The following is a 144179-nucleotide window of genomic DNA, read 5'->3' as shown; positions in this document are numbered from 1 at the left end:
AATTCTCATTGGTTGCTTCTAAAGCCTCTCGCTTGTTTTACAAAGCCCGTTCCTTAGCAAAATTAGGACTGAGACCGTCCTATGCAAAGGATATGAAAATACTCATTATGTTCTTACATAGAATCCGTGGGGATTCTGTGGACTAGTTCAACCAACTTGCAGACGCTTAAATATTTCATGATGTTGGTTGACACGCAAACACGCTGGTCACGTGTTTTGCCATTGTCCACCTATAAATGTTGCTTATGCTCCACTCCTAGCACATATCATATCACAACGGGCTCACTCCCCAGATCAACATATTCAGTCAATTGGATTTGACTATGCTAGAGAATTTACATTGAAAGACTTTCAATGGATATTGCAATGGGACTGATGTTGGACATCATATTCTCATGTATACACCCAAATGGTCTTGCGGAAAAGACTACGATGGTAGTCCGGACATTGGTAATGCGCACCAATCTCCTTATATCCGCTTGGGATGATGTAATATCACATGCAACTATGCTAATTCGTCTATGACCCACCGCCACTCAATGTACCTCTGTGTTACAGCTAGTGACTGGGTACAAGTATAGTACTTACGCATATTTGAGTGAGCCATTTATGTGCCAATTGTGCCACCACAGCGCTCTATGATAGGTCCTTACAAACGAATGGGCAACTACGTTCGATTTGAGACTCCAACAATCGTCCGCCACTTATTGCCCTTGAAAGGTAATCTCATTACCGCTAGATTTGCGGGTTGTCACTTTGATGAGACAGTCTTCCAGTCGTTAGGGGGAGATAAGAACACGGATGTTCAGCAGGAATGACAGGAATTGTCGTGACTTGTCCCCACTATGTCTAATCTCAATCCCTGTGACGAGATCACTCAAATATGCTGCAAACATGCCTGCAAGGAAGTACGTCCCTACGAGAGGACATAGCGCCACCCTACACGGAGGTAGGCATGACGCCAACGCCAAAGATAGTAGCACTCTGGCATTATAGGCCATGGCCCCAGCTATGATGTGTGGGAGGCCCATGGGTTCGAAGAACACTTTGGCACATCCTAATCTTTTGATCATTAAGACTCAAAATCCATCTCATGAGAATTTTCCGGGTTAGGGTTATCATTGGGGGACGCCTCAACGTTAGAACCTATTCCTGAGAATATAGAGCTCTATGAAAATTACACTAGTGTACATGAGACATGGGATAGAAACTCCATCATAATTGATGATGTAGTCACGCACTTCGTTGCACATGAGTTTGTTGAGTCAGATGATATCGAACCACACTCTGTTAATGAATGAATGCCAACGTAGAGAGATTTGGCCTAAATGGAAAGATGTGATCCAGGTTAAGTTGGATTCTCTAACGAAGAGGAAGGTTTTCTAGTCAGTGATACCAACACCTCCTAACATAAAACCTATTGACTAATGGGTCTTCGTTAGAAAGCGTGATGAGAAAAAGAGATGGCAATCTCGCCTTATGGGGCAAGGCTTCTCACAAAACGCCCTGGAATCAACTACGATGAGACATATTCTCTAGTAATGGATGTCATTGCACTCCACTACTCCACTACCTTGTCAGTTTGGTAGTTTCCGAATAACTGAACTTGCAGCTTACAAATGTGGTCACTACGTATCTATATGGGGATCTAGATACGGAATATACATGAAGGTTCATGGTGAACTTCATTTACCCAAGTCAAGTGGCTCTAGACCACGGAGCGCTTTTACAATAAGGTTGGAATGCTCACTAAAGTGACTACTTGATTGGGAAGGGATATGCCCACGCATTTCCATAACAAGTTTCGGATTCTATCGCGGTTCATGTTGGACATGATCTTCATTAGAAGCCCTTAAAGAGTTAAGGGAAACCGTTGAACACTTGAAATCCTATTTTGAGATGAAGGATTATGGGAGAACACGATTATGTCTCGGTTTGGAACTTGACCATCGTGTCGATAGATGCTTAGGCATTTTGACAAGGTCAAGCCTTCAAGCACCCCCATGATCGTCCGTAGTCTTGATCCTGAAAATGATCCTCTTCGTTGAAAGGATGATAATAAAGATGTGCTAGAGGCAGGAGTGCCTTACTTGAGTACAATAGGCGCATTATTGTACTTAGCTCAATGCACAAGATTGGACATCTTATTTGCCATGAACTTGTTAGTTAGATATAGCTTTGCACCAACGTGACGCCATTGGATTGGTGTAAAAGATATCTTTCAATACTTGAGATGTATGATTGATATGGGCTTGTTCTATCCCTACAAAGAGATGATGGATTCGGACCCATAACACACCAGGACCGCCGCCAACATTGGCCTGTGTCCATTCTTCCCATCCCAAAACAACATGTGTTTTGGAAAGTTTTACTGATGTTGGGTATCTCTCTGACTCATACAAAGGTCATTCCCAAAATGGTTAAGTGTTCACCGTGGGTAAAGACTGTGATATCTTGGAGGTCTATAGAAATAGATCCTAGTCGCTATATCTTCGAACAATGCAGAGATTATTGTTCTTCATAAAGTGGTTCATGAATGTATATGGATTGGATCCATAATTACGCATGTTTGAACAATTGTGGTTTGAAGCCTACCATAGATAAGCCTACGAGCATTTAAGATAATGCTACTTGTTTTGAATGAAGAAGCAAATGCTACATCAAAAGCGACAACACGAAGCATAATCAACAACAACAAACTCTTCTCAAGATCAAAGTGAACTAGGTTCGATCTGAGGACAGTGTGGCAGCCTTGCTCACTAAGTCATTGCCTAAATTCCACTTTCGAGAAACATGTTGGTAGCATTTTTTGCGGAAGTTATCCGAACTCCCATGACTGTTGTCATCAGGGGGAGATGCAGACATCAAGGGGAGATGTCTACATGTGTGGTCTCGAAATGTGAATGGTGTGTTGTGCTCTTTTCCCCCTTCGACCGAGGTTATTTTTGTCCCACAGAGTTTTTGTTACTCGGCAAGGTGTTTAATGAGGCAACGAGAGGAGCACTACATTTAGGAGACACAAGGGGGAGTGTTCAAGTAAATCCAGAATGTGTCTGGCCCAAACTCGAGGTTACTTGCTCTAGTTGAAATAGGGTTTATATTAGAGATATTCTCGGAGAATCTTAGGAGATATCCAATCAATGTACGATTATGTTTCCATGTACAACTCTATCTCTATGCTTGTAATCCTGTATATAAAGAGGCCCCTATTATCAATGAAAGTAGGACTCAATTGTCTCCCAATTCAGTTTTCCTTAAACATAATACAATTTTTAGATTTTAGATTTCCAGCAATTTTTAGATATGGTTTGTATACCAAATTGGGCTGGAAATCTTGAATACAATACTAACTTATTTTATGTATACTTGAACATTGAATCACTTCTAGGTTGGTTTTTTAAGAGTTAATTACTGGTTACTCCCTATAGTTATAGGGTTTCATCGTTTCAGTCCCTGACCTTCGAATTTCACCTAAAAAATCCCTGAACTCTCAATTTCCTCCCATTTTGTCCCTGCTGTCAAGCTCTGTCTAAATTATCGGTTAAATTGCTGACGTGGCATTCCTCACGCGCTGAAATGTCTAATTTACCCTCACTTACTTTTTTTTAAATTTATTTATTTTCTTCTCTCTCTCTCTCTTCTGGTTTTCTTTTTTTCTTTTTACCTCTCTTCTTCCTCCTCTGTTTAGATCTGTCTTCTTCTTCCAAAAATAAACCCAACTCTCTCCATCTTCACTTCCTGCTCCCTCAACCTCCTCCACTTCTCTTCCTCCATCCACCATGAAGAAATAGTCCTAAGCCGCACACTTGGACTCCAGCATCGACGGCTATGAGGACCATGTCACCGCTGCCGCCGCCGCACCCATTTCCTTTCTCGATCTCCGGCGAAACCCTTTTTCTTCCTCATGATCCTCTTCTTTCTCATCCTCATCCTCGTCAATCACCAAAACCCCCAAAGATTTCGACTTTCCACAACCATGGCTTCCTCTACCACAGACGACCTCAAGAAAACCCTCGGCGACCTCAACAAGGACTCCTCCATATCCCTCCTCTCCAAGCTCATCGGCGCGGCCAAGTTCATCCATAACAACCCCCCTGACCTCATTCCTCAGGAGGACCGAGTCGTCAAGCACGTGCTCGCCTCTCTTGCCCCTTAGCACCACCACCGACGGCGGACCTTTCCTCATCAATCACGTGACTTACCACCCCGGCAGCGGCAACGTGATTGTGGAGTACCCAGGGACTGTGCCGGGGAAAGTGCTGTCCTTTGTGGGGTGCCACATGGACGCCGTCACTGCCAATCCTAATGATTGGGTTTGTTCCTCTGGTTCCATTGTTTCTAGTCTGAAAGTTTGTTTCTTTAATTGAATTTTCGGTTGTTCGGGTTTTGCTCTGTTACTGTTGTCTATGGTTGGTTTGTTAATAGTCTGTTTATCTCAATTTGTAATTGTGTTGATGATTTAGCTACGCTGATTCGGAGACCGATTGAGTGTTGTGCAAACGAAGCTTGCTGTGTTTTTAGATTAATTCGAACAGAGGAGGAAAGAGATGGAAGGAGAAGAGGTAAAAAGAAAAAAAAGAAAAACAGAAGAGAGAGAGAAGAAAATAAATAAATTTAAAAAAAAAGTGAGGGTGAATTAGACATTTCAGCGCGGGAGCGTGAGGAATGCCACGTCAGTAATTTAACGGATAATTTGGATGGAGCTTGACGGCAGGGACGAAATGGGAGGAAATTGAGAGTTCATGGACTTTTTAGGTGAAATTCAAAGGTCAGGGACTGAAACGACGAAACCTTATAAGTAATTAACTCTTTTTATAATGTTACTATCCGACAAGCCAAAAAGATTTAAGACTTCGCATTCTTTTTTTTCTTTTTTTTTTGAAAAAAAAATGTAGTCCGATTGCATCTTAACTTGATATATTTTGTATATTTAACTTTATCATTTTTTATATGTAGTAATGAAATCTACTTGTTCCAATAAGTTGATTTTAGATTTTAGATTGTACAAAATTTAATTTATTTATATTTCATATATTTTGAAATTTTTAACAAATTAGTGTTTTGTCCAATCTAATTCGAAATTCTGGCTCCATCCCATAAGATACAATTGATTAGTTGGACATAAAAATAAATCTAATACAGGCTAAGAATAGTTTTTTGAGCAAAAATAACCTCCATTGATACTAAAACTCCAATGGACACATGAGTGTTAACTGTGTTAAAACAACAAAAATAATCAGCAATGCATAAAGGCCAAACTTACTTTGATAGTTCCCCAAAGGCAAATAGAAATAAAAAAAGTACGAAATATTAATCAGACGAAAAAACGAAAAATACAGTTATCCCAAAAATAAAATTTTTCCAGAGAGAATAATTTTATAGCTGAATTCTTTAATTTATTGATACATAAGTGAATACATACACATACAACCCCACCTCATGTCTGCAATACACAGATTTGTTGCAGATGCGTACCCAAAAGAACAAAATCAACTCTGCCGCGAGGTCGATCACACAAACATTAAAAATAATAATGATAATTATATTGGAAAAGATAAAAATGAAGTAATGCAAACGCATACGTACGTCTACAGATAGCAACGTGTGTAGATCAGGCTTCGAAGAAAACAGACAACATGATTCACTCAGCTGACTTAAACCGGTAGTTGGCATAGGAAATAGTATGCCGGCTAAAGCTATGATGAATGAGCTCCGCCTTGGCTTTTTCCCCTCCGGCGGCCCCGATGGCCGCCAGTAGGGGATAGAAATGCACTGGTCCATCCGGGTGAGCCATCTTGGCGTGCGGATGTTTCTCCAAAGCCTGGTTCACCTCATCGTACCTTCCGTTGAGCAGCGCGTCCTTGACATAGTCGTCGAACTCGAGAGCCCAGTCGGCCACTGTGCCGCCGACGTTGTTGATGATGAGGGACTCCATGTTGTGGGTGACGCTTCCGGTGCCGATGATGAGAACTCCTTGCTCCCTGAGAGGAGCCAGGGCCTTGCCCAAGTTGAAGTGATAGACTGATAGGTTCCGTTCTCGTGGGACTGGATGGAGAGCTGGCACACCGGCACGTCGGCTTCGGGGTACATTTGCATGAGTGGGACCCAGGCTCCGTGGTCGAGGCCTCGCTTTGTGTCCACGTGGAGAGGCTTGTACCCGGCGGCCACTAGGACGTCGTTCACCTTGGTGGCCAGTTCTTGAGATCCCGGAGCTGGGTACTGGAGCTGCAGGTGAAAACAGAAAATATATTATTAGCCTTATTTTCTTGAAACTCATTCCAATCAAAGCATAAGAAGCTTCAACACTAGGGTACGTCAACGCAAAGCCTTGACCTATATGACTTGGATTCGTTCAAATCAATACTAACTCTATGTAACGTGATCCATTATATATGAATTATGGAGATCAAAGTTGATCTATGTACGTACCTCGTACATCTCGGGCGGGAAGTCTTCGAAATCGTGGATTGTTTCATGGCGGTCGACGACATTGATGGAGGGTTCGTTGGTCTCCCAGTGACCCGAAATCACGAGGACATATTTGGGCTTCTCCGGCAAGATCTTCTCCCTCCACGACTTCAAGAAAGTTCTGGCGGGTAATGTGTCGTCGATCAGCACCAGCGGTGCTCCGTGAATCAAAAAGAATGTATCAAACACTTCCTTACCCATCTTCTTGGAATTAAATAGAGTTATAATAAACTAATAAAGCTCGATCGGGTTGGAGAGTGAATGAGCTTTAAGCCTCTATATATACACACAGCACTGAGATCATCCTCAACTTCAATTATTTGTTCATGCTACTATATATTTTTATTTTTGATCAAATGAGGAATTCAAGATATTATTTTACCTGTTATTGTGACCCACATGGACTGACTAGCTTAGTGAGTTGTAACCAAAACTTTTTTTTAATAATTTTTTGCGTGGTTTTAGTTGGATCTCTAAATTTGATATTTGGACCTCCAATTTTTTTCAGTTATTAATTGACTTTGTCAACTTATATGAAAAGACAAATAAGGATAAAGAGAGAAAAATGAATTAAATAAATAAGTAAATACTCTTCTTACCTCCTCCAACCAAATATAACATTCAATTAAGTTTTTTCCCCCGATATTTCCTTATATTGCCTATATAATTTTATAATTTACTTAAAACAATTAAGTAAAAATAATAATTTCTATACATGTTCTATCGTTTATTACAAATTTAAATTCAAAACAATCTGATTTGGAATTTTCTTAAACTAAATTAATTGAATATTATGATATAGTTATTACTTGATATCTTCTAACCCAATACCGTTGAAATCATCTTTTATCAAATTCAAAGGGGTTCTAATAACATATCAAGATCGAAAACCAATCATCTGATTAATTTTAGTGGAGGAGAGACCTACTCATAAGAAAGCAATGTCATGTGATTTTGATTCATTTTTCTTCTCGTAGTTGAAGATAGAGATAAAAAGTAGAATAATAGATTGTTGAATCTCACGTTCAAGGGCATTTTGGTAAAAATAAAGAGGTCTACTTAGTTTTTCAAGTATTATAAAAAGTAAATTAGAGGTGTATTAAGTATGAGAGGTCCAAATAACAAATTTGGAGGTCCAACTAAACCACCCAAATTTTTTATAATACCATCACATGTGCGAAGTTACCGCTCGCTGCTTTTAAAGTTCATTTAAAAAAAATAATTATAAGAGAAAAAAACTATTCATAAACCTTTTTCGATACAATAGAAACAAAAAATAATCATGAATAACCATGTGTGCCACGCATCCCTTAATGCGGCCGTTTGGTAACTATTAGTATTGCATCAGGAACTACGTACCTTCAATTGGCCCATCCCTGAGTATAACCATGGTGTTTGGTAACTATTAGTATTGCATCTGGAACTAATTTGTTGTGTACCTTCAATAATTAGCCCATCCCTTTATAAGCTTGCCCAAGTATAACTATGGTTTTTTTTTTCTTTTTTTAAAAAGGAACAAATATTACGACTTAAAACCTCTCAAACAACCAACATTTAAGAAAGGGAAAACATCACCAATGGTCACTGAGTTATGACTTATTCGACACTTAACTCACTGTATTTTCAACAATATTACTTAACTCACTCAGTTTTACATACTTCTTTCACTTAATTCACTATCGTTAATTATACCGTTAAAAACTATTAAAATTGAGGGTATATTTGTCTAAACACTAAAAAAATTCATTTCTAACTTCTTCTTTTTTTAAGAAAAAAAAGACAATTTTTTTTCAAATTATATTGAAGTTAAAAAAATCATTTTTTATTAGAAATCTCCGAAATTTAAAAAATTGAAAAAAGTCTAATATATGTAAATTGAGGGTATATTTGTCTAAACACTAAAAAAATGCATTTCTAACTTAAAAATTAAAAAAAATGACAATTTTTTTTCAAATTATATTTAAGTTAAAAAAAATCATTTTTTATTAGAAAATTCGGAAATTTAAAAAAATTGAGAAAAAGTCTAATAAATGTAGTTTTTTAAAGTTAAAAATGATTTTAAATGTTTTGACAAATATACCCTCAATTTTAACGGCTTCTAACGGTAAAATTAACGGCAGTGAGTTAAATGAAAGACGTATGTAAAACTGAGTGAGTTAAGTGATATTGTTGAAAATACAGTGAGTTAAGGTCGAATAAGTCATAACTCAGTGACCATTGGTGATATTTTCCTTTTAAGAAATTAGAAAGGAAAGCCTGAGAAGTAGTAAAGGAGAAAGATGGGTTCCAAACTCGCGCAGGGTATTGATGGTCTGTTAGTGTGTGTTTCCGTTAAGGACTTTAGACTAATGGATACTCCAAGAATCCCCTTTGCTAAGTAATGTTTTTGCCGAGGTTTGCAGTCATAAAGAGAATCATTAAGAGGAAGTCCAGAGCTATCAGGACTTCACTTCTTTGACGCTTAAGTTAGAAGATAGTAGAGTCGGCCCTGAGGGCTGCCACCTGAGGCAGCCGTCTCAGGCCACCGGCTGCCTGGGGCCTCGGAGGATTTAATTCTGCATATATGTAATATAGTATATATATTTTTTTTTTCCTTCCCTTGACATAAAATGATTTGTTGCTTCAACAGAAGTGATGTTATTTTGCGTCCTCACCACCAAGGTTCGAACTCTAAGTCTGTTCACTTCTTTTTGTTTGTTTCTTTCAATTATTAAAGTCAATTCCTTGAGCCCAGTTCGGACCTTGCATACCCTTTTTTTTTTCTTTTTTTTTTTTGGTATTTCAGAAATTTCACTTATTTTTGTTTATTTTCAATTAATTAAGTCTGTTCAGTTCGAACCTTGCTTCCCCATTTCAGGCTTTTTTTTTTTTTACATTTACTTTTATTCTCTCTGACTTTTTGAAAGATATATTTACGTTTATTCAAAACACATGATTTTGTACTGTTATGGGGCGCAAAATATGCATTTATGTATGTATGTATGTATGTATATATATGTAGGAGGCCACATTTTAATTATTTGCCTCAAGCCGTTGGAATCTCAAGACCAGCCCTGAGTTGAGCGGAAGCCATATATGAGATTGAGAAGAGTGATGAGTGATCAATACCTCGAGCATAGAGGCGAGGCCCTCCTTATATAGCGTTGGAGGTTGTTGAGGTCCATACCAGTTGTCTGGCCGGCTCGGCCTGGAGGATCGCACCAGTCTACGTTTGTGGATGCTCTCGCTCTTCTTGCGTGGTCGCCACTCTTGTCATGTGGGACAGTCTTTTATAACCGCATGGGCATGCCCTTGTAGGCTCAGCAAGTGGGCCCGCCTACAATAGGGTCGCCGCCAAGAAGTTTGGCTCTCTCTTAACATGTTTGATAACTATGATATGTAGCTTCTTGGTTAACCGCTTGATATCATAAATAATGGATCTCAAGAACTTATATAGTACCAGAAATAACATCGATTAAAAGTTTGGAGTCACCCCCAATCTCTTAATGCGTAAAACTCTGGATCGGAGCTGCCTGAAGTCTAGCTCTTAAGGATAGACCTTCTACTAGTAGAACATCGGCATAGTTTAATCATTTGCAAGATGCTGAAAAAGGAAGCCCTTCTACATTCCTAGATAGTAAATACAAAACCTCCAGCCGCTTTTGAAGATGATAGCACAGAGCCATCAAAGTTAAGTTTGATATAACCTTCCTTCGGCCGGCACCACTTAATTATTCTGGATATAAAGGACTTTTGGGTAAAAGTAGGATTAGATTGGATATAGCTTTTATAAAAAGAAGCTGTAGCATAAAAAATGCGAGTTGGAATAAATGGCTTATGCCTAAAAATAAGGGAAATTTTTGCTAACAATACACCAACTAAAAGCCACTAATAATTTCTATACATAAAGTTCCAAATCTTAAACTTTAGTACACCAATCCCGACCAACTATTTGTACATGTCGTGACTAACGCCATTAGTAAAGGTGTCACCTGTCATAATTTAAGGGGTACTTTAGTCTCTTTGGACTTTTACTCTCTCTCTCTCTCTCTCTCTCTCTCTCTCTCTCTCTCTCTCTCTCTCTCTCTCTCTCTCTCTCTCTCTCTCTCTCTCTCTCTCTCTCTCTCTCTCTCTCTCTCTCTCAATAGAGCGTATAGCTAGATGGCTTGTAGCTTGCACCCACCTTCTTCAGACCCAATTTCTCGCCCACAACACCACCTCAAACTAACCCACCTCCATCGCCCAAAATCCCATCTTTCACAATAGTTTCTTAATCTAGAACTTGCCCACCACCGCCCACATCGAAATTTCCATGAACTTGCCCACCATCATCACCCAAAATCCCATTTATATTAATAATGGCATACTTGTCTTCCAATATTTACTGGAGATTCTCCAAATGATGTTGTAATCTTGTTCTCCAATACCAAAGCCCTCTCACTTCCTCTTTGAGCTCAACCAAATAGTTAGAATCATACACACCCACTAGATCAGGAAGAGAGAAAAAGACGAACACAATCAAATCAAAAGCAACCCATCTGAGTAAGAAAAAAGAAGAGGGCACAGGTTCAATCCATCTCAGCCACCAACTGTTCCAGATCATGCAAACGAGAACCAAAGGAGGAGGAGGAGGAAATGGAGGCTGAGCAACGACCGGGAGATTTCAGCGACGGGAATTATGGGAGTTCTTCGATTTGGGGTTAGGGTTCTTCATTTGGGACTTTTCCGTTCTGGAAATTTCAGGGTTTGAGAGAGAGTGAGAGTCATGGGCCTTTTGAAGGTGGCGGAGAGGTATGGCGGCGGCCTTCTGCAGGTGGCCTATCTCCGGCTTAGTAAGCTTCAGGTCGCGTCCATGGATGAAGAGAGAGAGAGTCCAGAGAGAATTGGAGAGAAATGGCTAAAAAAAAAAATTGGAGACTGGAAACTTGTGAAATTACTAAATTACCCTCTGACAAATGAGTAATGACATAAGAGTAAACGATGTTAATGATGTCGTGTCATATAGTGGGCCGGGCTTTACATTTGGTGTACCAAAGTTCATAATTTGTAACTTCGTGTACACAAATGAATAGTGGGTCTAGTATTGTTCCTAAAATTTTCCCTAAAAATATTATCATTTCTAGCCTTCCATATAAATTAAGCGGTATTCAGGGCTATGCTAAAAGGATTAATTTCTTGAGAGTGAATACAAAAGAAAGTCAATCGAATCAATAAACGAACCCTGCAAAGCGCCAAAGCCTGAGGATGGAGACGAAAGAAAAGAGAACACCAAATCTGGTTAGCTTGAGAACATTTGAAAAATGAATGATCAAGATACTCCATAGTAGAGTTACATAAAGGACAATTCTTGAGAGTTACGTACAACTAGGGCTGTCAATTCTGACACGACCCAATAACTCGATTCGAAACCCGCAGGAAATAAAGTGGGTTGAACCTGCACGATTAAAAAGTGGGTCGGCCGTGGGTCAACCCGCCAACACGAAATGAACCCGTATATTCCGATTATGCTATACTTCTTCTTGTAATTTTGGACGTTTAGAGTATTTAATCCTAAGATTGGACAATTTGAAATATTTTGCTTCATCATTATTAGATTTAATTATTTATGAATTATATATTATTATTTATATTTTTCGTCTTATGGAGTTTTTAGTGAATTTAATCAATTTATGCATTTTTTTAGTTAAATAGGTTACAGTGTTAACCCTTAAATGAGTTTTTGTCCAACACGACACAACCTATTTATTAAATGAGTTCAGCGGGTTGGAAACAGGCAACCCGTTTAATAAATAGGTTGAGTTTGAGTTTAAATTTTCGACAGGATTAATAAATGAGTTGGGTTTGGGTTTGTCTCTTGTGACACGACATATATCTTGACCCGATACGACCCATTGATAGCCCTATGTACAACCATAGTTAGACGCTAATAAAATAAGTAAATATGAAATCAATGTCATAAATAACTCATAATTAAGGGCTAGTTTAGGATTGCTATATATGACTTTTAAAAAAAAATGTTGCTGATGTGTTGTGAGAACAATCAACTGTGAATTAAAACAGTTTTGTGTTTTGTAAATAATATTTTTAAAAGGCTAAATACTGACTACTACCCTGTAGTTTGGGTCTAAAATCAATTCAGTCCCTAAACTTCTAATTTCATCAAGAACACCTGTGCACTTTCAATTTTGATCTAATAGGTCCAATTTGTTTGTCTTCCGACAATTGAGTCATTTAACTTGTTGACGTGACTCATATATGACCTATATTTTATGATGTGGTGTTAAGGTGAACTGCATAGTCAATTTTGGAGTGAGTCCCACTATTAGAAATCTATCAAATAAATAGTTTTTCAACAAATAATCCAACTATAACTTGAACTCATAATAGAATATTAATGAATTGGACCTATTAGATCAAAATTGAAAGTACATGGGTGTTTTTAATGAAATTAGAAGTCCAAGAACTGAATTGATTTTGGACCTAAACCACAGGGTAATAATCAGTATTTAGCCCATTTTTAAAAGTGCTGTCATTACATAAAACAACTGCAGAGCGTGTTTTGATCCACATCAGCTTCTAAAAGCAACCTCTGGGCTGCTTCTAAAATCTGCTGTCAGTGACCTATAACTTTCAATTAAAGCTGCTTTTTATTTATTTACCATACACAATAAAATCTAAAATTTTGAACAAAAGCTGCTTTTTTTAAAAGCGAAGCAATCCCAAACGAGGCCTAAGAAAGACCTGATAATAATTTTTTTTTTTTAAAAGAGAACATTCTCTCTCTCTTCCATAACCGAAACCAGTCTTCATCTTCAAGGTTTGTTTCTTTTTCATCTTCAGAACCCAAATCCAATTGGCCCAACAAACCTCAAAATCCAGAATTAAAAAAAAAAAAAACTAAACAAGGATAAGATCAATGAGTTGAGAAGAATACCCAATCTAACAATCATGAATTCTTCCCTGTACAATTTTGACAAAAGAAATAAAAATCTGGGTTTCAAACTGGAATCTGGGGTATTGGTTTTTGAGTTTTTCTTTCTTTTGCCAATTTTCACTTTTTAGTTTTCTTTGCTGGGTTTCAAGGATTGAGGGATACAAAAAAAAAAAAAAAAGTTCGAGGGATGAAAAAAATGGGTTATTTTTGCTGGTATTTAGCTTGAGCTTTTGCTGGTATTGCATTTTGGAGTATACAACTATAAGGCTGCTGGGTTGTTTCGGTCATAAAGGAAGAAAGGCAAGGAGTGTTGAGAACATATATATCCCATATGGAAAAAAAGAGACCTTATGGAAAAATTTTAAGAACAGTACATGAAATCTTAGCCATTTCGAAGTTCGGTACATCAGGTTTCAAAGAATTAAGATTGGTACATGAAATTACAATTTCGACCCAAAATCGGTGTATGCCGTTACTATTTCTGTTATTTAGGGTGCTTTCCGTCAAAGTTTGAGGGGAAAATCCGTCTCTTCAAGCCTTATTGATGAAACATATATATATATATATATATATATATATATATATATCTCAAACACACATAAAACCAAAAGCCCATTACCCAGTTCAAAGTACTAAATCGATAGACACCAGAAAAAAAAATTATTACTCCAAATTGACATAAAGTCCTGCAGTTGAGGCTTCGATTATTGATTATGTATGCCTTGGTATGTGAAATCCATTCTGTGAGGACAGACCAAAGCAATATGCCCTGCCTCATTGCAAAAACACAATCCCAGAAGCACCAAAAGCTTCAATCTTTCACTTTTAGCAACAAAATCAGAACAAACCAAACAAAACCCATCATCCAAATTAGTGTAAACTAGTCTCAAATAGCTATATGAGCGAAAAAAACACATAGAAATCTCCACACACAAAAATAAGGGAAAAAGATGAAGAAACTATACCGGTCATAGCGAACAGCGAAATTGAGAAGAGCTAGAAGAGAAACTGCTTGGTGAGCATCTGGGTTAGGAGACACCAGCATAGTCATCAAAGATGGAATCACACCTGAAGCTCCCAAGTTTAATCAAGTCTTGGCCGCAGAAGAAGAGGAGGAGGAAGAAGACGACTTTCTGACCAAGTTTTTGACGTCTCAGGCGGCTTAAATTTGGCCTCGTGGCCATCCAAGTCTCGTAGCTCGGGATGATCGGGGTCGTCGGTTCTCCGACGTCTTTCGGGAGGAACTTCTCCTGTGGCGTGATGGAGCAATCGACGTAGATGAGGAGATTGTGAGCTATGGGCATCAGACAGGAGATGGAGGAGTAGAGATCGTATGTCATCTTAGGATAGCTGGAGGTCGGTGATGGAGCTGCTGCCATTGCAGAAGCGGTGGAGGTTCTCTCTAGCTTTCTGATTTCTTCAATCTGTTAAAAACCCAGAGAGAGAGAGAGAGAGAGATATATATATATATATATATATATATGAAAACCCAAAATTACCCTTCAAAAATTGTATAATTGCATAGGCTTAACGGTGTTATTGACGTCATGTACTAAAAATGTGTCGAAATTGCAAATTCTTGTACTGATCTTAATTCTTTGAAACCTGATATACCGAACTTCGGAATGGCCAATATTTCATGTACTGTTCTTAAAATTTTCCCCCTTATTTATAAGTTTATAAGGGTTTGGGCCACTCCATCCATTGCCAATTGGTTTTGGATATGAACCTCAGATTACTTTATCATGGTATCAGAGCGGGTTATCACACGTGTGCATGCCTCACGCCCACACGGACTCCACGTCACCTAAAGTTATCCATGTGTGATGACATGTATGGCTAAAGTTGTCCATGTGTGATGACATTATGGCTTGAAAATTCATTATACGTGCTGAGGCATATTGAGAATTTTACCCTTTGTCCATTTACCCCATTTCTAGGAATTTTATTCCCACTTACCCCATTAAGTTTTTTTAATTCCCTCTTACTCAAAACACTCTAAGGGAGTTTTCCCTAATACCCCATTAATGTTTTTTTAATTTTTTTAATTTTTTTAATACCATTTTATCCTCGCCCCTTTGTTACTTAGAAGAGAGAGAGAGAAACCATAGGAGATTTCGCCAGAGCCCGTTATCAACCGCTGGATTCCAGTCACCGGCCGCCTGATTCCGGCTAACTTTCACAGGATTCCGGTCACCGATCGCGGGATTCAGACCAACTTTCATAGAATTCCTGTCACTGGCCGCCGCCCACCAGAGTTTTTTGAAAACCTCTATTACCCCTAAGAAACGTTTATTGCCCTCCAATAGAGAGGCAATAGACATCTATTGCCCCCCAATAGACATCTATTGCCCCCCAATAGACGTCTATTCCCCCAATAGTCTATTGCTCTCCAATAGAGGGTAATAGACCTCTATTGCCCCCTAATAGAACTTTCGATTAAAAGAATGTGAACTAATCTTCTTAAAATTAGACAAATAAAACTTTGATTAAAGAAAAAAAATCAAGAGATTATGTCTATTCAAAACGTCTATTGCTCTCCAATAGACACCTGCAATAGACATTCAAAATTTTTTTTTCTTTCCTTCTGTCCCATTACTTAAATTTTTTTTTATAAAAAAATCCTGATTTGGGCACCCAGAAAAACGATCTTGGCACCCACCTCCCCTTCTCATTCTGGTTGCAGACCCGGGATCAGAGTTGTCTTGAAGCTGTCTTACAGGAGCTGCAAGACTCCGAGCTGTACAAAGTCTCCGCCAGTGGCACGATCCATGGCGCCGCCTCACGACGATCGTCAGCATTTGGGCTGCACCTCTGCCAGATCGGATTCTCACCAGATCGGTTCTGCAAAACGATGGCAACTGGGTGATTCTGCGTCATCCACAAGGTCGATCGGAGCAGTAACGATGAGTTGTTGTTATGCAAAATGATCGGAGCGGCGGATGGTTCCGTAAAATGATCGGAGTAGAGCCGAGAGCGTCGTCGAGAATCGCGTCCAGGTTATCCAGTCGTTTTCTGGCCATTCTGGTACCCTTCGAGCATCGACGATAGTGCGGAGAAGAGAGAGACATATGCTCGGAGGAGAGAGAGAGAGAGAGAGAGAGAGAGAGAGATGGCCAGATGAGAGAAACATCGGGATAAGAGAGAGAGATGAGTGGGTGGCAGTGGTTGTAGTTTCTTAATTAAGCTGAGGGCATATTTGTCATTTTTGTTTGATTTGGGTTAGTGGGAATAAAAATCTGTTGCTGGAGTTAAGTGAGATAAAGTCAATGACCCATATATATATATATATATATATATATATATATATATATCCCACATGAGAAAAATGAAACATTGCCTATGAATTTATGTTTTTGAGATTTTTCCAAGTGTAAGGCTTGAAAATTCATCACATGTGCGGGGGCGTATTGGTGGACAGCAAATTTATTCCCTATTGCCCTTTGCCAATCATAATCCTTCAGACCAGAAAAAATATAATTACAAAAAATAAATTGTTTTTTTTTGGTGAATAGCAAGCTAAAAGAGAGTAAACTGGAAAACTCATCCCTCCAACCTACTTCGACAAAAACAGTACAAGAAAAGTGACCATCAAAACAACTAAATACTGAAAGCCAACCCATTTCGACATGAATAATACAAGAAAAGCGACCATCAATCTCGACAAGAACAGTACACGAAAAGTGACCTCAAAACAACTGAATACTGAAAGCAAAACAAAGAGAATCTCACGCGGATTGCAGGCAGGCCCGGCCCTGGCCCAGGGCAGGCAGGGCGATAGCCCAGGGCCCAAATTTTGTGGCAGTAGACAGGGGGCCTAAATTTGATGGCAGTAGACCAGAAAAAAAAAAAAGTAGTCTTTCTGCATGTGAAAAGGAAAAGCAAGCGTGGAAAGAAGTTTGGGCAGTTGTTTAATCTAAGGCTCTAAGCACTAAGCAGCAAAAGGGAAGCTTGGGCAGTTCACTTGTGGCAGCATATAGAGGCTGCTGCAAGCGTGCAATTAAACAAAACAAAAGGAAGACAAGTTGCAAAAAAGAAGGAAGACAAGTTGCAAGTCTTCGGCAGATAAGCAGATTCCTTATTTATTTCCTTTCTTCATCTTCAAATTCCTTTCTTCTTCCTTGCTGCAAGTCTGCAACTTGATGCATAAAAACGGTTTCTATTGATCCAGTAATGGTTTTCTATTTTGATGTCTAATTATCTAACTCTGATGAATGTTTTGGCTTCTCTATTAGAATTTCCAACTGCAATTTGTGAGAGCAGTAAAGACAAGTTGCCAGGAGTCCTACAAATCACTCAAGGAGGGAGGTTTGCGTTGACAGCAAATTAGATTTATCATATCCAGGTTCTATACTTCTATTGTTCGATTGATATTTTTCCTTTTGTTTTTTTATAAATGTTTCCTAAGAAATATGTTTCTGGTAGTGAAAAAAGAAAAAGAAAAAAACAGCAAGAAGATTTTATAAGCTCCCAAAGAGGTTCTTTAGATAATTTTTTTAACAAAAGATGTGTTTCTTCGGAAAATCAAGGTGAAAATGAGGTAACCCAAGGAGTTCAACATATAGATGAGAACGAAAATGAGGTAACTGATATAGGTGAACATGAGAAGAGTAACTGATGAGGTAACTGATATAACTTTGAACGAAAATGAGGTAACTGATATAACTGATTACTTTATTGTCTTAGTTGATATGGCTCTTTCTCAATTGAAGAGTAGATTTGAACAAATGGAAAGTTTTGAATCTGTATTTGGCTTCTTATTTGATGCATCACGGTTGGTTTCATTGGATGATGAAGAAATGAAAAATTGTTGTTTGAAACTTGAAGTTGCTTTGAAACATGGTGAGGTGTCTGATATTGATGCAAAATATTTGCTTTCTGAGTTACAAATATTGCAGGAAATGCTATCAAATGAAGCATATGAAACAGGAAACCCATGGAATTCCATTAAAATTATGGAGTTTGCAAAAAAAATGGATATGTTTCCAAATATTTTAGTTGCTTATAGGATTTTATTGACTATACCTGTTACAGTGGCATCTGCAGAAAGAAGTTTTTCAAAATTAAAGTTATTAAAATCTTATTTGCGGACAACAATGACTCAAGATAGGTTGAATGGTTTAGCAATCTTGAGTATTGAAAAGAATATGTTGAAAAATATTGAGCTTCAGCACATAATTGATGATTTTGCTTCTAAAAGTGTAAGAAGAAATCATTTTAGATGAGATTTGATTGATATAAAGTGATGTAATGTTTATTTTTCGGGGTATTGGTTTTATGTCCCCCCCCCCGCTGTATCATATTTTTTTTATCAATATAAAATATTTTTAATTATTTTTTTATATAAAGGGCCCAATTTTATTTTTCGCCCTAGGCCTTGAATTTCTCAGGGCCGGGCCTGATTGCAGGTCCTATCACTTCTCAGAGCTTGAAAAGTGAAGGTGGTGATATTACAAAAAATAACCATGTGCCTATTGCCAAAAAGAAAAGTACACTGTAAAGTTCTTAAAGCTACCCGATTGGTAAAGTCTCCATCACGGTTAATACCAAATGAAAAAAAGTCATGCATGGTGCAAAGATCGATTGGGTACCCAATATTTCACGGACTCACACATCATGAGTGGTGTGTCAAACCACTGAAAGGTTGTGTGTGCTTTAATTTGATATCTGACACCAACCGTACGGTACTATATTGCGTCTCCTTTATCTATATATGGACAATAGGCAAGGCACGAAATCTGATTCCTGATCCACAAGGTTTTTGGCTTCTTATTGAGATATTGGCCTTGTAGGCTTCAAATGGTGACGCCCATGAGCGCGCAAGTGAGTGGATACATATTACAGGTATCAATCCCCTCACCCCAGATGTGAGTTAACAGGTCATTGGTTAACCAATGACAATGACAGACATGATAGCGTATACACGTCACTGATATTAGTCCCTTTACCCCATTTTGATTTACAGCTGTATTCAATTGGTACGCGAACGATCAGCCCTGAGTTACTTAGTAATAATTTCACAAGGTACCCATTATGTTAAATGTGAGAAGGTGCAAATAATTAAAACTGTAAAAAGCTCATTACCAAAGATGAAATTACCACTTTAAGAGTAACTCAAGCAGAATTGTTTAAAATTTCCTATTTGTTCCAATATACGAAAAAAATATTTAAAAAATTTACAAATCACTTTTAAAGGCTCACTCCAATAATATTACCTAAAAGTTAGATAATTTTTAAATATTTCTTTCGACTAGGGGAGGGGACAGCAAAATCTGTTGGATTTGATTTTATGTTGGAGATGTTCTAAAAAACTGTAGCTATATAAAGTTTTTTTTTTTTTTGGTCAAATATATAAAGTTCATTTAACAAAGTGTCTAATGTCTTAGAAAGTTAATTTTTCTATAGATTTTGACCCAAATCAAAATTTCCAGCCATTGATTACAAAACATTAAGCATTCATTAGTAATATTGTGTTTGTTGGTTTGTTTATCTTTTTATTTTTATTTTTTAAGTTGAGCTGTTGAAGTGCTTTCTTTTTTCTTAAACATGAACTATTTTTTGAGATCTCAGCCCTAAACGCTAAACCCTATGTGACATTACCACGTCATTTAATAAAATATTCTGATTAGTTGAACTTTTGTGCTATATCAGTTGTCACATAAGGTGGGATCCAAGTAGTACATAAAAATATAGTCTACCTAGCGTTTTTCAAACATATTTGGATCTTAACTATTTGAATTTTTGTAATTTAAGGGTCACAAGGATCACAATGGCCTTAAACATGCATATATACACCAGCTATTACGAAATCATGCTAACCAAACCTCAATTATTTGTTAATCATACTATTATTTAATAATCGTAACATTTCAGTGGTGATGAATATTCACAAATTAAAAACATAAAGATAGCACACCTCCTACGGTCCTACCTTGCTGTCCATATATAACGATGATCTGTCTAACAAAAAGAATGGAAGGATATACGACGCGTGGATTCCAGATTTCAAGGCATATATTTTATTTATTTTTATTATTAGATCTGTATTTGGTAACAAATTATTTAAATAACCAAAGTTTCTTTTTTATGATATTAGTTTATTATTATAAGTGGTTGCCGCCCGTTATATAAGCCACACTACGTTTCTCTTATCCTTGGGATCGGAGATATTGAAGAAGATTCGGAGACCTGAGGCCCGACAAAATCATCTTCTCTGCCCTCCCATTTGAAACTTTGATATGCTTCAATTCGCTGTTCACATGGAACCAGGTATAATTTATAATTGTTTTAGACCTTAAGAATTTTGTAATAAGCTTGTTGATTCCGATTGTTGCAGATTAAAATCACGTGCTTAAATTTATGAACATTATTGCTACTTTGAACAAATAGCTATTTGAAACAATTTGCAATTTGATTTGTGCCTCGTGGAGACATTGCTCAGTTATTGACTTTAACCGTATTAATTATTGCCTGTCCTCAACTTCTTGGAATTCTTGGGCTAGCGAGCAGGAGGTAGATGATGGTTGTAGACACTGGCCGACCCAGAAGTAAACTTATGTGGGGGCGAACTTAGAAAGACTATGTAAAGGAACCAGAATGCTTACTAATGGTTTCTATCTGTGGGGGCGTAACCTTCATCATTCCTATAATTGCAGTAAGCAAACAACGGCTACCATACATGAAAGAACCTATAAATATTATTTTAGTGGTTGTAGATAGTGCGTCTTTAGTTTTTGTTTCTATTAGTTTTTAGAACATTGGTTGAGGGGTAAAATCGTGAACTAATTTATATGAAAGTAAGGAGAGGTCCAAAAGAAAATTGTGCAGTAAAATAATGCTCCTATTCGTTTACTAGGAAGTGGCTCTTTGTTGGTACAGCAATTATGCGCCTGGTTAATGGGGATGCTAGTCAATGATTTTGCCCTACAAGACACGGAGTTGTTCTTTGTGTTTGCGCCCAAAAATATTTTTGGCAAGATCCCTTTAGGGGATTTAGGGTAGTGGGCCGATACCTGCGGCCCAAAGTTAAGTCTGCTTGGGTTTAGGTTATAGCTTCACCCATTCCGAGATCCATAAGGAAAACGAGTCCTTATTGGAATCAAGTAGCGGAGATTGAATAGAAAAACTTCAATCAATAATCCTTCTATGTCAAGGAACAGTCGAAACCCTAAGGTATAAATTTCAGGTTATAAGGACTAAAAAAAAAAAACAACTCGCAATCAACTAATCTCTCTGATTATCAAAGTCTCTCAGGAGCAAACCTACTTTCAACTTAGTTGAAAACTAGCGAAGGAAGGATAACGCCCTCGCAACCCAGCGAAGCTAAGGTCACGCTTTAGCAAAACTCGTTCTTTCTCCTACTTCCCGGTGATTGCTCTGCTTAGTCTACAACACTAAGTATCGACTCGGTGACGCAAGAGATCACACCACAAGCCCTTATCCGTAAGGCAAGAAGTCATTTTCCGGAATCCATAGAAAAGAACCTTGTGACGGGGTTGGTGCTCTCCTCGTTCACATAGTTTGATCAAGAAGTCAGGTCAAGGGACTCCTCGACTACTGCATCCCACGGTGCTGGCACACCTGCGTACTTAAATGAGACTGTTTGCAACCACACTGGTTTTGGAGCCAAACATTTTGGCAAGCCCAGTGGGACATGCATAGCGTTTCTTCGCGATCGCCACCATTGGGAAGTCAAACAAAAACCCTTACCAAAAGGTTTACGTTAACTGCCCGAAACACAAGGCCTCCAGTTACAGGACGCACTCGCGTGCAGACTGTCGTGGTCTTTCAGACGAATAGGTAATTAGAAGATTTTCTCTCAACCCACCGTCATTTGACATGTAAACTAAACAGGAAGGAAGTCACCAGCACACCATTAAGGGTGAGAACGTTACTACCATCCAGGCAAACGAGGTTGTCAATACTTATGTTGCCGCTAATATTGTTGGGGGCGCAACAAGAGACGCCTTAGTTCCTATGCCTATCCTAGAAGGGGCGAATGTCGAGGAACAACTCGCGATCATCATGGCTAACAAAGACAGAGATCGAGAAAAGATAGCCACTGATATGGCCAGGGACATTGCGAAGACAGAGCAACGCCTACGCGAGTTGGACCAGGGCATTGTCCAACATGCTCGGGAGACTAGGAAGCAGGTTGAACAATCAGGAACAAAGTAAGGAAACAGGCTAGTGATATCGCTGATAGGCACAGTCTGCAACAGAAGCAAATCATGGAAGCCATCGCGAACCAAAACAAGCACACTGCATCTGAATTTGCAGCTCTTCGCAACGATGGATCTAACCTCGAGACCTAAGTTGCCATGCAGAAAGCTGAACTAGACCAGGCTAAAGAGGTTTTGAATAATGCATTGGGAGACCCCAACGCTATCCTAGGATCTCTGGGTCAGTCCTCCGGATTTGACAAGTATGTACCACTGAATGATCGGGAAAAGGCCAGCAGCAACACCGCTACACCCTCTGCAGCCGCTACTGCCACGTCAACTAAAAGTAAGGAAAAAGCCCTTGTAATTAGCGGCAGTGACAAGGCCACACCACCGGTCACACAGAAGAGCAAAACTTTGAAAATTGGTGAAGGTACTCTTGCTGATCCTGTCGTGTTTACTCAATACGACAGTGATGGAGCAGAGAATGTGTACCAGGAGCTCCTAGGGAACTACTATAGGATTGATCAGGTGGGCAATACGATCAAGATAGCAGCTGTGACAAAAGATGTGCCCGCACCAACGCTTACTCTTCAACAATCCACTATTCCCCTGACCATTCGCCTTGGTGATATGAGCATTTTAATGCGACGTTTTAACTGCCATTTCCCTACATTTCTTGCGTTATTTCCTTGAAAAATCCCTGTTTGGGAAAGTTTCCATTCTTTGATTGGGAAAGTTCCTTATTGTAGAAAGTTTCCATTTTTGTAGTTTCCATTTCTCAGTTTTGGCAAGTTTCCATTTTTAGTTTAGGAAAGTTTCTATTTTTCACTTTTAGTAAGTTTCTATTTTTCATTTTTAGAAAGTTTCTATTTTTCATTTCAGGAAAGTTTCTATTTTTAGTGATAGTTTCTATTTTCAGGAGCTAAAAATGGAAATGAACTCATGAATGGAAAGAGGAGCTTGAGAACATTAAGGGGAACAAAGATGAGACAAAAAGGGCCACACAATTGAGCATAAATGAAGAAATAAGCTTTCCTGTTCCAACCAGGAAACCCTGCGAAAAGGAGGAAGGCTTACCAAGTAAGTTTCCAACGCAACCATGAAAAAGAAATGGAAAAATGAAGTGTCATGATGTTGGAGGATGAAAAGGCTTGTAGTTGACGCAACAAGGCCCAAGAACTCTATGGATTGACTTGGATTTTCGGCAAAGTGGATCATGGCCCATAAAAGCCCATGGAATTAGGGTTTGTGACGCAAAGATGTAAACCCTAGGGATGTTTGCCGTGACATACCAAGGGGAAGAGAGAAGTTGGCGTGAAAATCAAGAAGAAAATAAAAGATTACGTCAAGAGATTTTCTAGGGTGAAGTTTATGGAAAGAAAAAGTGTGGACATCAAGAAACAGACCAAAAGGCATCTAGGTTCATTCCTATATTCCCTAAAGGTATTTTGGCCGAAATAAGAGAAGAAAATCAGAATATATGCATGCAATTTCGGCAAGAATATATTAGGGAATCATCTTGGAATTTTGTGATTGGTTGGATGACACACTAGGGCTTACTTGGCAATTTTTCATTGGTGGAAGCTATGTGGAATTATTAATTTAATTCATTGGAAAATTAACAGAAAAATCACGGCTTGGAGACCAAGTATTGCCGTTCCCTATATACCCAAGACGTCAAGACACATCCCATAATTCAGAAATCACTTCATACGCGAAAGCTCTCTCCATTCTCTAGTTCATATTCTGCGTTTTCAAGAAAGGGAGGAAGAAGCAAGAAGAACGTGAGCACCTCTCCCATTCCACCTTGAAGCCGCGAAGTTTGAAGCTTGCTTTCGAGTTTCATTAGTTCATCATTCGAGTTCTTCATCACCATCTCCATTCACGGTGTAATTCAATCTTCTTTCTTGTAATCACTTTTTATTTCCCTTGTTTGATTTCGTTAGAAATTGTTCTAGTTAATATTGATGTTTGAACAAGGTTAAATCTGAAATTTTATGATTGAATGAAGATTTAGATTCTTATGTTGTGATTCCAACTTCGCTTTTGTGTGATTGTTCGATTGAATTTGCTTAATTGATATCTCTTGTATGTTGATTCTAATTGTTTCGAAACTTTTAGGGCTTATGTATGAGTGGTGCTAGATTTAAGAACATAATTCAACTTATTGTTTTGTGAACTTGAATCAAAAGTAGTAAAGGTTTTAGACAAAAATTGAATTCAATTGAAAAGGATTGCAATTAGGCGGACTTCTTCATACTAAGTTGCACACTTGAGTTGATAGCCTTTCTATGTGTTTCATGCGTTAAACATGTTATGATTGTCTAGCTTTCTAGAGCTTGAATGCATGTTTGATAGGATTAGTCTTTGTGCTTTCACTTAGATTAATTAGCATTGAAAGTAAAAAATGGGAAATCGTTTGCTTTCTAACGTTTCACATGATCAACTCCTTTCGCATGACTTGGAAGAACAATTGTAAAGTTAATTCGAATTCAATTATAAACTCGGGTTTGAACTTTATTTCTTACATTTCATTCTTGTAATTGTGTTTTTGTTTATACTTAGTTTTTATTCTTTCTTTTAATTTTCGAAAACTAAAACCTAAAACCCCCTTAATTTCGTAAATAATGTTTATATGTGTAAATGTTATACTTTGTTTTTATTTTAATTTTTTAAATTGTCTTACATTGACAAGTGTACCCTCAATCCCTGGAATAGAACGATCCCTACTTGCTTATACTACTAATGATATTTATAGGGTTAAATTATATGCTTGCTTTGAGCATATCAATTTTTGGCGCCGTTGCCGGGGATTGAAAAATCACTTGTTGAAGTGTGAATAATTGTTGGATATATTGTTGTTTTCGTAAATATCATATACTTGTTAATATTGTGTTCGAAATTTAGTTAAATACTTAGGTTGTTATTTATATTATTGAATACGAGTTTTATTGTGAGTTGTAAATTAAAGAGGAATAGGTGAAGTCATGTTTATTAATATTGACCTAAACCCCTTATTGGTACCTAGTTCAGGTCCCTTAAGGTTGAGGGCGGTCTTTATTAACATTCATTGAACTGTTTTCACACCTAGGACCTTTTTCATTTAATTAAGTATAGCCTATGTGGGATGGTGTCTAGGAAGGGGACAACGTTCATGATGGGTTTTGGATCCAGAAGTGCTTACAAATGGGCCTAAACCACATTGTGGGAGTAGCTCATGTCAAAATGGATTCTGCCTCTTGTGTTCGCCCTCCCCTACCTGGCCATTTCAGTAAGGTTGCCCAAAGGATGTAGGAGGGACTTTGTGTCTAGACAACTATACTTGGGCCGCACGTCCACTTGATTTACTACTTGGAATTTAATTTGATATCAATGATATTTATAACAAAAGAAAATGTTGTGACACACTAAGGTATATTGGATTCAACATAGTCTTGAAAATGGTAGTTGTTTCAGTCCCATTGCACATCGAGACTCCCTGTTCCCGTACCTAAGTGTTGAAATAATTGTAAATAAAAGAAAAGAAAAGAAAAGAAAGAATTATACATGATTTTTGTAAATAATGCATAATGGTTTATGAGAATATGAAGTTTATTATAAGTTTTTGACCATGATGGAATAGGTGAAGGACTTTGTCTTTAACATTAGTCTTGCACCCTTCTTTAACATTAGTCTTGCACCCTTCTCTCTCATGTGGCGCACCATAGTAGCATAGGGTGTCTAGGTTGATTGGATACGAGAAGTGCTAGCAAAGGGTCTCGTCCCCTGCTAAACAAGTGAGCTGAGCTCCGCCAAAATCGTTCCTTTGCTACCTAGCTCTGTGTGAAAAGAGTTACCAAAAGATTGAGGAGGGCGACTAGTATTAAGGATCGAGCCCTTGGGCCGCACGTCTAAACTTTGGTTAAGGGCTTATAATGGGATTCAAGCTTTTATTAACTATGTCATACCCTAACTACAATTTGATTACATATGTGACGTTTTATTTTGTGGAAATTTTGTATATCTTATTTCTCTTTATACTTGTAAAAATTCATGAATAGTGAATCGTGAATAGTGACATTTTTGTATAAATCGTTAACTTGTATTTACTTTACTATACAATTTACTAACTTCTTAAATTTTTAATGATATTCAGGATTCCATGAATGACCGAGCCTTCTAAACTACCTACAGTTAAAGAAATCGAAGAAAGGCTTGCTTGTTTGAAGAATCCTCCACAACTTGAGTATAGAAGACCCTCTCCTTTGACATTTAAGGAATACATATTTAACGAGCAAGGGAAGAGGTTGTTTCCTTCTGACAAGTCTGCATCACCTATGCCAACTCCATCTCCTATTGTTTCGTCCAACTCACCTTCACCTCAAACTACACCACCTTGTTCACCACCCCCTGAAAAAGAGAAGAACGAAAAGATGGAATCCATTAGAGAACTCTCTTCATCTGTGGTTCAAGGAGGAATCCCCAACAAGTATTGTGTACCCTGCCCCTGCTGCAGGAAAGACTGCAGACTTTGAGCTGAAGAGTGGATTACTTCATAGGCTCCCTATGTTCCATGGTCTTAATATGGAAGACGCTAACAAGCATCTCCGAGAGTTCCAGTCTGTGTGTATCAACATGCTACCACAAGGAGCAGATGAGAATATCCTTAAGATGAAGGCATTCCCCTTCTCCCTAGCTGACCATGCCAAAGATTGGCTATATGAGATTCCTGCTGGGCGCATCACTTCTTGAGACACTATGATGAAGGAATTCTTAGAGAAATACTTCCCAGCTTCCAAGATCATTACACTTAGGAAGAAGATAAGTGGAATAAAACAAGCTCAAGATGAATCTTATTCCGCTTATTATGAGAGGTTTCAATCCTTGATTGCCCAATGTCCTCAGCATCAAATGAAGGAAGAAACCTTGCTCACTTGCTTCTATGAAGGTCTCCTACCTCTGGAACGTGACATGTTAGATGCTGCAGCTGGAGGAGCCTTTGTGGATAAGTCACCTGCTGAAGGGCGAGCCATGATTGAAAATAGAGCCAAGAATGCCCAACAGTATGAAGGTGTAGGTCTCACAAGTCGAAGGGTGAATGATTACCACTTCAGTCATTCAGGAAAGATTGAACAAACTCACCCTTCTCATGGACCAAGTCGTGAACACCAAGGGACTTCTGCAAGCTTGTGGGGTATGTTCTATGCAAGGGCATGTAACTGATCAATGCCCACAACTGACAGAGAGTGGAGGATGGGAATCCCTAAACACCATAGGAGGATACCAAGGGAACCATGGGGGTCCCCCACGTCCAAGATATGATCCTTATTCGAATACCTATAATCCTGGATGGAGGGACCACCCCAACTTCAAATGGACGAACAATGAGAACACTCAGAATCCCCTTGGAGGTAATTTTCAACGTCCTCAAGGACCACCATCTCAAGGGCCACCCTTTCAAGAACCACACTTTCAAAGGCCTTATATGCAGAACCAACATGCCTCAGGGAGTTCAAATCCGAACCTTAATTATGACAAGATGTTTGAAGCTCTCACCAATTCTACTCAGGCCTTGGTTCAAGGAGAACAAGCCCACACCAATGATATTGCAGACCTTAAGATGCAAATGGGCCAAGTTGTGGACTTCATGAGCAAGATTCATGAGACTGGAAAGCTCCCTAGTAACACCATACGAAATCCAAAGGGTAATGTGGAGAATGCCTCTGTGGTGACTACTCGGAGTGGAAAAGTGTTAGTGGATCACCCTAAGAAATCCAAGGAAGCTCAAGTGGTAATTGAAGTTGAGGAAGAACAAGAAGCTACCAAGTTGAGCCTTGAGAAGGACCCTGCAACGTCCAAAGAAGAAACTGGGATGTCCTCACCTTCAAAAGAAAATCCGAAACCTAAAGGTAACAATTCTAACTTGTCAAATTCGGTTATTGCTAACCTTACTTCTTCTTGTATGCCCTTCCCACTCAGATTTGCTAAATCTAAGAAGGATGAGAGTGACCAAGCTATCTTGGAAACTTTCAAGAAGGTGCAAGTGAACTTACCCCTCCTTGAGGCCATTAAGCAAGTGCCTAGATATGCTAAGTTCTTGAAAGAACTTTGTACCACAAGGAGGAGTAATCGTGAGAAGGAGGTAGTGAAGGTAAGTGAGAACGTATCTGCCTTAATTCAGAGGAAACTACCCCACAAATTCAAGGATCCTGGAAGTTTCACCATTCCATGCACCATTGGTAACTCTAGATTTAAGAATGCCATGTTAGACTTAGGGGCATCTGCGAACGTTATGCCCTATTCTGTTTATGAAACCCTAGGTCTAGGTGAATTTAAATTTGATAATGTTATCATTCAATTAGCTGACAGGTCCAATGCATACCCTAGAGGTTTGTTGGAAGATGTTCTTGTGCAGGTTAATCATCTTTTCTTTCCAGCTGACTTCTATGTGTTGGAGATGGAGGATTCCCCAGTGAGCTCAATGCCATTACTATTGGGTCACCCTTTCTTAAGGACGGTTAGAACAAAGATTGATGTGTATGCTGGATCTCTCACCATGGAATTCGATGGTGATGTTATTGGCTTCAACATATTTGAAGCCATGAGGTATCCTCTTGATGTTCATGACTGTTTTTCTATTGATATTCTGGACAATCTTGTGCAGGAAATGTTTGATATCATGAATGAGGATACTTTGATCACCACACTCGAGCAAGGAGTGGGATACACCAAAGATGGCCTCACAATCCAAGAGGATGTGCTCAAGGAAACTTGTGAGGACAAAATCATCGCGAATGTGTCCTTCCTTGAAGCATCACCCTTCGTAGGTAAGTCTCCTCCACCCTTGTCCATTCAGTTATCTACTAACAAGACTCTACCTTTAGTGGTCCAGGCACCAGAACTTGAACTTAAACCTCTTCCAGACCACTTGAAGTATGTCTACTTAGGAGACAAGGAGACCTTACCAGTGATTGTGTCCTCCTCACTTACTTCTTCACAAGAGGAGAGATTGGTGGAGATGTTAAAGCAACACAAGACCGCCATAGGATGGACATTGGCGGATATCAAGGGAATAAGCCCTACAACCTGCGTCCACAGGATACTTCTTGAGGAGGGGACCAAACCCACTAGAGAGGCTTAACGTTGTCTCAACCCTCTAATGATGGAAGTTGTGAAGAAGGAGGTCATCAAACTCCTAGATTGTGGCGTCATATACCCCATTTCAGACTCCAAATGGGTGTCCCCAGTTCAAGTTGTACCTAAGAAGTTAGGAGTGACTGTTGTGAAGAATGCTGAGAATGAACTAGTGCCCCAAAGGACAGTTACTGGCCACAGAGTTTGTATTGACTACTGGAAGCTCAACGCAACAACAAGGAAAGATCACTTTCCTCTTCCATTCATTGATCAAATGCTTGAGCGACTAGCTGGACATGATTACTACTACTTCTTGGATGGCTACTCAGGCTACAATCAGATTACCATAGCCAATGAAGATCAAGAGAAGACGACATTCACTTGCCCCTTTGGAACATTTGCTTATCGTCGCATGCCTTTTGGACTTTGCAACGCCCCAGGTACCTTTCAGAGGTGTATAGTAAGTATTTTTTCAGATTATATTGAGAAAATCATAGAGGTATTCATGGATGATTTTTCTGTTTTCGGAAAAATTTTTTATGATTGTGTTAATAATCTTGAAATAATCTTGAAACGTTATGTGGAAACTAACCTTGTGTTGAATTGGGAAAAATGTCATTTTATGGTTAGACAAGGTATAGTTTTAGGGCATATTGTCTCTTCTAGAGGAATAGAGGTTGATAAAGCTAAAGTGGACCTTGTGCGTTACTTACCCTCTCCCACTTCTGTGCGAGAGGTTCGATCTTTTCTTGGCCATGCAGGGTTTTACAGGAGATTTATCAAGGATTTTTCAAAGATTTCGAGACCTCTATGCCAACTACTCCAAAAGGATGTGACGGTTACTTTTGAAAAGGAGTGTCAAGAAGCTTTTGACAAGCTAAAGGAGTTGTTGATGTCTGCCCCTATCATGCTACCTCCAGATTGGTCCTTGCCCCTATCATGCTACCTCCAGATTGGTCCTTGCCCTTTGAGTTGATGTGTGATGCCTCTGACTATGCAGTTGGAGCTGTTTTGGAACAAAGGAAGGACAAACGACCTTATGCCATCTACTACGCCTCAAGGACTCTCTATGATGCACAACTAAACTATTCCACTACAGAGAAAGAGCTCCTTGCAGTTGTCTTTGCACTTGAGAAATTTCGTTCTTACTTACTTGGTACCAAAGTTATTATCTATACTGACCATGCAGCTTTAAAGTACTTGATGACCAAGAAGGAGGCGAAACCTAGGCTTATTAGATGGATCCTACTCTTGCAAGAGTTTGACGTGGAAATCAAAGACAAGAAGGGTAGTGAGAACGTGGTAGCAGACCACTTGAGTCGTTTGGTGCACGCAGAAGACCCTCTCCCTCTGGTGGAGACGTTTCCAAATGAACAGCTCTTTGGAATCCAGGTAAGTGAACCATGGTATGCAGATATTGTGAATTACATTGTTTCTAGAAAGATTCCTGATACCATGTCACGTGCTCATAGAGATAGGCTTAAGAAAACTGTTAAACAATATATTTGGGATGAACCTTATTTGTGGAAATATTGCTCTGATAAACTGATTAGGAGATGTGTGCCTGAACATGAACATAACGCCATTCTTTCTTTTTGCCATTCTAAAGCATGTGGGGGTCACTTTGGGTATAAGAAGACTGTGTTTAAGGTGCTAGAATCTGGGTTCTATTGGCCAATGTTATTGAAGGATGCATATGCCTATTGTTTAACTTGTGATAGATGCCAAAGAACTGAAAATCTAAGCTCTAGAGATCAAATGCCTTTATCCAATATCATAACTGTTGAAATATTTGTTGTCTGGGGGATAGATTTCATGGGCCCTTTTCCTTCGTCTTTTGGGTTCCTCTATATCTTACTTGCTGTGGATTATGTTTCGAAATGGGTGGAGGCCAAGGCCACTCGAACTAATGACTCTAAGGTTGTTGCAGATTTTATCAAGTCTAACATCTTTAGCAGGTTTGGAATGCCTAGAGTTCTTATTAGTGATGGTGGCTCCCACTTTTGCAATCGGACGATTGAGGCTCTCTTGAAGAAATATGATGTGACACATAAGGTTTCTACACCTTATCATCCCCAAACAAGTGGGCAAGTTGAAATCTCAAACCATGAGATCAAGGGGATATTGGAGAAGACTATGAATCCTAATAGAAAGGATTGGTCCTTGCGTTTGGAGGATGCTTTGTGGGCCTATAGAACTGCGTATAAAACTCTCATAGGTACGTCCCCATATCGAATTGTCTATGGAAAACCTTGCCATTTACCTATGGAATTGGAGCACAAAGCTTGGTGGGCTATGAAGCAGTTTAACATGGACCTTGATGAGGCTGGGCTACATAGGAAATTGCAATTGTAAGAGTTAGAGGACATAAGGAATGATGCTTTCGAAAGTGCCAAGATTTACAAAGAAAAGACTAAGGCATTCCATGATAAGATGATTCGTAGGAAGACTTTTGTTGTGGGCCAGAAAGTTCTTTTATTCCATTCTCGTCTTAAACTCTTCCCAAGAAAACTTCGTTCTCGTTGGATTGGACTGTTCATTATAACTAATGTGTTTCCTCATGGAGCTGTGCAGATAAAGAGTGAACAAACAGGTAACGAGTTCAAAGTGAATGGCCATCGCCTAAAGCCTTACTATAAGGCGTTTGTGGAGCATTAAGTGGAGGATGTACCCCTCCAAAACGCTCCACAACCTGAGGATTAAATGGAGGTACAAGTCTAGGCTGAAAGACTATAAACATTAAGCGCTGCTTGGGAGGCAACCCAATTCAGAAGTAGCTGTGAAGGAGTTTACACAAGCAGATTTGATTTCTCCTTCCCTATTTCTCTTTCTTTTCATGTTTTCTTTTTGAATTTTGTAGATATTTTCGTAAATTCCAACCCTATATGCTTAATTGTTTCATTGCATGCTTATGATTGATTACATTGAGGACAATGCAATATTTAAGTGTGGGGGAAGGGATTTATACTTTTATCTTGAGTCATATATATTGAGAAATACAAAAAAATTGAAAAATGTCAAAAATAACAAAAATTTTCGTTGCTTTTATTGAGTCATAGAGTCATGTTTTGGGTGAAATAATTTCTTCATTGTAGGCGCATCTATTAAGGTGTGATATCTAGGTCTGGTTTGGATACGAGAAGTGCTAGCAAAGGGTCTCGTCCCCTGCTAAACAAGTGAGCTGAGCTCCGCCAAAATCGTTCCCTCCCTTACCTGGTCACATCCCAAAGGAGTTACCGAAAGGAGAAAGGAAATAACCCTAGTCCAAAGTTGGTGTCTATTGAGTCTTAGTCGTTTATCATTGAGTCTTAGGATGCCCTTTCAACTGTCTAGGATGATTCTATATCTATGAAATTATAACTAAAAGAGGATCACAATATTGAGATGATTTTAAAATGGTATTCTTTGGTTAATTGAGATATATGAAAAATGTGTGCCTTGTAGTGGATATGGATTTCGTGACTTTGGTAGAGAATATGAGCATGTTAGGATGAGTTTTGATTCATAAAAACCCGTGTGAGATATTTGAGCCCATGTCTCTTTTTCTTGAAGTGCAATGAAAAATATATTCTTATTTTCTTGGCGATGTTTTGATGATCTCATTATTCCTTCATTTGATTGATTGCTTGCCATAGATTAAGTTTGATGGACTAGAGAATGCTAGAATTTGCTCTTGTGCTTGTTAAGACGTTTTATCAATACATGGCCCTGATTCTGGAAAGGATAGAGGCAACCTAGGAATTACCACCATTGCCAAATGAACTTGTGTCCCTATTTGTGCCCGTCGCGGGACTCCCTTTGAGCCTACGTTAAGCCTTTTCTTTCATCACCCTTAAAATCTTTAACCAGAACCTTAGTATAGTTATAACCCTACCCTTTTGTTCTAAGAATTTAGTGGAGCTAAATTGAGACTTTACTTGAAGATTTTTGACGTCAATAATGAAGGATGAGAAGAGGTGAAAGCTCAAGTGTGGGGGTAGACTTGTCTATGAAAGAAAAATATATGAAAAAGCCGAGAAAAAGAAAGTGAAATTTTTTTTAAAAAAAAAATTTGTGTACGGCTAGAAAATAAAAAGAAAAAGAAAGAAATGTCAATGGATTTTAGTCCCCCATACTTGGTGAGTTTGGAGTTTACTTTAAATTGAAGGCCCACTACAGAAAAATTTGGCCTTTGTCCAACTCACTAGAGATCAAAGGAAGTTTAGAGTGAAGTTTGGGCCCAACATGAAGACATTAGGCCCCTTTATAATGCCCCCATGGGATTATGACGTTTTTGCATACTTGGTGGATTTCTAGAAGTCTTTCTACATCTACATGAGCTCTGCTAGGTTTTTAGGACACTTTGTTAAATTCCTTACCCTTCGTTTCTTTAAAACCTTGAGCCATGGCCCCATTACAACCTTTGATAAGACCTTCTTGATCCTTAAGATGGGACAACCCTTGATGTGGAGATGAGTTACAAGAGTTGAACCTATGTCTTAGGTCCATCTGTGCAAGTGGTTGGTATCTTTCATGAGATCTTTAAAAGAAAAATATATACATGTGCTTTCGTTTCATATAATATGTGATATACTTGCTATCTTTCACATATACTTGAGTGTATAAGCTTTTAAGCATTGGCATGATCTGAGAGAAGAAAGACCGGATATACCTTGTGAGGATTTGAATCATACTTGTTTGAAGCATGCTTAACAGAAACCATCACCATTGTTCCAACCAAGTCCTACTTGTGTATATGTAAATTATGTGTTTTAATTAACTCTCGAATGCCTAAACATTGATTCTTGGTGAAGTGCTAATCTTGGTGTTGTGAAAGTAAGAGATTGCTGAGACAAAAAGTTAAAGGGCAATAGAGTCTGTTATGTGTAGAGTCTTTAATTTTCGTTAAGTCTTAGTTGTGTCTGTGTTGTGATTTTGCTAAGGGACTGGCAAAAGCTAAGTGTGGGGGAATTTCATAGAGCATTTTAATGCGACGTTTTAACTGCTATTTCCTTACATTTCTTGCGTTATTTCCTTGAAAAATCCCTGTTTGGGAAAGTTTCCATTCTTTGATTGGGAAGGTTCCTTATTGTAGAAAGTTTCCATTTTTGTAGTTTCCATTTCTCAGTTTTGGCAAGTTTCCATTTTTAGTTTAGGAAAGTTTCTATTTTTCACTTTTAGTAAGTTTCTATTTTTCATTTCAGGAAAGTTTATATTTTTAGTGATAGTTTCTATTTTCAGGAGCTAAAAATGGAAATGAACTCACGAATGGAAAGAGGAGCTTGCGAACATTAAGGGGAACAAAGATGAGACAAAAAGGGCCACACAATTGAGCAGAAATGAAGAAATAAGCTTTCCTGTTCCAACCAGGAAACCCTGCGAAAAGGAGGAAGGCTTACCAAGCAAGTTTCCAACGCAACCATGAAAAAGAAATGGAAAAATGAAGTGTCATGACGTTGGAGGATAAAAAGGCTTGTAGTTGACGCAACAAGGCCCAAGAACTCTATGGATTGACTTCGATTTTCGGCAAAGTGGATCATGGCCCATAAAAGCCCATGGAATTAGGGTCTGTGACGCAAAGATGTAAACCCTAGGGATGTTTGCCGTGAAATACCAAGGGGAAGAGAGAAGTTGGCGTGAAAATCAAGAAGAAAATAAAAGATTACTTCAAGAGATTTTCTAGGGTGGAGTTTATGGAAAGAAAAAGTGTGGACATCAAGAAACAGACCAAAAGGCGTCTAGGTTCATTCCTATATTCCCTAAAGGTATTTTGGCCGAAATAAGAGAAGAAAATCAGAATATATGCATGCAATTTCGGCAAGAATATATTAGGGAATCATCTTGGAATTTTGTGATTGGTTGGATGACACACTACGGCTTACTTGACAATTTTTCATTGGTGCAAGCTATGTGAAATTATTAATTTAATTCCTTGGAAAATAAATAGAAAAATCACTCCTTGGAGACCAAGTATTGCCGTTCCCTATATATATCTCTCCCCCCAAGACGTCAAGACACATCCCATAATTCAGAAATCACTTCATACGCGAAAGCTCTCTCCATTCTCTAGTTCATATTCTGCGTTTTCAAGAAAGGGAGTGTTAATGCTCAAGTCCGGTGGTAGTCGACTCTTTGTTTAACGCGGGTCCGGTGGGCGGACCACTACTCCAAGGATTAGATGACTTCCGTTTACTGCAACATGAGAGACAAGGCGTCAGAGGGAGACAGCGTCGGGCGGTCTTCACTTCTCCGATGCCTAAGTCAGTCACTGTATATGGGCAGCATAACAATAAACGAGTAGTAATTGCGTAATTAACGAGGAGAGAGGAGAGAACCTTTTATAGGTGAGGAAGAGGTTGATCTTCTTCTTGTTTCCGATGTGGGACTAATGTGCTTCGATTCCCAGCGTCTGGAGCTTCTGATGTCATCTTGACGCGGAGCGTAGCGGCTCGTCAGCGGTGATCTGGGGGTGATCCAGGGCTCGAGCGGTAGCCCGCCTGGCCGTGCCTTCGCAGGTCACCCACTTGGTGAGATTCGATACCTTTGCCGGTACAATGAACGTGGCTCATTATAGCTAATTATGCTTGTAAACGTACGTGTTGGTCTAAGTCCCCCAAGTCCCCAGTCAAGGAGGGTAATCTTGGTTGGGGAGTTGATCGGCGGTGTGAAGCGTTTTCTCCGCTTAGACTTGCAGAGCATAATTAGAGTCAGTGCGTTGTCAACCATGGATTTACTAAGCGACCTCTTTATACCCTTTCGGGTGGGCCCCTGATAGGCCCGGCAGGGAGTCCCCCACTCCCTAGCCAAGATGGACCTCCGGATGGTCGGCAAATTGTTTGTTGAGGGGAAGCTGCGCGGAGCAGAAGGTGTTAGCTAGCGAGCCCTATCTTAATACCCAAGTGACGGGGGTCAACGTACCGGAGTAGGGTAGTCGTAGACTGTTGACAAGTCCCCGTGTCCCGTAGGGACTTTCTGACCGTAACGCCGCGTTGCGGTCTTCGTCAGTGTGAGGCGTAGCCTCGGGATTCGCCGCTGGCGGATACCTCCCGCTAGTTGTAGCAGGAAACAGCGCCGCGCGGACGTGTTTTGCGGTAGCTATTGAATCGAGTTGCGCTGAGCAAGGCACTGGGTGTGCAAGGAGAGAGCTCTGCCGCCAGTGTCACGTGTAGCAGAGGCTGCCTGTTGTAAGTTGATGAGTGGAAGTTCCGCTTAACGGGAATTCTCTCAGTGGAGACTTCGACACCTGGAAAGTGACAAGTAGGAAGTTCCGCTAGCGGGGTTTCGCTCAGCGGACTTCGAGACTTGGGAAGTGACAAGTGAGAAGTTCCGCTAGCGGGGTTGCGCTCAGCGGACTTCGATACTTGGAAAGTGACAAGTGAGAAGTTCCGCTAGCAGGGTTTCGCTCAGCGGACTTCGAGACTTGGGAAGTGACAAGTGAGAAGTTTAGGTAGCGGGGTTTCGCTCAGCGGACTTCGAGACTTGGGAAGTGACAAGTGAGAAGTTCCGCTAGCGGGGTTGCGCTCAGCGGACTTCGATACTTGGAAAGTGACAAGTGAGAAGTTCCGCTAGCGGGGTGGCGCTCAGCGGACTTCTATACTTGGCTCTGTATACCCAAAAGTGGAGGCTTCCATTAGACGCTTCGTCTGATGGTGGTTGACACGTGGCGAACGCTGAGAGGGTTAGCGTGCGGAGGCGTGTTACCTCCGCCTAGCCGTCTCCCTGCCATTAATGCTGAGTAATGATAGGTTTTGTAACCGATGCGACGCCTCGGTTAATCAGGAGAGTAACTGGAATCGTGGGACACGTGGACGGCTGACTCTTGATGTCGTTTTTCAGCGGACGGCCTAGAACTGTTTGACGTTGACATAAAAGGGGGGGGGAAGTTGGCATATTTGACACTGCTCTAAACTTTGAACTGTACTTCGTCGTCTTCAAGCTTTCTGCGTCTGAGATTGTTAATGTCTAAAAGTCCGGCGGTAGCTGGACCTTAGCTAACGCTGATCCGGTGGGCGGATCGGTGCTTGTGTTGTTCTCGAAGCCCCTGCTACCTGTCAAGTAAAATACAATGGGCGTCAGAGGGAGACCGCGCCGGGCGGTCTTCAACTCTCCGATGCCTAAGTTAGTCAATGTATTTATGTTGACAAAGTAACAGTAGGTAAATATTGAATGCGTCATTAATGAGGAGAGAGGAGAGAACCTTTTATAGGTGAGGAAGAGGTTGATCTTCTCTTAGTTTTCGATGTGGGACTGACCTGCTTCAGTTCCCAGTTTCAGAAGCTTCTGATGCCATCTTGGCGTGGCGTGTGGCGGCGCGTCGGCGGCGATCTAGAGGTGGTCCGACTCCGAGGTTGTAGCCCGTCTGGCGGTGTGTCTGCATGTCATTCCTTTGGCTGGAATTAGTACCTTTGGCGGTACAATGAGCATGGCCCAATATAACTAATTATGCTTGCAAATGTACATGTATGTACAAGTCCCCAAGTCCCCAGTCAAGGAGGGCAATCTTGGTTGGGGAGTTGTTCGGCGGTTTGAAGCGTTTTCCTCCGCTAGACTTGCAAGAGCATAATTAGCGTCAGTGCGTTGTCAACCGTTGGTTTTACTGAGCAAACGCTTTATACCCTTTCGGGTGGGCCCCTGCTGGGCCCCCCAGGGAGTCCCCCACTCCCCGGCCAAGATAGACCTCCGGATGGTCCGCAAATTGTTTGTTGAGGGGGAGCTGCACGGAGCAGAGGGTGTTGGGTAGCGAGCCCAATGTTTAGCACCCAAATGACGGGGGTCAACGTGCCTGATCAGGGCCGTCGTAGACTGTTGACTAGTCCCCGTGTCCCGTAGAGACAGTCTGACGGTAACGCCGTGTGGCGGTCGTTGTCAGAGTGAGGCGTGGCCTCGGGATTCGCCGTTTGGCGGATATCCCCCGCTGGATGTCCGGTAGATGTGCCTGGCGGTATTTTGCTGAACAATATTGCGTTGAACAAAGCACGCAGTTTGCAAGATGAAAAGGGGGTTCTGCCAGAGGTGTATAGCGGAAGAAACCCCGCTTGCAGGATAGCGAGGGAGAGGTTCTGCTAGCAGGGTTTCGCTCAGCGGAGGCTTCGTCACTTGGAGGGTGACAAGGGAGAAGTTCCGCTGGCGGGGTTTTGCTCAGCGGAGACTTCGTCACTTGGAGGGTGACAAGGGAGAAGTTCCGCAGGCGGGGTTTCGCTCAGCGGAGACTTCGTCACTTGGAGGGTGCCAAGGGAGAAGTTCAGCTGGCGGGGTTTCGCTCAGCGGAGACTTCGTCACTTGGAAGATTTGTGAAGTCATCTCAGTGGTTACTTCCGCCAGACGCTTCGTCTGGTGGTGGTTGACACGTGTCCAACCCGCAGGGGGTTAGTGTGCGGAGGCTTGTCCCCTAAACCTGGCCGTCTTCTCGCCATAAATGATAGTAATTATGGATTTCGTAACCGAAGCGACGCCTCGGTTAATCCGGGTAGTAAGTGGAGGTCTGTGACACGTGTACGGCTGTCGTGTGATGTCGTTTTTTAGCGGACGGCGGAGAGCGCGCTGATGTTGACATAAAAAGGGGGGAAACCCAGCGAGATTTGACACTTTGGTAAAAGCTTCAAACTCACAGTCGTGTTCTTCTCGCTCTGCTTGTTCGAGACTGAATAAAGAGGTTGCCGGAGCTTTGAGATACTGTTCCCGGAGAAACGACGATCACACCCCCCTAAGACTACTGTGCACCATCGTATTGTAGGCTTCACCACCAAGGTTGGTATCTGGATTCCCTTTTTCCTGTTTCATTGGATCTGCTACTTTCTGGGTTTTGTTGTTTTTTTTTTGTCTTTCTGGGATGATTCCTGTTTTTCGTTGGCGTGTTCTGAGGTGTAGAATGATATTTTTTTTGGGGGGGGGGGGGGGGGGGGGGGGGGGGGTTGGATTATGGTGTTTGGCAAGGAGTTAGTGTTTAGGGATTTGTTAGATGGTCGAATCTGGGTTGAGTGTGTTTGTTCCTATTTTGGCATTTTCTGGGTTTTGTTCTTGATGTTCTTGGTTATAACTGATGTAAGAATAGGCTAGATCTGTGTTTGTGCTAACTGGTGTGGGTTTTAGGGTTTGGGATGGCTAACGTCATAGAGATTTCGAGCAGTGAGGATTCCGGGTCTGACGTGTCGTTCAGCGCGGCGGATAGGATTTTTATTGATTCGTTGCGTCCGTCTGCCCATGCAGGAACCTCACTGCCAGAACCGCTAGAAGTTGAGCCGCTACAGACCATCCCCTGGGAAGTAGCTATGGGTCGTGGTTCGCGTCCAGAGAGCTCTAGGGCGGGTGAAGCCGCTGCTGCCAAAGCTAGGCGCGACGAGTGTTTGGCGAGTAATAGTGCTGCCAGCGGCTCCGCTGGGGAAGAAGCAGCGGGGCAGAATGCTGAGTCGGCGTGGTTCCTCCCGGATGGCACCGCCGTCGACGAGGCAGGAGGGCGGATGAACGCCGCCGCTGTCACTTGAATGAAGCAGACGTTCCGGTTGCCAGGCTCAATGAAGCTGCGCCCGCCGACGGCGGATGAGAAGGCGTCGATTCTCCCAGTGGGATTTGCGGCCGTTCATGAGGCGATATTCCGCCAAGGAGTGACACTCCCGCTGGTGCCAAATCTCCAAATCCTGGTGTGCGAATTTGGCCTTGCCTTCGGTCAAATTTGCCCCAACATGTGGGGGTTGATGTTGGCAATGAACTCACTGTGGCGGTTGTCCGGGTGCGAGGGGCCTACTGTGGCAGAAGTGCTTCACTTCTACGAGCTGGTGTACGTGAAGCGCCGAGGTTGCAGAGGGCAAGTGAACCTGAGCCGCCGGCAGGGAGCGCCCAACCTGATCTAGAATCTAAGGGACTCAATGCCCTACTGGCGGGGGACCTTCTGCGTCGCCACAGAGGGTTGGGAGTATCATGCCAGGTCGAACAAGGAAGGGACGACATTTAGGATTAAGTCTGAGTTCCAACCCATCCGAGGTTGGTAACCGGTTTCCGCTGAACGTAGTTGGCAGGTTCACGTATTTGCAGACTTGTATTTTTACTAACGATTACTGTGTTTGTGCAGCGGGACTGCGGTACACGCTAACGCGCGAAGAGGAGTGTCGCGTAGCGAGGATCAGAGGTTGCTGGCGGAACCGCAATTTGCTGGACTTTCGACTTCTGACCGGTTGGGAGTTACTGGTCGAACAGCGGCTAACTTGCTCTGTTGGTGAGAAATCTCCGCCATACAGTTTTTTTTTTTGTAATTAGTGATCTGGACTGACTGGTTTTTTTTTGTTTTTTTTTTTAGAAACCCTACCGGGTAACAAATCGAGTCGCGTCGCTTTTGAAAAAGCAATGGACCGCGCAGAGATAGACAACTTTCTGGAGAGCATGTACACTGAGGGGCTGGCGGCCCAGCAGACGCTGGTGAACCCCGAGACATTGGCGCTGAGCCAGTCAGAGGTTCCGGTGGTGCTGCCAATGCCGCACCACTCCCATCTTGGTGAGGATGGTCTGCCGGTAGTGCAGGCGGGGACCCAAGTGGCCGGCGGGGAGAAGGGAAGCGCTACAGCTGGGCAGCAGAAGGAGCGGATGCCTGCCCACAGGAGTGGCCCCCAAAAGGAGAAGGTGGTGCAACCGGCGGAGACCGTCATTGTGCCAAGGGAGGAGCCGCCGGTGAGGGTGACGATGACCGCCACCGGGAACCAAAGGGCGCTGGAGAGAAAATGTCGGCAGGTTGACTCTCCTGCAGAGGAAGAGGGGGAGGACGTGGAGGTGATCGGGGCCCGCCGACAGAAGAAGGCCCGACAAGCTCGGTTGAAAACTGTTGCGGTGGAGGGAGAGGCACCCACCGTTAGTGAGCTGGACTCGTTTGCCGAGTATGCGGCGTTTATGACAGATGGTGAGCGGGAGTTCCTCTTCCATCTATGCGAACGGCTAGGGTTCGGCGGCCTAGCGGGTATCTCGCGCCCCACGGCAATTGACCAATCACCCTTCAGCTCGGCGTTTGGTCAAATATCGGCGGGACTGTACGACATGTTCGTGGCGGCGTCAAAGCAGCGCTTGGTCGAGGGGGAGCTAAGGGAGGAAATCCAAGGTCTCCAGAGGGAGTTGGTAGAGACGAAGGAGAGACTGGCAGAGGTAGAGCGGCGGCTGGCCAAGGCGGAATGTGACTATGCCGATGTCCGCGGTAAGCTCAACGTGGCCATCGAGCGGGACTTGGAGAGGAATGAACGCGTCTCCAAGTTGGAGCAGGACATCGCCCTGCTGCAGGAGAGGATAGCCGCCAAGGACAAAAAACTCATTATTGTGCAGCGGGAGTCCGCCGCCAGAATGACTGAGGTGAAGCGGCTGGAGGGTGAAGTTACCCGCCTGAGGGCTAAAGGGAGTACCGCTGCGGCCGCCTCTGTTGAAGCATTCAAGTAGTCGGCGGAGTTTAAGAAGGCGATGACCGAGTCGGCGAAGGCTGGGGCCCTAGCAAACATAGAAATGCTGAAGCGGAAGGGCGCCATCGACTTCGCCAAAGCGTCACAGCCTGATGCGCCGCCGGCCAAGAGTACCCCGCCGGAGACAGAAGTCGTGCCTTCCCCCGCGGGAGGTGCCCGCTCAGGCATCGGAGAAAGTGGCGCACATCCGACGGAAGGGTCCCAGCAGACTCCCCATCCCACCCCGTCGGAGGTGTCACGTGCTGGATTCCTGGGGGCGCACACCCGGGCGGATGGCACCATAGAGACTCCTAGCCCGTCAGCGCGAGGGTCCGATCAAGCGAGTCGAACAATCGTGCCGCCGCCTGCTGAAGCAGAAGATGTCGAAGGCAACCCTCGAAGCCAGCTGGGATCGCTCTAGATTTTCTTACCCCCTTTTTTTTTGTAGCCGCTGAGGCATAACAGTTGTAATGAACGTTGCGAAATGAAATAAAGTTTTGAATTGGCTTGCTATGATGTGTTTGTAGTGCTAGTATTTTGAGTTATATTTTTCTTTTGTCCATCAATGAAACATTAAATGAATTAAGATTGGTCCTGCTGGCGTTGCCAGTTGCCCTCAGTGCTAGACTTGGTAACAATGGTTTGAATAATTCCTCGTTTCATTGATAGCTGACTGATCAGTGTACAAAAGTGGGGTAGTACCCGTTGGGTAGCTTCCCTTAGCTAAATATTGAACAAAAATTTAGCTAAGTCAAGATGCTCGCGGGTAGCGGTCTGACTATTTGTAGTAATACCGAAGGTGTTCGGTATTCCAAGGGTGGGTTGATGTGACGCCGTCCTTGTCCATTAAATAGAAGGTGCCTGGGCTAACGACTTCCACAATTTTGTATAGGCCTTCCCAAGTTGGGCCGAGTTTCGTCGGTGGCGGAATGACTTCCTTCATTACCCAGTCCCCCAGTTGGAGGTTCCGGGCCTTGACTCTGGCGTTGTAGAAACGCGATACCCGTTGTTTGTTTTGCAAGTTGCGCAAATGGGCCTTGTGCCTTTTTTCTTCTAGGAGGTCCCTGTCCAAGTTGACGCCGTCGCTGTTGGTCTCTTGGCAGTAGCCTTCGACCCTAGCGGTAGGCTGAGTTACTTCAATAGGTAGGACAGCCTCTGTGTCGAACATCATGCAAAAAGGAGTCTCGCCGGTGGCGGTAGTTGGAGTTGTCCGAATGGCCCATAGGACTTCTGGAATCTTTTCCGCCCACAAACCCTTGGCGTCGTCGAGCTTCTTTTTTAGCAGCTTCTTGATTATCTTGTTTGCTGCTTCGACCTGGCCGTTGGTTTGGGGATGGGCGACAGATGCAAAACTTAACTTAGTGCCCAAGTTGGCGGTAAAGGAGATGAGTTCCTTATTGTTAAACTGTGTGCCGTTGTCTGTAATGATTGTATGTGGGACACCATAGCGGCAGTAGATACTCTTCCAGAGGAAGCGAATTACCTTGGCGGTAGTTATTGCCGCCAGTGGCTCCGCCTCTATCCACTTGCTGTTGTAATCAATGGCAACAATGATGTATTTGAACTGGCCCTTGGCGGTTTGGAACTTTCCCATCAAATCAAGGCCCCACGTGGAGTGGATCCATGGGCCGATGATGATTGACAGCGGTTCCGCATGTGCATGTGGGAGATCTGCAAATTGCTGGCATTTGTGGCAAGACCTCGAAGTCCGCCGGGCATCCTCACCAAGTGTGGGCCAGAAGTAGCCCTGTAGCATTGTGCGGTTAGCCAAGGATTTGGCGCCCGAGTGGTTTCCACATTCTCCGCCATGGATTTCCTTTAGGACGACCTTTCCATCCTCTGGGGTTAGACAGCGGAGGTTGGGATGGGTGAATCCCTGGCGGTAAAGCTTGCCATACTGGATGTTGTAGCGGGTTGCTCTCCGCTTGAGCTGTCTTGCCTGGACCTTATCTTCTGGCAATGTGCCACTGCGCTTATACGCAATGATCTCGTCCATCCAGCTGGGGTTGACTTGAATGTTGAAGATCTCCGCCAGGGTCTTTGTGATGCTTGGCTTGTCAAGGTACTCCACCCTTGTGTCCGCTAGACTCTGATGTGGCTGGGCGGTTGCCAGTCTCGCCAGTGAATCAGCCCTGGCGTTCTTTTCCCTGGGGATTTGTGTGATGGTGTGAAATTTGAACTTTTTTAGCAATGTTTTGACGTACCCCAAATATGCCGCTAACTGCTGGTCCTTGGCTTGGAAGCTGTCGTTGACCTGGTTAACGACTAATTGAGAGTCGCTGAATATATTGACGCTGTCAGCCCCTGAGTCAATGGCGAGGAGTAGACCGGCGATGAGTGCCTCGTACTCCGCCATGTTGTTTGAAGTCTTGAAGTTGAATTTCAACGCGTATTCTGCGTTCAGTCCCCTGGGTCCTGTTAAGATGACTCTGCCGCCGCTGGCCTTGGCGCTGGCGGAGCCGTCCATATGCAGGTTCCAATCTGACTGTAGGGGAGTTGCCTCCTCACCGGTTACTATTTCTGTTCCGGGCTCTGTTTCCATACCGGGTTCCGGCTGACGCGCGATGAGTTCAGCGATGAAGTCCGCCACTACCTGGCCTTTCATGGCGGTTCTCGGCTTGTACTCTATGTCGAATTCGCTGAGCTCAATGGCCCACTTGCTGAGGCGCCCCGAGTGTTCAGGGTTCTGCATTACTTGCCTCAGCGGCTGATTGGTTAGCACATGGATCGTGTGAGCCTGGAAGTATTGCCGGAGGCGTCTGGCGGCAACGATAAGTTCGAGGGCCAACTGCTCCAAGGGAGGATATCTTGTTTCTGCTCCGTTCATGGCCCTGCCGGCGTAGAACACTGGGAGCTCATCTTGGCCTTCCCGCCGGACAATGGCGCAACTTACCGCCGATGCCGAGACCGCTAGGTATATGAATAGTATTTCTCCTTGCACAGGGACAGAAAGGAGAGGGACTGCCGCTAGGTATTCCTTCAGGCCCTGGAATGCGGCCTGCCACTCTGGGTTCCAGTCGATGACCTTCTTGTGAGTTGTTTTGAGGAGTTTGAAGAATGGGGCACACTTATCAGTGAGTCGAGAGATGAATCGAGAAAGGGCGGTTAACTTGCCCTGGAGTCACTGGACGTCCACCTTATACTTGGGGTCCGCCAGGTTAAGGATGGCCTGTACCTTATCTGGGTTAGCTGACGATGTAACCCAGAAACTTGCTAGCGGTGATTGCAAAGAAACATTTTTCTGGGTTGAGGCGCATACCATAGGCCAGGAGTATGGTTACTATGATCCTGAGGTTTGCTACATGTCCACTGGCCTTTATGCTCTTAACTAGCATGTCGTCCACGTAGACCTCGATGATTTTTCCCAGATGCTCAGCGAACATGGCATTCATCAACCGCTGGTAAGTTGCACCGGCGTTCTTCAAACCGAAAGGCATGACATTATAGCAGTAGAGACCTTTGTCGGTGGTGAAGGTGGTGCATTCCTGGTCGCTGGGGTGCATCTTGATCTGATTGTATCCGGAGAAAGCGTCCATCATGCTGAGGAGCTCATGCCCGGCAGTTGAATCGACTAGCTGATCGATACGAGGTAGCGGGAAACTATCCTTTGGGCATGCCTTGTTGAGATTTTTGAAGTCGATGCACATCCGCCACTTGCCGCTGGGCTTTTTGACCATTACCAAATTTGAGATCCACTGGGATAGATGACTTGGCGGATGAATCCAATGTTCTGTAGTTTGGCGACCTACTCTCTGATTGCCCGGTATTTTTCCTCATCAAAGGCCCTCCGCTTCTGCTTAATGGGATAGAAGGAGGGTTTGATGGTTAGCTTATGAGTGATAACCTCAGGGGAGATACCTGGCATGTCCGCGTAGGACCATGCAAAAACGGCGGCGTTATGACGTAGGAATTGAGTAAGTTCTGCCTCCACGTCTGGATCTAACTGGGCGCCCATGCGGACTGTCCGCTCAGTGTGCTCGTCTGAGATGCAGACAACTTTCAATGACGTGTCCGGATTGACCGGCTCCTTCTTTACATATTTCTCCTCCTCATCCCTAGGATCCTCAAAGATGTTTGGTGGGGGTGCCTTGTTACCCACCGTCAGAATTTCATGGCGGCGCGCTGACCGCGCTATAGTCGTTGAATAACATTCTCGGGCCAGCTGCTGGCTTCCCCTCACACAGCCTGTGCCGTTGGGCGTGGGGAACTTCATGAGAAGCATGTACCCGGCAATGATGCACTTGAGCTTGTTAAGCGCTGGTCGACCAATGATGGCGTTGTACGAACTGAAACAGTCGACAATAATGAATTCCGTATGCACCTCCGCCATGCATGGACTAGTGCCAATAACCAGTAGCATGTAATCCGACCCTAGCGGCTGTGTGACGTCACCGGAGAAGCTGAGCAGTGGTTCGTGATCCTGGAGTAGTTTTTTGTTCCGCTTGAGATGGTCGTAGCAACCGCTGAAGATGACGTTGACAGCGGACCCGCTATCCACCAAGATTCTCCCCACCGAGAATTTGCCAAGAATGGCATCGACCAAGAATGGGTCATCATGGGGTAAATGCACTCCGCGCTCCTCCTCCTCTGAGAAGGTAATAGGTTCCCAACCTGATCTCGGGAGTTTGGCGGATCTTTCGTAGCGGATGCTGCAAACTTCCTTCGGATGATTAGCGCGTGCATAGCGCTTTCTTGCCCTGTGAGACATGTTGGTGATTGGAGCACCGCCATCGATGGTGTTGATGCGGCCCAAGGTCTCGACGTTGGCAATTACTGGTGGTGGTTGGCTCACCCTGAACTGTTCCAACTTGCCGTCACGGTACAAAGTCTCAACTGCCGTTTTGAGAGCATTGCAGCTGTTGGTATTGTGACCGCTATCCTCGTGGTATTTGCACCACTTGCCATTGTTCCTGGGTTTGCCCGTTTTTGGGTACTTTGGAGGGGGTGGTGGTGGGATCTGATCCTTGCACTGATTGTAGATGTCCTCATACGAGGCCGTCAGAACCGTGAATACTACATACTGCTGCGAGGACTCCGCCAGCTTGTTGCGGTTATCCCCATGGGTTGGGCGGTTTCCCTTGTTGTAATACTGGTCCTTCTGCCGCTTGTTCTGGTGGTGGCCTTGCTGCCACTCCCTTTTCTTGTCAGTTGGCGGTGCTGAGGGGGTCTTGTTAGCGGTTTCCTGGTGACCGGAGGATGGCTGTGGTGACTTTGTTGAAGTTGCTGGTGGTGGTGGGGTTTCTCCATATGTGATGAATTCCGCCTGGGCGTGAATGACCGCCTCACTCATGACGTGGTCATACGTCGCATTGGGATGACTGTAGTTGAGGTGATAGAGGAACGGTCCCTTGAGAAGTCCCTTCCTGAAGGCCGCTGATGCCATCGTTTTGTCTAGGTCACGGCACTGAGACGCTGCCGCTCGCCACCTTGTGACGAAGGCTTTCAATGATTCGTCCTCCCCCTGCTTGACGCTGAACAGCTGACTTGTGTTGTGATGCCCGGCGAACAATAAGATGAACCGGGAGAGGAAAGCGTTTGATAGTGCATGGAACGAACTGACAAGCCCCGGCGGACACTCAAAGAACCAGTTCATTGCCTCGCCATCCAATGTTTCGCTGAACAAGTAGCATAAGGTAGCGTCGTCGAACCCCTTGTTGTTGGTGACCTTCTTGAAGGTGTCCATGTGGACGAAGGGATCAGACATTCCGCCGTAATGCGACATCTTTGGGGTCTTTGCATGTGCCGGTCTGACAGCCTGCAGGATTGCAGCGGTGAAGGGGCCAGGTCTGGAAGCGAAGAGCGGATTCTGAGTTGGCGCTGGGACGCCCGACTCCGCCCGGATCAATCTCTGCTCCAGTTGGTGCATCCTTTCCAACATCTGGGCAGTTGCATTGCCGGCAGAATCAGCCTGAATGACCCGCCGGGACGGCCTGCGCCTTGGCACAGGCGGACTGCCTTCAGTCCTCGCCCTAGCCTCCGAGTGGTTGGTGTGCGGGAGTGATTCTGCCTCCTGCTCTAACATTAGTTGGGGTATGGGCGGTGGTCCCATTCCCAACAACTCAGGTGGGTTCATTGGTACCTGCGTTTGTACGACCGGCCCTGGTACCAATGTGCCGGTGCCGGGTCGACTACGCCTGGTGCTACGTGACTGCTCTCTCTGTGTTGGGCGGGCGGTGGCCTCCTGCGTCTTCTTCAGTTCCTCAAAACGTGTCATGAGCGTAGCCACCTGTCTTTGGGCCTCAGCCTTTTCCTTGCGCTCCTCCTCACGTTCTCTATTTGCCTTATGAAGATCCGCCAGTGCTAGCTCGTACATAGTGACGAGATCTTGGCCCGACGCGCGGCTGCTGCTTGGATTTGCCTCACCGCCGGGGTTGGCCGGGGTTGTGAATAGTGCGCAGTTAACGCCTACCGCTGGGTCGGAGGGTTGGGGGATGGCGGGATGTTCTGCCTGCTCTTCAGCGTTTCCCCCGTTACCGTTAGTCATGGTGATTGTAGTGGGATGGCCTTTTGTTCAAAGGTTCCCACAGACGGCGCCAATGTTAATGTCTAAAAGTCCGGCGGTAGCTGGACCTTAGCTAACGCTGATCCGGTGGGCGGATCGATGCTTGTGTTGTTCTCGAAGCCGCTGCTACCTGTCAAGTAAAATACAATGGGCGTCAGAGGGAGACCGCGCCGGGCGGTCTTCAACTCTCTGATGCCTAAGTTAGTCAATGTATTTATGTTGACAAAGTAACAGTAGGTAAATATTGAATGCATCATTAATGAGGAGAGAGGAGAGAACCTTTTATAGGTGAGGAAGAGGTTGATCTTCTCTTAGTTTTCGATGTGGGACTGACCTGCTTCAGTTCCCAGTTTCAGAAGCTTCTGATGCCATCTTGGCGTGGCGCGTGGAGGCGCGTCGGCGGCAATCTGGAGGTGGTCCGACGCCGAGGTTGTAGCCCGTCTGGAGGTGTGTCTGCATGTCATTCCTTTGGCTGGAATTAGTACCTTTGGCGGTACAATGAGCATGGCCCAATATAGCTAATTATGCTTGCAAATGTACATGTATGTACAGAGATCGGAGAAGAAGGTTGAGGCAATGTTGCCGAGTTTTCGTACGTGGAAGAACAGACGACCTCCGGCTCCGAAGACAAGTGCTCAAACTGCTGTCAGAGACTCCATCGTTGAGGTTGGTATTCTGACTTATATCCCTGTTTCATTGGATGTCTGCCATGGCGAATTTTTGGGTTTTGGGTGTTCCTGTGATATGTCCTTCGTTGACGTGCTGTGAGGGTGTGAGAGTGGGTTTGGGGATGGGTTGCTGTATTAGACAGAATTTGGGTTTTTAGGGATTTTCTAGATGGTCGAATCTGGGTTTGAGTGCGTTTGTTCTTGTTTTGGTATTTTCTGGGTTGAGTGTTGTTGATGTTCTTGGGCACTGACTGATATAGGGATAGGTTAGATCTTGTGTGAGCTAACTGATTTGGGTTTTAGGGTTTTGGGATGGCCGATGTCATAGAGATTTCGAGCAGTGAGGATTCCCGATCTGAAGTGTCATTCAGTGCGGCGGATAGAAATTTTATTGACTCGTTGCGTCGGTCTGCCTGTGCAGGAACCTCACTGCTAGAACCGCTAGAAGTCGAGCCGCTACAGACCATTCAGTGGGGCATAGATATGGGTCGTGCATCGCATCTGGAGAGTTCTAGGGCAGGGGAGGCCGCCGCTGCCTACACTATGCACGAAGAACGCCTAGAAAGCAATAGTGCCGCCAGCGGTTCCGCTGGGGGGAGGTGTAGCGGGGGAGGATACGGAGTCGGCTTGGGTGTTTGAGGACGGCACCCCTGTTGACGAGGTGGGAGGTAGGATGACCGCTGTTGCCGTCAACCGGCTGAAGCGAGTGTTCCGGTTGCCCGGCGTGGTGAAGTTGCGTCCGCCGACGGTGGAGGAGAAAGCCTCGATCCTACCAGTGGGCCACGCCGCCGTGCACGAGGCTATATTCCGCGAGGGAGTGACCTTCCCGCTAATGCCCAACCTTCAGATCCTGGTGTGCGAGTTCGGCATTGCCTTTGGGCAAGTCTGCCCCAACATGTGGCGGTTGCTGCTGGCTCGGAACTCGTTGTGGCGGTTGTCTGGTTGTGAAGGACCGACCGTGGCGGAGGTACTACATTTCTACGAACTGGTGTACGTGAAGTGCCAGGGTTCTAGAGGGCAAGTAAACCTCAGTCGTCGCCAAGGAGCGCCCAAGCTGATCGAGAACCTAAGGGACTCAATGTCGTATTGGCGGGGTTCCTTCTGCGTTGGCACGACGCGGTGAGAGTACTAAGCGGGATCCAACGAGGGGGAGCCCACGTTTAGAATTAAGTCGGAGTTCCAGCCCATCCGAGGTCGTTTGCCATTTCCGCTGAACATGACTGGCGGGATTTTTTTTTTTTTTTTTTTTTTTTAGCCTTGCACTTTGTCCTGATAGTGTCTTTTTTTGTGCAGCGGGGTTGCGGTACAACCTAACTCGCTAGGAAGAGTGCCGCGTGGCACGCATTAAAGGTTGCTGGCGGAATCGCAACTTGCTGGACTTCCGTGTCCTTACCGGGTGGGAGTTGTTGGTAGCTCAACAACTGACACGTGCCGTTGGTAAGTGGTCTCCGCTGTATCCCGCCTTTTGTGAGGTTGTCTCATGCTGACCGGTTTATTATTGTACATTTTTTTTGTAGAGACTCCACAAGGAAACAAGGTGAGCCATGACGCTTTTGCAAAAGCAATGGACTGTGCTGAAATCGACAACTTCCTGGAAGTCATGTATGCTTCTGGGCTGGCGGAGCAGAAAACGGCGGTGGACCCCGAGACGCTGGCGCTGAGCCCGTCAAAGGATCCTGTGGTGCTACCAATGCCGCACCACTCTCATCTTGGTGGTGACGGGCTGCCTACTGTTCAGGCGGGGACCGACGCTGTGAGTGAAACGGCGCCGCGGAAAGAGAGAGAGCCGGCCGTGCGGGGGGTGCAGAAGAAAGCAGTGCGCCCAGAGGGGGGTGTCACCATAGCGGGGTTGGAGCCGCAAGCGAGAGGTTCAAGGCCAGCCGTCGCTGGAAGCACGCGGGTGCTTCAGCAAAAACGCTGCCAACCCGACTCCAGCGGGGAAGAGAAGGATGACGTTCAGATAATTGGGACCCGTGAGCAGCTGAAGAGAGCAAGGCAGGCTCCGCCCGAGGCTCCCTCTAATGTGGCGAAGGCGGCGGGGACGAGTGATCTGGACTCATTCGCCGCCTACGCCGAGTTTCTGAATGACGGTGAACGAGAGTTCATGTATCACCTCTGCAAGCGGTTGGGGTTCGGCGGTCTGGAGGGGATTGTTCGGACAACCGCCGTTAACCAATCGCCCTTCAGCACGGCATTTGGGCACGTTGCTGTTGGGCTGCATGAAATGTTCCAAGCAGCGTCAAGACAGCCCCAAGTTGAGCGGGAGCTCAGGGAGGAGGTGGCGGGCCTACAGAGAGACTTGGGGGTGGCCCAGGAAAGGTTGGCTGATGTCGAGCGACGCCTGACAAAGGCTGACTGTGATGCAGCAGACGCTCGTGGCAAGCTGGCCGTTGCCATTGAGCGGGACTTGGAGCGGAACGAACAATTCGCCAAATTGGAGCAAGACATGTCCCTGCTGCGGGATAGGGCGGCCGCTAAGGATAAGAAAGTTGAAATCCTTCAATGGGAGTCCGCCGCCAGACAGGCTGAGGCAAAACTGCTGGAGGGTGAAATTGCCCGCCTGAGCGCTGAGGGGAGCCACGCTGCGGCTGCTACCGTGGAGTCGTACAAGAAATCGGCGGAGTACAAAAAAACAATGACCGAAGCAGCGAAGGCCGGTGCCATGGCTAATGTGGAAATGCTGCAGCATAAGGGTGCCATCGACTGGGCGAAGGCATCAATGCCGGTCGTGCCGCCAGCGAAGAAAACTCCGTCGACAACAAGTACCGCTCCTGCCACTGCCCTGGTCAGGTTGAAGGTGCCTGCTCTGGTAGTGGGGAGAGTGGCGGACTGCCAGAGGGCTACTCCCAGCGGACTCCTACCCAGTCCGAGGCGTCCCGTGCTAGGTTCCTGGCTGGCCACACCCGGGCGGATGGCACAATAGAGACCCCCAGTCCCACAGGCCAAGGGTCCGACCAAACAAGCCGCTCACATCCGCCGCAGGCCGCCAGTAGAGATGCAGAAGGTAGCGGAGCTGACCCCGCCAACCCCTGAAGATAGTAGGAAAATTTTTGTAGCCGCTAGGGCATATTTCATCTGATGTACAGAACAACATTAAAGTTAATGAATTTTCAGAGTTTGGTTATTTTGTTTTGTATGTCTTGTACCGCTAGAGTTTTGACAATTTTGCTTTTGCCCACAAATGAAACATTAAAGGAATTAAAACAGATCCAAGTGCACAGTGTATCGGACGTGGTCCACTGACCGGCGTTGCCAGTTGCCCCCAGTGCTAGACTTGGTAACAATGGTTTGAATAATTCCTCGTTTCATTGATAGCTGTCTGAACAGCGTTTACAAAAGCGGGGTCGTACCCGTTGGGTAGCTTCCCTTAGCTAAATATTGAACAAAAATTTAGCTAAGTCAAGATGCTCTTGGGTAGCGGTATGACTATTTGTAATAATACCGAAGGTGGTCGGTATTCCAAGGGTGGGTCGTTGTGACGCCATCCTTGTCCATTAAGTAGAAGGTGCCTGGGCTAACGACCTCTACAATTTTGTATGGACCTTCCCAAGTTGGGCGGAGCTTTGTTGGTGGTGGTATGACTTTTTTCATTACCCAGTCCCCTAGTTGGATGTAGCGGGCTTTGACCCTGGCGTTGTAGAAACGCGATACCCGTCGCTTGTTCTGGAGATTGCGCAAATGGGCTGCGTCTCGCTTTTCCTCTAAGAGATCTCTGTCGAGGTTGACGCCGTCGGTGTTGGTCTCGGGGCAGTAGCCTTCGACTCTAGCGGTTAGTTGGGTTACCTCGATAGGCAGGACAGCCTCAGTTCCTAACATCATCCAAAAGGGGGTTTCACCTGTGGCGGAGGTTGGGGTTGTTCTGATGGCCCATAGAACTTCCGGGAGCTTCTCTGCCTACAAACCCTTGGCCCTATCAAGCTTCTTCTGCAACAGCTTCTTGATTATCTTTTTGCCGCTTCGACCTGGCCGTTGGTTTGGGGGTGAGCGACTGATGCAAAACGCATCTTGGTGCCCAGGTTGGCGGTGAAAGAGATGAGTTCCTTATTGTTGAACTGTGTGCCGTTGTCTGTGATGATTGCATGCGGAACACCGTAGCGGCAGTAGATGTTCTTCCAGAGGAAGTGAATTACCTTGGCGATAGTTATTGCCGTCAGGGGCTCTGCCTCTATCCATTTGTTGTTGTAGTCAATGGCTACAATGATGTATTTGAACTGACCTTTGGCGGTTTGGAATTTTCCCATCAAGTCCAGGCCCCACGTTGAGTGAATCCAGGGACCGACGATAACCGACAGAGGTTCCGCCGGGGCATTTGGAAGATCAACGTATTGTTGGCATTTGTGACAAGATTTTGATATCCGCCGGGCGTCATCACCAAGCGTAGGCCAAAAGTAGCCCTGTCGCATTGTGCGATTAGCCAAGGATCTGGCGCCTGAATGATTTCCACATTCTCCACCATGTATTGTTGCCAGCACAACCTTTCCTTCCTCTGGGGTCAGACAGCGGAGGTTGGGGTGGGTGAATCCTTGGACGTAAAGCTTGCCGCTCTGCATGTTGTAATGGGTTGCTCTCCGCTGGAGCTGTCTTGCCTTGATCTTGTCCCCTGGCAATGTACCGTTGTGTTTGTACTGAATAATTTCGTCCATCCAGCTAGGATTGGCCTCAATGCTAAAGATCTCCGCCAGGGTTTTTGTGATACTTGGCCTGTCCAGAGACTCTACCCTTGTGTCCGCTGGACTCTGGTGTGGCTGGGCGGTTGCCAGTCTTGCCAGTGAATCAGCCTTGGTGTTCTTTTCCCTGGGGATTTGTGTGATGGTGTGGAACTTGAACTTTTTGAGCAGCGTCTTGGCGTACCCTAAGTATGCCACTAATTGCTGGTCCTTGGCCTGAAAGCTGTCGTTGACCTGGTTAACGACCAACTGAGAGTCGCTGAAGATGTTGACACTGTCGGCCCCAGAATCAATGGCGAGGAGTAGGCCGGCAATGAGTGCCTCATATTCCGCCATGTTGTTAGAAGCTTTGAAGTTGAATTTCAACGCGTATTCGACGCTAAGCCCCCTGGTCCTTTTAAGATGATTCCGGTGCCGCTGGCCTTGGCGGAAGCTGAACCGTCCACGTGTAGGTTCCAGTCTGATTGTTAGGGAGCCGGCTCCTCGGCTGTCACTATTTCAGTTCCGGGCTGTACATCGATCTTGGATTTGGGCTGACGCTCGGTGAGCTCAGCAATGAAGTCTGCCACCGCCTGGCCCTTCATGGCGGTTCGTGGTTTGTAATCTATGTTAAACAAGCTGAGCTCAATGGCCCATTTGCTGAGGCGGCCCGAATGTTCAGGGTTCTGGATTTCTTGTCTCAGTGGTTGATTGGTTAACACATGGATTCTATGGGCTTGGAAGTACTGGCGGAGGCGTCTGGCGGCAACGATGAGTGTGAGAGCAAGCTACTCCACGGGAGGATACCGTGTTTCTGCTCCGTTCATGCCCCTACCGGCATAGAACACTGGGAGCTCGTCCTGGCCTTCCTGCCGGATGATGGCGCAGCTCACCGCTGAGTGAGATACCGCTAGGTAAATGTATAACATTTCTCCTTGTACAGGAATGGAAAGGAGTGGAACTGCCGCCAGGTATTCCTTCAGGCCTTGGAACGCCACCTGGCACTCTGGGTTCCAATCGATGACCTTCTTGTGGGTTGTTTTAAGGACTTTGAAAAATGGGGCGCACCTGTCGGTCAGTCTGGAGATAAATCGAGACAGGGCGGTTAGCTTGCCCTAGAGGCATTGGACGTGCACCTTCCATTCTGGGTCCTTCAAGTTGAGGATGGGTTGCACCTTGTCAGGGTTGGCCTCGATTCCCCGCTCACTGACAATATACCCCAGAAATTTGCTGGCGGTGACGCCAAAGAAACATTTTTCTGGGTTGAGGCGCATACCATAGGTCAAGAGGATGGTTATTATGATTTTTAGGTTTGCCACATGTCCGCTGGCCTTTATACTCTTGACCAACATGTCGTCTGCGTAGACTTCGATTATCTTGCCCAGATGCTCCGCGAACATGGCGTTCATCAGTCGCTGATAAGTTGCCCCTGCGTTCTTCAAACCGAAAGGCATCACATTGTAACAATACAGGCCTTTGTCAGTGGTGAAGGTGGTGCACTCCTGATCGTAGGGATGTATCCTGATCTGGTTATAGCCGGAGAAAGCATCCATCATGCTGAGGAGCTCGTGTCCAGCGGTTGCATCGAAGAGTTGATCAATGCAGGGTAGTGGGAAGCTGTCTTTTGGGCATGCCTTGTTAAGATTTTTCAAGTCGACGCACATCCTCCACCTGCCGCTAGCCTTTTTGACCATAACCAGGTTGGAAATCCACTGAAGATAAATGACCTGGCGGATGAATCCAATGCCTTGCAACTTGGCAACTTCCTCTCCTATAGCACGGTACTTCTCTTCGTCGAAGGCTCTGCGCTTCTGCTTGATAGGGTAGAAGGATGGTTTGATGCTCAACTTGTGTGAGATGATTTCAGGGGAAATACCTGGCATGTCTGCATATGACTAGGCAAAGACTGTAACGTTGTCACGTAGGAACTGAGTAAGCTCCGCCGCCAGCTCTGGGTCTAATTGAGCGCCTATGCGGACTGTCCGCTCAGAGTGCTCATCAAAGATGCTGACGATCCTTAATGATGTTTCCGGGTTGACCGGCTCCTTCCTTACGTACTTCTTTTCGTCATCCCTGGGGTCCTCAAAAATATTTGGTGTTGGTGCCTGACTGCCTACCGCCAGTATCTCATGGCGGCGGGTTGATTGTGCTATAGTAGTTGAATAACACTCGCGTGCCAACTGTTGACTTCCCCTGACGCAGCCTGTGCCGTTGGGTGTGGGGAATTTCATGAGTAGCATGTGTCCGGCGATGATGCACTTGAGTTTATTGAGCGATGGCCGACCAATGATGGCGTTATATGAGCTGAAACAATCGACAATTATGAACTCCGTATGTATCTCAGCCATACATGGACTAGTACCAATGACTAGCCGCATATAGTCGAAACCCAGCGGTTGCGTGACGTTACCGGAGAAGCTGAGTAGTGGTTTATGATCTTGGAGTAGCCTTCTGTTCCGCTTAAGGTAGTTGTAACAACCACTGAATATAACGTTGACAGCGGATCCGCTATCAACCAGGATTCTTTCCACTGACATTTTACCGAGGATGGCGTCGATCAAGAAAGGATCGTCATGGGGAAAATGCACTCCACGATCCTCCTCCTCTAATAAGGCGATAGGTTCCCAACCGGACTTTGGGAGTTTGGCGGATCTTTCGTAGCGGATGTTGCAGACTTCCTTTGGGTGATTAGCCCGTGGCATAACGCTTTCTAGCCCTGTGGGACATGTTGGTGATTGGAGCACCCCCTTCAATGGTGTTGATACGGCCTAAGGGTTCAATGTCAGCGATCACAGGTGGTGGTTGGCACACGTTGAATTGTTCCATCTTGCCATCACGGTACAAGGTCTCAATGGCCGTTTTGAGAGCATTGCAGCTGTTGGTATTGTGACCACTGTCCTCGTGGTATTTGCACCACCTTCCGGTGTTTCTTGGCTTTCCTGTTTTTGGGTATCTTCCAGGGGGCGGCGGTGGGATCTGATCCTTGCACTGATTGTATATTTCTTCAAATGAGGCCGTGAGGACTGTAAATACTGCATACCTCTGGGAAGACTCCGTATGTTTGTTGCGGTTGTCCCCATAGGATGGGCGGTTTCCCTTGTAGTACTGGTCCTTCTGCCGCTTGTTCTGGTTCTGGCCCTGCTGCCATTCCCTCTTTTTGTCAGTTAGAGTGTGGAGGTTCTGTTAGCGGTCCCCTGCTGGCTGGAGGAGGGTTGTGTCGACTTTGCTAGTGCTGCTGGTGGCGGTGGGGTTTCTCCATATGTGATGAATTCTGCCTGGGCATGAATGACTGCCTCACTCATGAGGTGGTCGTATACCGCATTTGGTTGATTGTGGTTGAGGTGATAGAGGAATGGCCCTTTGAGGAGTCCCTGCTTAATGGCCGCCGAAGTCATTGTTTTATCAAGATCACGGCATTGAGATGCTGCCGCTCGCCACCTTGTGACGAACGCCTTCAGTGTTTCTTCCGTACCCTGCTTGACGTTGAACATTTGGCTTGTATTGTGGTGTCCAGCGGATAATAGGATGAACCGAGAAAGGAAAGCGTGTGACAACGCTTGAAATGAGGCGATGGAGCCTGGCGGACACTCGAAGAACCAGTTCATTGCCTCATTGTCCAGCGTTTCGCTGAATAAGTGGCACAGGGTGGCATCATCTTGTTGGTGACCTTCTTGAAGGTGTCCATGTGGACGAAGGGATCAGTCTTACCGCTATAAGGTGACATTTTTGGAGTCTTTGCGTATGCCGGTCTGACAGCCTGCAGAATAGTAGCAGTGAATAGTCCTGGCCTGGACGCGAAAAGTGGATTTGAAATTGGCGCCTGGGTGCCTGACTCCGCTCGGATCAATCTTTGCTCCAACTGTTGCATCCGCTCCAGTATTTGAGCGGTTGTGTCACCGGCGAGACTCAGTCGGGTATCCCGCTGAACTGATCCCCGCCAGGGAGTGGGTGGGTTGCCCTCGGTTCTTGCCCTAGGCCTCGAGCGATGGGAGTGCGGTGATGACTCCGCCTCCTGTTCCAGCATTGGTTGGGGCACAAGGGGCGGCCCAATTCCCGCTAGCTCCGGTGGGCACAGCGAGACCTGCATGCGTACAACTGGTGCTGGTATCAATGCTCTGGTACCAGGTCGGCTGTGCCTGGTGCCCCATGACTGCTCACTTCGCGCCGGGTTGGCGGTTGCTTCCAGCGTTCTCTTTAGCTCATCAAACCGTGATACGAGCGTGGCCACCTACTTTTGGGCCTCGGCCTTTTCTTTTCGTTCTTACTTGCGCTCTCTGTTTGCTTTGTGAAGATCCGTCAGTGCCAACTCATATAGAAAGGCAAGGTCTTGGCCCCGGGGGCGGCTGCTGCTTGGGTTTGTCTCACCGCCGGGGTTGACTGGGGTGGTGAACAACGCGCGGTTGATGCCTATAGCTGGGTTGGTAGGTGGGGGAATGGCGGACTGCTCTGCCTGCTCTTCAGCGTTTCCCCTGCTATCGCTAGTCATGGTGACATGGTGATTGTGGCGGGATGACCTTTTGTTCAAGGGTTCCCACAGACGGCTGCAATGTTAATGCTCAAGTCCGGCGGTAGCCGACTCTTTGTTTAAAGCGGGTCCGGTGGGCGGACCACTACTCCGAGGATTAGATGACTTCCATTTACTGCAACACGAGAGACAAGGCGTCAGAGGGAGACCGCATTGGGCGGTCTTCACTTCTCCGATGCCTAAGTCAGTCACTGTATATGGGTAGCATAACAATAAACAAGTAGTAATTGCGTAATTAATGAGGAGAGAGGAGAGAACCTTTTATAGGTGAGGAAGAGGTTGATCTTCTTCTTGTTTCCGATGTGGGACTAATATGCTTCGATTCCCAGCGTCTGGAGCTTCTGATCTGGGGGCGATCCAGGGCTCGAGCAGTAGCCCGCCTGGCCGTGCCTTCACAGGTCACCCACTTGGTGAGATTCGATACCTCTGGAGGTACAATGAGCGTGGCTCATTATAGCTAATTATGCTTGTAAACGTACATGTAGGTACAGGGAGGAAGAAGTAAGAAGAAGCCGTGAGCACCTCTCCCATTCCACCTTGAAGCTGCGAAGTTTGAAGCTTGCTTTCGAGTTTCATTAGTTCATCATTCGAGTTCTTCATCACCATCTCCATTCACGGTGTAATTCAATCTTCTTTCTTGTAATCACTTTTGATTTCCCTTGTTTGATTTCGTTAGAAATTGTTCTAGTTAACATTGATGTTTGAACAAGGTTTAAATCTGAAATTTTATGATTGAATGAAGATTTCGATTCTTATGTTGTGATTCCAACGTTGCTTTTGTGTGATTGTTCGATTGAATTTGCTTAATTGATATCTCTTGTATGTTGATTCTAATTGGTTCGAAACTTTTAGGGTTTATGTATGAGTTGTGCTAGATTTAAGAACATAATTCAACTTATTGTTTTGTGAACTTGAATCGAAAGTAGTAAAGGTTTTAGACAAAAATAGAATTCAATTGAAAATGATTGCAATTAAGTGGACTTCTTCATACTAAGTTGCACACTTGACTTGATAGCCTTTCTATGTATTTCATGCGTTAAACATGTTATGATTGTCTATCTTTCTAGAGCTTGAATGCATGTTTGATAGGATTAGTCTTTGTGCTTTCACTTAGATTAATTAGCATTGAAAGTAAAAAAATGGGAAATCATTTGCTTTCTAACGTTTCACATGATTAACTCCTTTCACATGACTTGGAAGAATAATTGTAAAGTTAATTCGAATTCAATTATAAACTCGGGTTTGATCTTTGTTTCTTACATTTCATTCTTGTAATTGTGTTTTTGTTTATACTTAATTTTTATTCTTTCTTTTAATTTTCGAAAACTAAAACCTCAAACCCCCCTAATTTCGTAAATAGTGTTTATATGTGTAAATGTTATAATTGTTTTAGGGAAACGAGAATTGAGAGGAATTTGCTGTGTGTTCTCATTAATAATGGGGGTCTCTTTATATAGAAGATTACAATGCATAGAATCTCAATCATACAAGGAAAGTAATTCTACATTGATTAGGATTCTAGATCCTTCTAATTAAATCCTATTACCACTAGGTCAAGTAACCTAGAGTTTGGGCTAAACACAAATTAGGTTTTCCTTCAACACTCCCCCTTGTGTTGCCCAAACGCGGTGCTTCTCTCGTTGCCTCATTAAAAACCTTGCCGAGTAACAAAAACCCAGTGGGACAAAAATAACCTCAGTCGAAGAGGCAAAAGAGCACAACACACCCTTCACGTTTCGAGGTGAACATGTAGACATCTCCCCCTGATGTCTGCGCCTCCCCCTGATGACTACGGTCATGGGAGTTCAGATAATTTCCGCAAGCCAATTCTTGCCACATGTTTCTCGAACGTGGATTTGGGCAATGACTTAGTAAACAAGTCTGCCTCACTGTCCTCAGATCGAACCTAGTTCACTTTGATCTCGAGGAGTGTCTATTATTGCTGATTATGCTTGCTGTTATCGCTCTTGATGTAGCCTTGCCTCATTTGTTCAAAACAAGCAACATTATCCTAAATGCTCATAGGCTCATCTGTGGTAGACTTCAAACCACAATTGTTCGAACATGCGTAATTATGGATCCAATCCATATTCATTCACGAACCACTTCATGAAGAGCAATAATCTCTGCATTGTTCAAAGATATAGCGACGGTCTATTCTGTAGACCTCCAAGATGTCATGGTCTTTTCCCATGGTGAACACTTGACCGGATTGGGAATGACCATTGTGTGGGTCAGAGAGATACCCAATATTAGCAAAACCTTCCAAAACACATGTCGTTTTGGGATGGGGATAATGGACGCAGCTAGTGTTGGCGGCGTTCCTAGTGTGTGATGGGTCCGAATCCATCATCTCTTTGTAGGGATAGAACAAGCCCATATCACTCATACATCTCAAGTATCGAAAGATATATTTTACACCAATCCATTGGCGTCGCGTTGGCGCAGAGCTATATCTAGCTAACAAGTTCACAACATATGAGATGTCCGGTCTTGTGCATTGGGATAAGTACAATAATGCGCCTATTGTACTAAGTAAGGCACTTCTGCCTCTAGCACATTTTCGCCATCATCCTTTCGAAGAAGAGGATCTTTTTCAGGATCAAGACTATGGACGATCATGGGGATGCTTGAAGGCTTGACCTTGTCAAAATGCCTAAGCATCTATCGACACAATGCTCAAGTTCTAAACCGAGACATAATAGTGTTCTCCCAAAATCCTTCATCTCAAGTGTTCAGCGGTTTCCCTTAACTCTTTAAGGGCTTCTAATGAAGATCATGTCCAACATGAACCGCAATGGAATCCGAAACTTGTTATAGAAACGCGTGGGCATATCCCTTCCCAATCAAGTAGTCACTTTAGTAAGCGTTTCAACCTTATTGTAAACGCGCTCCGTGGTCTAGAACCTCTTGACTTGGGTAAATGAAGTTCGCCATAAACCTTCATGTATATTCCGTATCTAGATCCCTATAGAGATACGTAGTGACCACATTTGTAAGCTGCATGTTCAGTTATTCGGAAACTACCAAACTGACAAGGTAGTGGAGTGCAATGACATCCATTACGAGAGAATATGTCTCATCGTAGTCGATTCCAGGGCGTTTTGTGAGAAGCCTTGCGCCATAAGGCGAGATTACCGTCTCTTTTTCTCACTACGCTTTCTAACGAAGACCCCATTAGTCAACAGGTTCTATGTTAGGAGGTGTTGGCATCTAAACCTTCCTCTTCGTTAGAGAATCCATCTTAACCTGGATCGCATCTTTCCATTTTGGCCAAAAACTCTCTACGTTGGTATTCATTCATCAACAGAGCTTAGTTCGATATCATCTGACTCAACAAACTCATGCGCAACGAAATGCACCACTACATCATCAATTATGATGGAGTTTCTATCCCACGTCTCATGTACACTAGTGTAAGTTTCATAGAGCTCTATATTCTCAGGAATAGATTCTGACGTTGAGGCGTCCCCCAACGATAACCATAACCCGGAAGATACTCATGAGATGGATTTTGAGTCTTGATGATCAAAGGATTGGAATGTACCAAAGTATCCTTCGAACCCACGGGCTTCCCACGCATCCTAGCTGGGGCCATGGCCTATAACGCCAGAGTGCCACTCTCTTTGGCATTGGCACCATGCCTACCTCTGTGTAGGTGGTGCTACGTCCTCTCGTAGGAGTGTCCTTCCTTGCAGGCATGTTTGCAGCATATTTGTGTGATCACGTCACTTTAATAGGGATCGAGATGAGACATAGTGGGGACAGACCACGACAATTCCTATCGTTCCTGTTGAACATCTGTGTTCTTATCTCCCCCGAATGACGGGAAGACTGTCTCATCAAAGTGACAACCCACAAATCTAGCGGTAAAGAGATCGCCTTGCAAGGGTATTAAGTGGCGGACGATTGTTGGAGTCTTAAATCCAATGTAGTTGCCCATTCGTCTGTAAGGACCCATCATAGAGCGTTGTGGCGGCGCAATTGGCACATAAATGGCTCACTCAAATGTGCGTAAGTACAAAATACGTGTACCCAGTCACTAGCTGTAACGCATAGATACATTGAGTGGCGGTAGGTTGTGGATGAATTAGCATAGCTGCATGTGATATTGCATCACCCCAAGCGGATGTAAGAAGATTGGTGCGCATTACCAATATTCGGACTACCAACGTAGTCGTGTCTACGAGACCAATTGGGTGTGTACATGGGAATGTGATGTCCAACATCAAGCCCATTGCAATATCCATCGAAAGTCTCTCGATGTAGACTCTCTAGCATAGTCAAATCCAATTGACTGAATAGGATGATCTGGGGAGTGAGCCCGTTGTCATATGATATGTGCCAGGAGTGTAGCGTAAGCAGCATTTATAGGTGGACAATGGCACAACACGTGACCAGCGTGTTTGCGTGTCAACCAACATCATGAGATATTTAAGCGTCCGCAAGTTGGTTGAATCAATCCACGAAATCCCCACGGATTCTTTGTAAGAACAGAATGAGTATAGTTATATCCTTTGCATAGGACGGTCTCAGTCCTAGTTTCCCTAAGAAACAGGCTTAGTAAAACGAGCGAGAGGCCTTAGAAGCAACCAATGAGGATTTTGGTTGGGCCTGAGCATCTGTAGCACTATTAGAAGCAAAATATGTGACTACATCTCCCATCATGGCGTTGGAGCCATGGAAGTTAGCATGTATGGCGTTATGCTCATGGTTGGCGCCATTTATGGCGTCATTAGATTCTTGCTTCGATTTGCTCAAAAGGATGGATGTCCGTGTGAAGTCTTTGTAGACGGATCATCATATCATGACCAGGATGATCTATCTTGTCGTGACAAAGCCAATATGTGTCTAAATCCAAGAGATCTTCTCTCATAACTTTTATTGGATTAATAGCTCCAACAGTGACATAGAGTCCACTAGAGAGACACATAAACTTCTCTAAGATGCGCTTTTGTTCACAATCATTAGAGGTAATGCAAAGGAACTCATTTCCGTTCTCTACTTGCATTTTCGCATGGAATGCGTTGGCTATGCATAGGGTACGATTTTCCCTGAGAGCGTAGAGAGTTTCGATGACAACGGTAATCAAGGCGCCATTTGGCAAGTGGAACTTGGGCTATTCCATGTCCTTGAATGAATATTGATGGCCCAGCCATCGTAGTCACAAAGTCATAAGTTCAGAATCAAAATTGAGTTATAATGAAAAGAACTCGAAATTTTATTCATAAGCTAACGGAGTACATCATTGTTTCTATGAGCAAAGAAAATATAATCCAATAAAAAGTAATATGGCAATCGCCTACAACTCTTGGAAAATAAAAAGACTTAATCAAAATCGCCACTTTCTGGGTCTTGATCCTTGTAGTCTTCCACCCTTAGATCTAGATCGCTATCTTGATCTTCTTGTGCCATGTAATTTGTTTCCCTTGCTTCACGATACGTCTTGTATGCATTTGCAACATTCTGGGGTGCGGTACATGTTTTGGCCCAATGTTCAGTTGATCCAGATCGAAAACAAACATCATTATGGTCAGGCTCCCTTGATCGAGGCGCCATTGGGGCGCGATTTGGACGACCTATGCTCTTTGTGGTGTTACCACCATGGTCAGAGGCTCCGCCTCTCTCTCTCTTCACACGTTGACCTCCACGGTTCCGTGCACGCCTCTCTCGGGATTTCCTTCCTCTTTAGGGCGAACAAATGGACCAGAATGTCCAGAATTGTCCCTACTCTTAGGGTTTCGCTCCTTGCGTCCTCCATTGGGGGCGCGACTATAGTTAGACTCCATAATAGGCTTTGTTCCCACGGGTCTGGCATTATAGTTCTTCACAAGGATAATGTCGTGCTTTTCAGCTACGTTCATGGAGCCAATGAGCTCATGAAACCTTGTGATACGTCTTGCATTTACATCAATCTGATAATTCTTTGAAATCATCAGTGCAGAGACGAGGATGGTAGAGAGAATCTTCTCGATCAACATCGTATCAGTAATGGTTTGACCACAAAAATCCATTAGGGACTTGATACGAAGAGCTTCCGAGTTATAATCAAGCACATACTTGAAATCACAGAAGCGGAGGCTATGCCATCGTACTTCTAAATCAAGAAGCAGGGAGTCACGAACGTTGCCAAATCGCTGCTCAAGTTCTACCCATAGATTTCTTGGGTCTTCCTTATTGAGGTATTCATTTTGGAGCGCGTCATTCATGTGCCTTGTCATGAGAATTATGGCTTTAGCTTGTTTTGCTTCAAAAGTAGTAGCATGCTCAATGGAGAGCACGTTCTGACTAGGCTCTTGGATGGCTTCCAGAAGTCCATCAGCCTTAAGATGTTGGCGCACATCTCGGACCCACCTATGGTATCCTGCGCCATTTGTCTCGAGTGGAACAAAGTTCAACTTGTTCAGGTAACTCATCCTGAAAAACAACACAAGATTAGGGTTAGTTTCGGAGCCAAAAAGGCTACCACGAAAAACTATTAAATTTTTTAGCGTAGTCGCTTCCAAGAAATTAGGGATTTTTCTGAGCGTAGTCGCTTCTAAGAAAATCCGATTCCAAGAGGAGTTTTGGATTAGATCGAAACAACGATGTATGTGGTCGATCGTTTTATTCTCAACAAACTCTAAGTTTGGAGGACTCTACAAGCTCCAAGCTTGGAGTGAGCACGAACCCCCACAGTTCTACTTTTGGTCTCCCCTATAAAGAAGAAAGGGGGGGTAGAAGAAGAGGTGTTGGAAGTCCCCGAGAAAAGAAGAAGAAATTGGAAAAAAAAACTTCAAAAACGGGAACTTTTAGAAAAAATTACCTTAAAAAGATGGCCGGAAAACTTGACCGGAAAGTTGGCCGGAAAAATGTCGCCGGAAAAGTGTTGACTGGCAGTTGATCGGCGTTGACTGATCGTTGTCCGGGGTGCTGACGTGGCAGTCGGAGCTGACGTGGCAGATCTGTTGCTGACGCGGCAAGGCTGACTGGGCTCCTGCTGGACGCGGCAAGGCTGACTGGGCTCCTGCTGGACGCTGACGTGGCAGGAATCTTGGCGGTTAGGCTGCTTGGCTGCTTGGCTGGTGCACGTGGGCTTCGCTGGGCCTGCTGCACATGGGCTCGACTGTGGGCTGCACCGGTTCTTCCCTTTTCTTTTCTTTTTATGTCGGTTCAGGTCTGGTGGGCTCAGGTGGCCGGTTCAGTTGAATTTAGGCAGGTTCCAGTGATGAATTTTCGGCTCCGGTGATCTGGGGTCCGGCTACAGCTGCTGGTGTAGTTTGGTAGCAGTTGGCAGGGAGGAAAGCTTCGAACCGGGCAGAGGGACTTTCGCTACTTCCGGTGGCCGGTTCGGTGGTTTTCCGGCCGGTTCTGGGGGTGGGGCTGCCGGTTCTGGACTCCTAGAGTTGGGATCTTCAAGGTGGGCGGCGGTGGTTTCTGGGATTTGTAGGCTACGAATATTAGGTTTCAGGGTTAGGGCTTCGTGCTGATAACGTGTTTTAGGGAAACGAGAATTGAGAGGAATTTGCTGTGTGTTCTCATTGATAATAGGGGCTTCTTTATATAGAGGATTACAATGCATAGAATCTCAATCATACAAGGAAAGTAATTCTACATTGATTAGGATTCTAGATCCTTCTAATTAAATCCTATGACCACTAGGTCAAGTAACCTAGAGTTTGGGCTAAACACAAATTAGGTTTTCCTTGAACAATAATTTGTTTTTATTTTAATTGTTTAAATTGTCTTACATTGACAGGTGTACCCTCAATCCCCGGAATAGAACGATCCCTACTTGCTTATACTACTAATGATATTTATAGGGTTAAATTATATGCTTGCTTTGAGCATATCACTTGGGGAAGAAATAGCTACTGCTAGCCAAGTTGCACCGGTTTTGCAAGCTGCTTGCCAGACTATGGCCCCACCTCCTCCTCCTGGTCCAGATTATGTGAGATGCAAAGAGGTTGAGGAGATGATCAGGTTGGCTAATCCTAGGGCCCACCTTGATGAGGTGTATGAGAGGCCTTTCCCGCCACATATAATGCTCGCACCTTTTCCTAGAGGCTATACAAATATCATATTTTCTACTTTTTTTAGGGAAGATACTGAGAATACGGTAACTCATCTGGCCAGGTTTAAGGTGCAATGCGGCCAGTACCAGAATGATGATAACCTCAAGTGCAAAATCTTTGGCACCTTTTTGTCCGGAGCCACCTTTACGTGGTTCTCCAAGCTTCGACCAGGGTCAGTTGCAAATTGGCCAGCGATGGAAAAACTCTTCGGTGAAACCTTCGGAGCTATAGAACTCGAAGTTGATTTGGCTTCCCTTACCCAAATGGCTCAACAACCTATGGAGTCCGCTGTTGCTTATCTTCAACGATTCCAAATTCAGAAGGCCAAACTAAACATGGTCTTGCCAGAAAGAGAACTAGTCAAGTTAGTAATCAAGGGCTTAGAGCCACGTCAACGAAAGAAACAGCATGGCAGCATGATTAAGTCTATGGGAGAACTTATTACGGAAATAGGTAGCTTTGAGCATTTTCTCAGAGAAACAGATGTCAGGAAGAATGCGTCCAAAGGGATGTATATTCCCAGAAAACACCATACAGTGGCTGCCCTGAGTTACTAGCTAGCCACCTATGATCCCTATTATCAAGATGAAGAAGCATTTCAGGATGAAAATGAAGAGGAGGAGAATGATGTCTCCACTTTTGAGCTGACCGGGAGGAAGAACTCAACCCTGAAGCAGTTGAAATTAACCAAGGAACCAGTCAAGTTCAAGTCCGTAGCTTTCACCAAACCTGAGTTCGCGACATATACATACGATGCCAATAAGGCACATGAGATTTTAGATGAGATGATAGCTGCGAAGATGGTGAAGACAAACTTTGGACCCTTCCCCAAACCAGAACAGCTGAAAGGAAAAAAGTATTGCAAGTTCCACAATCTGTGGAACCATAACACGGCTGACTGTGTGAAGCTGAAAGATCAGATTCAGGTATGGCTCAATAATGATAGTTTGCAGGTGGAAGCTCCGGCGACCATGGCAACATTGGTGGATCTAAACCCTTTCCTAGACACCGGGGTCAATATGGTTGACGTGACATGGACCAGAAAAAACCAGAGGAAACCAACCCTTGATTTGACTACTAGGGGTAAGGAAGAGAAGAATGCGAAGGCAGTAGTCCTAGCAAAGAAAAAGGCCAGATCTATTAGCAAGGCCTCACCAGTGGTCCTATGCTCATGATGCAAAGAGAAGTGTTTCTGGTGGCTTTCTCCGGGTACCTCACACAGAATGCTATACCGTCTGGGGTACCGATCAACTCCTAAATCTTGTATCAAGAACACAACGTTAGAGGGATAAACCGTTCCGGACGGTTTATACCTCTCCGATGTCTGAGTGAGAAACTAATAGATGTATGGAGATCAAATTGTGTATAAGGGAGTTATTACCTGTAAAAGGTGGTTGTGCTAATGTCTTTATACTCAAGCATGGGAAGGGAGTCTCCCCTATCCTCTATGTGGGACACAGGTTCTTCTGAGGCCATATCAGCCCTCTTGTGGTGTAAATAGATGGGCTGTGCTGGCCTTGCCCCGGGCCCTGGGTGCCCAGGGTGGCATCCCATGTGAGGCCCGCCATGGTGGGGCGTGAACCCGGCCCATGGCGTAGTACCTGGGAGTACCGATGGGGCTCAGGGGCTAGTGCTAAACTTAGTTGAGACTCCCCAGTATGTACAAGTCCCCCAAGTTCCCGTTCAAGATGTTTCTTGGGTGGGGACTTATTATTTTTTAGTCTCAAGGTTTGGCACTAGTGTGTCTATAGGTAGTCCCCCAAGTTCCCTCAGAAGAGAAATCTTGAGCGGGCTACGCTGTAGGTAAGCCACCTTGGGACAAGATGAGGTTGAGTCCCTGGGACTGGATGGGGTGGAGAATTTGAGCCTCCGGTACCCTATGGGGTAGAAAATTTGAGCCTCCGGTACCCAATGGGGTAAAGAGAGGGCTTGGCTCCGATACCCGATGGGGTAGAAAATTTGAGCCTCCAGTACCCAATGGGACAAAGAGAGGGCTTGGCTCCGATACTCGATGGGGTGGAGAATTTGAGCCTCCGGTACCCAATGGGGCAAAGAGAGGGCTTGGCTCCGATACCCGATGGGGTGGAGAATTTGAAGCCTCCGGTACCCAAGGGGGCAAAGAGAGGGCTTGGCTCCGATACCCAATAGGGTGGAGAATTTGAGCCTCCGGTACCCAATGGGGCAAAGAGAGGGCTTGGCTCCGATACCCGATGGGGCAAAGAGAGGGCTTGGCTCCGATACCCGATGGGGTGGAGAATTTGAGCCTCCGGTACCCAATGGGGCAAAGAGAGGGCTTGGCTCCGATACCCGATGGGGTGGAGAATTTGAGCCTCCGGTACCCAAGGGGGCAAAGAGAGGGCTTGGCTCCGATATCCGATGGGGTGGAGAATTTGAGCCTCCGGTACCCAATGGGGCAAAGAGAGGGCTTGGCTCCGATACCCGATGGGTTGGATAATTTGAGCCTCCGGTACCTAAGGGGGCAAAAGAGGGCTTGGCTCCGATACCCGATGGGGTGGATAATTTGAGCCTCCGGTACCTAAGGGGGCAAAGAGAGGGTCTGGCTCTGATACCCGATGGGGTAGGCGTTGCATGTCGGCCACGTGGGGCAGATTGGGTTGTGCAATAAATGCCCGTCCCTTCTTCTGCCAAGGCTTCCAGAAATGGGGGAATGCGTGGGACACGTGTAGCGATCCTATGGTTGAGGGCGTTTCGGTTTCGACGGCCCTGATGCATTGGAGATTGAATTTAAGAGGGAAACAGACTGTTTTCCCTCACTTTCGCGAAAAAGAAGCTCAGGAAACTTGGAAGGTTTGCAGGGAAGAGAAAGGGAGAACCAAGGGAGAAGTGTGAGTGCCTGTGGAGTGAGATCGATCGTCTGCCGAAGAAGAGGTTAGATCTCTCCCTCTGCCTGTACGATTTTACTTATTTATTTGCTAGGTCTGTTTCTGTTCCTGCCAAGGCAGTTTTCTGTTTGTGTTTTTGTTCCTCTAGTTTGCATAAAGACAGAAACGAACAATGCCAGTGTTGTTGTCTTTTTGTTTTAGATTTTCGGGTTTGTTTCATTTTCTGGGTTTTTCTTTGGATTTATGGGTTTTGGGTTGAATTTCTGGGTTTTTCTGGGTTTTGGGTTGAATTTCTGGGTTTTGGGTTTCAGGATTAGGGCTTCGTGCTAATAACATGTTTAAGGAAAACTAAAATTGGGAGAGAATTAAGTCGTGCTTTCATTGATAATAGGGACCTCTTTATATAGAGGATTACAAGACATATAATCAGAGTTGTATAAGAAAAGACAATCATATAATTAATCGGATATCTATGAATATCTCTAATTCAAAACCCTATTACAACTAGATCAAGTAACTTAGAGTTTGAGCCAGACACATATTATGGATTTACTTGAACATGTAATAATTTATCAAGAACGTCTTATAATTTAGTATTTTTCTAAAAAATTATTTAGTGAAATGAGTAATTATATAGTTTTCTACTCTGAGTAAAGATAGGTAACGATTTATTTTATTTCCCTCCAATAAACTAATCCAATACTTTTGACTTGGATCTGCCATTATCATAAACTTGGCAAAAAGGACATATAAGACCCCCTCTCTTTTTTTCAGACATGTATAACAAAAATGTGTAATTCATCTGCAAGTTGATGGGCCAATTATATTCATGTAATGTCCAACCAATGGACCATCTTCGTGCTCAAGTCAGAACTCAGAACTTCTACTGCAAGTCAAATATCTTCCATATATATTCTTCCCAAAAACAAAAACAACTGACGTGATCCATAGCTATGGCCTATGGACACCCTGCGAGTTGTAGGGCATTGTCTCATATCTTTGCGTTTTGATAGAGCTCAAATACCTATTATTTGATTAAGGACTCAGAGACTCGCAATCATCAAGTTATTTCGACTCTATTTATTCTTTTCTCAATTGCAGTACATAAGTGCTAATAGTCATTTGCAATGGTCTTTTTGTTAACGACGCCGCTTAAAAGTATTAACGACTAAAATTTTACAGATCCACACAAACAGAATTATACGTCCACTACTGATTTCTAATAAAACTAGGACGACTGCTGAGAAAAATTAGCTAAGATTGTGCTTCAAAGTTCAAACTTCATGAGCATGATATTTTGCTGAGCTAATCGAATACTTCATTTTGGAAGTGTATGTTAACCTCATCTCTGCAACGTTTAGAATCAACATCGAAATTCGGAACTGATATTGAGCATCTACAATAAGCATCCAGTAAATTAAGTCTCCTGGAAGAACAAATCTCTATGATTAGATTCGGGTGTTTTGGTGTCATATATGAACTAAATGTGCCGGAGACAAGTTAAATCACGTGTCCCTCTATCTGGGGATATTGATGATATGAACTGTCAAACTCAAAGGAAACATATATATGCTTGAAGAGGTCAATTGTTCCAAGATCACAAATAATCACAAGATCAGAAAATTTTCTGGAAAACTTTTGTGATTGAAGATTTAACATTTAACTAAAAATTATTAATATTTATTGGGCTTTAGGCAGGGCCTATTAGGCCAGGCTGTGCAGGCTAGAATAGGCAGTATTCAGCTCGGATTTGGGGCTTTGAAACTCCGCTCTAGTCTTGGCTAGTGAGGTTATCCTCAAAATGACTCGAGGCTTACGCTTTAGTGGGGCAATTGTGAAAACACCTTGAGGCACGCCTCGAATTACACTTCAACGTTTTAAAATATTGGTTTAAACTACCCCTCGATCATTCGAGGCATATGTTGAGAGTATATATGCTAATTTCGATCATGTCTGCTTAGAATCTAAGCCTTAGATGACTAATGTTCCCAAATCTCCTACAAACAATTAAGTAGTTCTAATAAATAAAGTCTTTATGTTTTGCATTCTCAAATACAGAACTGTAAAGCAATGAAATATGATAGCAAGTTAAGCATGTGCCAAAATGCCTCTGTCTTGTTCATTATTGATTAAATATGTTTGTATATCTTATTATAATAAAACCCTAAACGGTCGGACAGTGCCTTTTCTACTACTTTTATTGTTGAAGTCTTTGTCATCGATCTCTTTCGTTAACTATACTAATCGCAACAGATCACACTTAAAGATGTGCAAACACATGTATTCATATACCAAAAGATTTTTAGGCTTTCTTTGATTGATTATTTTTCTCGGACATGAACCAACACACCATTCCATAATAGGACTTAAAACCGGCACTATCAATCGTTCTTGTTTCACAATCTTTCAAATTAAGGATATATGAGATACACACTGCTCGGAATAAATTTTCTAATGATTGTATGATGTTAGTGTTGTAGAGAAACTGAATTTGAGAGGAATTTGCTGTGTATTCTCATTGATAATAGGGGCCTCTTTATATACAGGATTACAATGCATAGAATCTCAACCATACAAGGAAAGTAATTCTACATTGATTATGATTCTAGATCCTTCTAATTAAATCCTATTACCACTAGGTCAAGTAACCTAGAGTTTGGGCTAAACACAAATTAGGTTTTCCTTCAACACTCCCCCTTGTGTTGCCCAAACGCGGTGCTTCTCTCGTTGGCTCATTAAAAACCTTGCCGAGTAACAAAAACCCAGTGAGACAAAAATAACCTCGGTCGAAGGGGAAAAAGAGCACAACACACCCTTCACGATTCTAGACGAATATGTAGACATCTCCCCCTGATGTCTGCGCCTCCCCCTGATGACTACGATCATGGGAGTTCAGATAATTTCCGCAAGCCAATTCTTGCCACATGTTTCTCGAACGTGGAATTGGGCAATGACTCAGTAAACAAGTCTGCCTCACTGTCCTCAGATCGAAACTAGTTCACCTTGATCTCGAGGAGTGTCTGTTGTTGTTGATTATGCTTGGTGTTGTCGCTTTTGATGTAGCCTTGCCTCATTTGTTCAAAACAAGCAGCATTATCCTAGATGCTCGTAGGCTCATCTGTGGTAGACTTCAAACCACAATTGTTCGAACATGTGTAATTATGGATCCAATCCATATACATTAACGAACCACTTCGTGAAGAGCAATGATCTCTGCATTGTTCGAAGATATAGCGACTAGGGTCTATTATGTAGACCTCGAAGATGTCACGGTCTTTTCCCATGGTGAACACTTAACCGGATTGGGAATGACCATTGTGTGGGTCAGACAAATATCCAACATCAGCAAAACCTTCCAAAACACATGTCGTTTTGGGATGGGGATAGAGAACGCAGGCCAGCGTTGGCGGCGTTTCTGGTGTGTGATGGGTCCGAATCCATCATCTCTCTATAGGGATAGAACGAGCCCATATCATTCATACATCTCAAGTATCGAAAGATATCTTTTACACCAATCCAATGGCGTCGCGTTGGCGCAGAGCTATATCTAGCTAACAAGTTCACAACATATGAGATGTCCGGTCTTGTGCATTTAGATTAGTACAATAATGCGCCTATTGTACTAAGTAAGGCACTTCCGCCTCTAGCACATCTTCGTCATCATCCTTCGAACGAAGAGGATCCTTTTCAGGATCAAGACTACGGATGATCATGGGGGTGCTTGAAGGCTTGACCTTGTCAAAAATGCCTAAGCATCTATCGACACGATGCTCAATTTCCAAACCGAGACATAATCGTGTTCTCCCAAAATCCTTCATCTCAAACTCGGATTTCAAGTGTTCAGCGGTTTCCCTTAACTCTTTAAGGGCTTCTAATGAAGATCATGTCCAACATGAACCGCGATAGAATCCGAAACTTGTCATAGAAATGCGTGGGCATATCCCTTCCCAATCAAGTAGTCACTTTAGTGAGCGTTTTAACCTCTTTGTAAACGCGCTCCATGGTCTAGAGCCACTTGACTTGGGTAAATGAAGTTCGCCATGAACCTTCATGTATATTCCGTATCTAGATCCCTATAGAGATACGTAGTGACCATATTTGTAAGCTGCATGTTCAATTATTCGGAAACTACCAAACTGACAGGGTAGTGGAGTGCAATGACATCCATTACGAGAGAATATTTCTCATCGTAGTCGATTGCAGGGCGTTTTGTGAGAAGCCTTGCGCCATAAGGCGAGATTACCATCTCTTTTTCTCACTACGCTTTCTAACGAAAACCCATTAGTCAATAGGTTTTATGTTAGGAGGTGTTGGCATCTCTAGCTCGAAAACCTTCCTCTTCGTTAGAGAATCCATCTTAACCTGGATTGCATCTTTCCATTTAGGCCAAAAACTCTCTACGTTGGCATTCATTCATCAACGGAGCGTGGTTCGATATCATCTAACTCAAAAAAACTCATGCGCAACAAAATACGCAACTACATCATCAATTCTGATGGAGTTTCTATCCCACGTCTCATGTACACTAGTGTAAGTTTCATAGAGCTCTATATTCTCAGGAATAGGTTCTGACGTTGAGGCGTCCCCCAACGATAACCATAACCCGGAAGATACTCATGAGACGGATTTTGAGTCTTGATGATCGAAGGATTGGAATGTGCCAAAGTATCCTTCGAACCCACGGGCCTCCCACGCATTCTAGCTGGGGCCATGGCCTATAACGCCAAAGTGCCACTCTCTTTGGCATTGGCGCCATGCCTACCTCTGTGTAGGGTGGCACTACGTCCTCTCGTAGGGACGTCCTTCCTTGCAGGCATGTTTACATCATATTTGTGTGATCTCGTCAATTTAATAGGGATCGAGATGAGACATAGTAGGGACAGACCACGACAATTCCTGTCGTTCCTGTTGACCATCTGTGTTCTTATCTCCCTCGAACGACGGGAAGACTGTCTCATGAAAGTAACAACCGCAAATCTAGCGGTAAAGAGATCGCCTTGCAAGGGCATTAAGTGGCGGACGATTGTTGGAGGCTCAAATGCAACGTAGTTGCCCATTCATCTGTAAAGACCCATCATAGAGCGCTGTGGCGGAGCAATTGGCACAAAAATGGCTCACTCAAATGTGCGTAAGTACAAAAGACGTGTACCCAGTCACTAGCTGTAACGCATAGGTATATTGAGTGGCGGTAGGTCGTAGACGAATTAGCATGGCTGCATGCGATATTGCATCACCCCAAGTGGATGTAAGAAGATTGGTGCGCATTACCAATGTTCGGACTACCATCGTAGTCGTGTCCGTGAGACCAATTGGGTGTGTACATGGGAATGTGATGTCCAACATCAAGCCCATTGCAATATCCATCGAAAGTCTTCGATGTAAACTCACTAGCATAGTCAAATCCAATTGACTGAATAGGATGATTTGGGGAGTGAGCCCATTGTCATATGATATGTGCTAGGAGTGTAGCGTAAGCAGCATTTATAGGTGGACAATGACACAACACGTGACCAGCGTGTTTGCGTGTCAACCAACATCATAAAATATTTAAGCGTCCGCAAGTTGGTTGAATCAATCCACAAAATCCCTACGGATTCTTTGTAAGAACAGAATGAGTAATGTCATATCCTTTGCATAGGACGGTCTCAGTCCTAATTTCCCTAAGGAACAGGCTTAGTAAAACGAGCGAGAGGCTTGAGAAGCAACCAATGAGAATTTTGGTTAGGCCTGAGCGTTTGAAACACTATTTTGAAGCAAGTTGGTGATCGCAGTATCACCTAGGGCGCCATCACCATGATGGACGCCATCCATGAAGTCAAGGATAGGGACTACGCCAGCCCTAGGCTGGTGGTGGACGGAGGCGGTGCCCTAGGCAGCAGCGTCGGTCACACTTAGTCTAAGAATCAACTTTTGATTCATGCTTCATTTCTCTCGAGAGAAAAGATGTCCGTATGAAGTCTTTTTGTAGACGGATCATCATATCATGACTAGGATGATCTAACCTGTCGTGACAAAGCCAATATGTGTCTAAATCCAAGAGATCTTCTCTCATAATTTTATTGAATTTAATAGCTCGAATAGTGACATAAAGTCCACTAGAGAGACACATAAACTTCTCTAAGATGCATCTTTGTTCGCAATCATTAGAGGTAATGCAAAGGAACTCATTTCCCTTCTCTACACACATTTTCGCATGGAATTCGTTGGCTATTGATAGGGTACTATTTGCCCTAAGAGCGTAGAGAGTTTCTGTGACAACTGTAATCAAGGTGCCATTTGGCAAGTGGAACTTGGGCTATTCCATGTCCTTGAATTAATACTGATGGTCTAGCCATCGTAGTTACAAAGTCATATGCTCAGAATCAAAATGGAGTCATAATGAAATAACTCAACTTTTATTAATAAGCCAAACGGAATTACATCATCGTTTCTCATAACCAAAGGAAATCTAATCCAATAAACTAGTTAATGCAAAACAATGGTAGTTGCCTATCTTCTTTCGGTAATTCCAATGTAAATGTGACCAGTTAAGTAGAGAGATGTCGGTGGAGCAAAGCTCGCTTAAGGACCACTTATCTCAAAACCTTTCTAGACATCACTTTTACATTGAGTACGCCTACTTTGAAGAAAGACTAATATCATTGGCATCTACTACAAAAGTAATATGGCAATTGCCTACATCTCTTGGAAAATAAAAAGACTTAATCAAAATCGCCAGTTTCTAGGTCTTGATCCTTGTAGTCTTCCACCCTTAGATCGAGATCTCCATCTTGATCTTCTTGTTCCATGTAATGTGCCTCCCTTGCTTCACGATACATCTTGTATGCGTTTGCAACATTCTAGGATGCAGTACACTTCTTTGCCCAATGTCCACTTAATCCACATCTGAGACAAGCATCATTATGGTCAGATTCCCTTGATCGAGGCGCTCTAGGGGTGTTTTGTAGACGGTTATTGCCTTTGGTGGCGTTACCACCATAACCGGAGGCTTGGCCTCTCTCTCTCTTCACACGTTTACCTCCACGGTTCCGTGCACGCCTATCTTGGCGATTTCCTTCCTCTTTAGGGCGAGAATATGGACCAGAACGTCCAGAATTATCCCTACTCTTAGGGTTTCGCTCCTTGATTCCTCCCTTGGGGGCGCGACTATAATTAGACTCCGGAATTGACTTGGTTCCCACAGGTCTAGAGTTATAGTTCTTCACAAGTATGTTGTCGTGCTTTTCAGCTACGTTCATGGCACCAATTAGCTCATGAAATCTTGTGATGCGTCTAGCATTGACATCAATCCGATAGTTTTTGGCTATCATCAATGCAGAGACGGGGAAGGTGGAGAGAGTCTTCTCGATCAACATCGTATCAGTGATGTTCTGCCCACAGAATTCCATCATAGACTTGATACGAAGTGCTTCTGAATTGTAGTCAAGTACAGACTTGAAATCACATAAGCGGAGGCTATGCCATCTCACTTCTAAGTCTGGAAGCAGGGAATCACGGACGTTGCCAAAACGCTGCTCGAGTTCCACCCATAGTTTTCTTGGGTCTTCCTCATTGAGGTACTCATTTTGGAGCGCGTCATTCATGTGCCTTGTCATGAGAATGATGGCTTTTGCTTCATTAGCCTCTCTCGTAGCTCTATTTGCTTCAAAAGCAGCAGTTTGTTGAGGAGTAAGCACGTCCTGACTTGGCTCTTGGATCGTACTCAGGATCCCATCAGCCTTAAGATGCTGGCGCACATCACGGACCGACTTGTGGTATCCTGCTCCTGTTGTCTCTAGTGGAGAGAAGCTCAACTTGTTCAGGTTACTCATCCTGAAAAACAACAAGAAAATAGGGTTAGTTTCGGAGCGAAGGAGGCTACCACGAAAACTATATAATTTCTTAGCATAGTCGCTTCCAAGAAATTAGGGATTTTCTGAGCGTAGTCACTTCCAAGAAAATCCGATTCCAAGAGGGGTTTTGGATTAGATTGAAACGACGATGTATGTGGTCGATCGTTTTCTTCTCAACAAACTCTAAGTTTGGAGGACTCTACAAGCTCTAAGCTTGGAGTGAGCACGAACCCCCACAGTTCGGCTTTTGGTCTCCCCTATGAAGAGAAAGGGGGGTAGGAGAAGGGAGGTTGCAAGTCCCCGAGAAAAGAAGAAAAGAATGAAAGAATGAAAAAAAAACTTCAAAAACGGGAACTTTTAGAAAAGTTTACCTTAAAAAGATGGCCGGAAAAAATGACGCCAGGAAGTACTGTAGCGCCGGGGGGGGGGGGGGGGGGGGGGGAGTACTGTAGCAGCCGGGAAGTTACTGTAGCTACACGGAAAAATCGTCGGAAAGTCACCGGAAAAGTCGTTGACTGGCGTTGACCTTGACCGTTGACCTATGCTGACGTGGCAGTGGGTCCATGTTGCTGACGTGGAAGTGGGTCCCTGTTGCTGACATGGCAGTGGGTCCCTGTGATGACGTGGCAGTGGGCCAGGGTGCTGACGTGGCAGTGGGCCATGGTGCTGACGTGGCAGTGGGGTCTGCGTCAGTGGGCTTGGGCTTCTGGGCTTCTTTTGCTTTCTCTTTTTTTTTCTTTTCTGCCAATTCATGATGCAGCAGCTCACGTGGCAGGTTCACGCATTTTTAGGCCGGTTTTTGCAATTTTTCTTCTGGTTCCTGAAACTTCATATCAATTGGCTTCTGGTATCAAAATTTGGTGAAATTTGAAGGTCCGAAAGATGGTGAACCGGTGGAATATTTGCTGCGAGTTGTATGGAGCTTCCGGTGGCCGGTTCAGTAAGTTTCCGACCAGTTCTTGGGGTGGGGCCGCCGGTTCTGGACTCCTGAGATCGATTCCTTTAAGGTGTGAGGTGGAGGCAGAAAAGGCTTCAACGATTTGTATTCGGATTCAAGGTTTTTAGCTTCTTGAATCAGGGTTTGGCTATTTGTTTCAGGGTTAGGGCTTCGTGCTGATAACGTGTTGTAGAGAAACTGAATTTGAGAGGAATTTGCTGTGTATTCTCATTGATAATAGGGGCCTCTTTATATAGAGGATTACAATGCATAGAATCTCAATCATACAAGGAAAGTAATTCTACATCGATTAGGATTCTAGATCCTTCTAATTAAATCCTATTACCACTAGGTCAAGTAACCTAGAGTTTGGGCTAAACACAAATTAGGTTTTCCTTCAACAGTTAGGAACTTTTAGGATAATAAGTAACAGCCAATAATAGAGCTGCTACTAATCAATATAGCACTAAATAAGTTTACGTATCTACTCTTTCTAGGGGAATCATTGATATCCCAAGGTCTTCTAAAACTTATTGTTAGCTACGAATTTTAAGGTCGAATCTATAAGTTGCATGTACACACACATACAGATATATATATATATATATATATATACATATTTTATCCAAAGCGGAGTTCCGCTTTGAAATTAACGTGTGAAGTTCGAGTTTTGGGTCACTTTTCGGTCTCATATCCACATCTCAACCGTTCAGTTTTTAGGTACTAGTGTATAGATCATCTCTGCAAATTTTCAGCCAAATCGATGATCGTGAAAGTATCTAACTCACTTAAACCAATGGACAGACTGAATCTGTCAACCTGAACCGTACTAGATTTAAAGCAGTTATCAATGTCTTAACGATCATCATTTTGGCTGAAAATTTGCAGAGACGATCTATACACTAGTACCTAAAAACGAACGGTCGAGATGTGGATGTGCAATCGAAAAGTGACCCAAAACTCGAACTTCACACCTTAATTTTCAAAGCGGAGCTCCGCTCTGGATAGGATATATATATATACACACACACACACACAGAGACATTTTATCCAGAGCAAGGCCTCACTCTGAATTTTCAGAGTGAGGTTGGAGTCTACGGTTGTTTTTTAGTCTCATATCCACATTTCGACCGTTTAGTTTTTAGGTACTATTGTATAGATCATCTATGCAAAATTTTAGCCAAATTGATGATCTTTAAGGTATCTAACTCACTTAAACCAGTGGACGAACTGAATCTGTCCGACCTGAACCATACTAGCTTTAAGGCAGTTATCAATCCCTTAATAACCATCAATTTGGCTGAAATTTTGCAGAGATAATCTACCTAAGAACTAAACGGTTGCGATGTGGATATGCGACCGAAAAGTGACCATAAACTCTAACCTCGCTCTGAAACTTTAACGATCATCAATTTTATATATATATATATATATAGAGCCCTTCTAGTGAGGGATCCCTTTTTTGGTCTTTTCTAGGGATAAGGCATTAGACCAACTTTCCGATAATATTTTTGCATCTCAACCGTTCAGTTTTTAGGTCCTAATGTGTAGATCACTTCTGCAAATTTTCAGCCAAATTGATTATCGTTAAGGCATTCAAAATGGCGATTTAAGATTATAAGTATGAACGGTTCAAGTTTGACAGATTTGGTTTGTCCGTTGATTTAATCTAGTTTGATATCTTAACGATCACCGGGTTCGCTGAAAATTTGCAGAAATGATCTATACGTTAGGACTAAAAGCTGAACGGCTGAGATGCCGAAATGTGATTGAAAAATTGGTCTAATGCTCTATCCCTAGAAAAACAAAAACAATTTTTTCACTAATTGATGTTACTAAAGATTCTTGATTTATTTGGAGATATATATTGTTGTCTGCAGTTTGCAGGAATATCGATCGATTATTTAAGTGCTAAACTTGACTCAATAAATGCAGAATTATAGACTAGTTAGAACATTCATGCATGTTAATGTGTACCAATACTGTAGGTAGATGTTAGGATGTTCTCCCCTAGCCTTGAATTGAAAGATATTGAGATTATATGTCCACAATTTAAAGAATCAAAAGTTTTTTTCTTCTTTCATTTGAAATTTACACTTGAAGAAAGTGTGGAATAGTTTTAGTATAATTGGACAAGGTAAAGACTGGTAAGATGAGTCAATCTTACCCTAGTAATCAATTTTTTTTCAGTAAAAACCATGATGCAAATATTTTGTATTACAACGTAAACAAGACTTCCAGCGACCATTTGCTAATGGTGGAAAATGAATGAACCCAATCATATGTCCAAAATTTAACTCATACTATTTCTAATGACAAATACTGATGATCGATGTGTATATTTATGCAGCAAGTAGCTAGTAGCTAGTACATCCTTTTCATCGATCAGTCCCCTTGTCTGGCCTATATTAAATGAGCCATCAACATGGGAAGTGGACTTGTGTCACCTGTACATTTCAATAAATAGTTATCTATCGATCATGCATAAAAAGAACTGTTATGCATTATCAATCTAATTACTTAAAATTAAGGTTTAGTCTATCCAAAATGGATAGAACATCGTGTCATCGTCACCTGAACTATGAAGTCCAGTCGTACGTCATCACGCATGTATAGTCTGCAGATGTATTTGTCGAGCTAGACAAGCTCTTTTGAGCCAGGCTTAAGGATTACAAACTTATTCGTAGAGAAGCTAGCTCCAGTATCCTCATGCATAATATCTTCGAAACTCAATCCTCAAACGAAAGGGACGATACGTTGGAGGTAAAGCAGCCAAAACCAATTCATCGTGTTTAGGGTTATAAGGGGAACCTTATCATCTACTTTAAGGAATATCATAAAAAATTAATCAGTTCATACAAAAATTTGTGTGACAATTAGACCACCTAACTAACAAGTCATGACTTATCAGCAGCATTGTAATCTTTTACAAGAGTGAATTTAGTCAATTTACAAATCTTGAAGTATAAAAGAAGTGGGGACATTATTATCATTATTTTTTGGGAAAAACTCAAACAGTATTTGAACTTTGGCCCACTAATAACTTTCAAACCTCAAGTTTCAGAAATGTCAAATTGTTACCTTAAGTTTTTAGCCTGACCCAACATATATACATAGAATCACTGACTACATTAACCCCGTTAACTTTTGAAATGTAGAGTCGTCATTTCCCTACATGTCTTCAACTCTATCATTTTTCCCCAATTTTCAGACTCTCTCTGTAGGGAATTTGGGAGTAGAAGGGACTCTTTGGCCCAATAATAACTTTCAAACTTTACATTTCATAAATATCAAATTAGTACCTGAAGTTTCTATCTTAACTCAACATATATACCTAGCAGGGCCGGTCCTGAGCTGTTTGATGCCCAGGGCGAAATTTTTTGTGTGTGCCCAACTAGCCTAAATAGACATGTAGTGATTCTTACAAAAGTCATACTCTAAATCCTTTTTTTTAGGGGTTTGGAACCTAGTCAAGTTAAGCGACTCATCCCCACGCCGATTTTATTACATAAAGAAACATTATACAACAGACATAAAACCAAAACCCCGTACAAAAAAGAATATAAATTTTTTCTTGCCATAGAAAACTTCTAGCTAATCCAAAAGATCACACATAATGTAGCACTTCGACACAATCACACAAATAAGAGACATGGTAACGTGTGTCTTGGTAAAACTTACGAAGAATTCCTGAATAAAAAAAGAAAACCATATTCAAAAGTTGAACAAACAAATAGAAAATGACTTGGAAAAAAATAGAAATTATCGAATATGCACTTACTTATGGTCGTCCGCTATGAATTATATGCTTCAACAAGGAAGCCATATATAGATATATTCGCCCAGTATGCTGCCATTTCCAGAATTGAATGGATTACACCAAAAGATCAGTAATGTGCATGAAATTTTATATTCAATAAAACCAATTGAAAAAGCACTAGTATTTTACCTCATCTTGAATATGGTGGCTGACCCCCCAAATGAACAGGGTGCTTACATCATGAAATGTAGCACAAAATAGCATTGCAGTCCCAAGCCAAATATGATATCTTGCTGAAGCTTCAAACTGAAAGTTGGCAAGCCAAAACACTAAACTTTGAATGATAAACACTTTAGCATAGAACAATAAAACCTGCAAATCTAGAATCAGCTTTTTTCCTTCTTGATTTTTCTTTTCTGATCGAGATTGACTTGCAAATCCAACTTCTAATTGCACTTAATATTAAAAATTGAAAACCGATGAATGAGCATGTTGTTACAAATCACTTTGAATGATAATTGATAAACACTGGAGCATAGAGTAATACCTGAAAATCTGGAATTTGCTTTCTTCCTTCTTGTTCTTTCTTTTCTGATCGAGATTGACTTGCAACTCCAACTTCCAATTCCACCACATATTGAAAATTGAAAACCAATGAATGAGCAAGTTGTTAGAAATCAACAGAACTCAAAAAACAAGTAACAAGACTTTTGATATCCAAATTTTCATGGGATATCAAAATTGAAGAATACCCAATACCTATTTTGATTTGTACCTCAGCCTACATCGATGGAAAGCTGAAAAATTCGCATGATCACCGTAGAATAACATAAACATGGAGAGGAGAAAGATTGGGTGATGGATGAGAATGAACTGAAGAATTGAGTAACCATTGAAACCAATTTAAAGAAAAAATTTGCTGGGTTTCAAGGTTTGGGACTTGGGAGAGAGCAAGAGACGCTTCGATAATCAATTTTGTGCCTGCCATTGTGCGTTGGAAGAAGAAGAAGAAGTAAAGACGTGATCTGCGTCTAGAAATCTAAATTTTTTTTTTCACGTTCCACTCTCTATACATATATAATTATATATAATTAAATATATATGTTATATATATATTAAATCTTATTGATAAAATCTTGTGCCCCCCTCTATGTTGGGCCCTGGGCTATCGCCAAGGATGCCCATGGGCAAGGCTGGCCCTGATACCTAGTATCACTGACAACGTTAATCCCGTTAACTTTTGAAGAATAGAGTCGTCATTTCTCTACCTGTCTTCGACCCTATCTTTTTTTTCCAATTTGCATACTTTCTCAGTTTCTCTATAGGGAATTTGGGAGTAGAAGGGAATTTGTAGTTGAAGACCTCAATTGACTGCTAGCTCAGTTTTCTGGTACTGATTAATTTCTTAGTGTTAAATGTTGGGATTGTGATCTCAATTTGATGGTCATGGCGGTGGAGCTGTACACGTTGAAGGCTTTAATTAATTACAGGGAGGGTTTTCATATCGATGGGGGAGACGCCAGTGCAAACCAAAGGATTGAGCAGCCAAGATTTCAATGACAAGAAGATCCCACTGTCAGAGTTGCAGCTGAAGAACACTAACTTTCAATCAATAAGGATTGAAACCCATCTGTGGAAAATTGAAACCGTAATCAGAAAAGAGTTGAAACAATGAGAGAATTGGGCTTAATGCTTGTTGAATCCTTAAGAATAACAAGCTTAATTAAAGATCATTACTTTGCGAAATGGCTAGAGACAACCACAATTACTGGTACTAAGAACAATATGTAGTAGAACAAATTAAGGAAGAAACATGTTTGGGATTGGTAAAATGGAGTCTTTCAGGTTGTTTTGGATTGTGGAGTAGATGATGATGAAACGAAAGTTACAGGATAAGAAAATAGAAGAAATGAAATACAGAAAGAGTAGACAAGAGAGATGGAGGAGTGGAATTAAGAATTCGACTCTTCCTCGGCTTTTGTCCGGAGGTTTTTCTTGGTGGCGCATGAGGCAAATTGGTGACTTTGGGGTCTATAAGGGTGTTGCAGAGTGAACTGTTCTCACCTGTGGAGTTACTCAGTTTTCTTGTGTAGTACGACTTTTTTGATTAATGAGCAATGGTGGTGATGAGTCTTCCAATTTGGCTTTGCTGGGCTTGTTGGTTTTGCTGAGGAAGAAAATGTGGGTGGTGGTGGTGGTAATGGTTGGTTTTTCTTCTTGGATGAGAATTGCTTCTCTGGTTATTTTTGGGTTTGCTCATGTATTTGAGCTTGTAAAACAAAGCATTGGGTATCTCTCTCCTATCTTTCTGCAATACTTTTTGAGTATCATATCAGATAATCTAAATTTATACTTTCCCTGTTTCCCATCACCAACCCACAAACCTTCATACCCTTCTACTCCCAAATTCCTTGCAAAGAGAGTCTGAAAATTGGGGAAAAGGGATAGGGTTAAAGATAGGTAGGGAAAGAACGACTCTACCCTTCAAAAGTTAACAGGGTTAATTATTGCACGTATTTCTATGCATTTAATTGTATTTTAAACACGAGGATTAAGCTAATTTCCAAACTAATTATATGTAATTCATCTATTTTTATTTATGTGTAGGAAATAAGCGGAATTGTGGAAATCAAGATAAATGATGTAAAAGTGGAGCATATTGGAGTCCAAACAAAGAGACGAAATAGTCAATGCCAGTCAATATCAACAAAAGTGTGTTACCCAACATCATGACAGGAGCAAGGAATAATTACAGCTTATGGAAAAGAGAAGAAAACAAAGAGGTAAAAGAAGAAGAAGTAAAAGTGATTGTTTGATTACTTAATCTATATTGATTGATTAATTACACATGGTGCTGCACGTTTAGCCTAGTTAATGGGCTTAAATTCAATTAAACATTGTGGTTTGGTTAAGATGGAAACCCACGTGCCAGCAACTACATCACCTTCTCTCTAGCCAGTCACACGCTGACACCTCACCATACCCTATCTATCATTCTCTCTTCTTTGCAACCTTAACCGCAACCGCACAATTAAAAAGGGTCTGAGCCCATTCATAGAAGAGGAAGAAACCGAGAACAACATAACAGCGCCGCATACATTTTGGGGGCAGCCTTTGGGCTGCTCTCACTCTTACTCTCACTCTCCTATTCTTCCCCTCCATTTTTCCTCTTTTCTTTCTATTTTATTTTGAGATTTGAAGGACTACTCACACAAAGCTTCAAGGATCCATCAAGGGACTCAACATCTACAAGATTCAATATTTGGGTAATTGTAGGAGTTGTAATTCAAGGTTAGTCATGCTAGCTTTTTAGCTATTTGTGATTATCCTTGTTTTCTCGTACACTTCTCTACTCTTTTCTATTTGAATTTTGTAATTTTGATGTCTATGATTATGGGTTGTGAGTAATTTCCTTGTTGGGGGTTAGGGTTGTGTGCCCTAGCCCAAATTTTGTATGTAAAAGATGTTTAATTTATTGTAGCGATGCAATTTTCATATGATGGATGCTTATATCTATTTTTGTTGGGTTCAAATGCATGTCTAGGAGCCTAGCCAACTCTAGGGTGTGTATTTTGAGCATGTCTAGGATGGAGTCAAAGGCTTGATCCCCTCTAATTCCTAAGATAGAAACCCTTAATTTCGTATTCGAGGGGTTATAAGCATAGTGATTTATACCCGTTATGTGATTGCGTGAGTGGGTCGCTTAGTAGTCTAATTCCTCTATCTCTAGGCCTCTTAATGTGACTTAGTGACCCTTGAACCGACTCTAATTCATGTCAAGTGAGTTCCTACGACTCTTAAACCAGAGTAGGAATACAATGAAATGGAATTTCGGTCCTTGAGCCTTGAACCGCTTTGGATACGATTACTGCCAAAGTAGGAAATTTGCATTTACATTAGATTAGCTTCCGACACACAGAATTTGGGTGAAGGAATCTCCCTAGCACCCGACATTCCCATTTATTTGGTTACACTTTTATTAATTTCTTTGCATTTTTATTAATTTACATTTCATTACATTTGGTTAATCTAAAATTCTCTCTCAAAATATTGAAACTCCGGCTCATTGTAAATAACCACCAACAAGCTCTTAGTTTTGATTAGGCTTTGATGAGAACCAAAGCTGAGCATTGCTAAGGCCTGGTGCCTTAGAGTAAAATTTTCTTTATTTTATTCTTCTTTTGCATGCTAAGTGTCTTTAGTTCCAACTACCCAAGGATTGTGGGTTAGCCACTAATCCCATTGGTACGATAATTTTGGGCTTAATACTTCCCTATCTTGATACGATTCGTACGCTTGCGAGAGTTTATGCATCAAGTCAGTTAACATCCTCAGTGATTCTAGGTATATATGTTAGGTCACGACAAAAACTTCAGGTACCAATTTGATATTTCTGAAACTTGAGTTATTAATAGGGCAAAGTTCAGACACTGTTTGTGATTTTTCTCCTTTTTTTTTTTTTTTTTTGGGTGGTTGGCTTCCCATAGTGGATTTGAAATGGGGTTTGTTTTGTTTTTGTCTAAATCCATTTTTAACTCAAAGTCCCTTAGCTTAGTTTTGGCTCCCTAGGTTTATTACTTAGGTTTTCATCCTTTTTATTCTAATGTGGTTTAATTTTGTGTACTGTTTCAATTTGTGTGATGTTATTTATTTTTCCTCAAGCATATGGATTGCTGACTAATTATCATTATGGATGAATTTTGAAACAAGACATAATTTTTTTTTTTTAAGTTAAAATAGATTTCAATTGAACGTAGGCCAGAATGGCTCATACAACCATCCTAAATATGGGAAACTTTGATACCATTCACTTATACACCAAAACTCACTTATTTAAGAATCTAACATACTACATAAATTAACTTAATAAAGATAACTCAATTGTGGTACTCCAGGAGCTTCATTAACTAGGTGTATAATTAATCTCATAGCATGTACGCAAGACACAATCTAAAAATTAATCGATAAGTTTCTTCTTTTCCTTGCTAGGGCAAGGAGTCTTGCAGGGGTAAGTCAAGCATAGAGGACCATATTCATCTTGCTCCTTCTTAGCTTTAGGAGGATTTTTGTTTTTTGCACCCAATGGACGGCCTCTTTTCTTTTCAATAACTTTGACATCAGTCACAGCCTACTGTGCTTGCACCAGTGTGCCTCAGTGCTTTAACCATCCCTAAAGAGTGAACTGTGAATTAAGAAGAGAATTATCGAGTTTTAAGCTTCTTTAGTTGCACTATTTTCTGCTCCAAAAAAGAAGAAGTAGTTTACACCTTCAGCTTTTTTAGGGAGCGGGTCGATGAGTGCACCCTCTCCTATTTTTCAATCTGCTGCTCATCCACAGGAACTAAGGCCAAGGCCTTCTTTGAGCTCGTACGAACATGGCCTAGTCTTATAAGTGAGTATCACAAGATTTTCAATTTGTTGGTCATGAAACTCTGCTTCAGATTATTGAACAGATATGTATAACCTGGATATGGCACAGAGGATGAGAATTTGAAAGTTGCACCTCCAAAATTGAACCGCCTTCAACAAAGTTGATTTTCAGTGTTGATGGCTTCTCAACCGTATATACAACCTGCCGCTCCAACACACATGATCCAGATACTTGGAATACCAAGCCATAACCTCTAAAGTGTCCAACCAGGTTTTCAAAAAATAAGAGATTTCTTCCACAACGCTCAGAGCAATCTTCATAACCTTCTTCAGAAAGATTGGTTTGGCAATATCACGGCAAAACCATAACCCTAATCTCCCTCTTACTATTAAAAAACTTCTCATCTAGTTCCAATGGCTTACCAACAACAGTAGCTATGTTGAAATTTTTCTGCTTAACCTCAAAAGCAAGAAGAATGTTGGTAATACGGACCCAGTAGAAGACATCGAAGAGGGAAATATTGTCCACATGCGACTATCCATCATACTCCTATAAAACCATAAGAGCCCTAGCAAAATTCCGTTGTCCTCTATGCAGAACTTTGTTTCTGTCTCCAAGCTCATCAAAAGAGAACACTAGCAAATCATTCGGCTTCTCTTGTAGCCGATTTTTTTTTTCTAAAGACCCGAATACAACATAATGATGCTGCCAATGTTCTAAAAAATGCTCTAGGCGGCAAGGCACCGATCGGATTTTTGCATTTACATTTGTCTTAGGCGTTGGCCTCTTAGGTGGCCACCTAGGCGCTCTAGGCAGAGGTAAGGTGGGGCGACCTGGGAGCTGGGTGCTAGCGGCTGAATAATTTTTTTCCTTTATCGTCAAGATGCAAAAAGACGAATGAAGAGACTTCATCTCTCATTCTTTCAACTGAAAGTCTAAATTCTCAATCCCCTTGATTCAAAAATGAAACCTAGACCTCTCGCAATCCTCTCTAAATCCCAATCCTCTCTCACCCAGATCTCTCTCCTAGTCTCCTCGACGAGTCGACGGTCGACGACAGCGACACGACAGGCAGTGGCACGACGGTGTCGATCTCTCTCTCTCTCTCTCTCTCTCTCTCTCTCTCTCTCTCTCTCTCTCTCTCTCTCTCTCTCTCTCTCTCTCTCTCTCTCTCTCTCTCTCTCTCTCTCTCTCCCCACATCACCTGACAGTCTTTAATTCAAAAATTTGATCGGTTTACTATGTGGGTTTTGATTTCTAAACTTGGTTTTGATTGATTGCTCTTAATCTGAAATTGATTAAACCCAGTTCTTGGTTTATTCTATTGTTCTATTTATAAATATGAATTATGAGAAGTGATGTTATTCTATTAATCTATTACTCTCAAAGAGAAGTGATGTTATTACAGAAGCTAGGCGTGGAGTTATTGATAAAGTAATCTAGGATTCGCATCCAAAACCAATTGGCAATAGATGGAGTGACCCAAACCCTTATAAACCTATAAGTAAGGTTATATTTTTTCAATGTGGGCGTTATATTTATACACATTCTCAACACACCTCCGCACATGTGGCGATTTCTCAAGCCTTACACGTGGACAAGTTATATTGTGTGACGGTGAGCATGTGTGGCCATCGATGAAACCAAACATGTGGGTAAGCTGCTCTGATCTGATCCAAAACCAATTGGAAATGGATGAAGTGACCCAAACCCTTATAATTTTCTAATGTGGGAGTTATATTTATACACATTCTCAACAGTTTTTTTATTTTGATGAGCTTTAAATTTAATCAATTGATTACTCTTGTTGGTTTTCCCCTGCGATTGCAGAGCAGGCATGTTTTAGAGATTGTTTTCTTGAGGATTCTTAGATTAGTTTAGTTTATTTGTGTGTGCAGTATGTGATTTGCGATTGGATGTTGTACTTTGAATTCGCATCAATTCAAAGATGTCCTTATAGTTCTAAATGAGTTAAAAGGGTTTGCCTTTGGAGTGTAGTATTTAATTTGACCTAGATTCTAGAATTCAATTTGGACATTCCCATGTGTTGTTGTTAGTTGTTACTGACCTGTATTTGGAATTATTGATTCAAAGGAGTTCTTAACTTATTGTTAGCTTATGTTTTGAAGCTTTGATTTGATATGGAAATATGGAATTATAATAATTAATTTGAATTATAATACTTTTATATTTTTATTTATATAATTATATATTGTAAAGTTAAAAATTAAAAAAATTAAATTTTAAAAAAAAAAAAAAAAACCACCCAGTCCCCGAGTCACAGCCCGACTAGCGCCTAGCTCTTTTAGAATATTAGATGTTGGAGATCCCTTACATCAAATTTCTTGTGAATCAGAATCCTTCAATCCTTCTGAGGAAGAATGGCATCGCGTGCATGACAATGCCACCAATAATCGATGTCATTTGACATCCACCACTTTGGTGCCTCCAAATAAACCCAGATAAGCAGCAAACCTCGTGGTGATATCCTCGATTGACGTCATTGGAGAAGGAAAGAGGAGAGAATTGGCAATGGTCATCAATGAATTGAGCAGCGCGGAGGCTTTTAAGGTTTCTGCAAACAAGACATAATATGAGTATCTTGAAAATTATATTATTCTCCACATTCAAATAGAATTTATTGAATTATTTAATAGTAATTATTTTGTTAATAAAAGAGTTTGAAACTTTGGGACCTTATATTGTATGGTAGCATAGCCTAATGTGTACAGGAATGTGAAAGAGTAAAATCTTGTAACTATTTAACAATACAAGAAATTTGTGATGTTTTCGAAGGTCAAGGGTACAGTCAGGGGCGTAAGTAAGTCAAGGGTTGGTTGGGCTATAGCCCAACTCAAGTTTCGGTCGAAAATCTCTCAAGTATACCTACAGTGTAGTCTCATACCCAGCCAAATCAGGTTACTTCGAGAAAGGAAAAAAAATATGTGTGAATCAACCTTCGTCTTCCGTTTTCTTGGTTCTTTATCTGGGTTGGTTTAGATGGAGCAAAAATGAGTAATTTGGTCTGAAGTTTTAACGTATTGGTAGAAATGAATTATGGTTGAGAAGACAAATCAACCCTACTCTTCTATCATTTCCACAATATACACACACTAATCAATCCTACTCTTGCTGCACTAGCTGTTGGGATTGTGATTGCTATGCCCATTTCAATGATACATACTCAACTCCTACACTTATGTATAGTTGTACTAAAAAAAAAAATTGGACTTCGCATAAAGAAAGAGATCTAAAAATGTAGCCCACCCCATTTTCATATCTTAGATCCGCCACTGGATACAATCAAGTGCATTTCATGGTTGTTGTCGACTAGGAAAGATACAGATCGGACAGCGTCAACCACATACTTGTTAGATAGAGGCACACGAGGTGGATACATCAAATGCATGTGTTCTCCGATGACGATTAGCAAATCAACGCATTAGTTTGATTTGCATACAGAAAAAACGATGGACCTATGCGATAGCAAAAATACACCACTCTGGAGAGAGATCTCACATTTCTTGGTGCAAGATAGAAGCTTAAAGTTCAAGAACTTTTGTCAATTGGCCGGGTTTTGTGTTTGTACTTTGAAGTATTAAAATAAGGTGTTGTTGCAATGCTGTGTGGGAGATAATGAAGAAAATATGGGGATATGTTTCTTGAGAATTTTAATTCATATCCGTTAAACTTAAAGTGATCATGGCTCAAAACTAATCTGATTAAGCTTATTACATCAAAACAAATTAGGCTCCATTATTTTGGAGTAAAACAAAAAAGCAATGAATGTGGCAATGCATTATTCGTTATTTTGTGACACTTCATTGTTGAATCATCAACTTTAAAGGAAAATGAGAACATTCATTGGTTGAATGTTCGACCTAATAAGATCGATTTAGGTGTGAGATCGTACTGAAGTTAATATTACTTTATCATAGTATCAGAGCCAAGTTAATCTACATGTGAATGCTACAAGGTATGCACTTGGGCTCCACATCACCAAATATAAGATGTCTAAGTGTGACTTGAAAATTCACCACACGTTAGAGGTATGTTATAGTATTATGAGTGAGATAAAAAAGAAGTCTATATTACTTTATCATGGTATCAGATCCAAGTTAATCCACATGTAAATATCACAAGGCACTTGGGCTCCATGTCACCCAATATAAGTTGTCTAAATGTGCCTTGAAAATTCAACACACGTGCGGGGGTATGTTCAGAATATAATTCCCGCATGAATGTGTTTAAAAGGATTTAAACTACTCCAACAATTGAAGGTCAAATTACTTTATCAGTTAGAAACTCGAACTTATAGTTAAAATCTATTATTTAAATAGTCATTTCAATTAGTTTAAGGTTCCAATAAATAATTAATTTTTTGGACTTAATGAAGTAGGGGAACTCGAGTCCAAAAAGAAAATAGGGTAAACCCATGTCGAGTCCAAAAAGAAAAGGAAATGAATTACATGGACCATATGGTAAACCCGTGTCGTGCAAAAACATAAATAGTTTTGGGGTGCGGCTATTGTCACCCTATTATTTTCTTTGTTCACCCTACTTGCTCATTACACCCTACATTTTAATTTTAATTTTAATTATTAAATTTACTTATTGAACCCATTTCTTTTTCCAAGAATATCCTTATATGACATATCTAATTAAAAAATAAATATTTTTTAATGAAAATCTCTCATTTAATTTATACTCATAAATAAATTAAATTTTATTAAAGTTTCCTAATAAAATCATAATCTGATTTACTCCCATTTTTTTAATTTTTTTCTTTCAATTTCAATGTTCTCTATTTCAGTCTATGTAAAAAAATTAGTAAATTTACAACTATGATTAATGAAGAAGAGATTGATTTTTTTTTCTTCGTGTTTTAAATTTTTACTTTCGGTGTTCACAAAGAATATTGCAAAGATTTTGATGAAGTTAAAGGTAATAATTTTGTGAATTGAATAACTAATTAACGATGAGGAGGTGACAAAAAGACAAAAAAATGGTAATAAATTCAAATTTGGGTGGAGAAGATAAATTAGTCATTTTACACTTGGGTAATATAGTCTTTCAATAATTCAAATGTTTATAGGATGAACTAAGAAAATAATAAGGTAGCAATAGCTGCACCCATAGTTTTTTATGCAAAGACTATAGTGAAACCCATTTTTTACTCATCACGAGAGTTCGATTTATAACAAAAGGAGTGTCATTTTCAATTCCCTTAAAAAATCATCTATTCTTAAGAAATCATTCCATGAAACCCAAACTTTTTTAGGTCAATTAGACTTCTTTTAAAACTTTATTAGGAAAAAAAAAAAAAACCTATGCAAATCATCCAGCTTGTGCTCTGGAGTCCCTATAGTCTTCGATCATTACCATTAAAGGAAACTGGGTGGATAACGCTTCATCCTCTTCAGTTGTTCATGTAGATAGTTGGTCAATTATGCTCGAGCATGTACTTGTTTTGAATGCCTAGTAGTTGACGGGACTCCATATAAACACTAAACGTACTGATCATATTGACGTGGAATGGACTGGAGATTTTGATAAACCTTGAAGGACTAGACCATACTGAACTCCATATCAACGATCAACCAATTTTGAATCGTTCTTGTTATACGAAGTCCAGTTCACTTTCACAACCAAGCACACTGGACTACATATCAGTACTTACTTGACCTATCGACAAATAAAATAACAATTGGCTTTAATTGATTGAAATTGGTAAGTACTGATTGAAACAAAGTAATGTGTTTAATTAACCCCAAAACATACTCCCATGATTTCATGATGCAAACATCTCTACTCCCAGCTAGCCCTGTTTATAATAAGACCCCCACAATCAGGAAGAAATTAGGCAAAGCAGGACCATAATCAATAAATCACATGATCTGTTCCAAAGTCACGAGATCAGACGGTGAATATGAGATCCCACCAAATCACAACTTACCAATCAGCCATAGGATCTGTCCCATATCCAACTTATGGTGCCGGCCTTTACTAGTGTTTATAGGGGGCACACATCCCCCACTTTTGCCTCTCATGTGACCGACCACCAAGCCATAGTTGACCTGTCATTGCTCCCACCGTGTCCTCCGTCCCTAACATTCACCATCTACAACTAACCAATTGCATTTCTCTAGCTACTCGCTTTATAAAACCATATACAAAAGAACCTGATTCTCACAACACAGTTATTTGATCCAAAAGATCGAGCAAAAAAAAGAAAGCATAGCCAAACTGCTCTGAAACTGAAAACCCCAGATGGCGAAAGAAGGTCTAGGGCTGGAAATTACCGAGCTGAGGTTAGGTCTCCCTAGTGGTCCAAGTTTAGTGGACAAAATCAAGGAGAAGAAGAGGGTATTTTCAGAGATTAATGGGGGGATGGCAACGGCGCCAACTCTGGTGACCGTGATGACTACCGGAAAGATCAAGCCAAGAGTCAAGTTGTGGGGTGGCCTCCGGTGTGTTCATATCGGAGGAAGGTTAACAGCTTGAGTGAGACTTCGAAAATGTACGTGAAAGTCAGCATGGATGGTGCGCCTTTTCTTCGTAAAATAGACTTGGGCATGCACAACTGCTATGCAGATCTTGCTGTGGCCTTGGAGAAGCTATTTGGTTGTTTTGGTATAGGTGAGTAGTACTCGATCTATATTTTTCTTTTTATGCTTTACATATATATTAAGGCTTTATCATGAAAGCGCAAACTATCAATCAACTTTAGTGCTTTCTATGGTTTTCATATCAGAGTAATTAAATAAAGAAAGAGTTGCCTTTCAAAAAAATAAAATAAAGAAAGAGTCGAGATCAATAGGAGTACAAAATATATCGTTAAATTGAAGTAGAAGAGGTAAAGTAATTCTTTATGATTAGGGTCACCATTGCATCTAATTGTATCAAAATTTTTATAAAATTATTATTTATTTGATCCAATTAGAAGGTTTTTTTATATTATTATTATAAAAAAAGATTAAAGGATTTCACTCCTACCCTCATGGTTACTCGAATCCATAACCTCGATGTTAGGTAATGGGTGCTCTAACCACTGAGCTAACATCACTTTGTCCAATTAGAAGGTTGAACTATCATAAAATTGATAAATTTTATAAAAATACAAGGTTAATTTATTAAAAATAGGGTGAATCTAAGATTTTTCAATTTTGATATTGTAGCCCCCCAATCCTTTTTATGTGGCTCATGCAACTTTTTAGTTTTTACACTTTCTCCTTTGCAGAGTTAATTGCAATTCCTCCTAAATTTATGTTAATTCGGAGACCTTCTACCATACTCCATGATATTTCATGTTTCCAAAAATGTTCCCCTAGTCAGCAGCTGACCAGGGATTGTGTGGTCACTCACTGTCCGATTTCAATCGAACGGTTGACAGCTAAGTGATGAGATCTATGGTGAGAGCTGTCAACCTGACGGTGAGTGACCACACAATCCCTGGTCAGCTGCTGACCAGGAGACCGGGACTCTTCATGTTTCTCTGCCAAATTTAACTGTAAAACATTTGAAGTACGAAATCTTCGGTTAATTAGTCCCTGGCTCAAAATTAAAATTCTAGTTTTTGGACTTATATTCATTGATTATTCCTCACTCTTAATCTTAGTTATAATCTAATTCGTTAAATTAATATTAAATTTTGTGTTTAAATGTCGACAGGCGAGGTGTTGAAGGATGCAGACAGCTGCGAGTTTGCACCCATTTATGAAGACAAGGATGGAGATTGGATGCTAGTGGGAGACGTCCCTTGGGAGTAAGTTCTTTTTAATTCAAACCAACTCCTTTACTATTGATTTCAACATGATTTAGAAGTCTTGTCAAAAAAAAAAAAAAACATGAATATTAGATCAAAGTGCACACTAAAATTCTAGAATTATTTTATAAAACAAGTCGAAAGTAGATATTCAGTCATCTTTAAAGTTCAAACACATATCACATATCAGTTTAATTCGTCTATTTTTATTAGAGTCTGTGACACTGTGAACTTGATATATTCAATAATTTCTTCACTCAGTTTTAAGATTAGAGCAACTCCAACAGCTTCCCTATAATTTTTGTATTATAGAGAAGCAAAAGTCAAACCTTTAGCCTATTTTTCTTCTCTAACTCCAACAGATTCCCTAGTTTACAGTAATCTATAAAATCTCCATATTCTTCTTTACAATTTTGGAGTTTGCTGTAAATATAGGGAATTTGGTTTTCTCTCTCCTCTCTTTCTATAAAATAGAGATAGTTATAGGGAATCTGTTGGAGCAAAACAGTCTCATTTTTCCCTAAAGTAGAGAAAAATCAAAATATAGGGAATCTGTTGGAGTTGCTTATAATCACTTAAACTAAACTTGCTAGATAAGAGTCAATTGAACCAAGGAAGTCAAAATTTTCATGCTTCCTTATTAAGCGAGACTCTAAATTATCTCTTAGAACTAAATATTTCATGTTTGCTTATTGTGGGAAAGATGAAATGGTGACTAATTGTAGAAAAGAAAATCAATCAATTGGGTCAACAATGGGTGCGAATTAGTCATTAGTCATAAAGTGAAGGAGGGTTAACACTAATGAAGTCCTTAAAACCAGCACTTATTAGGCATGCATGCTAATTATGGTTTTGGTCATTTATTTCTCACATTATTTTCAATACCAAATCTTGGACCCCCTTGCTACACTACCGACATAAGCATTTCTTATAATGATGTCGGGCTGAATGATACAAAATTGTCCTTTGGAGACAGTATGGCCTGGTCAAGCCAAGCCATTATTTTGTTCTTACGGAGAAAATTAAAGGTCTTTCTAACCACATATCCAGTAGTACACAGTACTTATGCATACATAATATTCTGTGTACTCCCACCACTTTTACCATCATCGACATAGTAGCAAATTTTCTTCATATTAATTTTACGTTTGATAGTCTAAATCTAATTCCGACCAATTTTCTTTGCACCAACAAAGTTTCAGTAGAAACCTATTAATAACCTAAAATTTGTTTGTAATTTACCTACAGGATGTTTCTCGAGTCATGCAAGAGACTACGGATCATGAAGAGATCGGATGCCAAGGGATTTGGAGTCCTGGAGTCCAAGGGCTTCCTCAAGGCAACGATGAAAGACGAACCTAAATAATTATCACTTCAGAAAAAAATGAAAAATGGAGATCAATTACTCAATTAGTATAACGTACGTACTGTCGTACCTCGTCTCTACCTACGACATCATATATGTTTGCAATTTTTTTATAGTTAATTTCTGGTAATTGTAAGCAGCGAATTGATCGAATTCTTGCATAATGTTTTAATTCCTGATGTGAAACTTTGATATTAAGATTGATTAAGGACACTAGAGAAAGAGGAAAGACAATTCCCTCATCATTTGGTTGTAATATGTGTTTGAAATTGACAATTTATTTTACTGGATTTTTCTTTTGTTCAATGATAAGTTCTTAATTAATGAGGCTTCCATTTGATGAAAAACCCTAGCTCCCCCACTCTGACCAGAGGAAAGGTTAGAGTAAAACCCTAATCATGAATGTAAACCCCATAAATTCAACAACTTGAGTTATAAGCTTCCACCAATAAATTCACTGTTGATCTTAAAAAATTGAAGAATTTGAACTTTGCAGATCTTGATTTTAAGTGAGTGATAATGAAAATCAATCTAATATTATTTTTTTGTCAAAAATATCAATCCTATAAGATGATAGCTTGTAATTAGCTAAGGGGTGGACCGAAATTCCTGGTGGCCAGTGTTCTTGGTTTGAAAAGGAGGGCAAGGGAACATAAAAGAAGCAGAACTCGCTAACACTAGTACTAGTACTGCTGCTATGTATGTTATTGTTCACTTGACGTTAAGAGAGGACGAGGGAACAAGAATGATGCTGTGTTCTCCATGAAATTAAAGTTTCTAATCATTTTTCAAATGGTTTAGACTTTAGAGTAGCTGGCTATTGTTAATGGGCATTTTGATAGATGTAGATGTCAATCTATTGTCCCCTAAACCATATAAGAAAACCAGGGTTTTACTATTCAAACCCAATTTTTCTGGCTTGTGAAACTTCCTACCCTGATGTAAACTTTTTTTTTTCTTTTCCTCCCTCTCTTTCGGAACTTGAAGAGAAAACAATTCATGTATGCCCACAAGCCACGGTAGCCCTAGAGGTTGATAGGTAATCACTCAACCTGCTCTTAGTTAGGGTTGGCAAATTCAACCGATCCAAACCAGCCAACCGAGTCCGTCCAGAATCAAGGGTGTCGGTTACTGTCAATCTCTGTTACCGAATTTGTGGTACGGTATAACAGAGCCGAGAGGGTGTAATTGGTACTGTAGCGGTATTGAATCTTAACAAAATACGGTATACTGTACCATACCACATATTTAATATAATATTTAATTATTTTAAATATTTCTTATATAATCAATCATAGCCGTTGATTTTCTTCAATTTTATTCCATATTAACTAACAACCATTAGATTAAAACTTTCCAAACCCTAATCCCTAATCCCTCAGTCTCTTGATGACTCACCTCGTCTCTCTCTCTCGAACCCAAGCGAGACCTGACCTGAGCCTCTCAAACTCTTGGTCCAAACCCTAATCCCTAATCCCCCAGTTGCTCTCTCGACCACTCCCTTAGTCTCTCTCTCTCTTGAACTCGAGCGAGGTTTTGAGCCTCTCTAACTCTTCGAAGAATCAAATCGTTCAACCCATTCGATTTCATTTCATGTCAAATCGATTCGATTCACATTAGTCGAACAATTGCTGCAGTACTGCTGGTGAGTACGAGCTCGGAGCTTCAATTGTTTGGATTAGAAGCTTTGGATTGTTGAGTTGAGGTTCGAGACTTCGATCTACCCAATTTTAGCAATTCGATCTTGGATATGTTATATATTATCTTGAGATTTACCAATTTGTTATGGGTTTTAAACTTTTAATGGTTTTTCTTTTGTGCTTGGAGGAGCAGGAGCACCGAGGACTAAGTTTGATGTTTGAGGGAGAAGAAGGCAAAGTCAAATCAATTGAAGGACTAAGTTTGTGGCTCTCGATGGTGGAACTCTGAATTGTAAGAAAGACTATTCAATTGAAGGTATAATTCGATATATGCATAATTCTCTGTTTGAATTGTCATGACTATGTGTTGTTCTCTTTGTAAGAGCTTTTATTTGAATAAGAGAGTAAGAGTTGCAAAGCATTTTAAATGGAATATAGATGAATTAGAAAATGGCAACCCAAGACTCATTTACAATTTTACATGCACCACAGCATTCACAATTTCATTCTGATGATGAGATGAACTGTAAGTGATGAACTGAAGTTGATGTGAGAGACTGTGAGTTATACGTTATCTGGTTGTTTTACATTTGCTTATGGTTTCGGCCTTTAAATTCATATAATGGTTTTTGTCCATTTACCCCATTTCTAGAGATTTTTTTCCACTTATCCCATTAAGTTTTTTTAATTCCCTTTTACCCAATACACTCTAAGGGAGTCTTCCCTAATACCCATTAAGATTTTTTTATTTAATTTTTTTTAATACCATTTTACCCCTCACCCCTTTGTCATTTAGAGAGAGAGAGAGAGAGAGAGAGAGAGAGAGAGAGAGAGAGAGAGAGAGAGAATGGAAGAGAGAGAAACCATAGGAGACTTCGCCAGAGCCCGTCACTGGCCACCAGAATCCGGTCACCTGTCACCAGCGGCCGCCCATCGGACCTTTCAGAAAACCTTACCGGAAATGTTTATTACCCCAATAGACATCTATTGCCCACCAATAAAGGGGCAATAGACCTCTATTGTCCACCAATAGACCTCTATTGCCCCCCAATAGACGACTATCAGCCATGTATTGCCCCCCAATAGAAGTCTATTGCCCCTCCATAGGACTTTCAGTCGCCAGAATAATAACTAATCTTCCAAGATTTAAACAAATAAAACTTTGATTAAAGAAAAAAAAATTAGAATATTACATCAATTCAAAACGTCTATTGCCCCCCAATAGACCCTTAACACACTTCTTTTGGCCCAATAAAACCTTTTTTTTCCTTCATTTTTTCTTCCATTCTAGGCCTTCTGCCCCATTTTACCAAAAAAAGGGGGGAAAAAGCTAGAACAGAGGAACCCCCATTTCGTCATCGTAATCACCATGAACATGGTCCTCACCATACTCACCCTCGAATGTAAATCAAGCCCAATAATCCCATTCTCATCCTCATCAGACTCGGATCCAAACCCAACGAGCCTCACACAGCTCTCAAATGGCTCCACCCTACCTACAGAAGACGTCGCCTCACCGGATTCTGACCCGGAAACCCTCTTTCCCATGAAGAAGTCATCTTCATCAGGATCATCAAAACAATTCCTAAAATCTAACCCTAACCCTAAACTCAAATCCAGATGCAACCCATCATCCATGTCGCAATTCCCCTCCACAACCCCAAAATCGGAGTCGCCGAAGACCAAAACGGAACGGGCCGTTACCTGAGACTGCTCGATGCGCTGGTGGAACAGATCCATGACAAAATTGACCTGGTTCTCACGGTCCGACGACAAGTCGTCGGTGTTGGAAATGGAATTGGGTTCCAAAACGACGTTGTCGCGGTTCCGCTCGGCGTGGATTGTGGAATGGTACTAGGAAAAGATGTCATCTTCGCCGTCAAAATCTTCGTTGTCTTCTTCGTGGACGGTGACGAACTGGGCTGGCGGGAAATCAGGATCGGAGGAGATGTAGAGGTCGAAGTCGTTGGAGGACCAGTAGGAGAGGGATTCGAAGGCTTGTTTATAAGAGAGAGAGAGAGAGAGAGAGAGTGTGTGTGTGTGTGTTGCTCGTGTCGGAGAGATAGAGGAGCATGGCATTGATGTCTTTTTCCAATTAGGCTGAGGGAAAAAATGTCATTTTACTTCAAATATTGTAAGTCGGAATAAAAATCTTTTGCTGGGGTAAGTGGGATAACTTTGGCTCATTTTAGGGCTTTTGATCAAGGACACTTCATATAAGTTATTTGATTGTTTTTCATTTGCTTTCAGTTTTTCAGTTGCTGACAGGTTTGGGATTTTAAATTTTCATTTGGGTCGTAGCTGAAAGTTGGACCAATCTTAAACTTGGTTGGAGGCCCGCCCAACCAATAACGAGAAGTTGGTATACCGACTTTTGTGGCCGGTAATGGTACTTCATTTTGTGTACCAATAAGCTCTGGTACGGTAGGTGGTTTTGGGCTTGAAGGTCCGGTACCGTACCGAACCCAGCCCTACTCTTAGTAAGTGTCACCAAACATTTATTTTTTTAGTGAAACTGAATGAGAGAATTATGTTGCTGGGAAATTCGTGTGTTTAATATATCTTATATAATTAAGTCAGTTATTGAGGGAATTGTTAAATTTTTTAACTACCGTATATGCCCTCACATAATATAGATATTAATAAATAAATTATTTCTATATGAGGATAAGATAGTCAATTGACTATATCAATTTCAAAATATTGCAATATCTCCCATGAAAAAATGAGAAACTTTTGTAACTTTTTTTAATTTAAAAATAAAAGTCAATTGACATGTGCGGAGCACATGTTAAAAGGCAGGTTAGTGGTAATTTATAAAGTATTTTCAATAAAATTTAATTTTAAATAAATGAAATTTTTTTATTTATTTAAAGAGGATAAAAGGATTTCACTCCTACCTCCATGATGACTCGAACCCAAAATCTAGATGCTAAGTAGTGGGTGCTCTAAATACTGAGTTAACACCACTTTATCAACAAATGAAAATTTTCATATTTGAATTGAATATTTGGTTAACAAAATCAGGAGACTTGTTATCTGAATCCCAGACACATGCCAAATATCAATATTTCTCCTTTTGACTTTAAAATAGAAAGAACTTCATATATTATAGAAGAGGGTGAAGTTCTAGAAAGAAATCCCATGTTCTCATATTCTTTGTGCCTATATACATTAATTATATTTTCCTATGCACATGATTAATGCATAGCATTTAGCTCAAGCTTAATTCTAGTGCAGAATCATATTTTCGGTCTAATCTGCATTCCCACATACCTCGATCGAACATTTTTTTTATATTTTTATATATATTGTATCGAGCTATGTACCGACCATTGACAAGTAACCTACTCTATCGAGTTTTATTTACCTACTTATTCAATCTTTTACTCAGTTATGTTTAATTATTTTTGAATTTAAATCAAATAATAGAGAATAATGAGCTAAAATTCATTTAAACTGTTAAATACCTCCTTAGTCTTCACCATTAAATTTAAATCTAACTGAGTAAATTCTTTGATTCAGTGAATTCTTTGATTTAGTGAACAAGACCTCTTGCTTTTAATCATATATATTAATATGTGCGACAATGTATATGGAGTGCGTCGCACAGTTTTGTTTTCGGTCACTTGACCTCGGGATGATATAATTAGATTTTTATAGAAATTAGTATATCGATGAGATCCATAACACTGTTTTAGGGTCACATTGGTCAAGGATTAGAGTCTTTAGATGCAGCTAATTAGCAGATTCTGTAGACATGCATGAATGTTATTGGGACTTCCCACTCCACGAATCTGCAGATGTACGTGTATATGCATGAATATAATTTACTATATACTAATTCTCAGTCACTGTTCATCAGCTTATGAACGGCTCAAGCTGAGCCTTTTCTGGTTAATTACTAATTTAGGGTTTACATGATTAGAACAAATATTTTTATTAGGAATTAATGCTTCAGTTTTAATTCGACTCCCACAGTACGTTGCATGAAGCTAATCCTATATCATTACAGTGTATCGGTTTAAACTAGAACACTTTCTTAAATGGATTGGGGTTTGATTAATTGTACGTATAACCAATCCATCATGTCTAGCAGACTAGGATAAGAGTGCAGAGACCTAGATCCAGTGTTAGGCAGCCTTTAATTAATCACTCAATCAAGTTCTCTATGATCTTGTTCGGCATATCTTATATTATGTGAAATGTTGGTTATTTTATAAGTTAAATAGGAAAAGTTGTTTGGTGATATTTAATAAAATAATTTATTTCAAAAGTTATACTATTAAGTTGCGGCTTATAAAAATTAGTAAAAATTTAGTTTTCATAAGGTAAAAGTTACATCTACTTATCGTTAGCATTTCAGCTATAAGAACTACTAATAGGTAGTGAGACCTAAGAAATGAAATGTTGTTATTCTTTGTTAACCGTTCTCGATGCATGATCATTTCATTCTTGACACATTTTCAATTTTATGTATCATGACTTGCTTAACATGTCGATGAGTTATATTGAGTGACGATGAAAAAGGTGATTGAGTGTTGGCCTGGTAATTTTCAATCCAAAACTTAAATATTGAGACACTCATATTAATTATGTATATTAGTTTATATATATTGGGGAGTGAAATTAACACTCTATTTTTTATAATCCACACTCCCATTAGATTTTTTAAATATTACCTTCATCAACACATGATGCTTTTATTACCAAAATATCATAGTTTTCTAGAGATAAAAAAAATATATATATAATAAAAAATAAAAATTAAGGAGTGTGGAATATAAAAAGTAGAATGCAAATTTTACTATCCAATTTATTATGTAAGATCCTATAAATCAAAATGTCGCTTCTATTCACCATTATGTAAACTTTTATATTCGATCTCTTCTATGTTAGATGGTAACATGGGCTACATAATTGTTAACTTTTACATATGAATGAGATCTCACCCAACCAAATTTGTACAAAAAGTGAGTGTGAAAAGAAATTTTCAATCCTTGTAGAACAATCTACGTCTTAAGAAAACTAGAAAAAGTGCTAGTTATTGGTGAAACATTTAGCTTTGATGATATAGTGCATTATGGGTTTACAATTGTCTTTCATGTACACACACACATACATATATAAATATATATATATATATATATATATATATATATATATATATCAATTTCATGTATATGCCCTACCATTTCATGCCTTTGCCTCTTTGGCTAACCAAATATAGAACCTATCTAGCTGTTTCAAGATGCCTCCATGTGAAGTAGATGCTATTGCTTTGATATCATGGAGACCTAAAAAGACATTTCTATTCATAACTAGAAATAATGCTGGCACGTACTATTTGAAAAATATCTGGCTGTCTTGGTGCCTTCTACTTGGGAAAGATATTCCAAGAACTTGAGATCTCGATCAATAAGTTTTGTTGTAGCTTAGCTAACTCGATCCATTTCAACAACACAATTCATTAGAGATTAGTGTACCCTTTTTTTTTTCTTGTGGAAAATTAATAGGTAGAAAAAGTTGAAGCACATGATTAAGAGCTTTTGAGTGGGAAATCAAAAGTTATTAAGTCTCTATCTTAGCTCCTTGCGTTATAATATAATGCATGGTGGCGAAGTAACCTAGAACAAATTGTTGACCTCGAACCATTATTGATCTAAATATACACCTACATTGAACCACTGACAAGCTCAACTACTAAAAGAATAATATTTAGTGAACTGCTTGATCCGTAGAAGAATTAGACTCAGTCACCAAATTCAAAAAGCCATGTCCTTAATCAATATTGACCCTTCACTTATACTTAATAATTAACGAGTAGTTTTCAGAACTTAAGCTTGCCTTTTAGAATGACGGTTTGTGTGTGGTGAGTGAAATTCACATTTTCTATTTTACAATTTACACTTTATATTTTTTTTTAATATCTTAATATTATATTATGGACTATAAAATGAGGAGCGTGAATTTCACTTATTAAATGAATTCAAAGTCTGTATCAATCCTAATAATTAGGTCATCAATTTCCTTAAGTGGAGGCAAAGTTGGTGAGATTCTCAAAGTTATCCTTTTTTTTTTTTTTGCACAATCACTTAATTGATCAAAATCTATAATAAAAAAAAACAACAAGAAGATTAAAGAAATAAGTATTGCAATTGGAGAATACAAGTTTGTACGAAGAAATTTTTGATAATGGAGCTCTCAAGTATTACTCATATAATAAATTAATAATAGCAACACAAAGTAATTTTTCTTTGGTAAGAGAATGACGTTGGTCTTTGCTGGAAGCTATTTTGAAGTCGCATGTATTTTTCTTAGGCCTGGGATCGGTTCTGAAAACGTCATATTTTGCCGGAACCGGAACCAGAACCAGAACCGTTAATCTTGTTTCGGTTCAGTTACCATGTTATTTATATTAGGAACCATTCGAGAACCGAACCATTTAGTTCGGTTCGGGTTTGACCTGTTTTCGGTTCCTGTACCTAACAACAAGATGAAAGAATATTACAGTTTCCCAGCTACACAAGACTGCAGCACAGCTCATATAAACTCAATCAACTGATGAACTTCAATAGTTCAATGTTCCATCTCCAGAAAGTACAGACGCTTATATACTAATATACCTAGAAAAGGGACGAGATTGAAAGTTTTTGCATCAACCAAAACCGAAAAATTGAAAGAGAAATTAACTTGAACGAAAAATCAAACTGCCTTACAATGTTGGGTTCTTGCATCGAAATCTTCACCAGCAGAGAAAGAAGGCAGCAAACAGAAACAGAGAGCTCGAGGGAGGCCTTGTTGTTTCGAAGTGGGGGAGAGTGAAAATGGGATGATAGGCTCGAGAGGGGGAAAGAGGATTTCGATTTGGGACTTGAGATTTATGATTTCGAAGCACAGAGCCACAGATAAAATGGGATGATTTAAGTTTTGCATTTTTGAATTGAGGAAGGACAATTTTGACTTCGAAAGCTGGGTCTGGAATTGGGGATGAACTCAGGAGGACCGAGAGAGGAAGTGAGGAACTGAGGTTTGACTGTTTGAGGTCGTGTTTGATCGAAGTCTTGGAACATTAGGTCGAGACGTCAAGTTAATGAAACAGGCCTGGGCTTAGGGCAATAAGGCTTGAATTAGTTGAATTATGGGCTTTTATTTGTGGTAGGTCTGCATATCTCGGTTCCTGCGGTTCTTATATGTTCACAAACAAGAGAACCGGAATCGAACTGATGACATGAAAACGGTTCGGCTCTTGAAAAATGACATGTTAATAATACTAAAACCTGAACTGAACCGCTGGTTCCAGTTCAATTAGGTCCGGTTCCACCGGTTCTCGGTGCTAAAGTCTCAAGCCTAATTTTTCTGCTCTGCATGCAACTTCAAAATGGTGTATGGTTGCCCTTACTCTCGTTAAAATTTGATTTTTCAAAAATAGAAAAACTTCCTTAGGTTATTATTAAGCCTTGAATAACACACCTCACAGTCTTATTTACCTACTTATGTAACTTTTGTTGAATTTAAATTTAATGAAGGAGAATAAATATTTTCTTATTATTATCTACCCTGTGATTTATATCTAATGACAATTGAGTATACCTGAGTAGGAAATGTACTGAGCAAGTGAATATGATTAATAGAGCTGAATCCCTCTAATGACCATCTTTTGTTTTGGATAATTTAAAACTAGAAAAAACACATCAATTAATGGGTGTGAATAATTAATTAAATGGATGTGAGAAAATTTATTAAGAAAAAAGTTGAGAATTACTACAAATAGTGGGAAGTTTTTCATCGGTGAAATACACCGTGAAAAGTGTTTGCACACAAGTGAAATTATCATATATACTATTATTAAGAGAAGAGGCTTTGTTAGCCAAAACAGAAAAAATGTACCATAATAACCCTGAATTATTAAAAAACTTTAACACTCATAAAACAGATAGGGGTAAAATAGTCTATTTATAAAATAAACAGAAAATAAAAAATATATGTAAAAGTAAGAAGCAGATAAGTACGGAAAAAAAACCACAAACTTCTACAAAAAACTACCGATAAAAAAAAACTACCCACTCTTTATTTTAAAAATATATCAATTTTCACACAGTATGGGGCCCGTCTAGTTTTACATAACAAAACCTATTATCTTAAATAGAGTGTATAGATAAAGCTAGAAGTTGATTACGTATTAATTTATTTAACAAGAGAAAATAAACTTTTTATTTTGGTAATAATAAATATAAAAACCGATCCGTATTATTCTCGATGGGAAGACAGGAGGCCCGGAAATTCCGGTGAATGGCGTCAGAGTAACTGATAAATAACGGTAAACTGCGGAAGGAATCCGGCAGAATCCGACACGTGTTTCTCAACAAGGGTAAAGAAAAAGGACCTTCCGTCACCGACAAACAAACACGTCACATGGAGTGGTCACAGGGGCCCCACTCAAGCTTTTTAAGTAATTTTGGTTGGTGGGCACATGAGAAACTGTAAAGGGTTTCCGTGTATTTTTGACTTGTCCTTCAAGAAGACAAGAGCCAGGACTTGTGGGACACCACCCCTACACGGGGGAGACTTTGAGGCTTTCCTTCCGCTTTCCTTCCGCGGCTCCATCGATGGACATGATTAGACATTATAATTATCCTACAGTAGAATGAGGTTTGTACTGTTTATTTAATTGTGTCGGGGCTCTTTCGTCCTTTCATTTTTTAGAACATGTAAAATAATGTGCAGTTGTATATGTAATTTTGAAATCTGGCTAAGGTACCAGATTTTGGATCGTGTAAAACAATGTCTAATGTATATAACGCATTTATATAATGTGCCTAATGTTTGTAAATTCAATACTGTCAAATTGAATAATGTCGATAATATATCCGCAGCATCGCGCGGGCAATGTCGCTAGTTATAGAAGGAATTTCAATAGTATTTAAGGTCTCTTAAGCTTTATGAAACGGTAATTTCTTTGCCAATACTTCAATTGAAGAAAATGATTCCTTTTCCTTTACATCCCAAACATGAGAATGATTGAATTTCTTTTTTTATTGTTTCAATTCCGCAAATTAAATCAAATGTAAGAGATAAAGCTAAAAATACCCTAGGGTTTGGTATAGTATTGTAATGGGTGAAGCGTATAATGAGGCACAAAATACTGGTAGGGGTTGAAATTTCTCATAATCACAAATCACAATGACTTCATCATTTTACATGTTTTTAGAATGATGTTTTTTTATCCAATTCGCTTTAAATTAGAGTTTTGTATTTATGTATTTATTGTCAAACCTTCAAGATAATGTCACACCTGATCTAAACATCTACATCTCTGTTGTTTGCATTAATTGTATGTGTATATGTTAACTTCTAAACACGGTAGCCTTATAGGCTTTACCTTCAGTCATATTTATAGAGGAGTAGGTCACCCAATATCACTTCTAATGTTCCCAATCAAATTCAAAGTAATACAAAAGGGGTGGAGGAAAAGAAAAGTAAAACCAATATTCTATAAATGAAAAAGGGAAAGAAAAAAAAAAAAAAGGAAGAAGAAAGAAATGTGGAATTGACAGGGTCGGATCCGGACCGACCGCGCGGGCCCATGCCATCAGTCGCAAGGGCACAGAAATCACAAAACACACGCTTCTATCATACACCTTCGACATGGACGAATCACAGCCGCACTTTCGAAACCACGTGTTCGAAAACCACTGGCTGCATCATTTTCCCACTCACATTTCAATATAAATAGGGCGAAACGCACACGAAGGCAGCCGGCTATAGTTTGTTGTTCGATCACATTCACTTTCGAACCACAAAGCATCAGACATGTCACCGGAAAATGAGCAACAGTCGCCGGCCGGATTAAACTACGACGAGACGAAGCTGACCCTGGGATTGCCTGGCTCTGGCTCTAAACGTGGCTTCTCGGAGACCGCCGTCATCGGTCTCAATCTTGGGAGCTCATGCTCGTCGTCAACAACTGTTGATGATGAGGTGAAAACTCATAGACCTCCAGCCAAGTAAGATTTTGATCCAACTAAAATAGCTTTGTTGCATCATCTACGTGAAACTTTGAAATGGGAATAATTTAAATTTTTGTGAATGAATATTTCAGGGCACAAGTGGTGGGGTGGCCGCCTGTGAGAGGGTCTAGGAGGAACTTGATGACGAGCTGCAAGTATGTGAAGGTTGCAGTAGATGGAGCTCCGTACTTGCGCAAAATGGATCTTGAGATGTGCAAGAGCTATCAGCAGCTTTTGGGGGCTCTAGAGGATTTGTTCTCCTTCTTGACCATACGTATGTATCTGAATCTTATTTCTATCTGTGTATTTTTGTTACTTGGTTCAAACCCAAACCCATATATGTCACAGTTTTCGTCTCAGATGTTAATGGTGGTTTTTATTACTGATGCTGCAGGTAATGATACGAATGAGAGAAAGCTTATGGACCTTGCTAATGGAGTGGAATATGTACCTACTTATGAGGACAGAGATGGAGATTGGATGCTTGTTGGAGATGTACCATGGAAGTAAGATTTCGAATATTTAGTAACCATTTTATTGTCCGATTTATGTTGTCAGACCGTGAATCCGGATTGTGCGTTCAAAATAGCCTCACCTCATTGACAGTGCTAATTCACAGACGGACAACATAAATGAACATGAATTTTCTTGTTCATGCTTTTGACTAGATTGTGCATAGGTGCTTAACACTAACCCTTTTTCGGCTTTGAACAGTATGTTCGTGGAGTCATGCAAGCGCCTAAGGTTGATGAAAAGCTCAGAGGCGATTGGATTAGCTCCGAGAACACCTTCAAAATGCACAAGCAGCAGCTGAAAGACAAAGCCTTCTATAGTTCTATGCTAATCGAATGATCAATATATGCATGTACAGAGGCTTTTCTTCTTGATTAAAGAGTTTTAGTTAGGAAGACTAGTTGACATGAATAAGAGTTTGGTCTGTAATTATCTACGAGTTGCATTTCAATGCACTTGATGTTGTAGGCTTCTTCTCCCGTTTTTTGGTTTATCACACTTCATGTTTTACTTGGACACACAATACTACATTACTGCACTATATAAATCTTTATAATTCTTTCTGCATATCGTGTTTTCTATGTGGTTTCAGTTGCCATATTATTCTCGAGTTTATTTTCCAATGTTCTTTTCTGTGAAAAACCATCTAAATGCAATCATAAACCAGGCTAATGGGAACAGATGACTCATATTTTATATGTTTGACGACAGGAATAATTGAGTTCGTGTCTCCAAATTTCTTCTAGAAAAAACTTGAGGACTTGAGAACCATAAACCCAAAAGAAATGAAGGGCAATTATTCCCTTCACAATCCTTTCTGTTTCCAACATCATGTAGAATGTTAGAATTTCTTGGTTAATTGTCAAGTCTTCAAATCAAACCAGTTTCCATCATCTTCCTACGCTAATGATGACTTTAAGAATTTCTGGTTTAGGAGATTGAGGGTGATGCCTTGGGAGTTATTGATGCATTGAGTGATGAAGAAGTTGATTTTGGTGCCTTGATGTGCCTTAATGGTAAATATAAAGCTTCTTCTTCAAAGTTTTTGAGTCTAGTTTCTGGTAGATCTCACCATGGTCGAAGTTTGTAAGGCTGTTTGGGCTTGTTTGTTTTTGTTTGTTGGATTTATTTTTTTGGGCCTGTTTTGGGTGTTTTGCTTGTAATATAGTTCTTGTTGAATAAAAATCCTTCCATCATCAAAAAAACATTTGAGTCTGTTTTAGGGAAACGATATTTGAGAGAGAATTGTTGTGTATTTTCATTGACAATAGGTGCTTCTTTATATAGAGGATTACAATGCATAGAATCTGAATCATACAAGGAAAGATAATCATATATTGAATAGGAACTATAAGATTCTCCGAGATTATCTCATTAAACCCTATTACCACTAGGTCAAGTAACCTAGAGTTTGGGCCAGACACACAAATAGGGATTTACTTGAACACTCTCACTTGTGTCACCCAAACGTAGTGCTCCTCTCGTTGCCTCATTAAAAACCTTGCCGAGTAACAAAAACTCAGTGGGACAAAAATAACCTCGGTCGAAGGGGAAAAAGAGCACAACACACCCTTCACGTTTCGAGACCATACATGTAGACATCTCCCCTTGATGTCTGCATCTCCCCCTGACTACTACGGTTATTGGAGTTCGGATAACTTCCGCAAACGATGCTACCAACATGTTTCTCGAAAGTGGAATTTAGGCAATGACTTAGTGAGCAAGTCTACCACACCGTCCCCAGATTGAACCTAGTTCACTTTGATTTTGAGGAGAGTCTGTTGTTACTGATTATGCTTGGCGTTGTCGCTTTTGATGTAATCTTGCTTCATTTGTTCAAAACAAGCAGCATAATCCTAAATGCTCGTAGGCTCATCTGTGGTAGACTTCAAACCGTAATTATTCGAACATGTGTAATTATGGATCCAATCCATATACATTTACAAACCACTTCATGAAAAGCAATAATCTCTGCATTGTTCAAAGATATAGCGACTAGGGTCTGTTTTGTAGACCTCCAAGATATCATGGTCTTTACCCATGGTGAACACTGAACCAGTTTGGGAATGACCTTTGTGTGAGTCAGAGAGATACCCAATATAAGCAAAACCTTCCAAAACACATGTCATTTTGGGATGGGGATAGTGGACGCAGGCTAGTGTTGGCGGCGTTCCTGGTGTGTGATGGGTCTGAATCCATCGTCTCTCTGTAGAGATAGAACAAGCCCATATCAATCGTACATCTCAAGTATCGAAAGATATATTTTACACCAATCCAATGGCATCGCGTTGGCGCAAAGCTATATCTAGCTAACAAGTTCAGAACATATGAGATGTCCAGTCTTGTGCATTGGGGTAAGTATAATAATACGCCTATTGTACTTAAGTAAAACACTTCTGCCTCTAGCCATGGTTCTAAAAATCGGTCTAGGCGCTGGGCGTGGCCTCACCGTCCCGATTAGAGGCTAGTCGATCCTTCTGGGCGTTCGGCTTCTAGGCGGGTGCTTAGGTGGCATTAGGATGCATTAGGCGGCATTAGGAGGCATTAGGCGGGCTGGGCGCTAGGCGCGGAGCGCTGGACGGATTGACTCAACTCTCCACCACCTCCAGTTTCAGCTCCACCAACCTCTCCTCCTCCCATTACTTCTCCTCCTCGTATTCTAAATCACTTCCATACTTCTGCTTCTTCCTCTTTTTGTAAGGTTTTCTTTTGGATTTCTCCATTGGATAGTTAATTAGCTTCTGATGCAATCAGATCTCGAAGCCCAACTCAGAGTTTGGCTTTTCCAGAAAATCGGAATCTGACCTGGATAAGTTTTCAAAAGGGTCAGATTTACTAGCGCAGGCGTCGGCGAGAAAGGTGGTCCAACGGGGAATTGGTTATGGTGCGAGTGAGGGTTGGGTGTGGGAGTGTAGTGGGGCGAAAGAAGAGGAGAAAGAAAGACTGGTTTACCATTGGAACGAGCACTTGGTTCTGGGTTTAGCCTCTTCGATTAATAGGCTCTACCTTTTTCTTTCCATAAATTTAGATTCTTGCGTTTCTGGGTTTACTCTATCTGTATGTTTCTGGGTTTGTGGGGTTTAGATTCATAACTATTTACCTTTTCCTATATTACTTTTTTTGCTTCTTTTGTGGGTTTTGTCTTCTTTCATCCTTTTCTTGTTATTTCTTATGTTTAGAATTTCAAACTTTGTCAGTTTGTAAACCCAAAGTACTCGGTGTTGCAGAGGACTAGGTAGACGTGTGTCATTTGTTCAAATTGAACTATAGAAGTCATTTGATGAATCAACTGATATAGCTAGCAAACCCACATAAAATTGAGATTTTTTTTTTCTAATAATAGGAATGAATGTTAAATTCTTAAACAATTTTTTCTCTATTGATTATTTTTACTATTTCCAATTGATTATTAGAATTTATATAATTATATTTCATAAAAATAATTAAAAAAATAAAAACCGCCTAGTCCCCACCTAGGCCCCTAGGCGCTAGTCCTTGGCTCACCGCCCGACTAGCGCCTAGCGTTTTTTAGAACCTTGCCTCTAGCACATCTTCGTCATCATCCTTTGGACGAAGAATATCCTTTTCAGGATCAAGACTACTGACGATCAAGGGGGTGCTTGAAGGCTTGACCTTGTCAAAATGCCTAAGCATCTATCAACACGATGCTCAAGTTCCAAACCAAGACATAATCGTGTTCTCCCAAAATCCTTCATCTCAAACTCGAATTTCAAGTATTCAGCGGTTTCTCTTAACTCCTTAAGGGCTTCTAATGAAGATCATGTCCAACATGAACCGCGATAGAATCCGAAACTTGTTATGGAAACGCGTGGGCATATCTCTTCCCAATCAAGTAGTCACTTTAGTGAGCGTTTCAACCTTATTGTAAACGTGCTACGTGGTCTAGAGCCACTTGACTTGGGTAAATGAAGTTCATCATAAACCTTCATGTATATTTCGTATCCAGATCCCCATAGAGATACGTAGTGACCACATTTGTAAGTTGCATGATCAATTATTCGGAAACTACCAAACTGATAGGGTAGTGGAGTGCAATTACATCCATTACAAGAGAATATGTCTCATCGTAGTCGATTCCCGGGCGTTTTATGAGAAGCCTTGTGTCATAAGGCTATATTACCATCTCTTTTTCTCACTACGCTTTCTAACGAAGACCCATTAGTTAACAGGTTTTATGTTAGGAGGTGTTGGCATCATTAGCTCAAAAACCTTTCTCTTCGTTTGAGAATCCATCTTAACCTGGATCGCACCTTTCCATTTAGGCCAAATTTCTCTACATTGGCATTCATTCATCAACAAAGTGTGGTTCGATGTCATCAGACTCAACAAACTCATGCGCAACTACATCATCAATTATGATGGAGTTTCTATCCCACGTCTCATGTACACTAGAGTAAGTTTCATAGAGCACTATATTCTCTGGAATAGTTTCTGACGTTGAGGCGTCCCCCAACGATAACCATAACCCGGAAGATTCTCATGAGACGGATTTTGAGTGTCGATGATCCAAGGATTAGATTGTTCCAAAGCATCCTTCGAACCCACGGGCCTCCCACGCATCCTAGCTGGGGCCATGGCTTGTAACGCTAGAGTGTCACTCTCTTTGGCCCTGGCACCATGCCTACCTCCGTGTAGGATGGCACTACATCCTCTCGTAGGTATGTACTTCTTTACAAGCATATTTGCAGCAGATGTGTGATCTCGTCACTTTTATAGGGATTGAGATGAGACATAGTGGGGACAGACCATGACAATTCCTGTCGTTCGTGCTGAACATATGTGTTCTGATCTCCCCCTAATGATGGGAAGACTATCTCATCAAAGTGACATCCTCAAATCTAGCGGTAAGGAGATCGCCTAGCAAGGGCATTTAGTGGCGGACCGTTGTTGAAATCTCAAATCCAACGTAGTTGCCCATTCGTCTGTAAGAACCTGTCATAGGGCGCTGTGGCGATGCAATTGACACATAAATGGCACACTCAAATATGCATAAGTACGATACTTGTACTCAATCACTAGCTGTAACGCAGAGGTAGATTGAGTGGCAGTGGGTCGTAGACAAATTAGCATTGCTGCATGCTATATTGCATCACCCCAAGCGGATATAAGGAGATTGGTGCTCATTACCAATGTCTGGACTACCTTCGTAGTCATTTTCGGGAGACCATTTAGGTGTGTTCATGGGAATATAATGTCCAATATCAGTCCCAATGCAATACCATCGAAAGTCTTTGATGTAAACTCTCTAGCATCGTCAAGTCCAATTGACGAAATAGGATGATCCGGGGAGTGACCCCGTTGTTGTATGATATGTGCTAGGAGTGTAGCATAAGCAGCATTTACAAGTGGACAATGGCACAGCACGTGAGCGTGTTTGCGTGTCAACCAACATCATAAGATATTTAAACGTCCGTAGGTTGGTTGAATCAGTCCACATAATCCCCATGGATTCTATGTAGGAACAGAATGAGTATTTTCATATCTTTTGCATAGGACCGTCTCAGTCCTAATTTCTCTAAGGAACGGGCTTTGTAAAACGAGCGAGAGGCTTTAGCAATAACCAATGAGGATTTTGGTTGGACCTGAGCGTTTGAAACGCTATTTGAAGCAAGTTGGTGATTGCAGCATCACCTGGGGTGCCATCACCATGATGGACACCATCCATGGCGTCATAGATAGGGACTGCGCCAACCCTAGGCTGGTGGTGGACGGAGGCGGTGCCCTAGGTAGCAGCGTCGGTCACACTTAGTTCAGGAATCAACTTTTGATTCATGCTTCGTTTCGCTTCAGAGAAATGATGTCCATGTGAAGTCTTTAGTAGACGGATCATCATATCATGACCAGGATGACCTATCCTATCATGACAAAGTCAATATGTGTCTAAATCCATGAGATCTTCTCTCATAAATTTATTGGATTTAAAAGCTAGAATAGTGACATAGAGTCCACTAGAGAGACACATAAACTTCTCTAAGATGCGTTTTTGTTCGCAATCATTAGAGGTATTGCAAAGGAACTCATTTTCGTTCTCTACATGAGTTTTTGCATGAAATCCGTTGTCTATTCATATGTGCGATTTTCCCTAAGAGCGTAGAGAGTTTTTGTGACAGTAATCAAGATGGCATTTGGCAAGGGGAACTTGAGCTATTCCATGTCCTCGAATTAATACTAATGGCCCAGCCATCGTAGTCACAAAGTCATATGCTCATAATCGAAATTGAGTCATAATGAAAAGAACTCGAAATTTTATTCATAAACCAATGGAGTTACATAATTGTCTCTTTGACCAAAGAAAATCTAATCCAAAATGCTAGCTAATGCAAAAAAATGGTAGTCGTCTAACTTCTTTCGATAATTCCAAAATAAATGTGATCAGGTGAGTAAAGAGATGTTGGTGGAGCAAGGCTCGCTTAAGTACCACTAATCTAAGAACCTTCCTAGACATCACACTTACTTTGGGATGAACCTACTGACGCGCTCAAAGCAAGCGCGCAATTTAACCCTGAAAATATCGTTAGTAGTATAAGCAAATAGGGATCGTTCTATTCCGGGGATTGAGGGTACACTTGTAATTATGAAACAAATAAAGAAAAGTATTATTTACAAAAATAAAATAAAGAATATAAATATATACAATTGTATAAACAAATAAAGAATTAAAATAATAAAGTATTATTTACAAAATAAAATAAAGAATAAATATATACAAGTAAACACAAATAAGGGGGGATTAGGATTCTTAAAATTAAAATTAAAATAAATAAAATAAAGAAAACGTAAAAACATATATACAAGGGTGGAACACAAGGAACAAAGATCAAAATCAATTCCATGTAATCAAATTCGATTCAAACCCTATAATTGTTCTTCCAAGTCATGAGAGAGGAGTTGATCATGTGAAACATTCGAAAGCAAATGATTTCCCATATTTTACTTTTCAATGCTAATTAACCTAAGCGAAAGCACCTAGATTAATCCTATCAAACATGCAATCAAACCCTAGAAAGCTAGTCAATCATGACATGTTCAACGCATTAGACATAGAGAAAGGCTATCAACTCAAGTGTACAACTTAGTTATGGAAAAGTCCACCTAATTGCAATCCTCTTCAATTAAATTCGATTCTTGTCCAGAACCTTTACTACTTTTGATTCAAGTTTACACAAAACGAAAAGTCGATTTCATGTTCTTAAACCTAGCTCCAATTACATGCAAATCCTATAAGTGTCGACCCAAATAAGATAAACATATAAAAGTTTTCTGTCAAGCAAATTCAATCGAACAAACTCACATAAGCAACTTAGAATCACAATTATAGAATTCGAAAACTTTATTTAAACATAGAAATTGGGCTTAAACTTTGCCCTAAACATTATTGTTAACTAGAAACAAGTTCATAGGAAATCAAACAAGGAAACCAAAAAGGTTACAAGGAAAAGGAACGAATTACACCGTGAGTGGAGATGGAGATGGAGAGCTAGATGGTTGGATCTTGAATCTTGGAAGCAAGCCTTCAAGGTGGATGATGGAGGATATGATCTTCACGGCTCCTTCTTCTTCTTCCTCTCCTTGCTTGAAAACGCAGAACTTTGCAACTAGAGAATGGAGAAGGAAAATGGAAAGGAAATGGAGAGATAAAGAAGATGAGATGGATGAAGGAATTGGTTTAGGAAAATGGAAAGGAAATGGAGAGACAAAGAAGATGGAATGGATGAAGGAATATGTGGGAAAATGAAAACTAAGGAAAATGGAGAGGAAATGGTGAGACAAAGAAGATGAGATGGATGAAGGAATTGTGTTTTGGAATGGTGACTAAGGAAAATGGAGAGGAAATGGTGAGACAAAGAAGATGAGATGGATGAAGGAATTGGTGTATTGGTCTCTATTTATAGGCTTCCAAGCAACACTATTTGGCCTTTAAACAAATCATAATGGGTTAGGTTTGAGCACTTAAACACTTGGTGGATTTGTTAGGTGAGAGCACTTAAACACTTAGTGGATTTATTAGGTGAGATCACTTTCTCTTCCTTTATTCCTTTAATTTTTATCTCCACTATGAACTCAGTTTTAGCCTTTGACTTCTTCATATGAAATGTTCCACTATGAGTGTAGATCATTGTGGTAAAATTTCAGAATGTATTGCCATGTGGTTGGGCCGGAAATGCTGCTGGACCTCTTACAGGTCCAGTTTTCCGGTTTTGCTTCTGTAGAAAATTGGGCTGATTGTTTGAAGGCCTTCCACTCATATTTTTCTCTGGCACTCTTCATAAGAAATAATCCTTTGGGTGTCTAGAATGGATCTGGAAGGTTTCAGCTCATTTGAAGTTCATTTGGTCAGGCGGCCGCTCCTTCTTCTTTGCTTGGCTCTGATTCTCCTAGCCGGAGTAAGAAAATATTAAAGGTTGACTTTTTAGTGCATTTTCATTCTTCTCCATCATTTCTAGGTAATTATGGACCTAACGCTCATTTCACCTTCATTTACTCCAATGTACCTAAAAATAGAAATTGAATTAAAATCGATTCAGTTAAGGAATTAACTAAGCAAAATGTGAGGAATTAACTATTAAAATATCACATTAAAATGCTCCTATCACCTACTTTGAAGAAAGACTAAACCATTGGCATCTACTACAAAAATATATGGCAATTGCCTATTACATCTCTTGGAAAATAAAAAGACTTCAACAGAATTGGCGATCTATTGATCCCAGCTAGATTTGTAGTCTTCAACCCTTCACTCTAGATCATCTTCTTGATCTTCTTGTTTCATATAGTGAGCATCTCTTGCTTCACAATATGCTTTGTATGCGGTGACAATTTATTCACGAGCTCTACAAATGTGTGCCCAATGATCAAATACTCTACATCGAGAACATACATCTCTTTGCTCAAACTCCATTGATTGAGGCGCTTTGAAAGCGTCATTTAGATGGCTCTTAGTGTTGGTGGCGTCACCAACATGGTCAGAGGCGTTGCCTCCCCCTCTCTTTCCACGTTGACCTCTTCGGTTCCATGTTCGCCTATTTTGGCAATTACCTTCCCAAGTAGAGATATTATATGGACTAAGACGTCTACAAGTATCCCTAAGATAAGAGTTTCGTTCTTGGCGCCCTCTCTTAGGGGCGAAACTATAATTGGATTCCGGAATATGCTATGTTTCCACGGATCTCGAATTATAGTTCTTCACAAGGATGTTGTGATGCTTTTCAGCGACATTCATAGCTCCAATGAGCTCATGAAACCTTGTGATCCGTCCTACAGTAACATCAATTCGATAGTTTTTAGTAACCATCAATGCAGAGACGGGGAAGGTAGAGAGAGTCTTCTCAATCAATATCGCATTTGTGATCTCTTTACCACAGAATTCCATTAAGGATTTAATGCGAAGTGCTTCAGAATTATAGTCAAGAACTGACTTGAAATCACAGAAGCGGAGGCTATTTCATCTCACTTCTAGGTCAGGACGCAGGGAGTCATGGACGTTGCCGAATCTTTCTTCGAGTGAGACCCACAGCCTTCTGGGGTCTTCTTCATTCATACACTCGTACTAGAGCGAATCATCCATATGACGAGTCATTAGGATGATGGCTTTCACCTTATTTGCCTCTAAGGATGCTCTATTTGCTTCCAAAGCTTGAGCTTACTCAACAGTTAGCACGTCCTAGCTAGGCTCGAGAATCATATCCAGGATTCCATCGGCCTTGAGATGCTGGCGAACATCACGAACCCACCTGTGATATCCCAATGGAGCAAAATTCAATTTGTTCAGGTTACTCATCCTGAAAGAGAACAAGAAAAAAAAGGGTTAGTTTCGGAGCATAAAAAGCTACCACGAAAACATATAAAATTCCTGAGCGTAATCGCTTCCAAGAAATTAAATTCCAAGAGGTATTGGATTAGATCGAAATCATGATATAAGTGGTCGATCATAAATTCTCTACAAACTCTAAGTTTGGAGATCTCAACAAGCTCTACGTTTGGAGTGAGCACGAACCCCCACAGTACGGTTAATTTGGTCTCCCCCATGATGAAGAAAGGGGGGTAGAAGAAAGGAGGTTGCAAGTCCCCGAGAAAAGAAGAAAAGAAATAAAAACTTCAAAAATGGGTACTTTTAATAAAAAAAATACCTCGAAATAGGTCTCCGAAAAAATTGACCGGAAAAAGTGGTTGGAAAAAGTCACCACTGGCGGCCAGAATAGTGGCCAAAAAGTTGACCAGAAATAGTCAACCGGCTTTGACCAGAGTTGACATGTGCTAACGTGGCGCTGGTCCACTGCTGACGTGGCTGATGACGGCGTGTTGACGTGGCAGGGTTTGTGGCAGTGGGCCTCTGGGCTGCGTTTAGTGCTTTGGCCGGTCCTTTTCTTCTCTTTGGGCCACGTCCTTTTCTTCTCTCTGGGCCTCCTCCTTTTCCTCTCTTTGGGCCGCGAGTCTTTTTTTTTTTTTTTTTTTCTTTCTGCTTCTGCTGGCTTTTCTGGACTAAGATCAGTCAGCCAGTTCAGTACTTTTTAGACCGGTTTTTGTTATTTTTCTTCCGGTTCCTGAAACTTCAGATTGAGGGGCTTCTTTTGACAAAATTTGGTGGAAATTGGATGTTCGGAAGATGGTGAACCGGTTGAATATTTGCTGCAGGTTGTATAGAGCTTCCGGTGGCCGGTTCGGTAGATTTCCGGCCGGTTCTTGGGGTGGCACCGCTAGTTCTGGACTCCTGGGATCGAGTTCTTCAAGGTGTGAGGTGGAGGCAAAAAAGGCTTCAAGGTTTTGTATTCGGATTCAAGGTTTTTAGCTTCTTGAATCGGTTTGGCTATTTGTTTCAGGGTTACGGTTTCGTGCTGATAACCTGTTTTAGGGAAACGATATTTGAGAGAGAACTGCTGTTTATTTTCATTAATAATAGGGGCCTCTTTATATAGAGGATTACAATGCATAGAATCTGAATCATATAAGGAAAGATAATCATACATTGAATATGAATCTCTAAGATTCTCCGAGATTATCTAATTAAACTCTATTACGACTAAGTCAAGTAACCTAGAGTTTGGGCCAGACATACAAATAGGGATTTACTTGAACAGAGTCTAGTTATTGGATGTATTCTTCTAGAGTTTGTAATAAGGTCATCCATTGTACGACAAAGGTTGTTCTCAGTTGTAATTCAAACCATCGTTGGTGTTGGTCCTTCGTGGCTTACTCCAATTCTCCTTGATGAAAGATTTCGGTTGTAATTGGGTTTGTTTACTGATTAAGGTTTTAGTGAGGCCAATCTATCATTTTGTAAGTTACCATTTCCATTACTACCAATGAAATCCTTATTTTTTATTACAAAAATGTAATTATCAATTTTCCTGCAATTAAGCCACAAATTGGTTCCACAAAAGCAACAAAATCAAAATGCTTTACAAAACTTCATCTTTAAGCTGTTTCAGAAAAGTCAAAAACAGTAAAATGGGTTTTCAGAATATTGCTTCTTTCGTTATAGAACACTAATGATGAAAAGGGTTAACATTTTCATATTATCTTTGCTTACAAAGGAAGAAATTCGTTGCTTTTCATCAGTCTCATGCCCACGAGGCTATCACTTATCATGCTGTGCTCTATCAACTTATGCAAAACTTCCAGATAGTTACATATTTCTGCTACAATGGGACATTTAAAGCTTCCATGTGGCAGTTGTAACAAATTTTTCTCATAGCTGGAATAGTGCTCGATTCCATAACACAATGTCATGGGTTATCAATGACAGCCAATAAGAAGGCCACTCTTTGCCGTTCTCATTCTCCTAACTACCATCATAAATGGGCAAGTGAGAAACTCAGCTAAGCGAAGGCTTTGTTTTCTTCTTTGCTACTCGTTACCTCTATATATACCATTTCATGGTGGCCTTTGAAATTGTTTTGCAAGGGCTTCATATAAGAAAGAAGCAATGGAAGGTGCAGCACCAAATCAAAAGATGTTATGCTGTGATCGTGTCCGAAAACGCAAGGAGGAGAAAGGCTTCTTCTCTGCTTGGTTTGTTTCTTTCAACTTTCACTCATATTCAATTTCATATGTTCCTCATTTCTTGATCTTACTATTCTATACTTAAGATTGGATTGCAATATCATTGCAGTTTGTTTGTTTTGTTCTGCTGCTGTTGCTGCTATGGTGGCTGCTGCTGTTGCTGCTATGGTGGCTGCTGCTGTGGCCCTTAGATTTCTTGCCATTGAGTGGGATCAGTAGAAATAAATCCCGGATGATAGTTATGATGCGATTGTAAATAAATTCATTCGAGTTAATAAAATCATGATTGTTGTTACTTGCATTTACCTTTTTACATTTGAAACAGAGATTCTCTAATACTGATCACCCATACAATTGACATTTCAAGAAATCTAAATTGGGGATCTTACATCTCAAACTAATGCAACTAGTTACCAAGGATGGGATTCCTTCCCTCATCAATTTCTACAAAGATGAGGTGCTTTGGATCTGACCCTTTTGGTCCTTCGGCATAAAGGGTAGGAAGGTAAGCATTGTATGCTGGCAAGTACCGTGAAACAAAATCCTTTACCTGAAAATTAATCCCCCCGAAACGCATCAGTTCTAGGTTCAGCGGACAATTTATAAGACACAAGTATATAATTATATATAGAGGGTTTAGGGCACAACCTCATCATCGGACATTCCAGGGTTTCCTGCCTCTCTCATGGCAATCTCTGCCTGCAAGTTTGGGGCAACAAGCAGTTGTTACACTTAACAACAAAAAGTACATAAACAATGGAAAAATGTAATTTGTTGCAGGAAGGATGTAAACCACAAAAGCCAACCTGCAGACGCCACTGGTAGACACAGCTGGGATCTTTGATTTTGATGACTATCCATGCTTTGACGAACTTGTCCCATGCATCATAATAAGCTTCAAGATTTTTATTTACTGTCTCTAGCTGGGAAATGAATATGCAAATATGAGCTGTGTTTGTCTTTAGGAGAATATAACACTTCATGAAGTTTGCATTAGCACAAGTAACATCAACAAGGCTAACCTGTGGATTGACTGCTTTGACAACTTCCACAGGAACGGGTTTGAAGCCAAGCATCCAACCTTCAAATAGAAGAGCCTACATAACCAGCCAAAGGCACATATACATTGCAAGGTGAAATCTGTTTTTGAGAGTTTCCACACAGCCTACTGAAACCACCTAACTAATTTACCTTTGGGTTTAACCAATTGACTTCATAACCTAAAAAAACTAATACAAACTTGAACATAGTATCCGAATAATTTCAGAAATAACTGAAAGTCCTCTTACAGACTTACAGTAAGCGGCCCTTCCACCTCGGGCCATGTCGAAGGATCAGCTCTGTCCCCCTTTCCATTGTAAGCAGACTGCAACACGGATTAAGTTCGAAATGAAAAGAAAAAGAATAAGCAGATTTAACATTAAATGGTGCACTTACCTTGTCATATCGGGGTAGCTTCATCTTCATACCTGAACATTTCAGGGTGTGAATTAACTATGAAACAGACATGATTTCTTGCAGATAAAAATTTGTCGAGGAGAATCACCTTCTTTACTCAAATTGCTTAGAGCAGTCAGTGTCTCCACAGAGAATGGAAGATCATGGCTGCCAGCATTTCCACGTAACTAGAAACGACCACGAACATGAGAGCAGGCAATGTTATTGATAAGAAAGCAATTTCAGTTTTCGAATGAGTTACAATCAACTTGTCAACTCTTTTTAAGTTGGCAGTCACTTATAACGTAAACTCATTGCTACCTCTAAAAGTGCATTTCCTGGATGCGCTTCTCTTAGTTTAGCCTACAATTTGAACATTACCATATCAGAAATTAAATCTAAAGAAGAATGTACCACAAACTCCCTAAAACTTCCATAAACCAATACCTGATTCTCAGCTGTCAAATAAAAGTCATCAATGGATATTGTGGCAGACTTCCTGAGATTTGAACAGATGTAAGCAATATAAAATTTCTTTATCTTTAATAAATCATCTAGAACATCAATTGCTCATAGCTTACCTGCCAGTTACTTTGAAAAGATAATCAAGAGCAAAGACAAGTGTAGTCTTTCCACAACCTTGTGGTGCACTAAACCCAATCTGCATCAGACCAAATGTCAGAACCAGAAACCAAAATATAAAAAAAATGTCAGTAATGTCTCTTCAGAAATGCCATCACTGGTCTGAAAACTATGTATGTAAACACTACAATATAAACATGTATCCCTCTGGATAAACTTATCATGAAAAAGAGCTGGGACGATTGAGTAAATAATGATGTACCACTAGAGGAGGTATATCTTCTCCATCTTTGTACAAGGATCTGTGCTGAGATATCTGATCTTCACACCAAAAAAAGACCGGAAGATAATAGTGATATATCCTAACTTTCTGAGGAACTGAGAGGTCCAATTCATTGAGCTGAAATAGCCGACACAGGTGTAAACCATATGCCAACCACTTGTCAATGGACTCGGCCACAGCTTCTGGGGCTAAACCCAGTTTGTTCATCAATGGACCTGAACTTATAAACTCATAAAGGTCCTCTATAGATGAAATCTCAGCAGCCTTTGCTGGAAACGCAGAATGCAATGGACCCTCACCACATTCACTGTTGGCAGGACCATTGTGATGCATGGAATTGTCTTGCATCCAGGAACATCCAGTGCCTGCAGTAAGAGTCCCTGATAAACAAAAGGAGGTAATGATCATCCATGAATCTGTCCACATCATTAGACAGCGCCTTACAGTAACTAGTTAAGCTTCAGTTTTACCCATGATAAGTCATACACAAACTATTCAGATTCATAAATATTATATATTATCAAAACTTCAAATGTATCCATGTTCTATATGATCTCCAATCAACGAAGATGACTTTTCTTTTCATTTTTATTTTTGAAATATAAGGAAAAGAATGCCAACAAAAGACAGAAGAACAGACAGAATTACACACAAAAATCGAGAATGTATAATAGCTAACAGAAGGAAATTGTAGCAGGCCATAACAAATATCAAGACTAAAAAAACACAGAGAGAGAGCTTGGTAGTAGTTACGAGGACATTATTAAATTCAATAAGAATGGAGACAGAGTCAGTTAAATAACAGGAGTATGAGTCATGAGCAAAGCAATGCTGAACTACATAGAGAGGGAGTTATTTTAGGTTATCATTGATCCGCTTCAGGTACTGAGGTGTCTTAATTAAGCAAGTTAGCCAGTTCTTTCAAGCAACAACTAGAAGGTTAAACCATGGAAGAGATGGGTTTATGAGGAAGAGGGCCAACTTTCAATCAGTGAAATATACGAATATGTGAATACGAGAGCTTAAATGGAGAGAAGAGGAAGCAACAGTGCAACTAGATAGACAAGCTCGCCAATGATTAGAATCCACAAAGAGAAAGCAAGAATATAAGCTCACTACTCTTCAGGCCAAAAATAAAAAATAAAAAAGCTCACTACTCTTGAAGAATCCATCCAACAGATACAAAGCAAGAGCTATTGAGAAATTGAGATGAGCAGTTAAGGGTGAAAGTTCAAGGAATCCATCCCATAAGGGATAGTGAAGGCTTCCAGATATCTCATGGTAGAAACCTCCAACTGTGAATTGTTCACTTGTTGTGCTGAGAACTAGATAAATAGCTTCGTGTTAATATCTGGTTTGAGTTCATATAGTTTTCATTCCAAAAGCACCCCAAATATGTGGGCTTTGACAGTTCAAAATTTCATTCACTAGGGATCCCAAATTGTTGCTTCCTCATTATCATATATGTAGAATGCTCCTGTTGAGTAACCCATTGCTGCATATAGCAGAAAGATCCAAAATTGAATCGAAACCAAAATATGCATGCCAAAACAATGATGAACAGATACTCCTGTCATCAGAGATGTTGTATAAATATCATGTTACAAGAATCTTCACATGATATTTAACAACCTTTTAACCGACAAAATTAGAAGGCATAACATACATAGAAGGGTTTTCATGATGAATCTGAGCCTATCCTATTTTGAGATCTTGATTTCACAAACGAAAGCAATGAAACATCCTGTATTCAATTTCAACTTTCATAATTACTGTCCCCCAGTTGTTCAGCAACCAAGAAGGGTCACCCCATTATGTTTTCTTTGTTTTCAGAAAGTAAAAGTAGCATCAAGGACATAATCAGACCAAAAAGAGCATCAACGACATAAAGATGCTATGGTACTCTGAATTTTATCTCTTTTACAACCATTCTTTCCTAATCTAGGTTTATGATTTTTTTTTTCCAGTTTCTTCAGGAACCCATAAAAAGCATAAGAAATTTTCCTTTTCTGTTTCCCTGTAAAATTTCTTAGTAAAACCATCTACTGTAGTCTGACAAGCCCAGTGGGACAAACCAATGATACATCAAGACTAGAACTTTTCAAGTATTTTTCCCTTTTCTTTTCTTTTTTCTTATGATCAAATTCACAGTCTTCCCAAAATCAATTTCACAGTGAGCAGTTACAAAAAAAGTAAATGCTTTAGGTAAAGAGAAACAAAACCCAGAAACAGAAAAATTACCAGACTTTGAGAGGTGGGTTGGCATTGAAGAGAGCTTGGATGATGAGTTCGGTCTGTTTGTTCCATGGAGTGAAGAGAGAACAGAGAAGTGATAAGAATGAGACAAAGAAAGTAATTTACTATTAATAGTAGCAGTAGCACCATTACATTGGGTTAAAAAAGAAATATTATTTTTGGAAAAAGAGAGAGAGGATGGTGTAGGTGGCCATGGCTGATATGGGATATTCAAAGCCGCCATTGTCATCTCTCTCTCTCTCTCTCTCTCTGTGACTAAGCTGCTGGAGATATATTAGATTATAAACAAATGGTGATGGTAGCAGGAACACCAGAAAATCTTCTTTCTGAACGAAACTACTAAAATACCCTGCATTTATGATTTTCAGCTCCCTTTGTCCTCTTTCTCTGGCTGTACGTGACTGGTGAGCCGTCATATTCTGACCACAGGTGACGCAAAGATTAACGAAACGAACTGGACGTCAGGACGTCCAACACAACTTTGCTACTTCTATTTCTTGTTCTTATGTCGGATTAGCACTTTGCAGCGTAAGGGTTGGATTTGATTTTGGTTTTTTAGCCAGAAAAAGGTTGTTGATACGTATCATCCCAAGTTCTCAATATTGAAAGAGGTACAGGCTTTCAAGGATCTTTAACCCTTATTAAGAACTATAATGTTCATCGAGTCAGTAACTAATCAAGAAAATTATGCTCAACTATGATTGAATGTGATTCAATGATAGAAAAGATTATGTTTAAATTGAGTTATTTTGTTTTCTAACGTTAGATTTACATCTAATGGTGATAGAGCATAATTTTCTTAGTCAGTTAGTGACCAGATGAACATCACTGTTATGAAAAATGATAAATAGATGATCGTGACCTAGTAACTTTCTTCTTAGCAACCTAATACTCTTAAATTAATTACCTAGATGGTCTTTTGATTTTTGTCACCTCGAGATCAAGTTTCATCAACTTAAACAAACTAAAATTGATGTTTTGCCGGAAGGAAATCGATTTTTTAGTAGAATAAGAGTTATCAAAGTGTATCAACGCAAATATAGCACTATCCATAGAAACAATTCCTCTGTGATGATCCGGAACCCATATCAACGCAAATATAGCACTTTGCTATATTTTCATTTCTATCAACGCAGTTTCTTCAGGAACCCATAAATCCCTCTGTGATGATCTGCAACAATTATGTGCTCAGTTTTTTTTGGGAAGTACTGACGACAAACGCAAGATTCACTGGAGGTCATGGGAACGCATGTGTATACCAAAGAAAAGTGGGGGCTTAGGTTTTAAACACCTTTACGCTCATAATCTTGCCATGTTATCCAAACAAGGGTGGAGGCTTCTGTCCAACCCAAACTCCCTTGTGGCTCAGGTATTCAAAGCTCTTTACTATCCTACTGGTTCCTTTCTCACAGCTAGTTTGGGTGATCGTCCGTCCTATTCTTGGCGTAGTATCATGGAAGCCAGACCAATACTTCAATCTGGCCTATTTTGGCGCATTGGTAATGGTCTTTCAGTTAATATTTGGGAAGATGAATGGATCCCTAATGTGGCTGCTCATTCCATAGTTCGACCACTGGACACTGTTTTTGAACTTGTTTCGGATTTGATTGAGGTTAGTACTGGGTCATGGGACCAAGCGGCAGTTTATGCATGTTTTGACGTTGAGACCGCCATGCACGTACTCTCTATTCCCCTCAGCAGGAGGTTCGGCCCCGATAAGGTTGCTTGGAAGTATGATAAAAGGGGATGGTTCTTGGTCAAGTCTGCTTATACGATAGCCCGGGAATTTTCCATTGGACATGTATTTGCTGCACCTTCAAGTGGAGATCCTTACCTTCAACTTTGGAAGTCATTGTGGAAGGCCAATGTTCCGAAAAAGGTGGCCATATTTGGCTGGCGGGCAGTTCACAATCTTCTTCCTACTAGGGTGGCTTTGACAAGGAAGGGATATCTAGGTGTGATTCATTGTGTGGTATGCAATCAAGCTGCTGAGTCTATTGACCATCTGTTTCGTGAATGTTCCATTGCTAGGGAGATATGGCAAAACCCTCCCTTCTCTAATTCTCCTTCTAACTTATCCTGGAAAGATTGGTTGTTGGAGAGAACAACCTCGTTGCCTTCATCTCTTTTTGATAAGTTGCTCATTCTTTTATGGAGTCTGTGGAGAAACCGCAATGCCATTCTCTGGCGAAATCAATCCCAATCCAGCTCAGGTATCGTGGCATCAGCTTTAGCATGGTATGATGAGTACCTGCAAGCTAACTTGGTAGCTAGCCCAGTTCGCTGTCGACAGATGACAAAAAAGCAATGGGATCCTCCTGTTGGCGATACTGTGAAACTGAATGTAGACGGGGCCTTCTTACCAAATGTTCCTTATGGGGGTACAGGGGGAGTTGTACGTAACGCACAAGGGCACTTCCTTGCTGCATTTGCACATAAGGTGGAGTTTGTAAGCTCTTCTTTACACTCTGAGTTGTTGGCCCTGAAGCATGGTTTACAGCTGTTGCAAATTCTGGAAGTTACTAACGCTGTCATTGAAAGCGATTGTCAGGTCGTAGTGGTGGCTATTCACAATGAACTTGAGGATTTATCTCCACTCAGGGCCTTGGTGGTTGAAGTGCAAGGATTGCTAGCTGTTAGTGCAGGTACTAGTATCAGGTTTGTTTCTAGACAGGCCAATACAGTAGCTCATAGGTTAGCCAGTTACGGATTTGAGTCTAATGTCAATCATGAATGGTTTGTCAATGCTCCAGACTTATTACTGGATGCCCTCATGTACGATTTGAATCGTATTCATTAATATAATTCCTTTTACCTCAAAAAAAAAAAAGTGTATCAACGCAAAACTTTCACTGCACAAACAACAGTTGTGAGTGCAAAATTCAACTTGTCCAATATGTTCTCTACTAGAGATGTCTCTTCTCAGGTGGCGAATGTCTTCCTCCGACGGACACCTTGGGACATCGCTCCCCTCCGAAGCCTTGCACCGTCTAAGGCAGCGGAGGTAAAGGCACTTCGATATCAGGTGAGACCATACTAATCTCTTAGTTATAATATAAACGTTTTCATATTTAACGTCGTACGTTAATAGACATTTAAAAACTTAATGATAACAACTTCTGATGAACTCATTTCCAATAAATCTGCATTTTCATGTAGAGCATTTGTAGCAGTGAAACTAGCAGAAAGACAACTACGACCAAGTTTCATCAATTGAGTAGTAGGGAAATTCCCCTTGAGCTGGTAATTTATCTGTCAGATTTAGAGCTGGACACTATATTAGCTTCAAAATACACGGTCGGAAACTCATGAGTGAAATTATTTGGCCATGGGAGAGTTTGAAAGCCATGGCAAAAGACACATTAGCACCTCCATTTCCATATATACCATAGACCAGCAACAAAGAAGCAATTCCAGGGGATGCTGCAATGAAACAATTCCCAAATGTTCATAGAAATAACACTATCCTTTTAAGATTTGATCCAACGTTTCCAAATTATGGCCAAAGAAGCAAGACCCTTATATCCTTAGAGTAATTTATTACCGTTGTATAACTCTCCATTTCTACCGATTTAATAGGTTTTGAATTGGAAAGTGGTTACACACCCAAAACAAAAATGGAGCATTTCAACATCCAAGTGAATTGAACCCAGAAGCATCAACATTATCAACACTCAGTTCTTACAATGCAGTAATAAAACATTCATAAAATATCAGAAGACTAGGTGTGCAAATAAAAATTGGTTAATATAGATTAAGGCTTTGGCAGCAAAAATTACATTTCAGTAATTACGGTCGTGAATACTTTACAACTGAATTAAACCGTGGTCACATCTCAATTACGTGCTAAATTTATTAACAAGTTATCTATCCAAGTTCGATACCTAGTGGCCATACATCTCTAGTTAAGACACAGGTTGGATGAAGCACAAACCCGGGTCAGAAAATCTATAAACAAGAATTCAAGAAACTGGGCAAAAAAATGAATATAACTGGAAAGGAGACATCAGGTACAACCTCATGGAGTGATTGACAAAATTTAGAGGAAACTTCTTCCGAAAAGTACATGAATCTCAGTAGCTGTTAGTTGTCCCTTGAAACTTGTCTTCAAAATAGTGTTTCAGGAAGCGTTGGGGATGATAAAGCCGCGATGGATTTAAACTGCCAGAAGAATAACCACATCAATAGAAAATAATATGTCTGGTATTAATGATGCGGGTGATACCTTTAGTTTCTTCTTTATAAGCAGAAGAACTACAAATAAAGCAGTACTAGTTTCTTCTTTATACTCGCTATTTGATACCTTTAGTTGCTTATACTTCATTCGTACAGCACTCAGAGGACAGCCATTTGTGTTCAATTGCAAATCTTGCAAAGCAAGAACTGGAATCTTCAAATCTGATGGCTTGTAAGAGGTATAGTGTTCTAGGATTGGATTCTGCAAGAGTTACAATCAAAGTTATTAATTTCAGTTCATAATCAAAATGTACAAGAAAAGAATGAAACTAGAAGGGAGAAAAAGGCAGACCCATGGGTGACTAGACTGGTCTAAGGTCCATTTGGATAGAAACACAGCTGATGCAGCAATCATTGAAGGTAGGAACTTCAAAAAGCCATAGTCAACCAATGCTAGCTCGGCAAGATAATTGGCCAAGTACTCCAGCTCAAGGCTAGGGCTCTGGAATATTTTTGGGGAGATAGATATGTAAGTCATTCTTCAAACCAAGGTCAAAACAAAGAGAGCATGGCATTTCCAAACAACGCTAAAAGCAGCTTTAACTAATCATGTTACCTTATAAGAAGCTTGTGCTGCTAAAAGAAATCTCCTGAAAACAAATATGTATTAGGAATATTCAATAGTACATTGCAATTAGAAACAACACTGATGCCTTACATCATATACACCTAAGTACCTGAGGAAACTTTTTGCTGTTGGTGCAAAAAGCTGAAAGCCTAAGTACTTCAAGACTTGATTCTCCATTTGCAATACCTGCCACTTTCTTTATTAATGAAGGAAAAATATGACAGGGAAAGAACAAATGGAAACCTTAAAAACGTAACAAACACATAAACAAACAAAAGTTCTACCACAGGTTTTAAAATAATAATTACAAAGTGGGTGTTAACAAAAGGCATCTGTTGCTTCTTCACACTGCTAACAGGGTCTCAAAGGTCACAAAAACCGATGGCATTAGAGTTGCATGAATCAACCAGATTTCTTTCATCTCATCTATTTGTGTATAGCAGCTGGACAATATACTGATTAAGGAGCATCCCTTACCATGCATTTACTCATTCAGTATCACTTGGCTTTAACAATTTTTTAGTGTTATTAAAATTCATAACAGCCTATTGCGAAAGAAAAAGAAGGGGCAATGACATACATCCTCTTTCGTGTAAGTGTTGTCTGTCATGAAACAAAATTCATCCAAACGTGGTGCACAAATTTCTTCATATTTCCTTCAAAACACAGAGGAAAACCACATTAGTCATCTGTCAAACAACTCGTTAGAAATTTTGGCTTGAAAATCTAGTTAAGTAATGCCTGGAAACTTCTAATTTTAGGATCTCTCGGAAAAGCCTAATTAATGAATTGAATTGATCATATTATTCTTTAATCACAAATAATCATATCTATGTTGTGTTAGGAATTATTTATAGAAATTCAGCAATGATGTCTCAAACTCATTTGGTTGAATTCAAATGCCGTCTATACTCTATATAGACACAAGTCATAGGTCTCTTTCTTCCCCATCTAATGGGCCTTGACCTAAAGGAAACTAGCAATCTTGAACAAGTTAGACAACCACTATCCTCAAAAGTTTGAAGATGTTGGGGAACAGGCTAGCGATGTATCAAACTAACACCATCCCTCATGTACAGCCGTCCTGCACATGGAGAGGAAGACAGATGCAATAGAGAGAAATATAGGTGCAACCCACAATGCACCTTGCAACCAACTAACAAGTGGGAATGGGGATTGGTGGTACCAAACTCAGTTCATCCTGCACAAAGAGCTTGGATACACCATTTGAGACAACCCAGTAGGTGGTAAAAGCTAACACAGTTAGGGAATGAGTGGTTTCATTAAGAATTATCTCTACTTCAATCAACCTAATAGTACTGAAAACACCTGATAGACCTTCTTAATAGATCTAAATCAAATTTTGATAGAAGTAATGAAGTTAAATCAGCCATAGGTAGGAAAGCTTACGAGGCAATCAGCATGCAAGTGATGCCAAGCAGTTGAAGTCTGTGTCTTTCAATGTAATTCTTGGAAAGAAACCAATCTATCAGATATACTGTGAGGTAAAGTGTATCTGGCACCAACTTATATTCCTCTGACACCTGAAACCAAGACTATTTTATCAGCAACCAATTTGTATTAGGATCCATACATTTGAAAAAGCATAATGAGCAATTCATAGTGGAATAGCAGAATAGAAAGCACAAATGGGTATAACTATTCCCTGCAACAGAATTAGAAGGTTCATAGAAGACTTATTGTGCAAGCTGTGTATAATTAACTGAACAAGTTGAGCAATGTGAAGAATAATTACAAGATAGAACTATCTTAGAAGCAGGTTAACAATATTAGGTAAATCTGTTTAAACATGTAATCCCATTTGATACTGACTTAGTTCTAAAAGGAAAGCACAGGTAATTTTTTTTTTTTTTGGGGGGGCGCGTAACTTTGCATTAAGGACAAGAACCGGACATAAAGCTACATTAACTTCCAGCATCTCACTCAGCAATTGTTGAACCAAACATTACAACGTGGACCAGGGAATTTAAAACATCCAAAATGAATAATTCCTCTAAATAGGAAAAAAGAAAATATGGGACTATCCTCAGTAATACAGCTTGAATTTTAAAGGAAAGCAGCATCTAAATGGCTCATAACTTCCAGCCTGATGCTTAATCAGATACATGAGCTCCATATAACCAATATTAGGTGAAGAAAGCAGCTAACCTCCACTAGCCAATCTATTAAAATACCCCGCATACTTGTGGTGATATCGCGTTGTGTCGTTTCCATAAAACTAGGAAATGGCCTTCGGGAAAGCTGTCAAGACAAACCAAACAAAAAACAAAAAGAATCTAATCAATTGTCACATGGAGAAGAGGATAAAAGATGAGAGATCCTAGCATAGGACCCCTAAGCATGAGCAAGCATTTTGGAAACAGAATGAGTACTAAGTTTCTAATTTTTAGCTCAACATGCAATTCCACACAATCACATGTATCAAGCTAGCATGGAAGAGCATTTTATTATCATTTTCTAATCAAGGGAATGGGATATGTTCATAATTCAATATTAAAACTCGTGAAAAAGTAGTAGGCATATCGAACAGAACATCGTATGAAAAAAAGCGTAGATAACTTGCTGGGAATCACGAATCTATTGGTGGCACTACGTCGTTTTGGTTGAGATAGTTATGCTTGGTAAACTAGCTGATCAAATGTACATCACTGATATTCATAATTGAGTGGCATAGATGACTAGTGATTAATGATCCACTGTAAATCTGTAATAAAAAATTGAATATATAGTTGTGGCACTAGAAAATGGAACTTCTATCACAAACAAAGTATAACATGAACAGCACAGACCTCTGCAACACGTAAGTTGTTATAGATATCAGGGGCATAGAGGCTACACAATTGGGGATCCTTGTGACCAGCATCAATGTCAACAATATCCGGGTTACTCAATGTGATCATGTTCATCAAAAGGTTACCAATGTCTGCTGCAACAATTTAATAGTAAAGGTCACAAAGTACTGCATATGATGGACATATAACAAGATAAAAAGCAACATTAGCATTTGGCATCTAGTACTCAGAGTAACACATAAAGCATTGTATTGCAATGACATAGATCAATTGCATTATAATGAGAATTGTCATTTTACCTTACATGGCAATAGAAGAGAAAAAGATTTGCAGAATGCTAACTTTTAGATAATGTTGAACCCCTACCGACTTCTTGTTGTTTGATGGTTGATTTAAGATGACTTTCGGTGAATAATTACCGTTCTCCAATTCTTATTTCAAACTGGTAAACCATAAATCAGCAATAACTATCTTGAATATGAGCAGAACAGTATGGAAGGTTCTAGTCATATGTACTCTTTAAGCTTTTAGATTTGGATTTGAGTTACTAAGGTATGTTCTATTGAAAAGTGTACCACAGGGAGTTGCTACTTGCTAGTAATAGACCAGATTGCTCAAAGGAGAAACAACCAATATCTGGTGGTGAAACCTCCTCAAACTAGGCCTTCCAAGCTCATAGAGCTCCTTGAACTCTCCACCATTTCAAATTCCAGACATTTAGAATAACAAATTTCACCCATGCTAGCTCAGTTTATTATCCTTTCTAGGTATGAGTAGGTGTAATTAAAACAATGTGGACAAGTGTGCTCAATCCCAAAGTATATCTTGGTAAGGGTGTCAATATATTTCACTATTTAAACCTTCCATTGATTTCTACTCAAGCGTTTATTATACATGCTCGAGGTGAGAAAACAAAAGCAAACCTTTATTAGGACAACTTTGGACTTTTGAATCCACTTCAGAACTCTGATGTTCCAACTGATGGATAGCAATAGCATCCCCACTTAAGGTAGCCGAATGAAAAAGTTTGTCACCATCTTCCAAATTCATTGAATGCATAAATCTGTCCGATTTAAGTTCTGTTTTTACTGTTTCATGCACAACCTCCATTTTCAAATCTACAGCAATCGAAGGGGTCAATTTTGTGACCCTTGCCTGACCTCTTTTAGCTGGCTTTCTTTTCTTAGCCTGCATTCAGCAAAATTAGAGGCGGAGTTCAGATTCTTGAGGCAGGAAAATAGAGAGATAAAAGATCTTGGAACAGAAATATCTACTTACTAATCCTTGTTACAAGAAAGACACTGATATAAGTGGACGTTATAGATTCCTGACAATAATCCTTCAAGTATACTTACTAGATTTTGATCAACCAAAGAACTGCAAACCGATATTGTCTCTGAATTTGCTAAACATTCAGTTAACCAAAATTAGCAGTATGCTTGCACTACCAAGTGTGTTATTGCATTTATCCTATATTGATGATAATACCAGAATTTGTATTCTGAAAAATCTAATTAATAGCATATTGACCTGAACTTTGGTTGCATTGAAGCAGTCCCCATATGAAGGTTTACAGAAAGTATTGGTTACATCCTGCAGCACTGCTCTCCTCTTATGCTGGATGCATGCGTTACCAGCCTCATTCTCGTTGTTCTCATCCACAGATGCTCTCTTTGGATTCACACGCAAAGCCGGCTTCTGACTCTGCTGCTTGGGTTGTGTGCATGCTTTTAATGGGGGAAACTGTCTGGATGTATCTAATGAAGCAGCTCGAGCACGTGTTATGCGGCCAGGAAACTCTTTCACATTTGCAGTGGCCAGATTCTGTCTCTTCATATTTGCTGGACTGAGAGACGAACAGCCCACCACATTAAATGGAACCAGTCAATGTAACCTGAAGCAAAACCAAAGGGCCAAATGAATTCAAGAACAATCCCAAATAGTAGTAAACTACAAAAAGACTGATGGAGACATCAGGAAGCATGAAATTTCTAAGCAGATCTCCAGGTGTGTTGTAATGCAACTTCAAAGTAAAACCTATGCAATTTCAAAATCATGATAAGTATGTGATCAATGCAATATAGTAGAGCCTGCATTTTGTGTACTATGATGCTGGGAACAAAAAAAAGTTACTCATTCAAAAACAAAGGAAGTTTGAAATCACATATGGCTATACAAGTTTTCTCAACAACCACCAAAAGAGCCACATTATATGGAGAGCTAGTAAATTGTGAATTATTATCACAATACAATACAGATCAACTGAACAGATTGCTTCTAATCAAACCCAAAGTTCTATTCAAATGATAGATAGACACATTGACAACAGTTTGGGCATCATATCTGGTATTCATTTCAACATGTTTCCAGAACACCCAAGAATTCTATGGTCAAAGGATACAATAATGAGGGATGTAAATGTGTAACATTCTTAACCCAATATCTTTGAGAATTCATTAGACTCTACTCTGGACACACCAATCAAGCTGTGCATTAAAATGAAAATTTAGGAAAAGTAAAAATAGGTTGCTGAGCAAAAGAACTGCAATTTGAATGTTTGAATTTCAGCTACTCAGATCAGATGGAAATGGGGACCAAAAGACATAAGATGGCCCAAAAGCTGAGTTAAATTCTCAGCATCAAGCTGAGCTCTTCCAGGTAAAAAAACCATTTTAGTCAAAAACCCATTTCTGAAACATCTTCAGCATTCTCCAAAATTGACACCCAGAACATGAATTAGCATAAGAGGAAGCAAGACCCAGTTTGCAAAGTTTTCACTTTTCACGTAAAACCAAAGGGGAAAAAAAAAAATCAACTCCAGTAGTTCAGTGAAGTGGGAGCTTCTTCTTTTCCTTCAAATATTCACTCCAAAATAAGAAAGATTGGTTCTTGAAGCACTAATTCACTTCCTTTTCTTCCAAGAACAAAAGGGTACACTGAGAACCGCATCAGCGACCCAAAAGTTGAAGAATTTCAAAAAATAGCAACAAACCCAGAAAACCCTAATCGATTTGTCCCCAGAACAAAACCATGACAATGACCAAAACCCATTAGTAAATACACAAATTGTGAACTGCATTGCTTGGAGGTTGACCTGAATCTGTGTTGTAAGCTCTGAGAGAAAGGAGAGCCTGAGCTGAGAGAGACTGAAAGAGAGAGAGAGAGAGAGAGAGAGAGAGGAAAGTGTGAGCGGGATGGGGTAACAATTTGAAAACTGAGGAAGGTGTGAGAAACAGTAAAGAAGGAAAATTAAAAATGAGAAAACGAAAACCAATTAAATAGATTATCGAGTATTCTGCCATGGTGTGTTGACTGTTTGACCGGGATAAAAGGTTAAATTGACAGTTCATTGATGGTAGTGGTGGTGGGATTAATTTTTTGGTTTTTTAATCTCTTTACGGTTTGATTATCTCAGCCTTCTTGGGCGTAAGATCTGGAGGGGGGGGGGGGGTTTGTTTTTTGAATGGGGTTGACTATTATGAAGATGCAATTTTACAGTGGGAAAATGGTGAGAAGAAACCAAGTCAAACAAAAAATTGTGGATAAAAAATTAAAGTTAACTTGTTGATTTGTATTTCGGACTCAAAAGAGTAAGTTTCTAATACACAATATGAGAGGTGTCACTGTCTCCTTTCATTCAACTATCGTTAGAGTTTATGTTAAAACACAAAAATCGGACAACAATAGATTTTTTCCATTTGGGGTTTAAGTTATTAGATTATGAAATCTAGGAATTTCTAATAGGAAAATAATCGATAATAAACATATGCTATATGAGTGAAATGACTTAAAGTCAATATAATGTATGGTAATACTCCTAATAATTTCTCGATAAAGGAACAACTGAGGTTGTCGTTGTGGTATTTTGTTAATCGATGTGGTTTGTTAAAACATAAATCAGCACATTTCCTAAAACTGGGGAAGATTGATTTGCCAAAAATCAAAATGTTGCATTGGCCATTTTAAAGTTTAAACCAAAAAACGTGGATCAAATCCTATATCATTTTTGTTGTGTCTCTTTTAAAATTAGAGGTATGGTATTCAAATTTAAAATGCTCAACTTAAATTGCTTGAAAATGTCAAAATGCATTAGAATAGGAATATCCCTACCTAATTTGAGCTATATGAGTGTTCAGTTTTCCATGGTTTATTATATTTATATGTACGTATTCAAAGTAAGATCGTTCAAATGCAAGAAACTTAGGATATATGTTTGATACTGGAAAAAAAAAAAAAAAAAAAAAAAAAAACGAGTATATGTATAGTCAGTGTCGGACATTAATTTACATTTATAATGAATCAAAAATACTTTATCTCAATATAACGTAATTTCTTGCATTTTTCCATGCTTTGCCATATGTAACGTGATTGCACATTCTTTAAATACTTTTGATTAATCAAGTATTAAGTTGTTAAGTACTTTTTTGGCCTATAATTTAGGCCCCTTCTTAGTTAGAGCAAGTAAGCCCCACCCTTGATTAAGGAATAGCACTTAATTTGCTTCATTTCTCAAGTTGGGTGCTAGAGTGTAAAACTTTTAGATTAGGTTAGAGGTCAAGACAATCACACGACACCTTTTGATTTAATGGAGATCATGTCTATTTGAAAATTCGAAAGGGTTTCATGGATATGTACTAAAAAAGGAAACAAAGAAATTTGACAACTTCCTCATCATAGTGCTAGCTAGACCAGTAATAACAAGGTTTAATGAGTTTACAATAAATATGACTTTTAGGACCATATTTGAAAAGATAGTGTATAGACGCCTAGACGGTGAGCAACATATATAATTTAGCAACTAAAAAAAGGCATAAGGAACAAATTCACCCGATATGTGAAATTCTAGATATAATCTTCAGTCAGACTATTAGATTTGTCCCATCGTTCAATCACATATTGTTATGTGCGTAAATCTATAAATAGTAAGAGTGTTTTCAAAAAATTTCGAGTGACAGAAAATCGATGTGGTTTTTTTTTTTTTGCCAGAATTGCTACCTGACTGTCGCTCAAAGATGATGAAGAGCCGATAGACTTGGAAAATCTCCAAATTTCGGGGAAGGTTAACCACATTTTTTTCATCTTCGCTCATTAACGTGATCTGGCTAGGGTGAAGAAGGGTGGTCCTTGGGGCTTTCAGCGAGCAGTGGTCCTGCTTAATGATTACGATGGCTTCTCTGAAATAGCAGCGGTGAGGTTGGAATTTGTTTGGATCTGGGTGGAGCTGCAAGGCCTTCTGCCGGCGATCCTAACTGAGGCCACCAGTCGACTGGTTAGGGAGACAATCAGTGAGGTGTTGCATGTGGACTAGATTGCGGTGCACCATGGTGTAGCGAGGATTTGACTTGTGTTGTTAATCAATGATTTGGTGCTTTTGGATCAAAGTGTTAGGGTTTCACTAGTGGACGTCCTTACCTTGCACTTTAGGTATGAAAGATTTCTTGGTAGAGATGGCAATAATCCCCATAAGGTAGGGTACCCATGGGGTATTCGACCCTAATGGAGAGAAATTTGGGGGAAATCGGGTAATGGGGATGGAGATCCCCAATATTTAAATTCGGAAATCGGGTACGGGGTGGGGATGGTATTTTGATCCCCATCCCCATACTCACCCAATAAGAATTATCTAATATATATATATATATATATATATATATATATATATATACAGATCCTATCCAGAGCGAGGCATCGCTTTGAAATTTCAGAGCGAGGTTAGGGTTTAGGGTCACTTTTCGGTCGCATATCCACATCTCAACCGTTCAGTTTCTAGGTACTAATGTATAGATCATCTCTACAAAATTTCAGCCAAATTGATGGTCGTTAAGACATTGATAACTGCCTTAAAGCTAGTACGGTTCAGGTTGGACAGATTCAGTTCGTCCATTGGTTTAAGCGAGTTAGATACCTTAAAGACCATCAATTTGGCTGAAATTTTGTAGAGATGATCTATACATTAGTACCTAGAAACTGAACGGTTAAGATGTGGATATGCGACCGAAAAGTGACCCTAAACCCTAACCTCGCTCTGAAATTTCAAAGCGATGCCTCGCTCTGGATAAGATCTGTATATATATATATATATATATATATATATATATATATATATATATGTATAAACTTCATCTTTTTGTCAATATATTTTTGATATTATTCAATTCACCTTGTTTAGTGAATGAGTATGTTGTTAGGTTACACTAAGCAGTTGATTGTGGAATTTTTTTGTCGAATGCAGACTTTTATTGTTTTTTTTTTTTAAGCGAGACTTATATTTATTTTTGTTTGTTTGAAATAAAAAAATTTATTTTATGTTGATGTTTGATTTTAACTTCATACTTTACAATCGATAATTATTTGAATGAATTTTTATTAATAAATTAGTAATATTGTTAACGGGGATTGGGGTAGGTACGGGGACCTAATCCCTAATGGGAACGGGGATGGGGAATCCCCAGTTTCTTATTATAGGGATTGGGGCGGGTAAGCGGATGTAGAATGAAGTCAGGTATGAGGATGGTAATTTAATCCTCTTACCCTACCCTCTCCATTGCCATCCCTATTTCTTGGTAGGTGTGGATAATGTTATGTTCCATGATTAATCATGGAAGGGAGAGGTGCCCTAGAGAGGCGAAGGGGGAAGCGGGGACAATTAAGGGTCTGGTTCAAGGACCAACGGCGGGATCTGCTCTTTCTCTCCTAGTTTTTAGGGCAAATGTTCAGCCAACCCTCTCTCTTCCCCGCTTTTCGGTTCCCGAATCTACTGAAGAAAATGAAAGTGCAAATTCAGCCTTTGCCGGAGGTGGTGACTACATCTAAGCCAGATGATCGATTCCTTGAGTTCAGGTCAGATTGCCAGTATATGGAGTCCAAGGGAGGATTAGGCATGGGAAGAGGGCAAGATGGCCCAACATAGCCTTGCTCTAGTTCCTGCAAGTCTGCAGCCTGAGAATTTAGGGTTGGAGCTCTCATTTGACGAGCTTTTCGAAGTCACCATCACCACAACCCTTAAGGTTAACAAGAAGCGTGGCAAACCTCGTGGTCGGAGGAACACACCAAAGGCCATCCCTACTATATCGTAGTTGGCTAAATCAGAGTCCATGTGCTCTGTTTCATATGAGGGAGGATCTGAGGCTCCACTTGCGGAGGTTTCGGGGCAAGAGACCCTTTATCAGTCTGGCTAGGAGTAGTACCCCTACATTGTGCTGTGATTGCTTTGGTTCTTGCGACGTACACCAGGAAGGTCTTAGGCGACAAGTTGGTCAAGGTAGTGGTTCATTTTAGGGTTATTAGAAGTACAGAATATTATTTCTGTATTTTCTTTCTTGCATTTATCTTTCAGACTTTAGTATTTTGAGTATCCGCTTTTTGGATTTAGTCGTTTATTATATGAGCATCAATTTGTAATATGAGGGGTCCTCGGATCCTTCAAGGTTGACTGGGAAAGAATGTATAATTTTCATTAATGATTTATCTTCCATTGCCCTAAAAAAAAGTGAGTTTTTTTTTTCAAGGGAAAAATCAATGTGGATTTAAAAGGGATGGTTATGATCGGGCATGGCGATGCTTATAGTTACCATGTAAGTAAAATCATATGATAATAAATCGACATATTAGACATTTAGTTGCTATTTTATTTGGAGAAAAATTCAGCTACCGTCCCCAAATTATTTTTCCAAGGGCAATTTGATACCCGAACTCTCAAAAGTATCAATGTGATACCCAAAGGCCTAAATTGGTATCAACATGATACTTCCGTCCAAAATTTCTGACAGCGCCGTCTGTTTGCTGACGTGGCAAGCACATGGGTCCCAAAAAAAAGTGAAATGACCAATTTACCCTTCTTCTTTTTTTTAGAAAAATTCATCTACCGTCCCCAAACTATTTTGTCAAAGCCAATTTGATACTCGAACTCTCAAAAGTATCAATGTGATACCCAAATACCTAAATTGGTAACAACGTGATACTTCCGTCCAAAATTCTGACGGCGCTATCTGTTTGCTGACGTGGCAAGCACGTGGGTCCCAAAAAAGTGAAATGACCAATTTACCCTTCTTTTTTTTGTTAATTCATTTTTTTCCTTTTCTTTTCATTTCTTTTTTATTACTTCTTCTTCTTTGTTCTTCTTCTTAGGGTTTCGCGGCGCCAAGTAGCTTGGGGCTGAAGCTTCCAATCGAACCCGATACCGGTCGAAGAACCTGCTGGTGCTGAGATGATCAACAACCCATCGGCGTAAATTGGGGCCGCCGAGTTGTTGAGCGAGACGAGGCGTTCAGCCGGAAGGTACCGTGAGAGAGTGGTCGTCGAGTATGGTAGCGATCTTGGTGCCGAATGGGAAGGACTTGAGTGATCAGACAGGGAAAGCAATGGGAGGAGGTGGTTAATCCACAAGAGTGCGGGGGAGATGGATTTGTAGCAGGAATTGGAGAGGATCTCGGTGGCGTTAGTGATGGTTTGGGTGGAGGAGAAGGAGAGGGGAGAGAGAGGAGGATAGAGAAGAAGAAGAAGAAGAAGAAGAATAACTAATATGGCTTCCCTAGAACTGGACAGCCTTCCCTTCGGAGACCGTACGTACTCTGCCTCGACGACCACTCTCTCAAGGTACCTTCCGGCTGAACGCCTCGTCTCACTCAACAACTCAGCGGCCCCAATTTATGCCGACGGGTCGTTGATCATCCCAGCACCAGCAGGTTCTTCGACCGATATCGAGTTCGATTGGGAGCTTCAGCCCCAAGCTACTTGGTGCAGCGAAACCCTAAGAAGAAGAAGAAGAAGAAGAAGAAAATCCCAGAAGAAGAAGAAGGAAGAAAAAGAAATGAAAAGAAAAGGAAAAAAATGAATTAACAAAAAAAGGGTAAATTGGTCATTTCACTTTTTTTTTGGGCCCACGTGCTTGTCACGTCAGCAAACAAACGGTGCCGTCAGAATTTTGAACGGAAGTATCACGTTGATACCAATTTAGGTATTTGGGTATCACATTGATACTTTTGAGAGTTCGGGTATCAAATTGGCTTTGGCAAAATAGTTTGGGGACGGTAGATGAATTTTTCTAAAAAAAAAAAAAGGGTAAATTAGTCATTTCACTTTTTTTGGGACCCATGTGCTTGCCACTTCAGCAAACAGACGGCGCCGTCAGAAATTTTGGACGGAAGTATCACGTTGATATCAATTTAGGTCTTTGGGTATCACATTAATACTTTTGAAAGTTCGGATATCAAATTGGCATTGGCAAAATAGTTTGGGGATGGTAGCTGAATTTTTCTCTTTTATTTGCATATTGATCATCCCTTCAGTCCAAGAATTGAAATATCTGTGATATTTCCAATATATCTCTCGATAACTCCCTTTTTCAACGGACCAATATATCTTAGAGGGTTAATATCTTATCCAAGGTTTTAAATATCTGTGATATTTCCGATATCTTTTTTTTTTTACAGACCGAAATATCTAGGGGGATAAATATCTTATCTTTTACCGTTTATGCGAAATTTCTCCGACATCATCAAACATTCCCGATATATTAGATATTTGCGATATATCCCCGATAAAGTGAAGAAATATATGTAAAATTTGATGTAACAATTAAAAAAAAAAAACTCAGTAATTTTCTAAATGAAAATCTGTGTGACGAGAGATATCCTAAAGGCAAATCTGAGTGAGGAAAAATCCGCTCAAGGTGAATCTAGGTGACCAGATAATCCGCTCAAGGCGAATCTAGGTGAAGAAAAAAATCCCCTCAAGGCTAATCTAGGTGAGGAAAAATATCATCAAGGCGATTTTGGGTGATAAGTAATTCTCTAAAAGTCTAAATGCAAATCTGTGTGAGGAGAGATTTGGTACTGTGTAGTCTGTGACTATGTCTATAACTTTGTATGTAGTTTGTAACTCTGTAGTTGAATAATAGAAAGAAGATAAAGCCATAAAAGTTCCTAATATGGGAGGAGGACTAGAAGTGCAACTGATGATCAAAGTACCACATCTGATGTTTCTTCAATTGCCTTAAGTTTTGACTCTATCAGTTTAGGCACAGAGCGCAGTGAGATCTCAAATGAATCTCATGAAGGCAACAATCAATTGGTTATGATGCTTATGGATATAATCAATATAGAGAAGTATATGATCAGTCATCCAGTTGGGTTCATCATAATTATCCCCTTATAGGGGAAACAGTCGGCAGCTCTAAAAAGATCTATAACTATCATGTGCATCACTACAATTCGCACTATATGGATCATCTGTCTTGGTCTGATTATTGCATTTTCGTAGATCAGCGAGCGGCTTTTCAACAACCTAGAGTCTCTTTTTGGATGTAGATGAAGTTGACATTCATATGTATTTATATGTAGTTCTAAATTTCTAATAAATTGACTTTTTTCAAAAACGACATTTTGTTACCCTGTATCCCTGATACATATGAAGATATCAATATTTAAAACCTTGATCTTATCTTCTACCGTTTTCCCCTGATATATTAGATATTTAAAGGATATATCCCCAATAAATTGAAGAAATATATGTAAAATCTGATGAAAAAAATAAAAATAGAAAAAACTCAATAATTTTCTAAATGCAAATAATCTGTGTGATGAGAGATCTCCTCAAGAAAAATCTGAATGAGGAGAAATCCCCTCAAGGCGATTCAGGTGAGGAGAGATACCGTCAAGGTGATTCTGTGTGAGAAGTAATTCTCTAAATGCAAATCTGCGTGGGGAGTGATTTCCTCGAAGCGAATATGGGTGAGGAGAAATATTGTCGAGGTAAATCCGAGTGAGGAGTGGAATCCAAGTGAGCAGAAATTTCCTGAAGACAAATCTGGACAAGGAGAATTCTTGATGAAGTTGGAAGACTTCTTCCACAAGTTGTAGAAACTGGAACTAATGCTAGAATCATTATAGATAGGGTCTTATCTAAAGAAGTTGTTAAAAACTCAAGAGATAATTCAGATAGTGATGATGTGTGGGATGATACAGCAACTCCAGATAGTTATGATGATGATGAAGATGGTGGAAGCGGAACAGGTGGTGGAGGTGAAAGATGTGAATACAAACAATCTTCTGTGGGTGGAGGATTAAACTAATTTAGCTGTGAAGGTAATTTTGATCATACCACCTAAGATGAAGACCATGCACGGAGCTAGAATAACTAGTCATGATGCTCAAGAGAAGACCCGATATGGGAGGAGGACTAGAGGTGCAACTGATAATCAAAGTACCTCATCTGATGTTTCTTTAATTGCCTAAAGTTTTGACTCTATCAGTTTAGGCACAGAGCATAGTAAGACCTCAAATGAATCTCATGAAGGCAACATTTAATTTGGCTATGACGCTTATGGATATAATCAATATGGAGAAGTACATGATCAGTTATCCAGTTGGATTTATCCTTATAATTCCTTTATAGGGGAACAGTCAGCATCTCTAAAGAGATCTATAACTATTATGTTCATCACTATAATTTGCACTATATAGGTCATATGTCTTAGTCTGATTATTGCATTTTCGTAGACCAGCGAG

At 40.9% G+C, this 144179-nt stretch overlaps 4 protein-coding genes, 1 long non-coding RNA gene and 1 pseudogene across 7 annotated transcripts; 3 read left to right on the top strand and 3 right to left on the bottom strand.

The window, feature by feature from the left end:
• Window positions 1-5381: 5381 nt before the first annotated feature.
• LOC112188628 lies at window positions 5382-6780 on the bottom strand (annotated as a pseudogene).
• An 86505-nt stretch (window positions 6781-93285) lies between these two features.
• Window positions 93286-96603, top strand: LOC112188721 (auxin-induced protein AUX22-like). The gene is given in 4 exon segments (XM_024327904.2): window positions 93286-93566; window positions 93569-93821; window positions 94854-94947; window positions 96196-96603. Coding segments are annotated over 4 exon segments (579 nt in total). The 5' UTR covers window positions 93286-93452; the 3' UTR covers window positions 96314-96603.
• An 11113-nt stretch (window positions 96604-107716) lies between these two features.
• On the top strand, window positions 107717-109043 carry LOC112188016 (auxin-responsive protein IAA17). The gene is made up of 4 exons (XM_024327024.2): window positions 107717-107960; window positions 108056-108237; window positions 108358-108469; window positions 108678-109043. The coding sequence occupies exons 1-4, from the start codon at window positions 107767-107769 to the stop codon at window positions 108775-108777; spliced, it is 588 nt and encodes a 195-aa protein (XP_024182792.1). The 5' UTR covers window positions 107717-107766; the 3' UTR covers window positions 108778-109043.
• Window positions 109044-120187: 11144 nt separating this feature from the next.
• LOC121051739 lies at window positions 120188-120798 on the top strand. Its single transcript, XR_005806760.1, has 2 exons — window positions 120188-120506; window positions 120607-120798. It is a non-coding gene; the product is annotated as an uncharacterized LOC121051739 (long non-coding RNA).
• On the bottom strand, window positions 120646-125335 carry LOC112187907 (D-glycerate 3-kinase, chloroplastic). Of its 2 annotated transcripts, none has more exons than XM_040514890.1 (12): window positions 125041-125335; window positions 122779-123164; window positions 122516-122595; window positions 122382-122433; window positions 122256-122297; window positions 122044-122122; window positions 121935-121966; window positions 121795-121863; window positions 121520-121594; window positions 121304-121420; window positions 121146-121196; window positions 120646-121047 (listed from the first exon to the last, which is right to left on the bottom strand). In XM_040514890.1, exons 1-12 carry the CDS (start codon window positions 125282-125284, stop codon window positions 120904-120906), a joined length of 1371 nt encoding a protein of 456 aa, XP_040370824.1. In that variant the 5' UTR covers window positions 125285-125335; the 3' UTR covers window positions 120646-120903. The 2 variants fall into 2 exon arrangements, with proteins under 2 accessions (XP_040370824.1, XP_024182641.1); XM_024326873.2 differs by having other exon boundaries at window positions 122779-123179; window positions 125041-125333.
• A 3446-nt stretch (window positions 125336-128781) lies between these two features.
• On the bottom strand, window positions 128782-135906 carry LOC112188745 (cyclin-A2-4). Of its 2 annotated transcripts, none has more exons than XM_024327930.2 (12): window positions 135767-135906; window positions 134203-134566; window positions 133596-133860; window positions 132670-132806; window positions 132029-132121; window positions 131270-131403; window positions 130440-130515; window positions 129969-130045; window positions 129848-129881; window positions 129584-129733; window positions 129359-129493; window positions 128782-129216 (listed from the first exon to the last, which is right to left on the bottom strand). In XM_024327930.2, exons 2-12 carry the CDS (start codon window positions 134506-134508, stop codon window positions 129163-129165), a joined length of 1461 nt encoding a protein of 486 aa, XP_024183698.1. In that variant the 5' UTR covers window positions 134509-134566; window positions 135767-135906; the 3' UTR covers window positions 128782-129162. The 2 variants fall into 2 exon arrangements, with proteins under 2 accessions (XP_024183698.1, XP_024183700.1); XM_024327932.2 differs by having other exon boundaries at window positions 132670-132803.
• Between the last annotated feature and the right edge of the window lie 8273 nt (window positions 135907-144179).

The sequence above is a fragment of the Rosa chinensis genome, chromosome 2 (genome assembly GCF_002994745.2).
Source record: "Rosa chinensis cultivar Old Blush chromosome 2, RchiOBHm-V2, whole genome shotgun sequence".
NCBI lineage: Eukaryota > Viridiplantae > Streptophyta > Magnoliopsida > Rosales > Rosaceae > Rosa > Rosa chinensis.
Note: the sequence above shows the minus strand (reverse complement) of the source record. Positions and strands in the feature narration are given on the sequence as shown.

Coding starts and splice junctions, on each gene's coding strand:
- LOC112188745 (XM_024327930.2), bottom strand. CDS start 134,508: ATGAAGAGACAGAATCTGGCCACTGCAAATGTGAAAGAGTTTCCTGGC. Junction 129,734..129,847: donor CAGCACAAGCTTCTTATAAG/GTAACATGATTA, acceptor AAAATATTCCAG/AGCCCTAGCCTTGAGCTGGA. Junction 129,494..129,583: donor ACCAGTCTAGTCACCCATGG/GTCTGCCTTTTT, acceptor TAACTCTTGCAG/AATCCAATCCTAGAACACTA.
- LOC112188016 (XM_024327024.2), top strand. CDS start 107,767: ATGTCACCGGAAAATGAGCAACAGTCGCCGGCCGGATTAAACTACGAC. Junction 107,961..108,055: donor ACTCATAGACCTCCAGCCAA/GTAAGATTTTGA, acceptor TGAATATTTCAG/GGCACAAGTGGTGGGGTGGC. Junction 108,238..108,357: donor GTTCTCCTTCTTGACCATAC/GTATGTATCTGA, acceptor CTGATGCTGCAG/GTAATGATACGAATGAGAGA.
- LOC112187907 (XM_024326873.2), bottom strand. CDS start 125,284: ATGACAATGGCGGCTTTGAATATCCCATATCAGCCATGGCCACCTACA. Junction 121,967..122,043: donor AAGCAATTTGAGTAAAGAAG/GTGATTCTCCTC, acceptor TGAAATGTTCAG/GTATGAAGATGAAGCTACCC. Junction 121,048..121,145: donor CTGGAATGTCCGATGATGAG/GTTGTGCCCTAA, acceptor ATTAATTTTCAG/GTAAAGGATTTTGTTTCACG.